Source organism: Diadema antillarum, unplaced genomic scaffold (genome assembly GCF_040938485.1).
Source record: "Diadema antillarum isolate AM-2024a unplaced genomic scaffold, OU_Dant_1.0 seq00000643_RagTag, whole genome shotgun sequence".
In the NCBI taxonomy this organism is placed as follows: domain Eukaryota; kingdom Metazoa; phylum Echinodermata; class Echinoidea; order Diadematoida; family Diadematidae; genus Diadema; species Diadema antillarum.
This window is the reverse complement of record NW_027271557.1, coordinates 939,737-1,058,095: the sequence shown is the minus strand read 5'-3', so window position 1 is coordinate 1,058,095 and position 118,359 is coordinate 939,737. Positions and strand designations below refer to the sequence as shown.

Sequence of the window (118,359 nt, the reverse complement as noted above, 5' to 3'; positions counted from 1 at the left end):
ATTTTTATCTAAAACGCTCTACTCTTAGAATTGTATGTTCTTTCATATTGCACAATAGTTTTCTCGTCATCTCGCAAAAAAAAAAAAAAAAAAAAATGGAATGGAAACCTGAAACCCTGTCTAAACCGAACCTGTATCACCTCTTTAATAATCCCTTCAGGGAGTAGCATATCTCAGAGAGTTACCAGACCTGTATTTTTTCTGCCACCATGCAATCTTTAACATTCACCTGGTAGCCTGGATCTAAGCAGATGATAACACAATTATCCATCAGTATGATTTCCACTCCCAACGGTTTAATACAACACATCCGACATGCTATCCATGACATAACCGATGTAGACAACATTTTGGCTAGAAATAAAACGACTTGGAACAGGGATTTAATACTAACAAATTTCATATCGAATGTTTGTCTTCATTTTCAAAGAATTATGTGAACAATATTAGATAATTACTGCTGTGTGTAGTTGTCAATGGAACACAGGCACTAATTTTGGTCCAGTAACACTTGTGATAATACGTTTAGTCTACTATTGATTGATATAATTATGGTGAACCACTGGTTTTGTTGTCATGGTTGTTTATAATAATAGTCAAGCTTAACCGCACTTATACAGTCATGCCGATATTATACAAAAATGTGACATACGGAAATGATGTAATTTTTGCCACAACATTTACAGGAAAAAAAAATCATATCATCATGATTATGATATTATGTAACCTGTTACAGAATGACTGAGATGCTACTCGTTGACAGAGAGCAATGAGCAATGTGTGGACTATTAAGACTACCTGTTGTATATGTATACAGTCGGTGTGATGTTTTGCATTTCATATTTGATTTCATTTTTGCTGCATTAGCCACTTCAGCATTACATAGTGTGTATGAATGACTTAAATTATTCATATACTTGTGGATCATTTAAACTAGTTTATCTGAATACGTTATACAATATTACAATTTAGAAGCCTCTTTATGACTAGGATATCACTCTAGTATCAAATCTAAGTAAACACACACTCTTTTGGGCATTTCCAGTGTGATTTTTGTTCCATAAGAAAGTCCTTTAATTGTGATTTAATTATGATAAAGAAAAACTAAAGTTATGCGATTGTACTAGAATATAGAAACGTAATTATTTTTACAAACATGAGAAATATCAAACATAGGAGAGCAAAACAGCTGACGCCACACTTTCGTTAAACTACACAATACGCTGCTGTGATATATGCCTCCAATGATATATCTAGATTGCCTCATATAGAAGCATTTTTTTTTGGCAATTAAGTGCCAAAGTTGGGGAGGAGGGGGGGGGGGGGGGGGAGCTCTCTTAAACGGCTTGCCTTTTTTTCTTTTTGTTGCTTTTACCAACATAGTCTTTTAAGTAGGCAGTTACAAGGAAACATAGTCTCCAGACGCACTACTGCAAGTAGGGTGGAAAGGCTGACATTTAAATTTGAAAAAAAAATGTCCTTTAATCTTGACAGCTGGCGGAGGTGTAAACGTGGTCGGATTGGCCGTGGGTCTTACGATCGGCTTCATGGTCGTTATCGCAGCCGTCATCGTGATCATTTTGTTCATGAGAAACAAGAACAAGGTAAGCTCCTCATTTATGAGAAGTCAAGGGTTTGGCAATATCACGAAAGGAGTGGATTGACATTTTTCGATTAGCTTTCCAAAAATTTATATATTATGATACTACCGTTATGTTTGGACACAAAAACACATGAACACATTTTATCCAATATGACATAATACAATGTGATACTGTAAGACATGATAAGCTACGAATGATAAAAACTGACGAATAGTTTCCAATAAGAATCGAACTTTTGATTGGTAAAGACAGTTTTGGAATGAAATAACGTATTCTATTTGAATGACGGTGTCTTTATCTATATGTGAATCAAGAAAACTTTTCAACAAAGTCCGTTTTGAATAACCATTAAATAAGGAACAGCGAAAAGTTTTAGTACGTTCTTTGAATGCAGTACATTTCAGTAAGAATCTCGAAGTACGTTATAAAAAAGCTCTTTGTTTACGAAAGATTAATAGCATCTTATTCAATGTCTGATGCCCCATTTTGAGAGACTTTACCAGGGAGTTCTCTCGACGTCTCCGGAGATAATGATCAAAACACGGGGTGATGATAGATGCATCGTCTTAACAGGTGTTACTCAAGAACCTTCTCCGGGTACGTCATTGTATAGTGAATTTACTCCTCGAGTGGCCCCTGGCCACTTTGGTTCTGATACGGGGGGGGGGGGGGGGGGGATGTGTATCAGCAACGCGTATCACATCATCGACACTGTGCATGTTTGTGTGCTAGTAGTACCGGCATGTATTAGCTACGTGTACGTAGACGCTCGAACAACTGTTTTTTTTTTTCTTTAGAATACGTTTACATGTGAATACTGCACTTGTTTCTCGTTTCTCAAACAGTTTGTTAAAGATAACATTCGTAAATAAAGAAAGAAAATCATAATATCAGCAACATTGTTTGCAAGCAGAACTCGACGGAGGATAAAGCTCGACTCGTAGCATTCAATGCGCGCGCTAGTCCCGTCGAGATTTCCGACCAAGGTGACGTCATCGGGCTTCACCCGGTAAGGCTTTACCCCGAGAGCGTCTTAACAGACAACATACCCGGATGCCCGTCGTCGGCTACCCAGACTGTTCCTTTGACGGTCTAGGGTAAATTTTACCCCGAGGTCCTCCCGAGACTACGCGGAGACCCGACCTCTGTGTTGCGCTGTAACAGACACGGGATAAAATTGTTGTCCGGGTGTCCGTCGGAGGCTACCCCGAGTTTTGTGGTCTGTTAAGACGAGATGCTGCCTTCAAAAGATGCTAAAATTGCTGAAGATATACAGTACAGGCTTCATGAATTTTCGTAATACTCTTTGTTTTCTCAGACATTACCGAAAAGAAAATTCGCGCACTCGAAAAATACAGAAGAACAAAAGAAAAATACAAAGGAGTGAACAACAGCTCAAACTATATTCAGTCCAAAAGAAAAAAATCTTTACTCTTTTGACCGGTAACAGGTAAATCTCAGGCGTAAATACATGTGGATTTATTCCTTTCTCAAGTAGTTTAGTGATCACCAATCAGACATTGATTCATTCTGTATGGCATGCATTCATATCATCGATTTTCATTGCGTTAATGCTCGATAACTTTTCGTGCTCACACCTATACATCAATAAGCATTTAGAGAACTAAAAGAATAGAGGACATCCGGCAATTCAAGTTACTCTGTAATGACGAATCCCCACAAATCCACCAAGTATTGGTTGCATTGTTTTGCTCTGAAATAACGAGTCTCAGTATCTCAGTAACCAGAAATACCTCGAAATAATAGAGTCATTTGGTAAAATTGTCATTGACAAGTTTCCATTTTGCTCATAACACACACACACAAAAAGAATATTTCGTGGGTGTCTCTTTTGTTGCTATAGTTAGGCGAGGTTTGATATTATTTAAGGAGAAGCGAATTATTTTGAATATCCTCTTTTTATGCTACCTGAAAATTTCGAAACATGGTTTTGAATGTATTAGGTAAATCTGACAACGTTGAAACCAATTCTACCTTAACGTCTTCTACTTTAAATCACCTCACATTAAGAGTAGCCAGAAGTCCACACTCACTAAAAATGCTCAGTCATCTTGATCACCATAACAAGATAATACGCCATTGTCGATGCCAGTAGATGAACGTCGAGTTTCTTGTAATAACACGTTAAACACACAAAAACGACAAGAACATTGATGTGGTATAGTCAGTCGTAGAAAATTTTATCTCTTAAGGTGCATGCCCAATTATGCTGGCTTCCCCTGCATCCTTAAACTTTGCTGCCGAGCGCATCCCCTTGGAAATGTGCTCATTTCGCTTCCTGTCTGTGTGATGTGTACTCCATTATACCACCTGCACTAACTATCTGTTCCCCTCTCCCTCCTTTTAATGTTTCTTGACACCTGCCAGTGTTTGACAGCCAGTCATGCTGTTTGAATGTCTCTATACATATACATAGCATTCTCTTCAAGCTCTGAGATGACTACAAGTAAGGAGAGTTTAAGTTTTTTTTTAAAATTAAACCAAGCCCCTTCCTCTTGCTTCTAAGCAGCCTCTGAACTTCTTCAATTCCGCATCTGTGTACGTGTGCGCTCCTATAAAAACTCATTTACAACGCATGTGTGTATGAGCACCTTTCTCTCTCCCTGCGAGCTGTCTCTTCCACTACTCCTAACCCCCTGCTCTCCGCTGACCCCAAGTCGATGTTTTCCGCGCTTCCCACCACAGAGCACTTCTAGCAAGTCTAGTAAATCCAAATCTCGACCCAAGACTACCGATGCCAGGGACTTGGAGCTTGCCGAGCCGCTGAATAAGAAACCCGGGACTGACACGTCGGGAAAATCCTCCACGTATAAGTCAAACGAAGACCCGGCGGCCCAAATCTACAAACCCACTCCGATTACCCAGGTAGATACACACAGGCGACTGTTCCTGATGCCCTCTTTAACAATACAGTTCCATCCTAGATAAGGATACTCCTTAATAGGAATAATAATAGTAATATTGATGATAATGATGATAATGGATTCTTAATAATGATAACAATGTTAAAAAAACATTTACATCGCGACATCTATCTCGTAAAGCTGTTCAGAGGCACATTGAGAACTAAAGGGGGATAGAAAGGAAGATACAGTATGCTACAAACAATTCAAAACTTTAATCAGCTATGTACAATACAGTACAGCACAATACAACTTGTTAAAATATATATGAAGTTTTACTAATGAGACTCGCTATGACGTAATAAAGCTTTATAACTCTGGTATGATTGTAATGACCTATGACAACTGACTTCAAAGGAAAGATAAAGAAGCAGTCGTTTAATCATAGAAAGTTCTTGATTGTACTCTAGTTATCTTTAGGCATTTTTAATGAATGGCACTTTTATTCTTTTACTGAGTATTTTGGTGAATCTGAAGTACAGAATCAGAAAAAGGAAAATGGTAATGATTATTATGCAGCTGTACGTCCAATGATCTCTCCTGTTGATATATGTAAGTAGACTGCCTCTGTTAGTCCCGTTACGGGCAAGACACAAATGATACAAAGTTTTTCAACGGTGATAACATTGAAGAGAACAAGAATTGATAAAACAACAGAGGGATCGATGGGAAAGGATCAAAGTTAAATGAATAGTCAAATTGTAATGTATGACGTGTGTCTTGATGTACACTGCATAAGTATGAGGATCGTAGATAAACTTTTACAAACATATTGAACATATTCCTCTTTCTTTATTCGTCTTAATTTGTTGTATTACTGTAATCTGCGTGTTACAGGAGTAACAAAAATTGTTGTATAGGGGGAAATAATGTATGTTTTAAAACTTTACGAAGATACCTTCCATCCGATTCTCCCCAAATGATGTTTGGCGGCAAACCTCCTCTGTCAACGTACTACATATTCTTGAAAGTTATTTAACCTGCATTAACATTTTTTTTTTCAAACGCCAAACTAACAAGCGCTTGGCAAGTAACAAAACTGTGTGATAACTATAGGATGGTCATATATGTTGCAAGCTCACTACATTACCAGCAAAACCATACTGATCACTCTGTAGATGTATTGTATAAGGGCATTTCAGCATGACGAATTCATCATGTCTAACTCATCAAACTCGACATGACCATTTTGTGGAAAACGTCGTAGTATAGAATACATCATGTACACTGTCACTGCGTATTGCTATATTCCTTTCAATATGTTCATTGCCAATAACGTTAAAAGCAAAATGAGAAAATGAAAAAGTGCATAACTTATCTTGATATTATTATCTTACTGTCATACAAATATCGACTCGAAGAACTATAATGCATGTTTGTACCCTCTTCCCATGGTGTACATGTTTTTGACGTCTTCCTATGAGCGCGCTGTTGTTCATTGCACGTAGCTCTTGGCGCATTACTCTGAATTGGCTTTGTTACAGTCAGACCATTATGTTATGTTACTCCCGCACGCAGTGCGCACGGGGCTGCTTCGTGCGGCTGCGTGCAGGTTCGTGCGATCTCGCACGGGAGCGTATGGCTCCGTGCGCCCCTGTACGCGCCCGTGCGTAGTCGTGCACCTCCGTGCGGATCTGCACGCCCCCGTGCAGATCCGCACGCCTGCGTGCGAATCTGTACGCCCGCGTGCGGATCCATACTCCCTCGCACGGGCCCGTGCGAGTGTGGCGCACGGACCCGTGCAGCTCTGCCGCACGGACCCGTGCGGCTTTGGGGTGCGATTTCGCACGGCCCCGTGCCGCCAGTGCTTGGTTCCCGCATGATCCCATCCCAACCTCCCTGGTTCCCGCGCAGTGCTTACATGGTACATGTACAGTACGTGTGTGTTATCAGGCGTGTACCGCGTGCGAGTCCATGCGCCATTCCCCTCGGTCGGCATAATTATGAAATGAGACGATTCCCGACAATATGTGCGTACAAGGGTTGTTATTTGCGCATTGCCAGTCAGTTGGCAAGCCGAAAACCCCGTCTAGAATATCCAAGTTCTCGCACGCGTGACCACGAGTTGACCCCGCAGAAGATGATCAGTGAATTACGTTTTCACATGATTTTTTTTTTTTTTTTTGATTTGACAGGTTACGGTTAGAACCTGAATGCAATACTGTTCAAATTTTCCACGAACGACATGAAAGACCATCAACTTCGAGCATGGCAATTACATTGTATTCATTACCGATGTACGGCACCGGAAATTATGGGTTCTCGTACTCGTCTAAAATTCTCCCACAAGTCTTCTTTTTCATCGTAGGGCACCAACGAACGTATATAGTAACATGTAAACGGAAGATTATGTAAGATGATACCTACAAGGTGTGACGTGCGTGATGATTAGATGGGTCAACAGCCAGCTGAAATCATAGGGATATCGGGATATCATGCCTTTACTCTGCACGAAATCGCGAAAATATCGTACTGTCCCACATATAGAAATTGACGTTTTCTGGATGCCCTTGTTTGTGTGTTATGAGCGACCCCAGCGTAACTGACATGGTCAGTTATAAGCGTCTACTAGCTGTGATATACTGTACTTGTGTCTGTGGTTGGGCATTATGTACAAGTAGCCTACTGCCTCTTTCTTGGCCTCTCTCTCTCTCTTTCTCTCTCTCTCTCTTTCTTCGATTGTTTGTCTTCCCTTGATCTTGTAATTCATAATACATTGTATGTTTATTTGGTTTGTTTTTGTCAATCCTGATGATTTCTTCGACTGGAAGTGCTGTCTGATTCTCAGTTTCTTTCTCCACGGTGAAAATCCAATTGAATTCCCACTGAAAATAATGCCACCAATCATTCAGTCCACCCTCTCTCAATTCAAAGCATCCTAGGCATACACTCAATTACCAGTATACTATAACTACTAGTTATACCGTTCACTTCCGTGAACACAGTTACATTACCCGTATATCGAAATTCCGCTTACATTATCCACTCTGTTATTGTTTTTTGTTTTGTTTGTTTTTTCCCGGTGAAAACAACATTTTGACGTAGCAAAAGAAAACTGCTGATCCCAAGGACTGGTACTATGGGAGGCCATTGTATCTATTCTCACTACATTAGTAGGCCTACATATGAAACTAGGCAAAGAACCTTTGATACATCATTACACATACCTTTATCATTATTTAGTAAAATACCAGTACATTCTTTTTCATTATTATTATTAATAACAGAGAAAGGAGCACAATCGACGAGTTGTTTTCCTTTATAAATGTATATACATACACGTGTATCCATATATTTATTACATGTAGGTGTTGAAAGAACTACATTGTAGTAAAGTTTCAAGGTATCCATCAATCTTCATGGCAATGTATCATACCAGTACACATAACAAAAATATGTATAGTATGTTACCAAAAGTAAGAGCTGTATAAGCAGTTTTTCTTACTCTTTAGCAGCATAGTCAAATGTGGTTTATACTATTTTATTCATTAATTGATTTACTCATCTATGTATTTATTCATTCATTTATTTTTGTTGATTAATTTTTTGGTGGTGGCCTTGGTCTCAGTCTCCAGCTAAGTCACATGTAAGACCCTTATGCAATTAAGGTACAACTGTCGGCGATCTTGTGAGTAGGAATGCGAGTAGGAACAGTCTGTCTCGACTACGACAGTGATGTACAGTGAACATTAAAAAAAAAAAAAAAAAAAAAAAAAAAAAAAAAAAAATATATATATATATATATATATATATATATATACACCGTGTATATATTCGTCTGGTGCAGCTCATGTAAAAGGCAAAGGCATGTACCAGCTAGTTTGAACAATTGCAGAGCTACACTGTGTCAAGCAGATCTATGCAAATAATTTGCCATCAAGTTTTCACACTGGCAATAAACTACACTATATCATGTTACACAAACAGGATTCTGAATATTGCTTGAATATTTGTAAGTGAAAAATAAAGCTAGAATATCACAAATGCTTTTGAGGCAATACCATGTAAATTACAACATTGTACATGCCATCTGCACTTTTGGCAAGGTTTTACTTAATTGAGACAGAGATAACTTCAATAACAGTCCAAACTGCATAAAGGTTTGAGGGGGTAAAAATGCCCTTGAGTACTCTGAAGGCAGGTATGTGTATCTACTAGTACAGTGTATTCACACCCCCAAGGTTACACATATACATCAAATAGAGGGTCACATAAACCAACAGCTGCAAAAGAAATTTGAAGATGTGCATGACTACATATGAAGTGTATTTACTGTAAAAAAAATAAAACATGTTCAAAAAATATGAACTTCATCAACAGTCCAAACAGCAAAGAATTTTTGAAGGTGTTGTCTGTAATATGAAGCATGCTTATTGGAAACAAAACGGATATAACTTTGAATACACTTCAAAACATCGATAATTACTAGAAATCAAAGGAGAAAAATTTCAGTACAAGTGACCCTTATACGTGTAGCACCTGGCAAAATATTTATGTGAAGAGATCTTTCATCCCAACTTTACCATTATACTGTACACAATCTTATCTGAAATGTCCATAGGCAATCTAATCGTCCAAACATCTGTATTAACTGAATACACATGTACTGTTAAAGTGAAAATTTTGTGGTTCGAAATGTACACGCTTTCCGCGCAACCAGAAACTAGCGCGAAAATAAAAGCATGCAAATATTTTTGCTTGCCATATGTTTCTGTGCCTGATGTCCTGATTCCACAGATTTAAAAACACGTGAAGCTCTTCTTATCCGGCCAAATGCGAACAATATGTCGCTAAAAAATATATATCCACTTTTACAGTATCAGTACATGTGGACAAGCAGTATCAGACACATTTAAAATACATGTATACATGTACACAATGAATGTGTGTCATTTTTTCATGGACCTTATGAATAAGTGAATGATATTTGACCCCGTTACCAGTAACAACACTCGACTTGTGGAGTATTAATTGGCCTACATAACTGATAAGAACAAGTTCGTTCATGCGAACATACAGGCAGATTTGGTGGAAACTTTTTGTACACATTTGCACATGTAATGTATTATCATCTGTCTAACTGCTGTGTCAGAATCTTCATTTTCCTTATCCCTTCTTGACCGTTCAATTCCTTTTGGTGACAGACCTTGTGTATTTACCTGTTAAAAAACAGAATTCTTACATCTTTGAAACCTCTTCTGAAATGGGTCAGAACCCAGATATCAACAATACAAGATGAATACTCACTAAACCTCTTATAGTGCTTCATTGGTGATGTACAAACATACCTTCAGCGGCAATTAAGACATGCCCCCTGTTGAGTATTGGCTGGAAGTGCAGCTACTACTTCATATACAGTAATGTACTCGCTTTCAAAACGTTTATCAAGGATATCATAGTTCCATGCATTGAATATCTGTAATGGTCGAACTTCACATTTACTACAACACCCTTTTGCTTTTCAAAGGACATAAATGTACCATCGTCTTTACTAAAAATTTGAAAAAAAAAAGTAAAATAAATGTTCTTGTAAAGATGAATGAAGAATTAAGTTGATAGAACATATATGTTTTATCAATTTCATTCTTCTTGTTGTATCATACCACATATTTAGCAGCTTTGTGAGGTAGATTATCGTGATCACATACTGTTCATGGCCGGTGCAGCCATGGGGGCCGTGGGGGCTCAGTTTTTGTGCACCATACAGAAGGTGTCAGCACTTTGGGCCCCACACTTTTTTCAACCCGGAAATAGGTACCGGTAAGTGGCACTAAGAAAAATATAGATACACCTTGAAGTATGGTGGTGGTAAGGTTATGTTCTTTCTCTGAATAGCTTTTTCTTGCTTGTCAGGCGAAAACACCTGGAAGTGGACTGGTAGAGGTGAGCCGAGGACCTTTTTTTTTTTTTTTCGCTTGTCAGCCGAAAAAACCGGAAGTGGATGGTAAGAAAAGATATTGTGTGTTTTTTTTGTCATCTTGTTGTTGGTTGTTTTTTTTTTTTTCCTGCTTGCTAGCTCATGAAACCCGGAAGTGGGCCCCCACACTTTTTTGAAAATGCTGTGCCGGCCATGCTGTTCTAGGTTTTTCAATGAACTGACAAAGTCTCTTAATCAATGTTTCTGTTCTTGTTAGAAAGTCATTAAGCGCTTGCAACAACAGTGCTCTACGGTACTTGATAAAATCTGTCAGAGATTGAATGGTGTTCATCCAGGGAAACAAAATATAGCAGTGTGCAATATGATAAGTAGATCTTCTCGTTTATGTCCTGCAGGTTATCCTGGAGGCCATAAAGAGGAGAATCATCATAAATATGCACGGTCAGGTACCGGTACTGTACTGTGGTAACCGCAGCAGCGACCCCAACGCTACTGGTTACGACGCCCCGCGCCGGGGTTAGTACTGGGGATACCTACATGCAAGTGTACAATGCGACACAAATAGAGAAAGGATTAGAAAATGCATAACAATTTTTCCAACCATTACTCAAAATTAATCATAATTAGATGATATTCTAAACCATTATTCATAATAACATGTCCCTAACATTATGTTGGAGTAAACCCCAATTCAAGCAGAGGCAACTACAGACAGACATTGTACAATGTACATGTACTAAACATGTACACGTACTATACACACATTTACCTACAAGGAGTGTGATCTGAGAATTATCAATCATAACATATTTTTTTTTTTATCTCAGTGTCATTGACAGCAAAAAAACAATCAAACAAACAAAAGTAATAATTGATAACTCAGCTCACACGCCTTGTAATTGAAACCTCTACCAGAATAATTCAGACTACACTCTCTTAAACCTAATTGTCACAAGTGTGGAAGACTCTACATCTCTATGATTTACTGCAAATATACCGGGTACTTAAAAATTAAAATATGAAAAATTAAAAAAGCCCACCCAGTTCTCAGTCACTATACGTCCATTGCAACAGGGACAGCACTCGATGATTTCCTGAAAATTATCTATACCGTTAGTCAGGGCACCAGCTTGCCACATCTACAGGTAGGACCCAGGTTTCGACGCCCAGCAGATAATTCTTATTAAATTTTATACTCAATACAAACGTCTGACTTCAACAATCAACAAAGTTATCAATCACATTTCTAGTTTTTATAAACCCTGTTTGTCACTTGTCATCCTAATCTGATGGTGGAATATTTAGGGGAAAAGCAACACAGTGTCAGCAGAAATGCTGATATCAGCCATTTTTAGGGGTTCAAAACAATATGATGCATTTTGTATGACAACGCCGTAAAATGAAATTCACTCATGACCATTATTTTACTTTAGTATCAATTTGTTTGCCATATCCTGATGTTTGATTTCTGTAATCGCCTTAAGCAATTGCATGACTGAAATTCGTAATTAATGAGCAAACTTGTAGAAGGCGTTGGCTTTGAGAATGTGGCACCAGATTTCGACAATGAAACAACAAGTTCTTGCGCTGGTGTGATTGCTGGTTTGCGTTTACAATGTAGTGTATGCGTACTGTATGCACCATGTGTTTTATGTGTGATGCGTGCTGCATGATTGTGCGAAAAATCGCTTAAAATTGAACAGGAGCGCATTCAAATGGGAATTTGTTTAAGGCATATCATTATTGGCCTTTTAAATAGCTCAATTTCATATCGAAATTCTCAGGTAAAACGGTGCAGTTTTGATGGTAAACAAGGAAATGTGCTAAAGTGTCGAAAACTAACTACGACAAGCAGCCCCATACGCATCTACGCTGTGCATGATAGAATGGGCTGCCGGTTGCAGTTACGAAAACTGGCACCCTAGCTGTATACTAGTATACAGCGGCAGCGTAATTCTGATCATTCTTTCTTAGTATAGGTGATCCCGATGAGCCGTAAAATCCAATCCATAATCTCAGGGCCGCCAACATTGGAAACTAGTAGTAGATCTAGTTGTAGTTCAGTGTTAGACTCCCATGCTATAATTTGGGTGTCAAAATGAGTGAGATCAATAGAAATGCATGCAAATGAAATGAAGCTTTAGACGTGTAAACTGAGCAGTCAGTCTGAGGATGATGAGGTGAGTGAGCTGTGAGAAAGGACCAAAATGAGCAGAGTTGAGCGAGTCTCACTCTCAATGTGAGTGAGAGTTGCAGTTGGCATGAAATCTAACCTACTACTACTAGTACTAGATTCTAGTACATCTTTGCACACTGTACGGCTAATGAGCAGCGCTAAAGTAATTGTAAATTAGATGTTCGGTCATGCCATCGCCACATAGATTACACATGTATGCAAATATCACACATGATGTCCCCTGTCCCCCTATTCCCACATCCTCTCCCCCTATTCCCAATACTGGCAATAGTCAATTCTGATGTCTGGATGTGGGATGAGCAGTAATTAGGCGTACCAGCCTGTCTGCCTTGCCTTTTTTTTTTTTTTTTTTGAACTGACGATACAGTGTAGATGAGGATAGACCTGGAAGCTCGACTGCTGCTATACAGCAATCTTCCAGTATCTTCGGTAAAGGTTTAGTAGGTAAATGATCACGGGCATGGCACCACGGGCCACGGCCATCGCCGGCCACGGAGTTTCATTTGACGAATTAGCAACGCTAATTTCAATGTATGGGACTACCTCCGCACAAATCGTCATCATCAGCAGCAGCACGGATAACTACAATACACAGCAACAGAACGAAAGTTCCATTACGCTGTGGTCAGGTGGAGATTTGACTTACAACTTATTTTAAGCGGCTTTGAATTTATCTGTGGATGGCATTGATGTATCATAGCAAAGGGCAGATCTGATCCAGAGTCCCGTATGGTTTGCTAACGGTGCATTTGCGGTCAGTCCTAAAGTCGACCCGCCTTTTGTTTTAGACGGTACAGATTGGGGACCCTAACTCTAAACCTAACCCTAACCATCAAACCCTAACCCTAACCCTTATCCTAACCCTGGCCATAACCCTAACCCTAACACTCAGACTCTTAGGCCCTAACCCTTAACCCTAAACGCTAACCATAACCCAACGTATTTCCCATAGGTCTAATATGCGCCATGCCCCAATCTGTGCCGTCTAGGGGAAAAAAAAAAAAAAAAAAAAAGCAGGCGGGACACAGAAAAAATGCCTTCGTTCGATCCAACCCGGTACCCGCAGAAATGGTTTGACTGCATGGGGTGGTCGGTTGGACCCTCTGGAACACCCGTAGGCAGTATGTGATTCCAAATTATGGTGTTCATGAAATTTTACAGTCCACTTAGAAGCGACAAGATCAAGATCTTATTGTTCGAAAAAAAGGTCTGCGCATTATAAGACTACTACTGTACACACAACAGTGGTACCCAGTGAACCGTTTTTTTCTTTTTTTTTTCTCTTTTTTTTTTTGTCCTTGTCGCAATCACTGGCTAGCTATGCGCCCTCACTCGGCTTAGAGCAGTTGATGTAAGAACAGAAAACTGTTGATCCCAACATGGACCTACAGGTCCATGATCCGAAGGACTCCTTTACAAGGTTACAGCTTGTTATTCCAAAGGCTCTTTATTCCTAAAATTCGTTATTCCAAAGGTTCATTGTTCCGAATTTCATTTTCGGATTAACCAATCTTCAGAATAACGAACCTTCGGAATAACGAACAGCACCCCTTTACAATGGGAGGCCATTGTACACTTTCTCTTTTCTACTACAGGCAAGAACTCTAGATACATTACTACACATGCCATATTCTCATAAATTAGTAACTTCCATACCGTTACCTTCTTTTTTCATTAATAACAACAATTATCTAATACATGTAGGTGTTGACAGAAATACAGTGCAGTTTAGTTTCAAGGTACCCGGTACTAGAGTCTATCCATCAATCTTCATGGCAATGTATCACACACATAACAAGAATAATACGTACACTACTGAAAGTAAGAGCTGTATAAGCATTCCACAGTTTTATCTATTTTTTTTTTAGCAGTATAACCAAGTGTGGTTTAAACTGTTTTTATTGATTGATTGATTGATTGATAGATGATTGATTGATTGGTGATTGATTCATTGATTCATTGATTGATTGATTGATTGATTCATTCATTCATTCATTCATTCTCATTTACTCATTTATGTTTGGTGGTGGTTTGGGGCTCAGTCTCTGGTCAAGGGACATGTAAAAGACCTATGAAAGGTACAACTGTCAGCGGTCTGGTGAATAGGACAGTGTGTCTCAACTACAATAGTACTGAGTAATGTATAGTAAACATTTCAAAAGATAGTTCTTCTAGTGCAGCCCAGTATCAAGACAAAAGTAAATGCTTGTACCAGGTAGTTTGAACAATACCATTGCAGATCTACAATATGTTGAGTAAATACATGTATGTACCAATAATTGATGGACTGCTGTTTATGTGGATCCCCGATCACATGTTTTAGGTCCACCACATACACACACACACACACACACACACACACACACACACACACACATACACACACACACATGCGAAAAAATCCATGCTGAAACACATACACACATGCGAAAAATCCATGCTGAAACACATACACACACGCATAGAGACAACACACAAAACAAAATGTACATAGCAGGTGTTACAATCTCAATCAAAATTACAACATTACTCCAAATTGGTTGGCTGCAATGTCTCAAATTTATTGTTAGGGCAGAGACTTAAGCGATGAAAAGTGTTACAAAAGTTCACACATTATTGAAATCTGTAAAATAATCTTCTTCATGACAATATCATTTGACAGATCAATGCTCTCCTCGCTGCTGCAAGACAGGAACACCATGTCAATTTTTCATACAAATTGAAACTGAACAGTCATTATCCCACATATTCTCAAGAACACACAAATATTTCATAAAAATAGTAAATGGTAACTCTTTTTGTTTAAGGATTAAGGAATGTTGAGGCTTTTCCATTACAGACACTTATTAATGCATTAACTGTGAGCCACAAACACGATAACTTGTACCATAATATCAATGCCTGTCTTCTCCAACACAAAATACAATCAATCTGATGCTAATTTGAAAAAAGAAAAACAACAAAAAACATATAAACATAAAGATGAAAAATGCTTGTGCCCCCCAAAATGATACCAATAGAACCATTCCTATGCAGCTGTATACTGAAAAATTTGGACAAAATTAATCAGACATTTTGAGTTATGAACAATCAATAGTATTTTAAGGTCTCCTTAGCTTCATACACAGGGATGTATATATACAACTAGTATATATCGGCAGTCACATCATTAATGCGCACTACATGCACATGAATACAAGGAAGCATATAAGTAACATTATGTACCTGGATTTTGCAACTGTGCATAATTCTTAACTTTGCTTAGATAAGATGGGCTCAACGCTAACTTCGTAAATGCTCAGCAGACCCGATTTCTACATGTATTTGACTTCATATCTAATCGCATTCGGACTAAGGCAAATCACTTGAAATAATGTATGTGTATGTACTCGTATATGCATATGTATTACTATACATGTATGTGTACATCGTCCATTGTGTTGGACTTGGAATAGCTTTATAAGAAGAGGAAATCTCGAGTAAGGCATTAATTTTGTAGTTCCAGAAAAGTTTCCAATAACAAAACTTTGTAGAAGGCTGGACGCGAATGACGGCTTTCAGAGGCGTAAACCCGCCTTCATACAATGTATCGCACAGGGCGTTCTTTTAGTGAGGGTTAGGTAATATCATTAAGATTGTGTCATTTATTTATTTATTTATTCATTTATTAAGTCTTCTTTAAAAGCAGGTCAAGTAGTCCCATTCAGTGCCACAAAGGCCTGCTTTACAAGGGAGTCCTGTGTCGCTGTACATCGCAACATTACATGTGCACACACGTGGGTAAATTTAACAAAACGAACACACTATAGTAAATGGGATACGGCTAAATAGCAATCGGTTTGTAAGAACATAAAACACATAGGAAAGAACATAAAACGAGCAGAGGAAAAAGATGTATTCAAAGTTCATACACTTTGCTAGTGCAAAGGGTTCATATCAAATGAGACTTGAGAGATTGATGTTGGCGTACACGATTCATAAATGTTTGCAATGAGGAGGCTTTTTGAATACAAATGGGTAACTCATTGAATAATTGTTACTTGCAGCACGTGATAGAACATTTCTTTATTCATATTCATGATTAAGTTTGGGTATATGTAATTGGCAAAAAAGGTATAAAAATATCAAGATTAGTGGCAGAGTCAAGTCAAGAGAATAAGATGAGATCCAGTCTCACGAAAAGCGAACAAAGTAAAGAAGGTTTCAAAGAAAAATAATTTGCGTATATAATGTATGCCCCCCTTTTTTTCATTTGTGCACACTGAACATTGTCATATCTGTCGAAATCATTGATGAATACTTGTGCTGGCTAGGCATATTGTATTTCAAGAAGGATTCATGTTCAAATGGAAGTATTGTCTTGGACAAAGCGCACGTATACATTGGACTGTACATGTAACTTCTCGACGGAACGGAGTGTATAAGAGAGATTCTTGTTTCCTCTCATTTTTTAGAGGGGCAATCCTGACAATTTTTTCAATTTCACATCATGTATGTACATAAATGAACAGATCAATGTGATCCTTGAGCAGATGAGCCTATACTTGGAAAAACAAAAACAAAACAAACCCTAACAAATTACAATGAACAATGTGGGTGACGTATAGACTATAGGCAGATAGGGATGTCTACGCGCAATTCCGAAATGAGAACGCTTGTTCTGTGTGTGATTATGATATGCATAAGAAACTGAAAAACTCGGTTCCTAGCTGAAGTGTCATGTATCCAAAACTAAAAACTAAAACTGCAGTTAATATTTGTATGCCATTACCTTATTGAATGAGCTTATGAAAGAGTGTGGAACACTGACAGACGTGAACAGCGTCATCTCCGCATATAATGGCAAATGCATGTGTTGCGTTGTTGTTGTGTTGGTGTTTTCTTATTCTTGTTTTACCAATTTTGACACTTTTGGGTTTGCCGTTCCGCGTTCCACTGTACAGGATTACATCGTTTTGTAGTGTGCCATAAAGCTTGCTCTTTCATTTTAAAATTTGTGAATGTGCTTGTGTGTGTGTGTGTGTGTGTATGTGTGTGTGTGTGTGTGTGTATGTGTATGTGTGTGTGTGTGTATGTGTGTTTTTTCGACTGGAAATACAGGTCCTACACAATTATTCGTCATACTTTTAAAGCTTGAAAATCATTCTCAATGATTTTAGAACGCTAAACAGTATCAACTGGTGCGCTATACCGCTAGCGGGAAAATTTCCCAAGTCAGAAAATAGCGCGCTATCTCGAAACATCGGGCTGATGTGAAAACGCCTAGTGTTATCTGATATATAGTTTATGAATTATTAAGAATCACGAGTGGAAGATGTTTTCTGAAACACCTAGTACAAGTTTCCAATGTATTACAGGCACGACAGGCGCACTAGGCAGAAACCCTTGTGTGTAGTAAAGTCTGTGTGCGCCAAGACTATTACACGCTCCACTGCACTGCAGCCGCTCCCAACAAGAAAGAGATAAGATACAATGCACGGTAAACATGATAATAGGCATGAATGTTTATTGATTCATTGAGCTATTAAACATTTTGAATAAAAGTGCACATTTTCCAGAACGACTGAAATCTAAATCTTGCGTAAGCTAATTTTTAATTGAATTCATCGACCCTTGCAGGTTATAGTTGATCATGTGTCTAAGCTCCTTGATGGGCCCATTTGCAAGTATTTTGCTGACATTTTAAAAACTTCAAGTTTGAATCAATCTGTATAATGATGAAAGTGCTAATAACCTACATACGTACGTCTGTAGGATAAGGATGTAGGCTTGTAAGGTGATCTTTGTTTGATTGTTTGATATAATACTATTTATTTTCTGCAAATCAGCATACCTAACTTACATAAGCAGTAACATATTGGAAATAAATGATTATACAAAGTAAATTTAATACAGAGTCGTTTGACTTGCATAAACAATGGTAATAAAAGAAAATTAATGATTTGATTTACTATACAGTATGCAATCCTATGTAGCGGTGATTACAATAACAATGTAGCTAGGAAGCGGTTATGCAGAGGGCCGTCATTCCTTCCGCAATTCTCTGGGTGCTTACATGAAACAGGGAGGCGATTTCCTCTCACCTCCCTGCATGAAACGAGACCTTTTTGCCCGTCGATAAGAGGCAGACAGGTTGGTAATCCAGCTGTGAAGGTAGTCAAGCGGTACATGGCATCCCCCTATCCACGGTCAACTATAACATGTGCCAATGAACGATGGAAATATCGACCGGGTGCGAGGTATGAATAGAGCGTGCGCTGATGAGCCCACAGAATCTTTTGTTCTACACAAAACCAGGTACCTGAAAGAGGTGACTGGGGAACTAAAAGCGAACCCACATATCTAACTGATCTCAGCCTTGATCGCTATGTGCATGTTCGTACGAGTTCACATCAGAACAAGCAAAAAACTAAATCAGGAAAAGGCACATAATACTGTGAAACACGCAATTTTCAAACAGAAAGAGAACAAATGCTAATAGAATTAACTCTAATTTTTTTTATTAAACCCACTTTTCTGAGCATTAAAACACAAAGAAACATGACTTTAGGCCACTAAAGCAGGCACCCTTGTCTTCATTTTGGGAACCTGGTATCAGTTGCTCCCTCGGGAACCTGCCTTACCAGGTTCCAGTTATTCTTCCCTGAAAAGATGACCTGCCCGAGGAAAAAAAAAAAGTTACGTATACTAGATTCATTCAGCAGAAGGATGGATGAAAAGGACTGAATGAGTGCCTGAGAGCAGGGAGGTGAGAGTGAGTGTTGCGAGTTTGTTAAGGTTTATTTATGAGTAGATATGTCCAGCTTCCAATTCTTACTATGATAAAACTCAATATTCTACACATCAAAAAAAAAAAAAAAAAAAAAAAGGGGGGGGGGCAGGAATTTTAATGTTTTTCATTGTTTTTTGGGGGCTACCAAATTTTCTCTCTGTCCACCAAAAATTTGACATTGATGATTTTGGTGGCCCCATCGGGCCACCAAATAAAAAAAAAGTTAGTGTGGAGCCCTGTGTTAGGGCTCTGATCATGGAGTTACCACTGAATAAAAGATGGACGGTGGTTCGAACCCCAGTTTGGGTTTTGCACAACATCTTGTTTTCGTTTTTGCTAAGTTTGTAACGCTGTATTCCGTCAGGCTTAGAGAGAGTAATAAAGTCAAAGACTTGATAGTTATTCTCTATCCAAGTCACCAAGACTAATAAATTCTTTTCCCATACTGGGGAAAACAAAAATCGCGACCCGCACAGTAGCGTGCCAGCTAGAACCTCTTTGGCCAGCACCTAGCGTGTTGACAAGGTCTCGTGGCTGAAGATCGAGTCTAATTCGGCACACCGAGAACTGCGAGAAAACGGATGAACGCAAGAGAGAGTAGCGCTCGGTCTCACCAGGGAGGTGGGTTCCACCTCCCTGGTCTCACGTTCATCCGTTGTCTCGCTGTTATTCACAGCCACAAGGCCTTGCCAAAAAGTCTCGCATTCACCGGTTCTCTCGCAACTAGTCTCTTTCACAGCCACGAGGCCTTGCCAAAAGGCTAGCCAGCACCACGCACGGTAGCCTTTTGTCAAGGCCCTCTCGCTGTATGGTGTAGCGAGCCCAGCCGAGTGGGTTATAGTGGCTATTGATATCATTCAATCATGAAAGAATTTTATTTTTGCGGATAGCCTGTAGTCACCCTAATCATGACTGCAGTGCATACATCGCCGGCAGGTAAGTTGGATAAGTGGATAAGCAACCCACAAGAAGATTGGGAACATCAAGGAGAAAAAATGAAGAACAAAGAACAGGCATACACAAATATAAAAAAAGGACAAATGAGAAGAAAAAGACAGACGGGCTGAGTAGTCCAGTGTTATTGTTCCATTACTCATAGCAGTGGTGGATCTAGAGTAAGTGCGCACACAGAACTCAGTGCTGTGGGTGCACCGGGCGGACACTCCTCTTATTTTTGGTTTAAACAAAAGAAATAAACACGAAGGACCGATGCGACCGCGCCCCTTTAATTTTGCAAAGGCGTGATCCCCTGTATGAAATTCCTGGATCCGCCCCTGAATAGAATTAGTATTTCGAGTGGAAATTCTCATCACGTGTAACTTTAACACTTATCCATTCATGACTTTGATAAACGTTAACGAACATTTTGTTTCTCTTTATAATAGTATATCAAAAGTGTTCATTAGGCAGTATGAACGTACATTAGCGAACAAAATTTGTAGTTCGAATCATTCAATTATTAAATGGTACATGTTCCCAAGATTCAGTCCTCTATGTTTGTTTGTTTGTTTTGTTCTATTTTGTTTGTTCGTTTGTTTGTTTTTCTTTTGCTTTTGGCGTCCGGACATAAGTACCGATTATATAAATAAGCAGTTGAATTGCCGGACGCTGTAGATACACGTGTACGTTCACCTCCATTGTGAGGACGGTAAAGCGTGCTACCTTCTCGCGAGTACACGTAAGACGCGATAATTGATTTATTTTTGTTTTACTCGCTTAGGCTCTTATACTGATGTCGGACACCGAAGAACGTATTCCGAATCACTTACCATTTCAGTGTATTAAAGGGAGAAATAAAGGTGCAGCATCTTAAGTACAGCGCTAATTGACCAGCTTTGGGACCGACTTAAACTAAGACGCTTTTGACTTTTTTTTTTTTTTGCTTTGTTTCACCAACCACTCACCAATGAACTTTTATAGTGATGTCGGACACCTAAGAGCGTATTCAAAATCAATGGCCCATTCAGTGTATTAGTATGACGGAGTATAAAAAGTGGAGCTTCAAAGCGCTCATTGTCCAGCTAATTGTTGGCCGTCTTACACGTAAGACGCTATTGATTCTTCATCTCTGCTTTATCCACCTTTTAACAATGGATTTTTCTCGTGATCTCGCACACCTTATAAACAGCGTTTTCAAAGTCAATTGCCCTTTTACTGTATTCGAGGGACAGCGCTAATTGGCCAGCTTGTAAAAGCCAGTGTGACTATAATATGTGTCATTTTCTCAGCTTGTTTAAGCCAGCGTGACAAGTGTATAATTACCGGGATTTTGCTCAGCTTGTAAAAGCCATCGTGACTCGTTTATTATTTACTCAGCTTGCTTAAGCCAGAGTGACTCGTGTATCATTTTCTCAGCTTGTCGCCCAAAGTGACTCGTGTATCATTTTCTCAGCTTGTCGCCCAAAGTGACTCGTGTATCTTGTTTAAGCCAGCGTAACACGTGTATCATTTGCTCAGCTTGTAAAAACCATCGTGACTCTTTTATTATTGGCTCAGCTTGTTTAAGCCAGCGTGACTCGTGTATTATTTTCTCAGCTTGTTTAAGCCAACGTGACTCGTGTATCATTTTCTCAGCTTGTTTCAGCCAGCGTGACACGTGTTTCATTTTCTCAGCTTGTAAAAGCTAACGCGACTCGTGTATAATTTTCTCAACTTGTAAAGAAAAAGCCGGCGTGACTCTTTTTTATTATCTGGAAGTCAGCGTGCCTCGTGGATTATTTTTCCTTGCTCATCGAAAAACGCAGGGCGAGTGACGTGTACTCTGTCGTTTCTATGTTATAAACATACTCTACTTTTATACGTGGCACCGCCATGCCACGTCTGAACAATGCCGACCGTGAGAAGGTCATACACTGGTGGCACGAAGGATTGACGGCCAAAGAGATTTTTCAAAAACTAAGAGAATCCCTGGTCGAAGTGAGCTCAATGACAGTGCGGAGAACCATCAAGAGGTACCTCGCGACCGGGTCAACTGGTGACCGTCCAAAATCCGGTGCACCCTCAAAGTTGACGGAGGTGCACAGGATGCTCATCGACGAAATGATGGGAAAAGATCACGAAACTTCCGCTAAGGAAATTCAGCGTAAGTTGGAAGTTGATTTCGGGGTTCGTGTCGCTGAACAGACAATTAACGAGGCCAGAAAGAAACTTGGCTGGAAGAGGACCCGCCCATGTTATGGTCAATTGATCCGCCAGAAGAACAAGGCTGCGAGATTGTCATACTGCCTGAGAATGGTGGAGACGCAGGAAACTTTCAGCAACGTTGTGTTTACAGACGAATGTACTGTGTACATTGAGAGGAATCGCCCCGGGTCGGGATTTTACTGGCGCAGGGGTACAGAGGCCCCAAGGAAATTTGATCGTCCAAAGCACATGGGCAAGGTGAACATATGGGCAGGAATATCGTACCATGGGGCGACGCGACTGGCAATCTTCACAGGGATAATGAGGAAGGAATTTCTCATCGAGAAGTTATATAGTGAGTACCTGCTGCCATTCACCGAGGCAACATTCCCTGACGGGAATTTCCGTCTCGTCCAGGACAACGATCCGAAACATCGGAGCAAAAAGTCCGTCGAATTTCTCCGCACAAACCACATTTCATGGTTCCCTACCCCACCCGAATCTCCTGACCTCAATCCAATTGAGCATGTTTGGGCCCACATGAAGTGGTTTGTGCGGAGACACGTCAAGGCGACAACAGAGGAGGAACTGAAAGTTGGCCTGGAGAGGTACTGGCAGCAGGTACTCACCCAAGAACTCATCGATCGGCAGATCGGGAATTTACGTCATGTAATTCCCGAGGTAATACGATGTGGTGGGGATTCCACCCACTACTAGGAGTGTTTTTTCCTTCATTGTTCCTTGAGAATATTGACGGGGGAGGGGGTGTCCTCATTTTCAATTCTAAGGGACAATTCGCGTAGTTAAACGCATCTACACAATTGTACTTTGCACACATTAACTGACGTGAATCATTTATACTTTTCGTGAATTTTTCTTGTGGAATGTATGATTTTTTGCATACACTTTGTCATGACGTGTTACCGCATTGTAACTTTGTACGCAGTCAAAAGGCTGATGTGAGAAAACTCCGTCGAGTTGCAAGGAATCTTCTAGTTTTTTTCTTTATTATAATTGTTATTGTTGAAATTGATGTCAGTAGTTATGACATTGTGATTTTATGCAATTTTTATCATCAAATTATTAGTATTCTTATCACGTTTATGGTAATTTTGATTCTAATCTTTATTATTCTTATTATTGCCATTGAAAGACGATGTGTATCTTACGAGTTTTCATTACTGTTCTCCTGTACTTTTAATGAACTGTAATATACTTTTATGACGTGATTCAAACTTCATTCGCAGTATGCATTACATGTACGATACCAGCAACGAAGGGTGCGTCCAACAGTGTTTGTAGACGTATATTGTTATACAGTGTAATGAAACATATTTGTTGTTGTAGGGAGGTGGCTCCATAGATGGATAGATAGAAAGACATAATGTATAGACAGATACACATGTAGCTGTATGTCTTGAACCTGATTAGGAAATTCATGTACACGTGTAGTGCAATATGAATTTCAAGTGTACTTTACAATGTACATGTAGGCCTACGATATACTTCTGCTTTCGAACCTGTTGACTGACCAGGAAAAGCGTTTTGTTGAGTTGTAAACTAAACTACGACGTATGACGTGCAGTGTAAGCCTGTACTATAGTGTACAATAAGATGTTCATTGTGGATTGTTGACTTTATACAGCTTACGATGAGTAAAATGTAGTATACTGTGTACATGAACGTGTTATCATTTATGTAGCATTCTTCCATCACTCCTCGAAAATTTGGCATAATTGTCTGTTGAATTTTACAATGCTGCTTTTGCACTTTCGAATCTGTTATGAACGTAATTTTCAGTGAAACATAATGAAACTTTGATACAATTTATTTCGCATGCGATTGATGAATGTGTGGATTGTTTACATTTCTGTACGTTCATGCCCGGGAAACTCAGTATCAGGCTGACCAGGGTAGCTGTGTTTGCATGAGTACCCAACGTTTAGTCCATCAAAATACAGAACATTTCTGTCGGCATGTTACAAGACTTTAGCCATTGACAGGCGGAAGTACTGTACATGTAGAAGTTTCACAACTGCAAACTGTTATGTTTACGTATACATGCAATGAATGACAAGAAATTGCTAAGGTAAACATCAATGCACAAACTACTGCAAAGACTCATCGCATTATACACAAGTACATTCACAATAGTAAAGGTGCACATGAGTTAAGAAGAAGTACCTTTGTGTACATGGAAAAGCCAACGAAATTGCTTTCACGAAATCAAGTTATTTAGCATTAGTCTTGTGTGTTTCTACATTGTACACTGTTCATCTGCGCACGAGCACTGAGGCTACACATGACATGTATATAACAAAACTACTGTACATTTATCGTGGATATCTGTTCGCTATGACACTGAAATTCACATGTATTATTAGATAAAGTAGCACGTGCGGGTTTGAGAGACGAGGTTGGGATGTTGCCCGTACTTGTATTTACTTGTGATAAGTATTGGAATTGCCTATGTCACTTAAATCATATCCTTCATTACGAAACTTTTTCTTACTTTGGATGAGAGACCTGTGCTGCATATTGTATATAATTATGTATCCTCACTTTGAAAATGAAGCAAACCTTTCTTTAACAATATCGATATAAATTTGAGATATAATTCGAAACCTCTTTCGTATAAAGTAACCTGTGAATCGCAATGGTTGTTCCTGAGTTAATGTTTGTGTACATGTAGATACTCACAATTCTTACTAGTGGGTGACTTAGACAGAAGTCCTTTGAAAACATGTTCTATATACTTTTCTTTATTACACTGTAGTTGTTTAATGGACGTTTTATGAAGAAAACATGAACAGAAAATTAACATGCAAGTACATACATGTATGTAGCCTACATGTACAAGTCGAAATGATAATATGTGCATTTGAGATTTCAGGCACATTTCGAATTCATTATGAAATGATATGAGAAAAATAAATACCAATCAACTAAATTGGTGGAGCCAAGAAGAAGGTTTAATAATTACGAGTATACATCTCTGAGTCTGTTGGGTGTAAGGTCGCATGCACTGAATGTCTGATGTGTTGTGTGTGTGTGTGTGTGTGTGTGTGAGGCAAGATGGGGGAATGCTTCATCTATGGTTAACAATGAAGGTTAACATACCGCTGAACGTTATATATATATATATATATATATATATATATATATATGAATATATATATATATATACATATATATATCGATACATATATATATAAAGCAGAGTATACGCATACACAGTCATATATGAATACACTATAGGTATTTACATACAAAATTCTCACCCAAATATATATATATATATATATATATATATATATATATATATAAAGATGAGTAACAAAATTGCAACAAAGTTCATGCTATATTCCCCTACGGTTTATTTCTTGACACAAATTTTCGAGCGTCTCGCCGCCCTTTCTCAAGTGTTGATATACTTGAGTGCTAGAAAGGTCAAAATTTGTGTCAAAAAATAAACCATCGGTGAATACAGCATGAACTCTGTTGCAATTTTATTAATTATCTTTTCATCTTCATTTCATTTCATTTCATTTTTATTTCATTTCCGGCCAAAGCATATTATATGACAATTTCATATAAACAAATTTAAAAATTTTGCCAACACGTGGAGTATATATAGTATATATATATATATATATATATATATATATTGTATATATATATGTATGTATACATATATATACATATATGCATACATGTACACATATTGTTGCATACGTATATATATATATATATATATATTTGCAGTATCGTCTTCTCGCGATCGCTTGCAGGCAAACAGGCATGGGCACGGAGCCACACGCAGGCGCACACATACTAGTAATGCAGATGCAGATGCAGATGCATTCTTACTCCAAACACCCAGAGTAAAACATGGGTATGGTGATCGTGCTTTTTCCGTTATGGGACCAAAATTGTGGAATCAGTTACCTCTTCAGTTAAGGGAACTGTCATCGACAGAGTCATTCAAATCCAAACTTAAAACTTATCTGTTCCTTTCATACTGAGGACTGTAATTGCTGTATGTCATTAATATTGGATCAATATTGTATTTTTAATTGGTATATGTTGTATTCTTTATTTGGTATATATGGATTGTTTTGTTTACCATTTTCTTATTTGTTGAAATGTTTGAATATGTATATGCATGTAAATATATGATATCTTTTCATTTTTGAAGCGCCATGAGCACTGAAAAGTGGACCTGTGCGCTATACAAGTAGCCACTATTATTATTATTATTAGTAGTAGTAGTCATGATCATGAGCACACACTTACAAAGGGGATATTTATGTACAATGCATGCACGCACGGCCCCCAATGGATTCGCACGCAGGATGCTAGTCCACTACCAGTACCTGGACTGCCTTCGTATACGGTGTGTACTAGTATGGTGTGTATGGTATGAGCAATATCGCACACGGAAATACCGTCGTTGAGGGCGTGTAGTATAAGGAGAGACCCCGTGCAGATCTTTTTTTTTTCGAGGGCAGCAATTAGGCCCCCCCCCCCCCCCCCCCCCAAAAAAAAAAAAAAAAAAAAAAAAGTTGTTGTATTGGCGTAACACACCCGACCCTACTTTCTTTATTATTATTTTTTTTTGCTATCGATATCAAGTATCTTGTTGATTGCGATCACGATCGCAAAAACCCGGAAGTGGAAAAGGCTCTGGGGACATCGGATGTACGAGGAAGAGATCTAGCTTGCGACTCGACTCGCATAGCCTCGCTTGATCAGTACTAAGTACTAGTATGTCATCTGTTTCCCACACGGACGCGTATCTATATATATAATACGCGAAGTTGTTGTTGTTGTCGCGACCTTATGTACATTGTATTTCCTGTTTTATTCCGGCGTTGCTGGTTTGTCTATCTCCTCCCGAGCCGTCGGCTCCGGGCAGCTGCGACCGGTGCCGTCGGCCGCAGGAGAGTATCCTGCATCGAATGGCGCGGGTTTCGTCCCCTCTCAGCCTCCGTGTCGACGTCGAGGATGAAAAAGAAAAATTAATCAGATAGATGCATAATGCATTTTTGTGCGTGACGAAAGAGCCGAATGTTTTAATATTCACCAATCCTGCGCTGGACTCCTACTTTCTCGATACACAGTAGTGCATCTTTTAGCTTGCAGAGACAGTGGGATACTAAAGATAATGGGTGCAGCGAAATTTCTGACATCTTCCGGCGGACACGCAGGCATGCACACAATGTACTCTCGGGTGGGTACGGTATGCCAGTGTGTGGCCTGCGCCTGTGTATGTATTGACGATGGTCACACGAAACACTATCTGGGTGCGCGTGATATGTACACTCATTATGGTATAATACACGGCGCGGTCATACAAGTACAAGGGCATTTACGTACAGCGACGTTCGCCATTATTGGCGTGCCCAAATGAAAACAACGAACGCTGTTATTTTATTGTATTTTGCACAACTGCAGGATACTATGCAGCTCAGGTATGTCATTTTGTTCACTCTCAAGTCGGGTATCATTGTACTCAGACTGTTCAGGACGGCTAAATATCCACTTAAATTTTGTCCTTGCCGATCGTACCCTTCCATATCAGAGTACACGCGCCGCTGTTCTTTCGTTTACTGCATGCATGCATGGCTGCTGTAAACATGAATATTCATGAGACAAGCGGACGCGGGGGAAACCCTCGCTTTGCTGACCGCCAATTTTTGAAGTTACAAGTGGACATCAAATGTGTGGTTCTATGGTGCATCAAACCAAGTTTTGGTGACAAAAATAAAAAAGAGGGAGCAAATGACGACAAAAATATTCTTCTTTCTCCCATAACGTGGGAAAAGAAATATTAAAGAAAAAATATGAGGCCCTGAGACCCACGGATTCCAATGACAATGATCTCTCCCTCCTCAAATATAACAATGATGATTATAATGATGATAATTATCATAATAATAAAAAAAAAATGATAATAGTGATAGTTATAATACTAATAATAACAATAATGATGATAATAATGATGATAATGTACAGTCTGAAGCAGAAGAAGAAGGACATTCATGATTATGATAATAATGATAACAAAAATGTACAGTCTGAAGCAGATACGCGGGTGGTTCTATGATCCATCAAACAAAGGTTTGGTGATAAAAACAAAAAGAAGAGAGCAAACGAAGACGAAAATATTTCATTTCTCTCAGCACAATAGTAACAAAAACACTAGGGGTCTATATATGAAGTAGTCCTCAGCACAAGATTACGTATGTTAGTGCAGTGAGCAGTTTTGGACAGTTTGCGCAGGACTGTCTTCAGAAAAGCTTTTTATCAAGAGCAGAAAAATGGGGGATACAGATTTTTACAATTCTTAACAAATTAACATTTCCGCCTCCTTTGGTTGATCATTCCTATGTTATGACTCTACCATCTGTCTACTCTCTCCTCTCCCCTAAATAATATTAATAATTTTAGTAATAATAATGATAATAACAATGACAATAATACACTGAAATAATGATGATAAAACAATAGGCCAATGCAAATGAATGGGGAGGGGATGCTATGATCTATAACTTAAGAGTGGGCGGAAGAGACACAAACAGGTACAGGATTGTTTTGATGTTTAAAATGAATTTGCAATGATAATGAAGCTATTTGAAATGTATATCAGTCGTAGAGTAACCTTGACATGACGGAAAAAAAGATATTCACTATCCTTGACCGATAAACTTTTTTCCTTAATTCCCTTGATTCATCCCCATGTCAATGAATAATATAAAATGATAAAACCGAATGACTATGATCTCCCCTCCCACAAAATAACAATAGCAATAACAAGAACAATAATAATAATAATGATAACTATGATAATGATGGCGGGAACGATCCCAACCAATGGACTGGATCGCAGGGCACGTACTACAAATGTAATATTAAATTTTTGGGAAGGGTGGTCATTTAGAGGACAGCGCGTCACAATTAACGAAATGAGAAAACTTTCCTTTTTCAATTTCTTCAATAAAAATGTACAAAATCGTATCATGAGAAAAAAGAATAAAACCACTCAGACCCGAGGATTTCCACGGGTGCTGCTATAATAATAATAATAATAATAATAATAATAATAATAATAACAATAATAATAATAATAACAATAATGATAATAATAACAACAATAATAATAATATAAATCGTAACAATAATAATAATAATCACAGTAATGATAATGTACAGGGTGAAGGAGATAAACGGGTTAGAATATGTAGACATACATATTCATAAGACATGTGCGGACGTGGGGAAAAAAGGGGGGTGTTCTATGATCTATTAAACCAAGGTTTGGTGATAAAAACAAAAAGAAGAGAGCAAATGAAGACGAATATATTTTATTTCTCTCAGTACAATAGCAACAAAAACACTAGGGGTCTATATATGAGGTCCTGCTCAGCTCAGCTATACCGTTTTGCTTTTGTCGTTTTGGTTATTTTTCTCTGAATATTTGTTTTTGTATTTTGTTCGGGGGGGGGGGGGGTGGAAATGTGTGTGTGGGGGTGGTGGTCATGGGTAGAAGAGAGCACACTTTACCAACGAAAGGATGAGAAAACTTTTCTTTTATTTCATCAATAGAAATGTCCAAAATCGTATATAATCCTTATTATGAGGGGAAAAAATAATAAAACCCCTAAGACCCGTGGTTTTCCACGGGTGCTGCTAGTTCTATCAAGATTTATACAGTGTATACTTTGCATTCAGACTGCAATGTACTAGTATTGTGCAGCGTTTCGCCATAGGTTCTTCTGTGGAGAACTTACGCGCATCTCTATATGTGGGACTGTATAGAGATCGCCGTGTGCGATGAAAAGATCGTACACATGAGGTCAATTTGCACCTATCTTATCTCATTCAAAATAGTAAAATATGAAGTGATAACATTCAGGATAGGGATTTCAACATCTTTTAATTCTGTGAAGGGGTATAATTCCAGTAAAATCGGCCCCATAAATGATTTGTAGAATAGAGGAACGCAGCACATTCGGTGCGGCAGTTGTGACTGTTTACTGAGCACGAGTTGTACACGTAAAATGCACGTAAAAAAAAAAATCAGCCCGCCCGACCCTATTTGAAAATCTCATGTTACGCCAATACAACTTTTTTTTTTCTCTCTCTCTCTCTCTCTCTCTCTCTCTCTTTTTTTTTTTTGGGGGGGGGGGGGGCCTTAGTGGACTCGCGCGATGCGAGGACTGTCGCGATCGAGAAGACCTCGCGCTACCGCCAATGATGGCGTATGAGAGAATGAGAAAAAAGAAAAGAGTCCCGCATCGGGACTAGCAGGATGCTGGATTCGCACGGATTCGCACGGTAGCGTGCCAACACCACGCACGGTACCGTGCCAACACCTCGCACGGTACCGTGCCACGCACTCGACGGTGGCACGCAGCTGCACGGAGGCGCACTGACTGGCACGCAGCCGCACGGAGGCGCACGAGGGCGCACGAAGGCGCACGAGGTCGCACGGGGTCGCACGGGGGCGTACAGAAGCGCACGCACCCGCACGAGGCCGTACGAAATGGCACGGAGCCGCACGCACCCGTGCGAAACCGCACGAAGCAGCCCCGTGCGCACTGCGTGCGGGAGTAACATAACATAATGGTCTGACTGTACGTCATTCTTCTGGCACTGACTTTTCTTTATCTCTTCTATTGTGTTTTGTGCGTGCTTTGTCTGCCTTCTTCTCTTCGTTGTCTTAAATTCAGCCGTAATGTTGCCTTTCAGCCGTAATGTTGCCTGACTTCACATTGTTATCGCTTGTCCATTGCTGTTACCGGTCAATGAGTATCAGAACCTGTTGTGTATATCAAAGCGTTTGATTGCAAAAACGAGTAAAGTGCCATTTTGAAACATTATAAAGTAAATTTATCATCAAATTTAAGTTGTACCTGACTAACTCGTTACATAGCGAAGAATGTTATTGAAGTTATAATGAGAAATACCTCATTATTTTTTTTTTGCAATTTTGGACATCACAAATTTTCAAATATCTCAAATTGGCAAGAATAGAATGAAATCGTTTTGCGATCAATCGCTTTATATTATCAATTTGTTTTGATTCAGCGTATCTAAATGATACTTGTTCATCTCTATCTTACTCTATACAGGCTAGTGGGAAGAAAACATCCACCACCAAGAAGCCAAGTACCAAGCCTCCGGAACCAGTGAAGAAAGACCCTGCACCCGCCGCTGCCACGCCGAAGTCTGAGCCGACGCCCAAGGAACCAGCGGTGAACCCGACTGTCACCACTGTGGACGAGAAGGTACCACTAGCGCAGCAAGCGACGGTGGAGAAGTCCGCGCCGCCACCCAGCGCTGCCAAGCCGAGGACTCCAGAGACCCTCCCGCGGAGCATCGCGTCTTCGGACGACGCCAGCCGCAGCACCAGTTACTCCAGCGCACCGCCTTCGAAGACGCCCCCACGCGACGACGTTGACGTCGTGAAAGGAACCGGTCGACTCGCCAATACCAACATTTCGGGATCAGGTGGTTGGATATGAAAGTTGACGGTCACCCCCATTTCATAGTGATCTGCTTTCAAACAAGATGCCGTGCGAAGACTTATCAATACCGATTTGCCGCGGTCATAGTAATCTATACTGTCTTGTTAATCTAATCTAAAACAGAAAATCATCACCGCATTCTGTGTGAAAGCATATTTATGCATGATAAATTTGAAATACCATTGACCATTTTAAGAGTACGCCGAATCAAGTCGAGAGTTTTCGTGTCTTTTCAGATTGCTGACAACGATCAAATGTGAAACATGATGTTCGAATGTAAATCAAATCAAGGGAACAGAACCTACCGAAAGTAATCAAGTTATGCGTCCATTTCAACGTAATTACTGATGATGCTAAACAACTCAACACTTGTAAGATAAGATAATTTACGCGCAGGTACATGCATTTCCCTAATGAAAACAAGCACAAAATAATCCTAACTTGAACAAGAAAGCGGAAAGCAAGTATGAAATGTCAGCAATGAAAGCTTTGTTCTTGACATTTTCTTGTAGCCAGAACCAGCCTGTCATGTAGTTGCCTTACCTTGTATAAAGAATACTAGCCACTAGTAGTAATTATTTTGTTTTTGTAAATCAAGCACATGTAGTTGAAGACTTGAGAGTATATGTACGTTTATGCCGTGAACAGAGCAAAGTAAACTGCCTATGAAATACATTTGCCTTGTTATATCTAATGATCACTCATCTGAATACGTGCATCTACATCAACGTTGTCCAGATACCTTTGCCTTTGATATTGAGTTGACATGCAAATTGAACATGGGCAAGTATATTTCTTGCAAACAAATGAAAGAAAGAAACACATTCGGACTTTCTTATTTTTTTAAAGCACATCTGCCGGACGTATTAGATGATGTTGTATTTTGAATACAGATTCTTATCTTATCGTCTGATACCGAATGTGTTTCATTATAATGCTAGGTTATAGTCATCTATTTTAATGTAAATTACGTGTGATTGACATCTTAAGTGTACGCGATAGTATAAGATTACCATCTTTATGATTTTGAATTGTAAACCCCAATTTCAAAATGAGAAATGGTGTGAAAGTTGTACAAATATATAATAACTTATAATAACTTTAAGACACGGATATAATACAGATGCCGAAAATGATCGATTGTATGTTTGTCTTATGCTATTTTAAGGCGTCACTATGTGGATGAGATAAATACAGCGTAATCTATGTTTACGCCATCTTATAGTTTCAAAGCTCCCAGCTCAAACACCGCTAGTTTGTGAGGGTGCCCTGCATCTTTGAGTCTTGTATTCTAGAAGATACTAAATCAATAGATAATTGTTACCATGCAGTTGTTGTATCCAAAAGAATTTGTGAAAGAAAAGATTTTTTATTCTAACTTAATATAATTCAATTTAATTGAATTGTAATTGATACTCAAACCAGATTCTACACAAATTGATAGATGCTTCCACCAGAAAAGGAAATATATGATATCATAAATAGAATTATTTGCACACAGTTGTTTCACTGACGAGTTTCATGAGTGCGAAGACCTTCATCTTTTGAAAGGGAGAAGTAGTTTGCATTTGCTATTGCTGCTTTGTATATATTATCTTGTTTGCTTTCCTTTTCTTCTTTCTTTCTACCAGAAAAAACGAAACAAAACAAAGACAAACATGACGGCATTGTTTGTTTACATTTTTGAGACTTGACGAGACGTGTCAGAAAATCTGCAGACGACTGAGAGAGATATATTGTTATTGTTTGTTGCCCAGTTCTCTCTCTATCTCTGCGATGTAGGGAGATTATAATTGCTACCAGATTGATTTTATTCCCATGCGCGTTTATCGACCGGCTCGTCGAAAAAAAAAAAAAGAACGGTCAGTACTATGTACCTACACGATCAACTTGCCCCAAGTCAGATCGTTTGGAAAACACATTCGATTCAGAAAACAGAAGTTGGATCAACGCTGGATAATAATTCTGCATGACGATAGATCATTGAAGGAATTGAGTAATGACGAAGTGTGTGAGAATCAAACTGCTAAAAGAATTTTGATTACTATTTGTGATATTGGAGCATATCTTTTGTATTCCCCTAGCGTTTTTGTTACCAGCAGTTTTCTAGCTGGAAGCCTGTACGATGATGATGGGATGTGTTCATCGCGCAGTTTTTTTTCGATAATAAACCGAATATAGAAAGTACATCAGTCTCAATTTGTGATTTGATGAGCTGAATGCATGAGTGTAAAGCCAGCCGCACACTACACGATTTTGCCCAGATTCACGGGTCTTAAGACCTTAAGACTAGAAGTGTGACGTCACAGTCTTGCCAGTTTCCAGTCGTATGACTGGGTCTTAACGCCAGTCGTAGAGATTTGACATGTTGAATTTCTACGACTGGTCGTAGGCTTTCAGCCATTCACAATGCAGTAAAATGCAAGCGCACGCAGTGCGCACTGCGCGCGCTTTACAGTCGGGTCGTATAGTGTGCGGTGTTCAGTCGTACGACTGGTCTTAAGACCCAGCCTGGCTTAAGACTTTAAGACCAGTCTGATCGTGTAGTGTGCGGTGGCCTTAAGAAGTAAGGATGTCGAAGTATTACTATAATTGAAGAACAGAAACGAATGCTCGCATCACATAAAAATTCCCCGTCATGATATGTCACCACTATGTACTAAAAATTGCAATATTTCAATTCATACAAGTAGTTTTGTAACTGACTCAGATTTCAAAATGTAATCAGACCAATAATTGGTCTTTCTTCCTTCTCCCAGCACGTTATAAATATTACTAAACACAGAATGTTTATCTGGATTTATTTGGATATTTCTATGTTTTGTTATTGTTCCTTTTTGTTTTCTTTTGTAAAGTTGAGTTTGGGTCGTCTAGGATGGCGTAAACGATAGTACGTGTAATAGACAGTCATGACACTTATGCTCCTGGAGGACATTTCATGAAAAGTTTTGTTTTGTTTTGTTTGTTTGTTTTGTTTGTTTGTTTGTTTTTTTTTGGGGGGTGGGAACTGTCATCTGAAAAGCTAGATAAATCCTCGCATGTAGCTGGCTGGGAGCAAACTTGTCTGACAAATTTGTATATATCTCTCGCTTGTTCTCTTTTGAATATGAGGAATCCCTGCTAGCATATCATTCTCCCACGCAAGGAATGAAACGAATGCTCGCATCACATAAAAATTCCCCATCATGATATGTCACCACGGTTGGGGTGTTTTGCAGCGGCTAAAGACGGTGGTTGTGTAGGTGGTTGGAGTAGTTGGGTGTGTCTATGCAGTGTGTGATATCGACTGAACGTGTCTGGGAATGGCTTATGATAAGAGTAACAAGAAATCAACCATAAGGAAAAATGAAGAAAACGTAATCCTATTTTGTAACTACAAGTATTCTATCAAAACAGAATGAAGTAAAAAAAAAGTAATGATAGGTACAGAGGAGGAAAATTAAAACATATCGCCGTGAAAAAACCTCCAGTAAACACAAAGAAACTTGATCTGATATATATAATATATATGTGTATATATATATATATATATATATATATATATATATACCAACTATAGAAAGTTTGAATGCAAAAAAAGAGAAATTCTATTATGATTTTTAAAGTCATCAGAAAATATAAAAAAAAATGTTTTCAATAATACTGCATTCATTACACTGAAAGAATTTTGAAGATACCACGAATATTGTCATCATACATTTCTTTTTTTTTGAAATATCTGAAATTGATAGATAGGGAAGTACCTGTTTTTGCTTTAAACTCTTAATATACTCTTAATATATGCTGGCCCTCTATACATGAAGATATATATGATATGCACCTTTGCTATTTCTGCAACAGATCTACAACCAACCACAAACATTGTATGCTGCCACTACAACCATATCAACAAATATAAGCCATAGTTAGTACCGAGTTAGATTACATCCTTACTGCTGCTTATACCTGTAATGATAACACAATTCCACGAATTACAGCAGTGTTAGAATATGTCAATCTAATCATTTCACATAATATTATCTACCACTACTTTGATATAGGCCTTATTATACTACAATACTAAAATTCTGCTGTAGCTTTTATTCAGTTAGTCAACACTATTAGGAACTATATCGATCAAAATAATGTTCTTGTGATAATTTTAGTGATAATAATAACGATACCGAGAGCTTTATTCGGTCACATTATTACAGAATGATATAAATAACACAACATCCGACGCATATACGCATCACTGCGACCACCTAATCCACAAAACGAACTGATTAGTATCAAATTCTAGACAGGAAATTTGACCTCTAATGCACATTTATACTGTTTGAAGAATGCCCATTGCCTCCTAAAACGCATCATCTACACCATACAGGCAAAGAATCATCATTTCCTGGATATGTATAATTCACTGAAATGATGTTGGCTTTCCATAACGATGGCCGGGTACGAAGCTCGATGTGTTTACCATTATCATGCAAATGAGGAAGACGCGGTCATATCAAAGTTAATCATTTACCAGAAAAGTACACACACCGCCATGCTATTCGGGGCACAATGAATTCCTTGGGCACGACGAGGCTGTTTACTATTTTCGTAAGGAGTTTCATTCTTTTCACCATAATCATCATCAAGGGCGTAGCCAGGATTTCATCTTAGGGGGGGGCGGTTAGTCTGCGAGGGAGCGAAGCGACCGAGCCCGAGCGAGCGGAGCGAGCGAGGGGGGGGGGGGGGGAGGGTGTGGGAGGGGGGTGTCCCCCCTCCCACGGTAAGAACTTTTTGCATTTTGATGTTGTAAATGGTGCAATTTGATGCATGTTTTTACGCGTTTTATCGACGTGAAACAGTCCCACTTGTTTAAGGTAGCAGTTTATTTTGATGTCGATTATTATTGAACAATTTGCCTGTAAAATGGTATAATTTAAATACACTTCTTGTATCAATTCTTTTCACTGAATCATGAACGCTACTGAACCCGAGCGAGCGGAGCGAGCGAGGGGGAGGGGAGGGTGTGGGAGGGGGGTGTCCCCCCTCCCACGGTAAGAACTTTTTGCATTTTGATGTTGCAAATGGTGCAATTTGATGCATGTTTTTGCGTGTTTTAACGAGTTGAAACAGTCCCACTTGTTTAAGGTTGCAGTATACTTTACTGTAGATTATCATTGAACAATTTGCCTATAATATGGTATGATGTAAATACACTTCTTGTATTAATTCTTTTTCACTGAATATCATGAACGCGACTGAACCCGAGCGAACGGAGCGAGCGCTGGGGGAGGGGAGGGTGTGGGAGGGGGGTGTCCCCCCTCCGACGGTAAGCACTTTTTGCATTTTGATGTTGCAAATGGTGCAATTTGATGCATGTTTTTGCGCGTTTTATCGATGTGAAACAGTCCCACTTGTTTAAGGTAGCAGTATATTTTGGTGTAGATTATTATTGAACAATTTGCCTATAAAATGGTATCATTTAAAAACACTTCTAGTACTACTTCTTTTCACTGAATATCATGAACGCGACTGAACCCGAGCGAACGGAGCGAGCGAAGGGGGAGGGGAGGGTGTGGGAGGGGGGTGTCCCCCCTCCCACGGTAAGAACTTTTTGCATTTTGATGTTGCAAATGGTGCAATTTGATGCATGTTTTTGCGTGTTTTAACGAGTTGAAACAGTCCCACTTGTTTAAGGTTGCAGTATACTTTACTGTAGATTATCATTGAACAATTTGCCTATAATATGGTATGATTTAAATACACTTCTTGTATTAATTCTTTTTCACTGAATATCATGAACGCGACTGAACCCGAGCGAACGGAGCGAGCGCTGGGGGAGGGGAGGGTGTGGGAGGGGGGTGTCCCCCCTCCCACGGTAAGCACTTTTTACATTTTGATGTTGCAAATGGTGCAATTTGATGCATGTTTTTGCGCGTTTTATCGATGTGAAACAGTCCCACTTGTTTAAGGTAGCAGTATATTTTGGTGTAGATTATTATTGAACAATTTGCCTATAAAATGGTATCATTTAAAAACACTTCTAGTACTACTTCTTTTTCACTGAATATCATGAACGCGACTGAACCCGAGCGAACGGAGCGAGCGAAGGGGGAGGGGAGGGTGTGGGAGGGGGGTGTCCCCCCTCCCACGGTAAGAACTTTTTGCATTTTGATGTTGCAAATGGTGCGATTTGATGCATGTTTTTGCGTGTTTTAACGAGTTGAAATAGTCCCACTTGTTTAAGGTTGCAGTATATCTTGATGTAGATTATCATTGAACAATTTGCCTGTAATATGGCATGATTTAAATACACTTCTTGTATTAATTTTTTTCACTGAATATCATGAACGCGACTGAACCCGAACGAGCGGAGCGAGCGAGGGGGAGGGGAAGGTGTGGGAGAACTTTTTGCATTTTGATGTTGCAAATGGTGCAATTTGATGCATGTTTTTGCGCGTTTTATCGACGTGAAACAGTAACATTTGTTTGGTAGCAGTGTATTTTGATGTAGATTATTATTGAACAATTTGCCTATAAAATGGTATCATTTAAATAATCTTCTTGTATTAATTCTTTTCACTGAATATCATGAACGCGACTGAACCCGAACAAGCGGAGCGAGCGAAGGGGGAGGGGAGGGTGTGGGAGGGGGGTGTCCCCCCCTTCCCACGGTGAGAACTTTTTGCATTTTGATGTTGCAAATGGTGCAATTTGATGCATGTTTTTGCGTGTTTTAACGAGTTGAAACAGTCCCACTTGTTTAAGGTTGCAGTATATTTTAGTGTAGATTATTATTGAACAATTTGCCTATAAAATGGTATCATTTAAATAATCTTCTTGTATTAATTCTTACACTGAATATCATGAACGCTGTCTGTTCAGCAATCAAACAGAAAAAGCATGCACACGAGGGTGTAGATAGGGGCATATCCTCTCCCACACGAACGTGATTTTGCGTTTTCAGACCTGAAATTCAGCGATCTAGTGCACATTTTTGGTGCAATACTTTTTCATCGAAGTGTTAAAATCACGGAATTTAGCTCTTATTCCGAATGTGCACCATCTGTGTGTATGTATAAAGTCTAGTGAGGTAGAGCTTAGGGGAAGGGGGATTTCCCCTCCCGCTCGCGGAGCTTTTGCGTTTTTAGAATTGAAATAAAGCGATCTGGGTATAGCCACAGTCTACTTCTATGCATGGCGGAAGGGTAGGGGGGGGGGGGGAGGGGCGGGTGAGCAGGAAGAAGGCGTGGGCGAGTGTTATCTCCACCCTTCCCTTCCGATGGAGCTTTTGCCTTTTTAAGGTTGAAATTGAGATATCTCGTATACGCATATTTGATGGAATCAACATTTGGGAAATCACCAAAAAAAAAAAAAAAAAACTGATGGGGGGGGGACTGAGGGAGGAAAGGGTCGATTAAAAGGGGAAACTCCCCTTATACATGAGGGAACCTTGAGTTTTCGGAATATAAGTGATAAGTCTTGTGCACTCAGAATTATTCATAATTTTTTTGCAAATCTAAAAAGTGTACTAAGCTAGGGAAAGAGGCACAGAGGGGGAGGGTTTGGGAGGGGGATACCCCCTCCCAAGCACGAGAGATTTTGCATATTTTGAATTGAAATTCAACGATCTGGTGCACACTTTGAGTGAAATATTCAAAAAAATATCTTATTTGATGAAAGGTTGCAAAGGAGACCCGCTTCATGTGCATGCATACAGTATACACGCATTTTTTTTTCCGCCTCCCAAATCCCCGGTCCAAATCTTAGGGGGGGCGACCGCCCCCATCGCCCCCCCTGGCTACGCCAGTGAAGTGATCATCATTCAGTTTCCCTCAACGGACACATTCTTTACAATTCATTCCCTGAACGCAGTATTGAAAGCTGATAGAAACTGATAGTATGCTCTTCATTAACCCTATAAAGACTGGGCTATTTTGGTAGCTCGAAAGACTGGGGGGGGGGGGGAAGGGGCCTAAAGCCCCCCCCCCCCCCCCCTTAAGATCTCGGCCGTGGATCGCGCGATCGCAGCGGAACTTCGCACAATGGTAGTGTGCGATGTAATCTACAAGATCGTGTTTTTAAATTTTCCAAAATAGTCTTCTTTTGTAAGACTATCGTATAGACTTTGTAAATAAAGTTCCAAAAGTGCTCATTTTTGGCATAGATATTCTTTGTGGCATTCTTAGCAAATGTACTTGAAAAAAAAATCGGTATCAGAATCAATTTCTTATTTATTTTATTGTTTCATGAATTTCTTATGTATTTCCTTGTTTTTTTTACCTTCTGTGTTTGTTGTTTTTTTGTAACAGAATTATCACAGACACTTTTTGAAGCATAATACTCCTAAAACAAACTAATTTTAGCCATTGCGAGTAAAAATAAGCATATTTATATGAACCATGTGAAAAACCTCAGTTTGCATTGACTTTGTACACAAAATCAAATTTTTAAAGCAATTTTTGGCCTCACGTGCATGTACAAAAAGTCATGTAACTTCAGAACCGTACCCCCAGGCGTCACAAATTTGGCGTCAAAATGTGCGGGAAACTCAAAAGAAAAAAGTCATGGAGTATCGCGGCGAGAACATTGCGTGTTGCAGAGTAATCGTGAAAAATGTCGAGGGGGGGGGGGGGGCCTCCGAGGCCCCCCCCCCCGTGCATTTAGGGTTAAGTTGAAACATTTTTACCCTGTTTTAGCCATAGAAGAATCTTCACACTTCATAGAGATGAGTAATATTACCGCTCAAAGTAATCTCATCAACACTTGAAGAGTTTGTTCACAAAAACCGATAAGTCCATATTTGCCAAATGGAGATATTTGCGATTAAAGGTCAAGAAAAATAAAGATAATAATAAGAAAAGTTTTGCTTCTTTTGACCATAACTTCAAAAATGTTCCTTTATATGTAGTGACCAATACATCATTATTTTAAAGGGTATTGTTTTGTACTTTATGACAGAGACAGTACTTCAAAATCTTCAAAAATGGACTTATCGGTTTTTGCGAACAAACACTTCACTTTATTCTCAATATTGATATTTAACTTGACATTTGTATTACCGTTAGATATGTGAGTGTGTTTGCATATTTCTGCGGTAGGGGTTAGAGTTTGCAACTTGCTGTAAGGAGCAAAGGGAACGTGCATGTCTTATATGTAATAATGGGCGAACATAGCCCCAGTGTGTGAAGAGAATATAATATCTTAGGCGGGAACAAGACTGACGGTAACCGCCGTGGAAACGCACTGCGATTCCGCCTGGATTATTTCGCCTTTAATGTGCAATATCGCAAAAAACATGGCGACTAGGATAGCGATATTGTTATGCATGCTTTTGACATTGGTGACGGTGGAAGCGGTGAATCAAGAAAGTAAGTATCTTTAAGTTTTCTTCAGAAAATGTTGATTCTTTTCGATGATTTGATTTGATGATGTCATCGGAGATAACTTAACTCTAACTAGGCCGGGCTATTTAGGTAGATCATAGAGCCGGGGGGGGGGGGGGGGGGGAGGGCTCCCAGCCCCCCCCCCTTCCTCCAGATCTCCGCCGTCGAAGTTCATGAAGTTCAACTAAAAAAAAAAAAATCATCATTTATGCTTAATTATGCTAATTTATGCATAATGATGCATGAAATCAGACAATTTGGTATAAATCACTAAATAAAGCTCAAAATGGGTACTTTTTTTGTGTAAATATTCTTTTTAGTGTCCTCAGCAAATATAAATGAAAAAATTGTGCCATCTGAAAAAAAATTCTTAAGTATTCTATTGTTTTTTTAATTTCTTACGTATTTCTTTGTTTTTTCGACTTTATGTTTTTCATTGCTTTTTTCGATGAAACTTGTCCGCGACATTGTTCCGAACAAGAAAATATGTTATTGAATGATTTTAATCAATAATCCCCAAAATAATCATGCTTTTATGAAATTTACCTGTAAGCATAGTTTGCATTGAAATTGTACACGAATTCACGCCTAGTTAGGGTTAATACAGATTGTGGCGCACGAATTGTGCTCGGGGAAAAAAAATGGCGCCTTTTGATAACAATGTAGAAGGCAGGTTGGTGATAATCGTTTTGGATCGTTGATTCTCATTCAAAATATATTTGAAAGTCATATCGGTAATAGATAATCATTGGCTGTGATCATTTTTTTTCCTAAAAGAAATAATGATTTTTAATTTCATGCAAAGGTCTAGAGTAGAACGTTGGAAATGGATGACTTTAAAAGAGTATATTTTTGTGTTTCTGAATTATTACAGACAGAAACAAATATGGCTTTGTTAAACATGCATCCAAATTTTAAGTAAATGTTTATCGTGGTAAACATCAATGCAAATTTATAGCCTACATTTGACTCAAAGTATAACCATTACAAACCTTTCATGAAAGCAATACACCTTTTAAAAAAGGACATTGGTAGCGGTGGTTTATTGTTGGGCTTTTGTGTAAGAAGAATACCAAAAGCACCGTTATCGTGATGGTTGTTTTAATGCTTAATCCATTGAGCTTAGTGCAATATATATCATACATTCCTTGGCAATATTCTCATATACAGTGAGATACTCTGCTTCAAAATTTGTACATTTCATTTGCTTCGCTGTATTACGTGCTTTTGTATTTATTTCTATAGGACAACCGACTATGTGTTAGCGGTGTATATGTATACTCTAACCAGTTCTTACTCTACTCTTGCTAGCGTTATAATGTGATCATATGCACATGAATTTTTGCACACATTCACACACATACAGACATACGTAAATGCTACCCATGCAGGGCAATCTCTTTGAGGCCCTTAAGAAGAAAAGACCTAGTCAGTTTCATATAAACGTGTTAAAAAGAAGAAGAAAGTAAGTAAATAAGTAAAGATGTTCCTCTTTTTTTTGGGGGGGGGGTATGATATTATTTGATTTGGTTTGATTATCTATCCATTGCTCTGCCATGATTATAGCCCAACTCAACAGAAGTTGCTTTACTTATATAGGTCGTGGGATAAAATGATAAACGCATATAATAAAATATTTAAATGGGTATGAAAAAAGCAAGAAATGCAAAGCGTATTAAGGGATAAACAAGCATTTTAAACCGAAATTCTGTGCATTTTTATTCAAATTCAAGGACAAGGGTGAAATAAAAATACTCAATTTCTATTCATTTAAACATATTTTAAGTTTGTATCCACTTGGAGGGAATCTAACTTTATTTCCTCTGACAGTTTTGACTGAAGGATGTTTAATGGAAATATGAATGAAAGAAATTGCACTTATCTTAAGATCTGATGTGATTTATTCCTTGATATTCATTCATTTCCACAATTCTACAAAGGCCTCACAAAATATAAGACTATTAGTGACAACAAAAAACGTAATTTCATTATTGAGAGTAAAAGGTGTTTTTTTCTGAGGCTGATATCCTTCTTTAACAGATTGATTATAATTTCTTTCATATGTTTGTATGGAATCATATCGGCGAGAGTGTGTATGTCATTCTAATTTCGTCGTCATTGTATTGGTAAATGAAGATTGAAATTCCAACATTTCGATGAACAATGAAATCCCTGTATTAAAATGTATCCTAACTTTATAAGAGTTCAAACTTGTTTCATATATTCAGACATTATGTATTCCGTGTGACATGCATTCCCTTGCATTTATGAAAGATAATGATAAGAATGTTATATTGTAAATGATAAATATTACCATATCATTGACAACTATAATTAATAGAAGAACCAGGAGGGACAGTGGGGAAAGAAATATGACATGTATGTTGTCATGTGTCGAAAGTTAATGTTAATACAATATTCCATAATATATCTTATTGAAAGCATTCAAATAATGGGTAAGATCCAAATAGACTATGGGGGGGGGGGAGGGGCTGGAATGGGAATTGCATAAAAGTTGCTGCCCAGTTAACAGAATGGACTGGTTTTGCACTGGACAGAAATATCAAAATGCATGCCACAATGATTTTGACGTCGACTGGTAGTGTGTCTCATAAGGGATGGAAATGGGATCATGATTTCGCGTCATCTCCACAGTTAGTATAAAGCCGTGGTCACAACTCGCCGTACTTGCAAGTGCGTGCTGTCTACTTACAAAAACGTGGGCAAAATTTGGGGATCCGTACGTAGTAAGTGCCGCCTCCGCACGAATTTTCGAGCACGCAGACACGCCGTAGCACTTTTAGGACCCGAGGAACTTTCGCTGCGTTCGGGCTACGGATTCACCCTAAGTGCGGGCAACGTACGTACACTCTACAGCGAACGTGCGTACAACGCACTGACTCCGTGCGTTTTTTTTAATTTTCCCACCGTCACTTGCTCGGCTGACGGCACACGTAGCACGTACGTGTTGAGCACGTAATAAGTGCGCAGCCCGTGCTTATTCGACACTTCCCTGAGTTCAACTGTTCCATAGAGCACGCAGACCGTACCGAACTTGCCGAATAAGCACCTGCTCCGCACTTAAAACGCAAGTTGTGCGCAGTAATCTCTGCAAGGTACACGAACCGAGCCGACGGACGAGTATCATCATTTCCGTCTCCAAGATGTCATGATGATGGCAATTATATATTCATACTGTTCTATTTCACCTACCGGGCAGAAATTCCCTGTAAGGATTATAGGATCGAAAAAATCGCATACACAGTAAAATGATTGTTATATCACTTGAAAGGGCTTTTAAAACTCTTTCGAATTGTGTCACAAACCAAAATGATTATGTTATAGGACCCTTCTGCCTGGTAGGCGATATGTATATACACACACTTGTATACACTTGTACCATATTTTGTGACACATAAGACAAAGTAAAAAACTTCTTGAAGAAGCAAAACATATAGAAATCTTTGCTCTGAATGGTCAATGCATGAAGTGACAAGATTTTTGGAGTTAAAAAAAAGTTACAAGATCTGCACAAGCGTGGTTAAAAGGCATTGATCATCATTGTATATGCAGAACAGTGATACACTCAGTACCATTCTCTGAAATTGAAAATGTGTATATTTTGAAATTAAGCAAGGAAGAATTTTCTTTGACAGTATCACCTAATATACAGGACATTAATTGCAAACGTGACACCTTTAGTCTCAGATGAAACTGCAAACTCATAGCCCTACATTCATTGTTCTATTAATATGCTGATAAATCTAGCTAAAAAATGCCTCCATGTCTGAAATGCCACCACCTCTGAAACTGGGTATAAAGATGGCAGACGTCATAACAGGAAGTCATACGCATCTCACCTCAAGTGCCAATGTGTTAGGATGTTTTAATCCAAATAATGTTATACAATGTCATTGTATACCTGATATTGACATTAGCCTATTAGCCTACATCAGGTAAATGCCATTTTATATGTGATGTAACCTATAGGTCCTATACATAGGTCCTAGAGCTGTACAGCTCTATGGTCCTATACCTGATATAGCCTATCAATGAGTCAAATATGCACACATTTCACATATTTCACTTAGTTTATTTATTTCAATCTCATTTCTTTCAACAGAATATATAAAAACCTATAGACATGAAATGAATATGACACACAGAAGGTTAAACTACCATATACATCTATGGAGAAGAAGTATGATTATGCATCTGAAGAACCTTGGAAGGTGGTCCTATAATTAGGCCTACCCCTAGCATCTGACGGGGAGAAAAAAAAATTCATCGCACTTGCACGCACTTACAACATGCGACAGAGTAGGGATACCTTACGTGAGCAGCACGTGTAATTACAGCCTCCGCAAGAGAACGTAGCAATTTCACGCAGATTGTAAGTTGTAAGCACATACAACTCACTTACTACGTGCACAACGTACGATGCACGTAACCCCTCATGGCCAGGCGTGGCGTGCGGGCCACGTACTTACATCCTGCGCAACCGTGCGAGTGTCGTGCGTTGACGTACTTCCTCCCTGCGCTAGTCACTTCCTCCCCACGTTTTTAGAAAAAAACGTGAACGCCGTGGCCTCCGCCAGGAACGTACGGACGAAAAGCACGCACGGCGAGTTGTGACCAGGGCTAAGGAGTTTTAGATTTTAGACGCGCGGACGTTCAAAGGGAAAAAAAAAAAAACATGGTTTGAGCGTGCGCAGAAGTGTGCGTACATCTCTATGGCGTGCGGCAACCAGCGGCAACTTGACGTGCGCTTGTGCGCACGCTCAGACCATGTGTTTCTCCCTTTGAACGTCCGCGCGTCAAAAATCTAAAGCTCCCTAGTATATGACCGCGATATTTATTACATCACAAGAATGTGATCGATTGCTCTGCCTCATGAAAAAGAAATGTAATAGTGTAGCATTCCTCGATCTAATAATAAGTCATTTTGTGTTCATTTTGATGAAATTATTATCATTATTATTATTTTTTTTTGTGTGTGTGGGGGGGGGGGAGTGGGTGGGAATGTTTTCTTGTGTGGTAATTTGGTTATGAGAAGGTTTGCCCTCCCTCATAATTTTGCCATAGTCAATGTGATTTTGCATAGCTGACCTAGTAAGAAAAATGGCTATTACAGTAATATTGTTGATTATGTTTAGGCAGATGCCCTTGTTCTTAATCTTTGTATTGTTACGTATGTGTGCATGTGTATGTGTATCTAATAATTATTTTCGTTGTCAAGCAAAGCAAAGAGGAACGATGTTTCAAAATTTTCATCAAATAAACTTAGAATTTCTCTTTGTATTATAGTCTTCTTGATAATTCATAAAGTGGTTTCTAGACATCTCGCAAAGAGTTAAAATCCGAATTTCAAATTTTTACAAAGTGAAATCAATCCAGGTCATTACTCCCCCTCCCCACATACACACTAGTATCTTTACCCTCCTTGTGAGAGTAAATCCTTAAGAATAGTTTTCTAGTCGTTTCGTTAAAAGGAAACGGTTGTCATCTCATCCAGCAATCATTGTACTTATTTAATACCAACGTTTATCTATGTGAAAGCTCCTGAAACGTGGAGCATACCATGAAAGAGCAACAAATTACTGTGTCTTGTAACCAGATGATTTATTTGCAACATATATCTGTATTTTTTTATTCATTCTTTTTTTTTAGGGGGGGGGGGATCTTATCCTAACAAAATATTTGTGTTAATATTGTATTTTTGTTTGTGTATTATATTCGTTAACAAGCTGCAGAAATAAGTTGAAATTGAAAATTTGAATTTAGACACTGCTACTCCACCTAACTGTGTCAAAACTTATGATTCCCTTCGATGCTGCTATCGAGCATTTTAGCACTACACCATTATTATCATCATCATTACTTTGACGGTTTGGACCAGTTACGTGTCTTTTGATTGATGTATCTATTACTTACCAATTAGCAAAGTTCTTAGCACTATCATTACTATTCTAATTGTACTTGGTCTTACTCATTTTCTTGAAAGCTTGCTTGTTTTCTTCGTATTATTGTTGATATCAATATTGATAATATTGATAACAATGATAGAAGTAGTGGTAGTAATAATGATAATGATAATAATGATAATAATAGTAATAATAACAATATGATTGTTGTTATTGTTATTGTTATTATTATTGTTATAACTATTATCATTATTATTATTGTTACTATTATTATAGTTATTATCATAATTATCATCATCACCATTATCATTATCATCATTATGACTAATATCATCATTCTTTAGATTTCTACCCGTTTGGTGAAGGTAATCGTGATGACTACATCCAGCGAGGCAACGACGTCTCCTCCCCAGCCATTGAGTTGAGGGGGGGAATGCCATTCTACAACGTTAAATATTGGAACCTATTCGTGAGTTTTAATGATTGGAAGATTTCCAAGCCACTTCAATAGCTTGATGTCTTTTATTCTATTTAATTCATTTATCTAAACATATCTATTGTTAATGTGGAAAGCTGAGCAGGGCAAGAAATAGATAAAATTTGTATACTGAAAATGTTGTCCATGTCCTGAATGCGGTAATGTCATTCTAAATTTAAAAAGGTTAAGTTTGCATGCGGTAGTCACATTGTAAGGTGTAATCATACTGTCCCCTCTAGCAAAAGTCGAAAACACTGTGTCCCTCGGATAGGACATAAAATGGAGGTCTCGCGTCAGAGAGTCAGAACTATACAACGCTATACAACATTCATTCATATCAAAGAGCAGGGTGTTTAACCCGGTGAAGTGGTCCCTCCTCACATCAAACTGGACCCCATGGAAAACCAGCTTAGTGTAGCTGAATAAGGGCTATCCAGCCATCTTCTCAAAGGGAAAACGAACAAACAAACAAACAACCCCCCGCAAAAAAAAGAAGAAAAAAAATAAAGAAAATAAAGGGGGGGGGGGTAGGGTCGTGGACAGAATATATGTTTGGCTTAGCGTGCGGATATTATATTTCATGAGAGCAATAACTGTTGCAGGAGCAAATGTCGTGGAACCACTTCCTACACCTAACATACGCTGATATGCTCAACCTGCAGCGCCATGTTCCAAAGGGCGTATGAATCACGTACCGTAAAGTAAATCCGATAATAATTATATTCGTCGCGAGTCCAATGCGCGCCCGTTATGTTATCTGTCTGTCGGGTAGACTCTAGAGTCGGTCGGGTAGACTCTAGACTGAGCCTGCAGCGAGCGATGGATTTTTTTTCTTCAGTGATTAAGATTAAAATTACAGACTTTATTTTCCTAATATCAAAGAAAATGATATGAAAGAGAAAATACCATATCTAATATTTCTTTTTAAATAGGCCTATTCACAAACATCTCTTCTTTCAATCTTATTTGTTTAGCTTCTATGTGATTAGCAAATTCATCAATTAAACAATTGATTAAATAATTGATAAGTCATTAATTCATTCATCTAACACTTATCTATTGAGGTGAAGTTTACAAAGTTCTAGTTGTAGAACCTCGACATTTCGTATTATATTCGACATCAGCATGTCTTTCCTTGTTCTGATAGAGGAATCCATCACCATTTTTATACAGATCTCCGACAGTTAATCTTTTACTATTGTTTGTGTTGTGAAAAAATAACAAAGTGGTGATAGAAATACTGTTTCATTGCAAGGAGGAATGAATGTTGTCAGACCTACAACGATTACGATTACTTCATCATTAAATGATGCGAAGGACAGACTGAGTGGATAAGCAAATTTAAAGGGGAATACTGAAGATATTATATCATATATAACCAATGAAGTCAAAGAGTGGGACACATAGAACAATTTGTCGTTTACATCATTTAAAATGGCCTTTTTGAAGTGGAGTTAGAGGATATTGAAGATTTACACCTGTCAACCCCCTAAAATCTAGGTCACAGCGTAAATTTCGAGGCTTTGCCGATGACGTCATGGGGTGAAGGGAATCGCGCAAGGTCTCGAGCGCCGCAGGCCCGCCCCCGCGCACATAATGCATGCATTGTATAGATTATGCAAGTTGTTGTAGATACCCGGTATTTGCATATAAAAAGAAAGTTTTGAAAGTTTGTTTTTCGATAATGACATCGGCGATGATCAGGATGATTTCTTGGTGGAATTTGAATGTGGAAGCGATGATGAATTGAGTGATGTACACTAGTGATGATAGCGATGATGAAACTAGTGATGATGACCCTGGTGAAGTTGGAGTAGTAGATGTTGATGACGAGCCGCACGGCGGGGCGCAGGAGGGAAACGCTGCGGGCGAGCTAGAGGGGAAGGCCCGGGCGGTCCGGTTGAAGCGGACGAACTTCCTGGATTGGCAGTACGAGCCCTTGCCACACGGCAGGCCAGGGGACAATGTTGGTGACGCAGGACCAATGCCAGATAGACTTCAAAATTTAGATTGGTGAGAGTTGTTTTTATTCTGAACTGAAAATGAACCGAACTTAGTGCTGACTAGAACTCGTACTTCAGAGCAGTAGTACTTAGGCCTAACAATATTAAATCGGGCTGGTCGCTGTACTATTAAAGGTGCATGGTCCCGGTGTTTTAGTCAAATGCGTACGCGGGCGCAGGGCGCAAGTTTCCTATAGAGACCCATGCTACCGACTTCTCTTGGGCGCTTACGCTTTGGCCCACTTTCCCGAGTCCGAAGAAGTCCGATCCACTGTGTCAGTGGTCCGATCACAGTTCGGCTCATGATTCGGCTCAGGGGGATGACAGCTTCAGCAAACTTCTTTTGTGATGTCATAATAAGAAGCACATATGCACGCACCCTTGCATTACTACAGACTGCGTGATGCGCAGAGAAGACAACGAAGGCAACGTTATTTAGCAACACCCACGCGCTTTACTCTTGATGACAGCTCAATTTCGGCAATCTTCGTATCAATGCTAACGGTGATCGGCAGTAGCATCAACAGCGCCATCTACACTACCGGGACTATGCCCCTTTAAACTTGGGTCTAGGGTCTACTGTGAACTGAAGATTTTAGCTAGGTGTAATTACATTTAGGAAATAGAGGTCCATGTCAAAATTTCGGCTGTGTGATGAGCTTTGATGTAAATGTTTGGTTTGATTTGGTTTATTTCCCGTCATAAAAAGCATACAATGAAATAACTTTACAAATATACAGAGTTTACAGAAATGCAATGTTATACAAACTATACAAACAAAAGAAAATTAACATCATTAAACAGTACGAGTGTGAGTTTACAAACAGAGAACCTAAGCAATAATAACAAAGACAAAGTGATAGATGAGATAGTGGAAAACGGCTGGAAAACCCATATTCAGCGACACTGTTGTAGAGTCACTGGTCTTCCATGGGGACCAGAAGAAGAAGAAGAAGAAGAAAAAGAAGAAGAAAAAAATATAGAAAAAAAAAGTGGGAGGAAACGGGGTAATATCGTCTTGTAATAACAATGATATTCAATATTATCTTCTTATTCAAATTAAAAATCGATAATTATACAGATTGATACATAAACATCATACATGAAAAATCTTTGAATTGTTCATAAAATAGACACCATTGAATCTTATTCAGTCTAATTGTTTAACAATAATCGCTTAAATGTTACAATTGTTGGGCAGTTACGAATACAAATGGGAAGACTATTATGCAACTTTATACCTCTATAAAAAAATGTGCGTTTACAACTCTTTGTTCGAGGTTTTGGTAAAGGAAGATTGTTGTATCGAAAATGATAGGGTTTATCAACATATGATATATTTTCTTGCAAATAACTGGGTGTTAAATTGTTTAAAACTTTAAACATCATAATTTGAACGTGACGAATTTGACGAGATTTCAGAATTTCCCACTGTAATATTTCATGCATGGATGATACGGAAAAATGAGATTGTGGCTTAATCTTTAAAATGATTCTTCCTGCTCTATTTTGAAGTTTTTGTATTTGATTAAGAAGTTGCCCACGTGATGATTGAAATATAATATCTGCATAATCTAGATGAGGTAAAATAACCGTTCGATATATCAAATTTAAATATTTTCTACTGATAAATTGTCGTAAACGACGAAGAAATGAAATCATGCGACCCACCTTTTGACACAAATGATCAATATGAACATCCCATTTGAGTTCAGCATCGATATAAAGGCCCAAATATTTCACACTCTGTACTTGATTTATCACATGGCCTTTTATGCTAAGATCCAATCTATTATACCTTTTAATCATATGACGGTTCCCAATGAGCATACTCACAGTTTTTTCATAATTGATATTAAGTTTATTTTTGGAAATCCACTTGTCAAGTTTCAGAAGCTCATATCGCAAAATTGATTGTGAGACACATTTACTTCGTAATATCGTTCTTGACTCAGGTCTCAGTGTCATCTCAATACACTACTGTAGTTTTGTAGGCCTAGGCTTTCTATCATCAATTTATATCCATACGTAGGGCCTAGCCCGACCAGACGCAGCTGTGCAGCGACTGGGCTGTGTATAGCCCAGTACCAAGCCCTAGTTATCCTTCACGTAATCTCAACTTCGCAGCTCGGCCGTATGTAACGTTAAGAAGAGTGGATTCCGGAATTGTATAGTAACAAAGATCTTTGATAGTAAGTCTACTACAGTAGACTTACTATCAAAGATTGTACACTGACCTTTGTTACTATAACGTTAGGCCCTAACGTTAGGCCTAATCATCGAAGATCGACCATCCTCCTCCCTCCATGGCTTTCTCTCGTATAAAATCAAAAATACGCGTGGGCCGGGGCGCAATACGCTGGAACATTCGCACATGAATACAAATCAAGAAAAATAGTGGGATACATGTAAATAACATGAGGAAACAGGAGGAAAGAGAATTGAAGAATATCCTCATTAAGGTAGTAGACTCTAAATGCACGTAGGCCTAATTATTCTTAACACCGGTCTATTTGCCCATTCACTAGATTTACGTGCTTTTCAAGGGAAAACGGCAGGGCGGTCGGTTTAAAAAATATGGGCGCCTATACCGTGGCTATACTACAGCTACCACTGGCGCACGAAAAAAAAAGAAAGATCTAGGGCCTAATCATTCACTCTGATTTTGGGAATAATAGACTGCAAATTAACCCTTCTACGAAAAGTTATCTTTTTACTGTAGTGCTCTGTAAACATCGCATTATACTTCAGGACGATTTTCTTCATGGAATAATCGACGTCTTTCACGATACACCACAGCAACTTTACCCATTAATTCTACCGAGCAAACTAAAGAGAAAATCACAAATTTGTTTGCTTGTTTGTTTGTTTTTATTTCTGCATTCAATCAAATACAATTTGAATACAAACTTCAAAAAGTACAAAGACAAAGAATAACAAGTGCAGGGAAATAAATCGATTACTTACAGTACATAAATAGATACACATAGGTGATTGCATTGAGCAATTTAAGTACACAGAAACATAAAATAAGATATACAGTATTTTTTCAGTAAACAACAGAGATCATTGAATGCAGGAGACCACCGTCGTAAGCAATTAAGCTTGAAATGGATGGAGGCCTCATAAAATGAAAATCCAACGACACAACTCTCTCGGAGGAAGGTGATCAGGTGAGTGCAGTGCTGTTGCAGGTGAGAGTGCAAGATGCAGTTGAAGGAAGAAAATAGAGATTGACAATAAGATGACAATCGTTTACCATAAATATTTGCTAGCTTAATTGGTTTGAAGAATATAATTGTATCAAATATCGTTTTAGTGAAGCTTTCAAAGAATAAATACTTTAACAGGACTTTATATTATCCGGGAGATTATTCCAAATGTCCGGACCCGAATGTCTTATAGATTTATGTGGCACTAATAATTTGGGATTCAAACGGTGGAAATTTCTACATATACGAGTATGGTACGAATTGACAGAAGTATTAAACCTAAACATGTTAATAAACGACGATGGAAGCTGATCATGTATATATGTGACCCTGCACCTCAAAACAAACAAAAAGTCGCCAGACATGAAATTTTAGTTAAGACCATATTATTATTCTAAAAGAGCAGACTTTAAGCTTTAAAATGATGTATAACTCAAATCAAATGGACTCTCCTAACCTATCTAAATATTGGAAAGAAAGCACAAACTCAGGAAAAGTGTGAACTGAGAAAAGAGGCTCTGAAGTACAGTGTCTATTCAAGCGCTTAATCTTTACCAAACCGTGCTGGCTGTGCGATGAATGGGACAAAAAGCAGGAAGTAAACCACCAGAGTAACAACAATGAAGGGATTATCAAATTAAACTGAAATCGAGCATGCCTCATTAACACATTCTGTCCATAATTAATGCCAACTTTCAAAGCAGTAGCACTATCCTTTCAAAAGTTATTAGAGTTAAAAGTGAAGAGTGTGGACAAGGTTTTTCAGAAATGAAAAAAGGGATTCTAAAGACACACCTAATCACACTATTCTACCAAATATGTTCGAGATAAACTGCTAAAAAAACCACACTTTCCTGCCCGTTTTATGATACCAAATTTTAGCATAACGTAAAAGAAGACCCGCTCTTTCAGAAAATATGAAAAAGTCAAGTTCGGCTAGGTTGACCCATTTCACTTATATTCAGTCCTCACGCAAAATCAGTGTGTGCGACTTTATGTTCGTTTTGAGGTGCACGGTCACATATATAAATATAATTACTGCTACTTGAATAATATTCAAATAAAAAACCTTCAATGTTTTAAGCTCATAAAATAAAGAATCAGTATGTGCCAAAAAATGCGATCCTGTACAACAAACTTTCTTTTGTAATTTGAATATAGAATTTATTTTGGTAGAGCCGCAAGTACCCCATACAACATTGCAGTAACTTTATGAAAGAATTAAGGAATTATATAATAGAAATAAAGTTGAACGAGGAAGAAAAAACTTCGATAAGCCCTATATTTCTAGAAATACACATTGTAACATGATACATATGCTCATTCCAAGTCAAACTTTCATCTATATAATTATACTCCCAGAAATTTTGAATTCGTTTTCTTTTCTTATGGGATATCATCAATGTTGATATGTATCAGCGTATCTTCATTATGAGAATGAAGTTTGAAATAAATGAATTTAGTCTTTTTTATGTTCAAATAAAGTTCATTAGACTTAAGCCAATTTTATACTTTACTAATTTCAATATTTAAAGTATCATTTAAAATCTTAAGATCTTTATGAGAATAAAATATGTTGGTATCATCAGCAAACAGAACAAAAGAGAGAAGATAGGATGTATTAATGATATCATTGACATAAAGAAGAAACAATAATGGGCCCAGAACTGAGCCTTGAGGAACACCACATTTGATTAAAAGAGGATCAGATTCACAACCATCGAAAATAACATATTGTCTTCTATTAGTGAAATAATCTTTAAACCATAAAAGTGCTCGTCCCCGAATACCATAATGACTAAGTTTGGAGAGTAAAATAGAATGGTCAAGAGTATCGAATGCATCACTCAAATCATAAAAGATACCTGCCACATGTTCTTTATTTGCAAAAGCACTCGTAATTTTTTCATAAATTTGTATTAATGCTAAATCAGTTGAATAATTCTTTCTGAAACCATATTGATTGGGAATAAGTAAATCATATTTATTATCAAATTTAAGAAGTCTATTATAAACAATTTTTTCTAAAATTTTGGATATACTAGGCAACAAAGAAATGGGACGATAATTACTAATTTCATGAGGATCATCCTTTTTATAAATAGGATTAACTTTAGCTCTTTTCAGCAGATCAGGAAATATACCTTGTGATAAAGAAAGATTAAATATATGACTTAACGGTTCTGCGAGTGGATAAACTATTTCTTTCAATAACGTCATACTTATTTTATCAAAACCACAAGATTTAGAGCTATTCAAAGATTTGGTGATATTAATAATTTCACTGGGACTTGTTGGATTGAAATAAATAGACTCTTGGTTTTGGTCAAAAAGATAGTCTGTAAAATGAGCAGAAGTATTGCTGATTTTAGTAGCAAGTTCCGGACCGATGTTAAAGAAAAATGAGTTAAATGAGTTTGCATACGTATTGGGATCATTTATTTTGATGCCGTTTAATGTGATATCATCCGTTGGCGGAGAATCAGGCTTTTTACCTAAGACCTCTTTGATGATTTTGCTTGTTGCATTAACATTCGAAGAAACCTTTTTCATTCTATCAGAAAAATTATAATCTTCGGGATAAATGAATCAATTTTGTCAATTAATTTCGACAAACTTTATACATATTCAAATTAAATTCAGTTGGGTTACGAATATGTAACTTATACAAAGAATTACGAGTGTTTATGGATTTCAAAATGCCTTTTGTAATCCAAGGATTTCTTGGTTTACTTCGGTTAGTTTTTGTTCTACATAAAGGAATATTATATTCGTGATAAAACAACAATTTATCATTAAAACATTAAGATTTCAAATTAACATTATCAATACTATAAATACCTGTCCATTCCTCTAAAAATAAATTCTGTTTCAGCAATTCCACATTGCGTTTTGACTCTTTATAGTACCATATTTTATCACGTAATTTGTTACGACCCAATTTACATTCACAAATTGAGAATATTGGTAAATAATCAGAAACTTCAGAACATAATATACCCCCGTAATTGTATTATTATATACATTCGAAAAATATTATTAATCTGAGTTGATGAGTGCGGATTTATCCTGGTGGGTTTATTGATAATCGCCACAAAACCATATGAGTACATTAAATGCATAAACTTAAGGGAATAATTGTTATCGGATGTGGGGGGAAAGTTAATGTTAAAATCACCAAAAATAAAAACATGTTTACTTTCATAACCTATTTTATGGAGATATAAATCCAATTCATCACAAAATAATTCACAGTTCAGATTAAGGGGTCGATAAATCAAACCTATGATACTATTTTCAGAAATTGTGTTATCAATTACAATGAATAACGGTTCTGCATATCGTAATGTGATTTCAGAACGCATTTTGAACTGTAAATTTTGGGCAATGTAAAACGCAATACCGCCACCCCTTTTTCCTTGACGATCAGCCCTAACTAATTTCTAATTGGGTAAATTGAAGATATCTGGGGAGTTTTGATGTAATCAAAAAAAGACAACTGCATAGGTGCTAATGTGAATTTGGTATTGTACTGTGCAGTAGAAGGTCTAACATGAGTATTTCGAACAATTTTCGCGATAAAATCTTGTGATATATCGACATCTTCTAAATCGAAGGTGAATTAAGGTGAATTTCTTAGCGTGTCTACATTTTTGTGTCGCATTTTTGGCGATTTCGGCCCGTAACAACGCTCTGTAGATCATGATTAGTAGGCCTACCTTAGTATCTAACTATACACAGCCCAGTCGCTGTAAGTAGCGCAGCGTCTGGTCGGGCTAAGTAGTATCATATCTTATCACATTACACTCAATCCGTACTCCCGGTCACAGCTCATCAGCATTCTATCTAGCTAGGAACCCTCACAAATTCACTGCACAACCCATTCATTACTTCACCGAGTCCATCAAAGTTTTATCACTATCGATGAAAACCGCAGTGCTCTGTGTCGTTTATTTTATCACCAGATAGGCCGGCCGGCCTATAGTCAAGACTTCGACTTAGCCGATGCCCGCGCATTGCGTAGTATCTAACGTTAGTATTAGCGATCCACATCATTACGCCGAATGTTTCGCGAGATTGTTTTATTTTCGCTAATTTCGCGAAGCTGGTGCTTTTTGAGAAAATATTTCTCTTTCTGTATATATTCCCCCCTTCTGTAGTGTACTCCACAACCACGAACTTAAGCACTCGCGAAATTGTTGGCAAGTCCCGGTTCGCGAAAAAAAAGACTCCCTAAATTTATGGCGTACACAGCTGTAGTAGTACCAAGGAGCTGCTGAGTGTACTTACCAAAGAGGTACGAAGCTCAGGCTTCTCCGCTCTTTGATACACGAAGGCTACTGCACTGCGACATATGCGGCCGGTGATGGGCGCATGCATGTGACTGATCGACTACGAAGCACCCACTACAAGCACTAGGCCTGACAACTTCTGTATTCACCGCCTAAATAACACGAAACAGACTTTATTTAAACGAGAAAATGTATGATTTCACAGGAGACTTGAAGGAGAAGACAATTGTATTTCATTTTTTGTGACATTCTGATAAAAAATGTCTTGGGATTTCGGGGTACGAGCCTCGACATCTCGCTCTCATCGGGAGCATACATAGGTAAGCTCAGGCTGCTGTGTGATACTTCCGGGTTTGCCCTTCACCCCATGACGTCATGGACACGCCCCCAAAATAACCACGGATCTTCCGATTGACATGATTCAGGATACAATTTTTCTAAGCTGCCGTTCTCCAGAACGCACGTTTCTAAATGGATGAATTAAAGGCCGCTGAGTTTAACATGCTCTAAGCTTTGAATGGGGGAATAATCCAACAAAATATGCGTTTCCTTTTAATAGTATTCTGCTTTAACTTTCGAATCGTTTAAACCCACTGTTTACCCACCATGCGTCCAGTACACCTGCAATACTATACATGAGCCATGTGTTCGCATTTTACAGGACGCATTTCTCATTATGGATCAGTAAAAAATCAATGCATGATAACTGACCAATCAGGTTGCACAGATTCTAAAGCCCATTTATGTTTCATAAAAGCAGCTTAATTCCTAATTACACGTCATCAGGAGAATGTTGTTTGTTTGACACTTTGACATTCGTTTCTGCTTTGTCATTTCATTCTATGTGTCCACCAGGTAAATGACAACGGCGTAATATCGTTCAACAACCCCTACACGAAGTACGAAGGACCGCAACCTGTATTTCCTATCCCAGAAGACAAGGAGGTAACGGCAAAATGCGATACACTTCATTGAGTGTTAGAAATACTTTGTGTATTATGGCGTGTGCTTTGATGATAGAATACCATAGTGAGATGTCTTTAGTAACATTTTATCGCCATGGAAACTCATTCTAAACAATCTTGTCTGGCCGGTAAGAGAACAATATTGTTGTTCTCCATGCTCCCCCTGTTTTTAAACCAAGCTATTTATAAAAGATTGTGACACCTTCACTTCGTTACACTAAGTCTATTAGGTATTTGCAAATGTGTGCTAATCTGTTTCGTCGATGTGTGTGTGTGTGTGTGTGTGTGTGTGTGTTTATCTGTATTTGTCCTTGAACTGAACTCGGCGTCAAAACTGCTAAAAAAGTAAAGGAAATTGTAAATAAATATGGAATATTTTTAATCAGCACTACAAAAATATTCCGGTCTCATTGCACGTTAGGTTTCACTTTGCTTTATCTAATAATGGACTTGCTGAAAAATATTTGGCAATGACGCTCAGCCAGTCTGACCAGTAATGAAACTCTTGATATAACTATTCGTTTGAGCCGACCTGACAAGCCTATATAATTAACCCATAAAAAAAGGTAAACATGGTTGCATTGACGAAATCTGTGAAGGCTTCCGTGGTGGTAGAACGTTGGGTGGTAGAAGGCTTCACGGTGCACCACGTATTCTTTTTAAGGTATGTGAGTGGCTCTGAAAAGGGCCTACCCATTCCCCACGTTTAGGTATTAAAGCATGTTCTCGCCGTTTTCAAGGGAATGACCAATTGAGGTAAAAATCCGGCTTAAATACCCTCAGGAAGGATCAAAGGGACTTGGGTTCCTGGAGGGAAAGTCTTTGATGGTTGCATTGATGTCTCCTCGTTTTCCAGGATCCGAACAATCCGCTTGAACGGATCCTTATCGCGCCATACTGGGCCAACGTGGATATGACTGAGAGAGGGTACGTCTATTATCGGCAGACGACGGAAGAACATCTCCTCGAGCGGGCGGCGGGAGAAATTCACAAGTATGTATCTCTTTCAAGAACATCCAAATAAAAAAAGGCGGCAAAATCGAAATCAAATTGGATATGTATGCATTATATGGGTGAATGAGACTTTATCAAAATAAAATCAAGTGTCATCGAGTGTTTAGAATACTATACGGTTAAAACCGTATGTGGACAAAATGCAAAAAATGGGTTTAGTAAACTGGGGTTGTAAAAAGAAGCAGCGTACCAAAATGAAGCTACGAATATCTGAAATGGGAACAAGACCCACATGCACTAATTTGTCATGGGCAATCTAGGCAATGATGATAATATTACTATAACTACTACTACCACCACTACTACTACTACTACTACTAATAATAATAATGATGATAATAAAAGTAGAAATAATAATAATTGTAATAATGATGCCAATAACAATGATAACAATAATAGTATATGATAACAATAAAACAAGAACTTATAAGAAAATTATATGATTACTCTCATCAAGGACAGCCTCTACAGTGTTACCACTACTCCACTAGTGGGCCCTGTCATTATCATCACCGTAACGTTGGCGCAGGAGCCCATTATACATTTGGGTTAGAGGGACGTTGATAATAAACATCTTGTCCAACGACGTAGTCACTTGACGGGATTCGAACTCTGGTACTCCGACTACTCTTTTTATCTTAAATTGTCTAGGGGATTCGTCGAGTTCCGAGATTTCATGCCAAAAGTACTCGTCATCGCCACGTGGTTGGAGGTGGGATTCTACGGTGACACTGGCCAGACAAATCCGGTGAGTTCTTCTGGCCTTTCCCCTTTGGTGTGACGTGGAGATGTGACACACACGGCCAGCAGCATTAACGAAGACGATAAAACAATTTTGGTGGTAGCGCAAGTCGGTCGCTAGAAATGCTTACCAGAAACTCTTACCAGTAGTTCTGGTTTCGAAAATCCTGCATGCTCGTGATTGTATGGACAAGTAAAGTGAACATGTTAAAGGGATATGTTTTATTTATGGTAGTAACGCTGAAGGTGATAATCATGAATAGAGGTTACGAAACTTTCATCGAATATGATAGCACGCTTACAAAATAGTAACAACAAACGGCATTTTGTCACCTAGAGTAGCCCTTGTTGTGTACACTTCTTCTTTCCAAAAGACCTCACCAGTAAAATTTGGCCTGTAGGTCCCATCTGGATTTTTGTTTGTTCATTCCGGTTGAGAGAGGTTTTCTGGGCCAAGCTTGTTGGCAAAACTTCTTTTGCATCACCCGTGTTTCTAACTGCCATAATCAAATCCAAGATATCCTGTGTAAACCTCTGAGTGCTTTAATGATAGTGATGATGATGATGATGATAATGATAATAATATTAATGATGATAATGATAGTAATGATAATAATGATAATGATAATGATAGTAGTAATAATAATAATAATAATAATGATAATAATAATGATAATAATATTTTGTATTGATATGGCGCTTTATACTGGTGTTTCTAAGCCCTCTGGTACAATTTATATAAAAAGACTAGAAAACACAATAACATTAGCACAATGCAAATCCAAAACGACAGTCACGAGAGAAGAAGAAAAAAATTGCATGTGATTCAGTGATACAATCTACTGACTGTGTGCGCCTGTTTAAATAGATGAGTTTTTACATGTTTGTGAAGGATTTTCAATGATTGAATAGATGAGGCATTCTGAATATAAAGAGTGAGTTTACTCCAAAGGGTGGGGGCAATGGAAGAAAAGGCTCGGTCACCATAACGAGTTTTTGTAAGTGGGCCATGAAGTACTTGGAGAGATGAAGATGAACCGAGGGGTCTGGCAGAAGAGGAGACGCGAAGAGAGACAAGGTTTTGAAGATACCTGAAGGCAAGATTACAAGTGATTTTGACCCCAAACCCCAAAGCGTTGTACAAAGCACTGTCCAAAGTCCCCGGAACAGAAAGGGTTAAAAGTCGAGAGCCTTGTTTTCTATACGACAGTTACCTCCACAAGTCGAACGTCACTTTCGTTTTTACTGCTAACAGAAAAACAGTTTCCAGTGTGTCATAGCAACCGATGAATTCGAGACGTTTGTCCTGTTCATCTACGACCTGTTGGAGTGGACCACTGGTACTGAGAGTAACGGACTGCCAGAAACCGGCGTCGGAGGAACTCCGGCCCAGGTAAGGGGCAGACCGAAGAGAAAATTACCAGCGCCCAGAGTGCGGGAAGCTTGAGAAGCCCTTTGCGGATAGGTTTGAATTTTTTTGGACAAATAAACCTGGATCGGCCATCTCAGATTTACAGTCAATGGTTCTGCAGGACATGGTCAATTATTAAAGTGGCTCATTTGCACAGAGTCGATTAGGGAGCATGGAAGTCCCTGGGATATTAATCCAGGACCCTACTGACCCAACCTTTGCTGGAAGGAACACAGCGTCCCACAGTCTTCACATATAACGTCAACTCTGTGAATACAATATGTGCGCACTGTGGGTCACTGTTTTCAAACTATCAAAACGTTCCAGCTTCTAATAATGCATTTCACACTAAGTTCTTTCCATCGGGACTAAATATGTTGTCCTTGTTCTTGTCCTTGAACTTTATCAAAGATTATCAATAGTTACTGAAAAACTACAATCAGATAGGCAAATGCTGCACGTTTCTTCCAGATCAGTCCTAACATAAGAAAATTGAAGGAACTGTATAGATTCATGTTTTCATTGAGTGCTGATGTTATTCGCATGCAGCCACACGCGTAAATCATTTGAGGCTATGTTATCACTTCGCAAGTGGCTTTCACAAAAAAAAAACGTGTTTATTGGATATTCAGTGATTGCATAACTACCTCCTTAGACCCATTATGCTTTAGCAATACATTAAGTCCCTCGGATAGGACATAAAATGGAGGTCCCGTGTGTGAGAGAGTCACAACTCATGCACGTTAAAGATCCCGCTTCATTTATTCATCGCAGAGAGCAGGGTGTTTAACCCGGTGAAGTGGCCCCACCTCACATTCAACTGGACCCCATGGAAACCAGCTTAACATAGCTGAATAAGGGCTATCCAGCCATCTTCTCAAATGGAAAACGAACAAACAAACAAACAAGAATATAATTAGTACAATATGAGACGTTTCGTTCTTGTTATACGCCAGGAACAACGGCAAAAATAGTATGAGAAACCATATGTGCAATTCAAAGCACAACGTCTAAAGCCGTGGTATCCTAGCTTATATCTTAATTAACACATGTGGTTGCAGCTAACACATCAGTTCATTAAAACATCTGACACTTTACGCTTCATAGTAAGAGTAGACTTAAGACATTCTTAAGACAGACTTAAGAATTTCTCAGGCTCAGCAATACTGACAGAATCGTCAACCCTTCAAAACATACAGGTCGGCTTCAACGCCGGAGATGGCTCGAAGGCGAGGACGAACTTCTATTCGCGTGACGGCAACAGGCTCGGTCAGCTCGTCACCGAGTCCAACATCGAGATAACAGGTGTTTGGCTCTACCATGTCAGCTCCGTGAGCATCGATGATGGAGGCTGCACGACGGCAGGTAAGACGTTTGGCGTTGATTGCGGCTACGACATTACGTCACCATCTATCACCAGGGTGGGAGAGGGTTTATGTTCTCCTCAGAGTTGCCCTTAGCTACATTGACATGAAACCAATCAAACCCGATTTCTATTGTCGTAAATGTCGGAATGTCGTAGCTTGGGCATTTGTTCCAAGTTCATCGTGTCACAGCCGGTAACGAGGAGCTGGTATAGTGTCGCTGCCCGGAAAGCAGTAGATGACAGGTTCGAGTCCAGTAATTCTTTTTTCCCGACATGTTTGTTAAAATTATAGATCAGCAGTTGCGATCTTACATAATCCATTTGTAGAGAGACACAAATTGAAGAAAACTCACACCTCATCCTTCACCCCTCTACTCAATAATCCCTTTCTTACACAACCAGTAGCTACTTGCACATTTGAGTAGATATATTTTAATCAAGGTACCACTGCACTGGGAAATCTACCTTGACTATAACTTATGGTCAACTTCAAGATACAATTCCTACTGTGGATGTGGAACAGACACGTATAAAGACTTCATCAGACCTCTTTTCCTTTCTTGCAGTTACCTATAGGCTTCATTGTATCGGCACCGTCAAGGTACGGCGGCGTAGAGACCCTCGTGAGCTCAGAACTCAGTGTTGTTTTATGGTTTTTTTTTTTTTTTTTGGTGACGTAACCCGCAAAGATTTGCATACACCTTCCAAAGTTCCATAGACGTATGTGACAGATTCATAATTTTAGATCATCATCTGAACTGAAGGGAACCGAACTAAAGTGAACTGGCTGATCTGAATTATACATGCGGCGGTAGGTGATTTTGGTAAATACAGTTTTGCATGAAGGTCGTAAAGAATCAAAACAGGGCGACCTCATTTGTTGGAGTTTTCTTTTCTTTCTTTCTTTCTTTTTTCGTTCACTTCGCCACTTTTCTCCCCTAAATGTTAACAGCTTCGTCTACGTGGTCTAGCAGTCCAAAGATCTCGGATTCGAATTCCTGTAGATAGAGTCATATTTCCTTTGCTCATTTTTCACATTGACAAATATAAATAGGTCAGGTGAAAACCTTCCCTCGATTTGACTCCATGCTCGGCCACCAGTACCTGTTCATCCAGGGACCTTGCTTCAAGTTCGAGGAGGAGATCTGGCTCCGGTTCGGCCCCGAGGAGAACCCCATCACGATCACCAACTGCACCTACATGAGTGCGCAGGAGGCGTGGTGCGTTGTCCCCACCTTTTACCAGATCGGCTGTGTGGAGATTTACGTGTCGAACAATGAGGCGATCACGTTCCCTAACACGGGCACATTCGACGTAGGTGAGTCGCGCGAGACAATTCCGCTAGTCTTAAAGGGGTAACATAGTTTTTGGTTGAGACGGTGGATTCAGATTGTAATTTTTGAGGAGATAATTTATCAGAAACCCATGTGTACAAAATATCAAAGAGCATACAATAAAAGAGAAGAATTCAATGCTTATTTGACAAAAGTTGGATTGAAATAGCTGAAATATATATAAAACAATTAAGATTAAGTTGCAATGAATGGTAGGTCATTTTTTTTTATTAGGACCTATTTGTTTTTGGATATCTCAGAGCCATGTCAAAACCAAGATTCATCAAATAAATTTTGAGTTCCTTTGAGAAAAAGTATGCTCTATTTCAGAAGATGTTTCTCATCACTCATTATCTCACGGAAAGTTTGAAATCTGAAGCCCCATATCCATCAGATACCATCCCTTTAAGAGCAGTCATAGCAAGTGGACATCTTCGTCTCAGGACTCTGGTCAGGGGCCCATTTCATAAAACTTGTCATCAGTGACAAGTTGTCAGAGATGTGACAAGCTTGCATCTGATTGGCTGAGAGCAAATTTGTCATAGAAATGTGGCAGTTGTCACCAGTAGCAAGTTTTATGAAACGGGCCCCAGGACTAGACACTCCTGAAAGATATAATCTGCTGACGTCCAAATCTGAACTAGTCCATCAAACAAGGCCTTTTTAAACGTAGAAAAGTAAATGTTTGCTTAGTAACTTGACCTTTTCAGAAAGTAACATTATGGCATTGATGATGATGAAGATGATGACAACGATAATGATTATGGTGATTGATAGCATCACATTCAGCATAATAGTCATTATCAAGTGGTCATGATTGTTATGATCTTTAGCATTATTGCTGCTTTCACCGATTATAAAGTCAATGATATCAGTCAAAAAATCAAGTACAGAACGACTGTTCTCATGACGAATCTTAAATTCAAACTATTGCAGAAGGAACTTGTAACTCACGGGAAAACAGTAGTGTTATGCATGTTCTCTTTCTTCAGCGAAGGCGGGAGTTTATCTTTTTAATTAACCTGTCAGCCTACACACTGCCATTGCAATATTGTTCGCAAGGGTATTTTTTACGTCATACTACGTCATCTTTTAACAATTCTTTCATCTGTTCCTTTCCATCTGGGCAACGAAGTCGACATTGGTGACGTCCCGCCGACGATCAAGCGAATCAGTCCCCAGAGCGAGTCATGGCTGTTCGCCGACCGTCCCGTAGCTATCGAGTGGGATCCGAGCCTGATCAACTATACCATGATTAACATAGATGTATTAAGTGAGTTATTCGCCATTTATCACATATTTCAAGAACCATTTCTTTCCTAGCACTTGATATGATAGAACAGTAATTTCACTTTTGACTTAACACAATTTGATTTTTCTGTCATCCAAAAGTAATCAAACATCAGGAAAAAAATGATACATACGCGAAATTTGTATTAATACACGAACAATTGAAAAACCGTTAATTATTCAATTCATTCCATTCAATTATACTTTATTTCCATCAAAGAAAACTAATACATCTATGAAATTATACAAAATACAAAGTGCACAGTTTCACATCACATTGTTAAGCACTTTGATAGAAAAGAGAATCTATTAAGTTTCCACACAAATTATACATTCTTATATTTGCAACATACATCCTTGACGATGTAGAGTATCAAAGTAACACATGAATTATAAGTTCAGTACACAAAGACCATTACATCATATACATGACACAAAATCAATTGAAATCAAACTCAAATACGTTGCCTTCATGATGGATGAATAAAATTGTGTGCAGTGGGAACCTATGTAGAAGCACATGCTTGTGAGAGAAGGTCCCCAGAAAAAAAAAAGTCAAACACAGTAAGTTACATTATAAAATGGGTTCAAGAATGTAGCCAATAGGAAGCGCTGAAATGAGTCACCTGTGCTTTCGTTACTCAGTCCCATTGCACTGCGTGTTAAATCCTATTGCCGATCGTCTGTGCGCGCGGCGGCTCCTTTGAATTCTCGCTATCGCCAATGACGTAAAAAGAACCCGGATGTGGCTTTTTCGTCAAGATGTAGTACACTTGGTAGCAAGGGCACTTCCGGCACGGAGCATAATTTGCACAACGCTAGCGTGCGCGTACGTGTACCTTACCTATAGCGCAGCGCCGACCACGGGTACTAGTACAGTAGGCCCCTTTACCGCCCGAGCCAGCGAGTGGCCAGGCCTGTCATACTCGTACACTGTAGTCCCCTCCGGCGGCCGGCCGGCCTTGCAGTTAGCATGCACCACTCTGCACGCAGCGCATAAGCTAACACATACCGGTAGCGTACTGCTTGATCATGCGATCGATGTGCACATCACAGATCAGTCATCTCTGCATACATTGAAAATATGCTGGAAAATATTCACCCACCTGGATATACAGTATATCGTCATGGAATGCCCATCTTTTTTTTTTTTTTTTTTTTTTTTTTTTTTGTTCTCTGTCGAAATGTCGCGAACACAATCGGGAACGAACAGTGATCTCGAACTTATCCTGTCTCCGAAGCAACTTCTTCCAAGTAAGTACGTACAATGTACGTAGGCACTAGGCCTACTACTGAGTACATATACTACCACTACTAGTAAGTCGCGCGTGCACGTACTGCGCTGTGGAGTCACCCGCAAACTTCACCCACGCGGCCACGTCACGTCTCGCATGCCAGTAAGGGTCCTATTTCTGCAGATTTTTTTCATTTATTGTCGTGCGAACAACACATGGCAGCTTCGCAGCAACAACCAAAAGTCGTATTAACAGCAATTTCTTAAGAATGGAGAAATTTCAAATCATATTAAAGCTGTAATTCAAGTCGAGAAAACCGGAAGTACACGTAGAATACAGTCGGTTGTGTGTGTAAATAGCATTAGTCACGTATCACGCGCGTACGAACGGAAGTGACTTTGCTACCGGACTATCCCATAATGCACCGTAAATGACGCTTAAATCAACATCCGGGTACTTTTTACGTCATTGGCGATAGCGAGAATTGCATGCATACGCGCTGTCAATTCTGTAAACAACTTCTAGTCCGGCCTTCCCTTGTGCATAACATGTGTGGCGTACGTATCATACGTACAGTGTACAGTAGACCAAGCGTTGTGGGACCGGACGTATACATGGAGTCACTTTGAAGGGCAAATCCAACGATTTAGCAGGTTAATTCTCACGCCGTTTTCAGAGTATGTTGACTATAGTAGGCCTATGTGAGGAGTCTATTTCAAGTCTTTAAGGTAAAGGGTGCATATTCTATGTAAAATAAGTAAGTTTTCATGCGGGAACTTAAGTGTCCGGAAACCCAACCCCCCATCATACTTATACTGTATGTGCGGGATTTCCGAGTGCGACGTGCGTAAATGTTTGGGACGAACATCTTCGGACGTCTTGACCCACAAAGGTACGTGAAAAACGCTGAAAAATGCTGTCAGTTTTCGAATTTTCGACCCATTTTATAAAACAAATGATGCACAGGATTATTTCGTGGCGTTAGTGGAGGCGTATAGCTCACTCTCGGGTATTTACAATGTAGTGCAACATGCACTCGGCTTCGCCTCGTGCATGTTTCACAATCTCTTGTAAATACCCTCAAGTGCACTATACCCCTACACTAACGCACTCTACCCTGTGCATCATTTGTATACTCACACAAACTTACTGCACGCACGACGCACGCAAGTGCACCTGGACAAGCGTGCGTGCACACACACTCACACACAACTGAGAGAAGAGAATGAGAAAGAGGGAATGTACATGGGTTTTATTAGCATAGTTTATGTGCAAAATTCCTTTTCTCTCTTTTCTCTGTGCCTCGCACAGCGTACACGGAGTCGGACGGGTCGCCCAGCTGGGAGGAGACGGAGGTCATTGAATCCAACGTGCCGAACACGGGACGCTACGAGTGGATCCCACGCGCCAATGGGAATATCACAGAGGAGAACGCTGTTGGTGTCATCCGGATAACAATGCAGTGGAAAAGGTAATATTGCAAACGCTGTAATTCACAGATTTATACTATGACAGTATAATACAAGATTCAAGATGCAAGATTCAAATTTATTTTCACTTCCACCAAATAAACAAGGAAATTATATACATTGCATATGTACAGGATATTTGTAATACTTGTAGAATGTAATTTGACTAAGTGCATATGAAAATTAGAAGTAGATGAACAAATGCAGTTACATCTTTGTTAATATATTCATAACACGTAAAATACAAGTCAACTACTCTTGTAAGGATGAGGATGGAAGTGGAGGGTCGCACAAAGAAGCAGAGCTTGTACGATATGGGACCCTCAGAAAATAAAAAAAAGACAGCAATACAAAACAAAGTAAAATGAACCGATGTCAACTGACAGCAAGATGATTGGAAAGGGAAAAAGAAAGAAAAGGAAAAAAAGAGAAAAAAAAAGGAAAAAGGGGAAAAAACTACAGCACGCGCCATCATGGACGCAAGCAATCTGGATTCCATAATGTAAAATAAGTTATGAATACAACCTGGATTGAACATAATGCAAGACATTTTTTTTTTTAAATACATTATTATGTTGGTAAGAACGCAGAAGAAAGAGAGAAAAGACACATAGATATATGCAGAACACTGACAGGAACATAATTATAAGGGGGACTTATGTAAAAAAGAATGATGACTTGAATGAGATGATAAAACGAAAATAACTAGGTTGGATGTTTTAAGATTTCAATAAAAATGAATTTAATTTATTCTTGAAGGAGTTCGGAGATTGAGCTGTTGTAATATTACTACATAATTATATAACACAACATAATAATATAACATGATACAATATATAACGTAATATAATATAATATAATATAACATAATATAATATAACATAATGTTATAAATAGATAAACATTTATAACATACATACACAATATATTATATAATATAACATATCATAACACGATGACACAACACAACATTATTACATATACTGTATAATACAACATAATCAAGACTATTATATTCGACGAGAATGCTTCAATTGCCCAGCCAATATATTACCTTTATTATTGTATTACCGTAATATCATCGGTTATAGATACTGATTTCTGATTATGGATTGATGTATCCGATGTATTTTGTGCTTTGATATCACAAGTCTTGACAGTTTGTTTGTTTTAACCTGCCATTCATTTTGCATGAAACTGTGGACCTGAGGTCATGTATATACGTATGGTATCGTCTATTATGTTTCATACACATTGTCTTATACCTGAATAAAGTCATGATTAAATAACAAAGCAACATATTGATATAAGTAGACAGATAAATAGGTGGATATATTATGTATGTATGTATAGATAGATAGATAGATAGAAAGACGTATTTATAATGATGATAAAGAAATAATAATCATGATAATAATCATAATCATAATAAAAGTAGTCTCCTCCATTTCCGACCTTTTCCATGTTATGATTTAGTCACATGTTGTCCATGTATTTCTTCAACTAAAGTATGTTTATTGTTTCATGTAAACAAATGACGTGTATTTAAATTTCATTTGGATATGTAAAAGTTACATTGTACTTATTTTGTTTATATGCAATTGTCATTTATTGTTATATGCTTTGGCCGGAAATGAAATAAAAATGAAATGAAATGAAATAATGATAGATAGAAAGAAAGATAGATGGGTAGACAGATAAAGAGGGGGGGGGGGAGAATGTTATATTACATGTTGACAATTTCCTTTTATCCTTTACCACCACTCCCCTCGCCCCCTCACCCACCCCCCCCCCCCCCCCTTCACAGAGATGAGGTGGCGCTTTGGAGTGACGTGCATTACATGGGCTACATGATGAACGATAAGTACCAAAAGGCGCCCGCTGTGTACGCAAACCAAAGATGCGAGGATTGGTACGAGGACCAAATAGCTGCACCGGTCTGGAATTACACCCAGGTGAGTTCCTGTCTCGCAATGAGCCAGTCGATGGACTGGCTAGAAGCTGGACGGGAAGTACATCGCCCGCCTGTAGAATCAAGGCTAAGGGAGGGGGGGGGGGGGGGGGGGGGGGGGGAGGAATGCGGAAAATAGTAAATAGTCATTTAAACACGGTTTATTAAGGAATTACCAAAACAGCTGTTAAGAGAATAAATCAGAAATTAAAGTTTCAAATAATCCCCTCAGAATGGAAAACGCCATGAAATTAAACAAAAACAGCAACAGTAATAAAAACACGTTGGCTGTTGCTCCCAACTGTTAGAGCATGTTTTTGTTTTTGTTTTTGTTTTTGTTTTTTTTTGTTTTTTTAGTGAACCGGAACGTGGTGTTATTTCTTTGATGGGGCGTCTCTTGATCTTCGAGAAAGCAATAATTGTTTATACATTGCCTAAGAGTGTATGTCCATGTGATGACCAAACAGGACTTGAATCCGTGTCCCTGCGACTTGAGCCAAGCGATGGCGGACCGAGCTCGCTTCCGACCCCTGGACAAGTGCGACATGACGATGGCCGGGGAGGACGACGACGAGGATTATTGCTACTTGCGCGAGGGCATCAAGCACTGCGTCATCGACATCATCAACAGGTACGACACCGGCCACAATGGTGCTCGACGTTAGCAGGGGGGTGATAGAAGTAACAAAGTGTGATGTAAACAACCTCACCTGTTTGTGCGCGTCCCTGGTTGCAACCGAAGGTATAATAACACGCACTGACAAAAGACTTCAGTACTCTGTAGGCCTTTATGGAATCACTCCCTATCTCTCTCTTTTTATTAACTCTCTTTCTCCACTCCGTCTCTCTCTGTTTCTCTCTTTCTCACTCTCTCATTTTCTCACATCTCAATCACCCCTTGGTAATATTACCCCCTCTTCCGTCCCTTATGTTTAACGTAAATCAAAGAGCAACATTCACCACTGACCGCACTTTCATCGAAAGCAGCAATGTCCCGTACATGTGAGGGGAGGGAGGGAGGGGTGGGCGGAGAGGGGAGGGGGTAGGGTTTACTGGTAGAAGAGTCGCATAATATACCTCCCTTCCTTTTTCTAAGAGGTTTCCAATGTTATCTTAAGATGCTGTATTAGATACTGATAGAGGTTATGAGTGCAAACTGACTGCGGTCCTGCAGAAATAAACTCGGGAGTATATGTGACCGTGCATCACAAGACGAACAAAAAGTCGCACCCATTGATTTTACGAGAGGACTCAAAAAAGGTGAAATGGGTCAATCGAGTCAATCTTGAGTTTTTTCATATTTTCTGAAAGAGCTATCCTTCGTCTACACTATTCTTTAGTTTGGGATCATAACATGAATTTGAAAGTGTGTTTTCATCAGTTTTTTTTTTTCAATTCAATTTCAATTCAATTCAATTCAATTCAATTTTATTGTCCGTTTCTGGAAATTTGTTTTGTTTGCATGCATATCCGGTTACATACATATACAAAACACACGTATGCGTTGTAACATAGATACATAGACATGATAGACATACAAAAGATATACATCAATACAATATCACTATCATTGTCATATATATATAACATCAAGAAATATTAATCTGTATAGGTCAACATTGTATTGGATGTGGTGTGCATAATTGATATATACGGGTGTATAGATAATATGTGTCAATTGATAGTTGGTATGTTTGAATGCATATCCGGTTACATCAATACATTATACATATTATACAAAGCACACACATACATTGTAGCATAGATACATAGACATGATAGACATACAAAAGATATACAGCGATACAATATCACCATCATTATCATAGATATATAACATTAAAGAAGTATTAATCTGTACGAGTCAACATTGTATTGGATGTGGTGTGCATATAATATATGCGGGTGTATAGATATGTGTCAATTGATAATAACTGTATAGGAAATATAAACAATACAAATGAATGCATGTTTATATGTAAATAATGATTGTCTAAAAATCTTCGAGGATACATGCGCGCGTGTGTGTGTGTGTGTGCGTGTGTGTGTGTGTGTGCATGTATGTGAAGGTACAAAAATATGGATCTATGTGTTTTTTGACAAAAGAAATATATATATACATCACACCACGGTCATAATCATTCTATATACTCCTTAATTAATATTTTCACTTGACTTTAACCTTTGGCCTTTGACCAAATAGCCCAGAACTTGCCCTATAAAATCTTTGTCGAATGACAAAATATACACTGAATTTAAAACATACGAGCAAACAAACCAACCTTGGGGCAATATTTATAAACACGGCTTCATCCACTCATACACAATAATGATATACATATATCTGATATTTGAAATAATACAGATTTGATCATAACACAAAACTCAACACAAACAAGATATTACAATCTGAGAAATGTCCCTCCGTTCAACATTCTAATCGAGCTCGGCACAAAGGAGTCCAGGAACCTACTTGTTCTACATCGAAGCGATCTCAGCCTGTTCCCTGACCTCAGCACTACATAATTATCATTAAGAGGATGAAGCCCATTATCCATGATTGATTTGGCCTTTTCAACAATTTTACTCCTACAAAGATCTTCAAAATGTAGTTGTACCCCTAGAATCTTCTCCGCCTGTCTGACAATCTTTTTGATCAAAGAGAGATCTACCTTTCGGCATGCGGTGAACCAAACCACACAGTCATGTACAAGAATACTCTCTATGACAGCTTTATAGAATAAGTTCATGATGGAGCAATCGACATGAAAAGAGTTCAATTTGCGAAGAAAATACAATCTCTGCTGACCTTTCTTGTACAACTCCCTACAATTGTCTTCCCATTTCAGATTGTCATTGATTACAGTGCCTAGGTACTTGTAAGAGTGTACAATCTCAATGTTCTGCCCGTTCATATTCACTGGGCGACTGCTTGATTCCATGGATTTGCGATTTCTGAAATCAATAATCATCTCTTTAGTTTTTGATGTGTTCAAATCTAAAAAGTTCATCTCACACCAGCACAAATACTCCACAAGATCACAAAATACGTGAAAAACAAATATCAAATCCGGAGACGAAATGACATGCAAACTGGTCGCTACAGTGCAGCGACCCTTTTTTGGAGGAGAGTAGAATGATCAGGTATGTCTTAGAGGCCCCTTTTCCTTTCTTAAATCCTTTGCACACTCTTTATTTTCAAGTCTAATAACTTGTGAAAGGATAAAGGTACTGCTTTGAAAGTTGGCATTAATCATGAACATAATGTGTGGAAAAAATATACTCAATTTCAGCTTAATCTGATAATCACTTCATTGTTGTTGCTCTGGTGGTTTACATCCTGTGTTTTGTCCCTTTCACTGCACGGCTAGCACGGCTTGGCGCTTGAATAGTCCATGTACTTCAAAGCCTCTTTTCTCAGTTCACACTTTTCCAGAGTGTGTGCTTTCTTTCCAGTATTTAGATAGGTTAGGGGAGTCCACTTGAATTGAGTTATACATCATGCAAAGCTTACAGTCTGCTCTTTCATAATCTGTCCCTAACTAAAAATCCATGTCTGGCGACTTTTTGTTGGTTTTGTGGTGCAGTGTCACATATTAAAGAACTACCTCAATTGAAATCGATAAATAATGATTATTTTGTCAGGGTGGAAAGAAAGGAACATATTGGCCGGGAAAAAACAGAGAGCGTTAGATGAGGAAATATTTTCATCCAGGTTCAAATCCTACTCGTTCCTTTTATCCGACATGTTTGGTGAAAACTGTAGATTAGCCGTTAACCCTATAAACTAGGCCGGGCTATTTAGGCAGTTGATAGAGGGGGGGGGGGGGGGTGGGCCTCCCAGGCCCCCCTCCAGATCTCGATCGCGACAAAAATTGGCACACACATTGCCTATGATGTAATCTAAAATAACGTGAAGTTAATTTTTCATAAAGTTATCATTCATGCTAAATTATGCTAATTTATGCATAATGATGCATGAATTGGATGTTGGTATAAATCACTAAATACAGCTCAAAACAGGCACAGTTTGAGTGTAAATATTCTTTTTAGTGTCCTTAGTAAATGTTATTAAAAAAAATTGTGATATCAGAAACAATTCTTAGGTTTTTTATTGTTTTTTTTTTTAATTTCTTATGTATTTTCTCTTGTTTTTCCGACTTTTTGTTTTTCATTGTTTATTCGATGAAATTTGTCCGCGACATCGCTCCGAACAAGAAAATATGTTATTCATTGATTTTAACCAATAAAGCCTCCAAATAATCATGTTTTTATGAAATTTGCCTGTATGCACAGTTTGCATTGAAATTGTACACGAATTCACGTTTTTGAGCAATTTTTGGTCTGATATGCATGTATTTATGGCCATGTGTCCAGTTCACAGCCTATAACTTGTGGGGTACCGCAAGGATCCCTTTTAGGTCCTTTATTGTTTATCCTTTATATGAATGACTTTCGCAGTTCGTCCTCTCTGTTTTATTTTTTACTTTTTGCCGATGACACCAGCATTTTTTATTCAAGTCGAAACCCTCATGTTTTACTGAATACCATTAATACTGAATTAAAATCAGTATCTAAGTGGATTCAGGCTAATAAATAATTGTGACTGAATTTGACCGAGACAAAATTTATGGTCTTGAGCAATATTTATACTGGCCCAACATATTGGAATTTTCTGAATAATGACATAAGAAATTCACCTTCTATATTTTCATTTAAAAGGAGATTAAAGTTGTTTTTATTGCAATGTTATGTTCCTACAGAAGCGAATCAGCCTGTTGGCCCATTTTAATTTTTTCCGAAGAATTTTGATTACCAATAATATACTCTCACATATTTTCTCGTCCATGTTGTCCTTAGACTCTTACTGAGTAGATTCCACTTGTATTACTTCCGCATCTATTTCTCTCTATTATTCCATATTTATGTATCCCTTCCTCGCATCCCATTATTTTTTCGATATAGTTCTGTCGAGGATCGCTGGATCTGTTTTTCCTTCCTGTCCGCTGTACTGTCTTCCTATTACGTCAACCTTGTCTCGTTCTGTCTTGTATTTAAGTCCCCTTTCATAAGTTTTGTCGTCTCAGTCTCGTTTTATGTTCATTCGCCTGTGTATGTGTGTCTGTCCGTTACTCTGTCTTCTTATTGGGCTTCCAGACTTTTTTTTTAGTCTGACTTTATTCCCAACCTTTTTTTCCCTTTTTGCATCAGTTCATTTTCTATTGACATTCTGTACCTGAGGGGCCCACATTCTACAAGCATTGCCTTTTTAGTGGGTCCCTCCATTTTTCGATATTTTGTGTAATGTTATATCGTCTATATCACTTCAGTCAATTTTCATTACAACATTATTTGTTACCCCAAGGTTCCACAATTATGTTCTCTTTTCAATTTTACTTTGTTTTGATTATATGTAACCTTATTCTCAGTTACCAATGAAAGTGAAATGTTTGTGTTCTTTTCGAAAAATGAAATAAAGTTTGAATTGAAATGAATTGAATTGAATATAATCAATATTTTACCGGGCAAGTTGGCCGTAAACAACGTGGAATTGAACCAGGTGGATTATGTACAATTCTTTGGTCTTTATATTGATTGTAAGTTGACATGGAAAGTTCATGTTGATTCTTTGCGTAAATTACTATCAAAAAATGTAAGTGTTATGTATAAGTTAAAACAACATTTTCCTAAACATGTTCTGCATTCCTTGTATTCTATTCCTTTTTTTTTTTCCTTATATAGGTTATGGAATCCTGGCATGGGGAAACAACTAGACTCAATTCTTTATTATTGATACAGAAAAGAGCAATACGGATAATTAACTTCGCCACATTTCTGGAACACACTAATGTCTTATTCTTTTCCAGTAGAACACTTAAGATCCAGGATTTATATCATTTCAATATCGGGTCATATATGTATCAATTAAACTCAGGTGGTCTCCCTGATGTATTTTCTTCGATGTTTGTCAAAAATACTGAAGTTCATTCTTACCCTACTAGACAAAAAGATTCTTTTCATCTTTCTCATGTACGGACCGTATCTGCTTTAAAAACAATAACCACTACAGGACCAAAATTTTGGAATGAGTTGGATAGAGAAATAATCCAATCTCAGTCTCTTTATTCATATAAGCATAAACACAAGCTACTTTTTCTGAATTCATATTTATAGCTATTCTTCAATCCACCTCGACATTCTCTGTTCATACTTCACATTACTGACATTATTGATTGTGTAACATGTGCCTCGCTCGTGATTTATGCATTATCTCCTGAACTTCCTTTGTACACTTGGTATCTCTGCTACACACTGCATCTGACTTGTACCTCGCTCGGGTGATCACGCAACTCTCAAGAAGTCTTGTGCCGCGGACATTGTTTTCTTTTTCTTTTTCTTTTTTTGTTTTGTTTTTTTTTTACTTTTCGACGTTTAAATTGCACCAACTCACAAATTATCATTCCTTTCTATATACCAACTAAGAAATAATCTCACATCCGCATCTGGGAATCTACACCCTACAAGCAATGCTTCTATGTAGATTCCTCATATTTCACATGTTTTATTGTCTTATAAGCTGTAGGCCTACTTGACAATTCATCCATGCTTTTGTATTGTGATGTTTATGTTTTGTGTATTTGTTGAAATGTGGAATATGGAACAATGAAATAAAATTAAAAAAAAAAATCCTTGTTTATGCGTGACTTTGGAAACGCGCGCCCTGGCGTCGCAAATTTGGTGTCAAAAGATGCGGGAGACTCGAAAGAAAAAAATTAAACTTTATGAAACGTCGCGGCGATAGCTTTTTGCGATTGCGATACGGCCTAGTTATGGTTAAGGATCTTACACACTAAGAAAAATAGGTTCAACTTTGCACCTTTTAAAGTTGACAGACCAAAGCAACACTGGGAGCACCTTTACGGTGCAACTTTGCACCTTTCAGACCAGACAGGTGCAAAGTTGCATCCTTATTTAAAGGAGATCCCATTGTGACATGGGTATGAAAGGAACAAAGATGCACCCATAAAAGTGCTCTCAGTGTGACATTTGCAAGGTGCAACGTTAAACCATTTTTTAAGGGTGTGAAATACATTTGTATGTAGGGTGACACAATTGATTAAAAAAAGAAACGAATCAGCCATAGTGCAATCGCCATCATGTTTATTACAGTCCGCAGAAAGCCGATTCCGTCTGTTGCTATGACTACGAGGAGAACTTGGTCTACTCCGGCGACAGCTACTACGGTAGTTTCTCGCACCGCACCACCACCAACGGCGTTCCGCCTTACAACAGCCCCGGAACGGTCCCACAGATGTCGACCTGGCTGAACGACATCATCCCCTACTATACCTGCTGCATCATTGGAGACCTGTGCGAATACTACCAACAGTATCGGCCCACCAGAGACTGCCGCTGGTACGGGGTTCCGCGCGTGGGTGAGTCTCACCGATCACGGACTTTCCAATGTTGGACCAAGGAGGGTCAAGAGCTGGAGTTCCAGCTGTCTGTAATTAGTCAAATAGCTGTTAGCATGGTCAGTTTCATTCATGTCATTTGGAAGAACAAAACAATTTTACACATGCATTATGTGCTTTTGATTATCGGGGTAGATGACGCAGTCTTACTCAGCAATCTCAAAATCAATTTTGAACGATAACGTAATGTTGGCTATATTTTGCTTGATTATTTATCAAATGAAATGAAAGATTACCTAATGATAAACATAATTGAGCAAAAGTAACTCCCGTCCAGAAATACGTGACCAAATTTATGTCTGAGTTCTATGCTGTAAACGTATTTTAAACAGTTTGCTTGCTGGAAAGCCGATTTCTAATTTTACCGATCACTTCCAACAAATGAAACTGATAATCTATGATCTTCAAGAACATTCTTTATTAATTGATCTGTCATTTTAGTGTAAAGGCATATAAGGTCGAGTAATTCTTATTTCTATTTTATCGATCTTCGCGCAATTTCTATCCGCACACACCCGTGTCTTTAAGCCAGTACAAGTATTTACCGCTAGCATTTTATGAGAATGAACGCCAAAAGTAACTACATCTTACCTTCCTTACAGAGTGACTAGTCTTTATGGAAATGACCCATGAATCAATTGTCTTCCTATCTGTGGGACATCTCCAGTTTGGCACATATAACTTCAGATATTTTTGAGTGGCGGTATCCAATATGGAGTCAAAGGGAATATACTAAATCTCTTAAACATCCTTGGCTAGACTCAATGTCCCGTATTAGCACTTCAATAATGCTGTTATCAATTTGTATCAACACCTCTTCCTTTTTTCCTCTTGTTAACACTGTGATTAATTCAATCCTTTGCAGCCGTCATATTCGGAGACCCTCACATCGTCACTTTTGACGGTGTGGAGTACACGTTCAACGGCAAGGGCGAGTATATTCTCATGCAGTCCACTAACGATGCCCAGAACCGCTTCGTGATGCAGGGCCGAACCGAGCAGATGCCGAACTGGGAAGGTATGTTTTGTTAGTGTTGCTATAGCGTCATTTTGAGTATGTGTGTGTTTGTATGTTTGTTTGTGTCTCTTTGTGTGTGTTTGTGTAAATCTGCTGCTGTTTTTTTTTTCTGCCTTTAAGCATCTAGCGCACTTTTAGTTCTTAAAATGTTGCATTACTGCTTCAGAACTTGGTATGTTTTATTGTCTTTTCTTTTGTTTAACTTCAATGATTCAAGTAATAATTTTCATGCATTTTTATCTACACTTATAAATGATGTTGCTGTACTATCGGAACAGACTATAAACCATTCGATCACAGATTCGATATCACAATACTATCATTATGTGGATTCAATCGTTTGTTACTACTATTTATACTGCCTGAGAAAAATGCAACTGTCTGAGGACAATAAATAAAATCGACTGAGTGGAATATTAAAAGAAAGGAACAAAGAATTAAAGGAAGCCAAATAGGAAGTAATAACTAGCGGAAACACTTGCACCATCCCATTTTTTTTTTCGGTCAACAGGAGACATTGTCCGAGCCACCAGACTGACGTCCATTGTGATGAAGGAGGAGGACGGGAACAACATTGAGATCCAGCATAGTTCCAAGACCGTCCTACAGGTGGTCTACCAGTGGGAATACTTGAAGATCGATACTCAGACCAGGCTCCGGTACGATGGTAAGGACTTCCTTGTGCGTAACAATCAATAAATCAATCGACCAGTCAATTAGTAAATCAACCAGTCAATCAATCAGTCAATTAATCGAGAAATCAATCAATGGACCAATCAGTCAATCATTCAATTATTCAATTATTCAATCAATCAATCAATCAATCAATCAATCAATCAATCAATCAATCAATCATTCAATAGACCGGGCGATCGATCACTCAATCAATCAATTTAATAAGTCTGTCAATCGATCGATCGATCGATCGATCAATCAATCAATCAATCAATCAATCAATCAATCAATCAATCAATGGTGTGTGATGCTTGAACACATTTTGTGTCTTTTAAATTCTGATGTACAACCTGGGTATTTGAGAGTGTGCTTGATTTCCCACCTTTCGTGACCGTCGTCATTTTATCAGTTTCTCCGCGATTAGTTCTGTTTTGTTCGAGAGTTTGAAAAGGTCTTGAGGTAAATATCAATTTCAAATCTTATTCTCCCAAACAAAGCTTAGTCTTAGAGGAGAGCAGAATAATGTAGTTTATCCAAGGGACTTCTTGCTTAATCCTGCTGTATTGACATGATTTTTATGGGAAAGAGAAAACTCAACATTAATCATTACAAAACTTACACCAGTTTGCATGGGAAGTACAGGAAAGAAAGATGATACCAAGTGTGATGAGCACCTTTCTTTTTCTTCTCTATCTCTCTCTATATTTTTCTCTCTCTCTCTTTCTCATTCTCTCCCTCCATTTAAATTACTCAATTCAAATCAATTCAATTCAATTCAGTAGAGGTTTATTTCTCAAAAAACAAGAACATGCAGCTAAAAAGCTGACATTGTTCATTTTACAAAGCACATATGACATTTTAAAAAGTACATACGATGGAATTAGCGTAACTTAAGTTATCTCTCTTCCTCCTTGCCCACAACCAGGCTTCTACCTCACCTTCCCCAAGAAGTACGAGGGCGGTAACGTTACCCAGGTGGTGGTCACCTTCCAGGACTCCAAGATCGGCGTCGTGATCAACGGCACCGCCGAAGGCATGTTCGTGCAGGTCATCATCCCAGATGAGTTCAAGGTGAAGGAGATCGCTGACTGGAAATCTCATCAACCACCCCCTTCCTTGACCCCCCCCCCCCCCCTTCCCTCCTTCCGCTCCCAACTTGCTCCTCTCCGTTGAGGGCGAGTCCCAAGTATGCTCGGGCAGGTGTCTATGGGAAATGCGTGTTGTAGCCAAATCAAACCGTCCTAAACGGGTTAACTGTCCCGCCCCTTCCGCTCACCCACCTCCCAATCCACTCTCACAAAATCTCCCCATTGCATCGAGCTCTTTGCCTCCTACTGCATGGTGGATTCGAATCCAGACTCGAGATCGGAGGATCCGAGTTCGAATCCTTGACCAACCAAGATTTTACGTCCTTGGACAAGTTTGATTTCTTTAAATAAAATGTCCCTGTCTACTCAGATATGTAGATATGAAGCTGGCATCGCTGGAGTAATAACAATGGCAGAGCCCTCCGGCAGACCACCGTCCCCAATGAAGTGGCTACCTTGGGTAAAGAGGATCACATTATTAGAACTAGTCAATGTACCCGTGGAGTGCTGAATCAGCCGAAGTGGGGCATGGGGGTGGGGGGCTATGATAAAGTACACGTATCATGCTTGTTTGGCTTCAGCCAGTGCCCAGAAATCCTCTATAGGGCTTTTTACACTTGTAAATTTTTGCTTAGTCCCATACCAACGGTGGGGCTAAGGGGGGGGGGGGGGGACTTAGCCCCATCGTTGGTACGGGACTATCCTTAGCCCACTTTCTGTTTACACTCGTTTTTGCCAAAGTGGGCTAGCCCCACCGATAGTCTGGTACTATCTGGCCCTGCAAAATAGCAGGGTTAGCACCGCAATTGCGGTGCCAAGCAAGTGAGTGTAAACAGAACGAAAAATCCGGGGCTAAGCGACGGAGACGAAGTCCGACCCCCACTGACCAATCAGAAAAATCAGAAACGAGGTAATCAAGTGCTGCCGGTGCGTGCGTGTACGTGTACAGTGCACAGCGTAATCATGAATATTCATGTGGTTTGGAAAGTCCGGGGCTAAGAAATACGAGTGTAAAAAGGTCAGTTTTCTCCTTAGCCCCGCACAAGAGATAGTACGGGACTAATTGGCCAGTGTAAAAAGCTGAAAAAATTGGTACGGGACTAACGATAGTCCTGGGTCAGAGAAAGTCCGGGGTTAAGAAACACAAGTGTAAAAAGGGCTTAATGGTCAAAGTCACTGGGTCAACGGAGGTCAAATAACTGTTTTGCGCTACTCCTTGGTCCGATCTTGGCCCAACTTTGCTGGAAGCATAAGTAGGCCTACACCTGGGAAATCCCCATTGAGGATATTTCTAGGGGAATCCCCATATAAGTAGACCTACACCGGGGAAATCCCAACTAAGGATATTTCTGGGGGAATCCCAATGAGTATAGCGAAAAACAGTTATTTGACTTTTGATCCCAGTGACCTTGCATGACCTTTTCAAAAATGAACCCTTGGAGGGTGAACCTGCATCCACCCACTTAGTTTGATGGAGATCGGACCAAGGACCTGGGAGGAGTAAAGGAACAAACAGACAGACAGACAGACAGACAGACAGACAGACAGACAGACGTTGCTCGAATTATAGTATGATGTTTATTATTGCTGCTACTACAATCACGCTCCTTCTGTTTAAACCTTATTAACTTCACATACCCAGTCGCATTCACAGTCAAAGCTTTGTCATTGGTATACACAGCCATGTGCTATTGTATAGAACTCATGAACCAAGCTTAAACCTAACAGACATTATCATTCTATTTCAAGTTATAACTTCAAAAAGATGCATTACCAAATTAAAAGCATTCTTCTGTTCTTTCTAAATCTGTTCTCCTCTCCATTTTATTCCGATTTCTGATCCCGTTCCCATAGAATGCCGTTGAGGGTCTGTTTGGAAATTGCAATGACTTCCCCGACGATGATCTGACTTCTGTTGATGGTACTATGGTCAGTCCCAACGCTAGCACAGAGGAGATCTACAACAACTTCGGAAAGTCGTGTAAGCAGCTCACCTGTCCGGGACTTCTTGAAATTGAATTTGGATTTCAACGTACAGTTCTAATTTGATCTTTCTTCTAAAGTTTATTTTCCAAGTACAGCGGCCAGAAATGTCGAAGTATGCCGACTTAATGTGTGACGATATAATATTATACACAACTCGATTGTTCACTCTTTCACGACAGAGAGACTATGTCGTCCGACCTCTCTTATCCGGACATGTCGGGACCGGCGCTTATCTGGATAAGGGATTTGGCCGAATATGGGAGAATCGAGGTTTATAGTGAAAACACGGTTTTGGTAAGGGTTCTAGAACCCGTCTGGCACCATTTCATATTTGCTTGCAATATATCGAAAGAGTCTACAAAGAAACTTACCTGGCCGATGCGATTTGCCGGGATGATGAGTCGTTTTGGAGTAGGCCCAACATTGAGAGAAATAATAAAAGTGGGAAAATCGACTTTTATTCCAGAAGGATCCAGACTAACTCGGTCTCAGGGAAAACTTGACCCATTTCAGACAATTTACACGCATTTCGCGATCGCCATATTCTACTGTATAATACTAAACGAGGCCAAACTGAACAGACAGGAAAGTGCGTGCTAATCCTGTACAAAATAAGTGGACAGCGCGCGGTCCTCAAACATATACGCACATCACCTCAGTTGCTGAGACGCGCTGTCTTTGAAGTGTTTGTAGTTGAATATGAAGCGTCTTTGATTGTTTTAGAGGTGCTTGATAGGCGCACACTCAACGGCGTAAATCCGTACTGAGGAGTGGGGGGGGGGGGGGGGGGTGATCGGCGATAGTCACCATCACCACAATCACAAGCCCATAACCGGATAGGACTTTATGCATTTTGATGTTGTAAGTAGTGCAATTTGATGCATGATATTGCGCGTTTTGTCGACTTGCAACTTTTGGTGAAATTTGGGATTTTTTCCTATCAAAAAACAAGCAAGAAAAAGAAATATTCATAGATAATTGAATGACTACATCGTGGTATTTCAGTTCTTGCTCCGCCTGTGCGACATCACTGTGAAGGCCTACTAAATAGTGGGGCCTATCACCGGCGTAGCCGGGATTTGATCTTAGGGGGAGCGGTTAGATGCGAGAGAGCGAAGCGAGAGAAGGGAAGGGTGTGATTAATTGAATAATCTTCTTTTATTAATTCTAACACTGAAGATCATGAACGCGAGCGAGCGGAGCGAGCGAGGGGAAGGGGGTGGGAGGGGAGTGTCCCCCCCCCCTCCCACGGTGAGATCTTTTTGGATTTTGAAGTTGTAAATGGTGCAATTTGATGCATTCTTTTGGCGTGTTTTATCGACTTGAAACAGTCCCACATGTTTAAGGTAGCAGTACATTTTATGTAGATTTTTATTGCTCCCACGGTGAGAACTTTTTGCATTTTGATGCTGTACATGGTGCAATTTGATGCATGTTTTTGCGCGAGTTGTCGACTTGAAACAGTTTCACTGGTTTAGGGTAGCAATATATTTCGATGTCGATGATTATTATACAATTTAGGTATAAAATGGTATCAATGAATCTTCTTGCATTAATTCTAACACTGAATATCATGAATGCGACCGAGCCCGAGCGAGCGGAGCGAGCGAGGGAGGGGGGGGGGGGGGTGGAGGGGGAGGATGTGTTCCCCCTCCCACGGTGAGAACTTTTTGAATTTTGATGTTGTAAATGGTGCAATTTGATGCATGTTTTTGCGTGTTTTATCGACTTGAAACAGTCCCACTTGTTCAAGGTACCATTATATTGTGATGTTGGTTAATGTAAAACAATTTGGCTATAAAATGGTATCATTTTGAATATTTTGTTTTGTATTAATTCTTACACTTAGTATCATGAACGGGACCGAACCAGAGCGAGCAGAAAGAGGGAGGGAGGGGGGGGGGGGGGAGAAGGTAGAGGTAGCAGAATATTTTCGATGTAGATTATTATTGAACAATTTGCCTTAAGGTATCATTTGAAATTTTAATTTTAAAATTTTAAACTTCTTGTATTAATTTTTCCACTGAATGTCATGAACGCGACCGAGCCCGAGCAAGCGGAGCGAGCGAGGGGGAGGGGGTGGGAAACGGTGTCCCCCCTCCCACGGTGAGAACTTTTTGTATTTTGATGTTGTAAATGGTACAATTTGATGCATGATTTTGCGCGTTTTGTCGACTTGAAAAGGTCCCACTTGTTAAAGGTACCATTATATTGTAATGTTGGTTAATGTAAAACAATTTGGCTATAAAATGGTATCACTTTGAATAAACTTGTTGTATTAATTCTTAGACTTAATATCATGAACGGGATCGAACCCGAGCGAGCGGCACTAGGGAGGGAATGGGGGGGGGGGGGAGGGGGGAGGGGTGAGAGCTCTTTGCATTTTGATGTTGTAAATAGTGCAATTTGATGCATGATTTTGCGCGTTTTGTCGACTTGCAACTTGTGGTGAAATTTGGGATTTTTTCCTATCAAAAAAACAAGCAAGAAAAATAAATATACATAAATAATTGAATGGCTACATCGTGGTATTTCAGCTCTTGCTCCGCCTGTGCGACATCACTGTGAAGGCCTACTAAATAGTGGGGCCTATCACCGGCGTAGCCCGGATTTGATCTTAGGGGGAGCGGTTAGATGCGAGAGAGCGGGAAGTGCTAAAGCTAAAATCACGGAATTTAGCTCTTATTCCGAGTGTGCTCCATTTTTATGTTATTATGTACAAAGTCTAGTGTAGTACAGCTTAGGCGGGGGGGGGGGGGAATGTTGGATGGGGGGGGGCACAAGACGGAGCTTTTGCGTTATTAGAATTGAAATAAAGCGATCTGAAGCACACTTTTTGTGGAAATTGTCATTCTCCAAAGTATACTAAGTCAATAGAGGGGACCAAGTCATGGGTTTTTCAGCTCTAATAGGGGCAGTTTATATTCCACGTGAAGGTTCAAGATATTTTGATAGTGACGTATTTGATACCATATAAATGATTGCATCAATATCCAAGCCAAGTATGACATTCCTTTGCTGTTGGTTGGTGACTTTAATTCTAGGACGGCTTGTCTCCAAGATTTTGTTAGTATTGAGGATGATATCCAAAATTAAACTGGTTTGCATTTTATGAATGATTCGATTTTCAATGCAAGAAATGAGCTTGAGTCTCTTGGTATTTGCACCGACAGATACAACATGGACCACATAACCAATAACAGTGGATTTAAATTGATAGAACTGTGTAAATGTTTAGATATACATATTGTTAACGGTAGAGTTGGTGATGATAAAGGTAAAGGTAGCGTTACATGTGCAGATGTTAGCACCATTGACTACGCAATAGCCTCATCTGAACTATTTATGAACCTCAGTAACTTTTATGTGGATATGTTTGATGAACTCTTGTCCGACAAACATTGCCCGATCGTCTTAAGTATCCATGTAAAAACGTCATCAACTGTTCCTTGTTTGAAAAATATTGAGAATACAGTCAATAGTTCCGAGAAGGATGATAACAATTATAGCACAAAAATGAGAAGGGTTAAATGGAATAACGATAGGAAGTCTGAGTTTGTAGATGGTCTGAACGCTTTTGCTATATTATATCCGAATTAGATTCCTTTATCGAGTCCATAAATGTTGATAATGTTGGTCAAGAGGACATCGACAAAGCGATCAATCTATTGCAAGTAGTGTAGTTAATGCGGCTTCTTCATCTGGAATGCTGCACGAAATGAAGAGTAAATCGCACATTAGCAAAACTACTCTCTCTAGTTCACAGCCATGGTTTGATAAAGAGTGCAAAGAATATAGGAAAAAATTCATGCAAATTAAAAAAAAAGTCGAGAAAATAGATCAGAGTATTTGGATGAAAAGAGAGCAATTGGCAAGAGTTATAAAAACTTTGTGCGATCAAAGAGAAGAAATACTTTGCTGACTTACATACTAACATAATGAGTTTGAAAAGTAAAAATCTCGAAGAGTACTGGACTATTATAAGTAGAAACAAAAAAGGAACTACAGCGCCTTCGAACATTTCAATAGAAGATTTCTTTGAACACTTTAAAAGCTTAAACAATCAAGCGTCGAATACTGATGTCGTAGAACTTGATTATGGCATTGGTATGAATTATGAATTGAATCGAAGAATTGATGAGTCTGAAGTGATACAGCAGCTTAAACGTCTTAAAATGACAAGGCTCCTGGGAATGATATGATTCTAAACAAATTGTTAAAGAAATAGTTCTAAATCTCTTTTGAAACTTGTTACTAAACTGTTTAATGTAGTGCTTGACACAGGTATTATACCCTCAAGCTGGGTGGTAGGCCTGATGAAACCTTTGTTCAAAGGTAAAGGCTCAGCTGATGCTGCTGATAACTACAGGGGTATCACCCTCTTAAGTTGTGTTGGTAAGCTATTCACTGCTATTATAAATGAGCGCATTACTTTGTTCATTGACTCTTATGATCTACTTGGTGAAGTTCAAGCAAGTTTCCGGTCAGGTTATTCTTAGATGGATCATATTTTTTCATTGCACGCAATTGTTGATTGGCATTTACAAAAGCAGAAAAAAAAATGTACTGTGCTTTTGTGGATTATAAAAAAAAAAACACTTTTGATTTAGTTGATCGAAGTTCGCTTTGGATGAAATGATTGAAGGACGGGATTGATGGAAAATTATTGCGTGTAATAGTCAAAATATACGACAACGGTAAATCTTGCATTTCATATGGCGGAAAGAAATCAGACTTTTTTTCAGAGTAACGTAGGAGTAAGGCAAGGTGAAAATTTGTCTCCAATCTTATTTGCACTGTATCTGAATGATTTTGAATCTTTTTTTTTTACAAGAGAGATACAATGGTCTGAGCTCTCTATCTACATCAATTCACGATTGCTTTTATGAGAATGGAATGGATATTTATATAGATTTGTTCACTCTTTTGTACGCTGACGATACTATTGTACTTTGCTGAAAGTGCGAATGATTTACAAGATGCTCTAAACGCTCTTTCTGATTATTGCCAATTGTGGCATCTTACTGTTAATACCACAAAGACGAAGGTTATTATTTTTTTCTAGAGGAAAAGTTAGAAATATTCCGAAGTTTTATTTTGCCAATGAACCTTTAAGTGTAACTGATGAGTATGTGTATTTAGGAACAACTTTCAACTATAAAAATAGCTTCAAAAAAGCTATAAATAAACAAGTAACTCAAGCACAAAGAGCTATTCTCCATGAAGAGCAAAATCGCATCTCTTTGTCTACCTGTTGATATTCAACTTGAGCTATTTGATCAATTGATATTGCCAATTCTGTTATATGAATGTGAGGTTTGGGGTTTTGAAAATGTAATTCAAATTGAAACGTTTTATTTGAAGTTCTGTAAAGAATTGCCTGGTATAAACAAGAGAACTCCCAATTGTATGACTTACGGTGAACTTGGGCACTACAAATTAGAAAAAAAAAACTGTCACTAGTCGAATGCTAATGTTCTGGTATCGTGTCGTAAATGGGAAATCAGCTAAATTATCAAGCAGCATTTATAGCTTTAAATTGTTCTCCTTTTTGAATGGGAAAAATCAGATGGGTTGGATTCTCAAAACAAAGAATACTCTTGATAGCTTAGGCCTTTCTGACGTGTGGAAGAGTCAAGGAAGTAATCTATCTTTATCTTCATTCAAAACAATAATAGATACAAAGAAAATAAGATATGAGCTAACAGGAGTGGCACAGTGATGTTGAGTTAAGCAATCAATGCACTGTTTATAGAATTTTTAAGCAGCAATTATGCTTTGAAAAGTATCTGATTCGTCTTAATGAAAATTCGTTGCCTTAATCATAAGCTTCCAATAGTGTTTGGGCGTTACAAAAACATTCCAAGAATTGAACGTTTGTGTACTTATTGTTCTAAAAATGATATTGGTGATGAATTTCATTATTTGTTTGTAGATGTCCCTTCTTTAAGACAGAACGTAAAAGATTTCTCGAAAAGTATTATAGGAAGTATCTTAACACATTTAAATATGATCAATTGTTTAATTCCACTAAGAAAAAGACTTTGTCAAACATTTCGAGGTTTTGTAAGGTAATAATGTCTTTTTTTAGGTAGTTACTGCACTTTATTATTTCGTTTGATTTAGTTTATTTTATATACCCTTTGCGTGATTATTTGCATCAGACAGTGCCTGCATTGTTCGTAATTCATGTGATAGATTTACATCTGTATAGTATATTATTTATTACATACTTTTATGCAGATTTTATCTGAAAAGTATTTTGATATCTTGTTTATATTTGTATTATACATGTATATATGTTAATTCTTGTCTGAAATTGTTCTATTTTGTGTATTTTCAATTGCCATTGTACTCCCATACCCCATGAGGGTCGTTGAGTAAGAAATCAAACTTCAAACTTCAAACCGAACTAAAAGATAGCGGAATGCGTGTCCCTATTCCCAACTTACACGAGACTGTGCAGCCAAATTACCGTGTTGTGTCGCCATCTTGCTAGGGCAATTTTTTCCTTATACGGAGTGCACGCTCAAGCAGGTTTAACACTTAGGCGCGGTCAGACTGGGCCATTGGTACGCGCGCAAGCAAGAGTGCGCCGTCCGGTTGCTCGGTGCAAATAGTTTTACCACCTCCCTCTGTAGCAGTCTATACTTGTATACATGCCGCTCCCATAGTACTAGACAACACTGTACAATCCAGAGGGACAACCACTACAACTCAGCCCGCAGTCAAAGCGAGGCCGAGTTATTCCCAAGTCCGAGTTTAGCCTGACCCCGTTCGGATAAGTTCTGAGACTGAACCTTCTTGGTTGATATTTCGTATTTTCGTCGTTGCCCATCGAATATCTTGTTATTACAGCGTCATTCCGCACATTTCCTAGGCATACGTTCACACTTGGGAGCGAAGTTTTACAACTTTTGCAGGCGTACCAGAATTATGTTTTGGCTTTAACACACGCCGAGAATCACATCCGGATAATAGAGAGATCCGGATAAAGGGAGACCGGAAGGAGAGGTCGGACTGTATTAGGACAGGGACGTAAAATGAAACAAAAACCCAGAGAATTAAGGCGACGAATATTCATCTACCTAGTTTGCCAAGTGTCAGACTTTCTCTTATTCGAAATGAGGTCGTGACGAAGATTTTTTGTTTTACCTTCGGAATGATGAGTTTTGAGGAATAAGAGATAATGCTTTATTCGACAGTACTAGTTATAGCTACTCTGTTTTTGTTTTGTTCGGTAATTGACGCCAGTAGTAGTGTTACTACAAACTGTTAGTATTTCTTGTACAACTCAATGGATAAATTGAGGTGCGATGATGTGCGCACCTTATGTCATTGAAATGAAGAATTGGTTGGCTTCCCTTGTGATTGTGTCTGAAGCCGAGAAATTTTCAAATCCTCTACCGTTTCATTTTCAATTGTCCAATTTCTATGAAGGTATATAAATTATTTTAATTTCTGTTTATCTGATTCCATTCGTCTTTATTACTGCCAATTAATCAGTGAAGGAGAAATTGCACCTTAAGCAAGGCTGCATACTCGAAGAACAGCACAAAAGCGAACATAGTAAAACAAAAATTGTCATCTTTTCTCTTCTCTCCAGGGGCCATCAGTAGCCCGGAGAGTCTCTTCCTCTATGAGCAGGGCAAAAATCACGATTACTATCAGGACGACGACTTCGTGCCCGTCTTTGAAACCCCCGAGGGCAGCCTACCGCCAAATCTCAACGCGTCGGACGTCATGGATGTGTGCGGCGACAACGTCTTCTGCATCTACGACGTCCAGTCCACGGGTCTGATCCAGCTGGGGAAAGCCACGAAGCAAGCATACGATGACTATAAGCGGATGCGGAGGGCGCCACAGGACAGTAAGTCGAACAATGGGCATGGCTCTTGCTCGATGTCACTATCATTCATTAAAGGGGCATTCTAGAGAATCTACGTTTATCATTTCACATCATCTTGAATGTATCGATTGATCTAGGCTTTTTGTTTTTAGTTGTCTCGTCTCTTTACTTGTATTTCTGCTTCTTTCCTTTCCCCCTTTCCACTTCTTTTTTCATCTCTCACACTTGTAGTTAAGTTTTCACCTTTTTTTCCCTCCTGTGAGGTGCCCACGTTGTACAAGCATAGTCCTTTGAATGGGTACCTTCACTTTTTTTTCTCAAAATGTATAAATATGTCTGTATGAAAAATGCCTAATTTTGTAATGACTATTGACAATTGTTATTCTTTGCTATCTATGTATCATTCCTTCAAACGCATGTCGAATCTATATCTTTTTGTACATTCTGTTGAAAGAAGTGAAAATAAAACCTTTGAATTGAATTGAATTGAATTGAATTGAGTGTACAGTACGTACATCGACTGTGAAATGTAGTCTATAATTTCCTTTGTAGAATTTATAGAAGACAAACCTTTCATGTGGAAGCATAACGTAATACACTGAAAATGGATGATTACATCGGAGGCTCACATAGAGACATATTCCAGTAAGATAGCAATGTAATCCCATTACAGTATCGCTTGGTTAACAAGTTCACCTATGTAGTATTTATGCATACGTCTTTCTTTTGTTCTACTTCCTTGAGCATCCGATCACGTATTCTTAAAGTGAGGCTGTAATGCGATCATCCTTGATGACAGTTTTGATTTGCTATAGATTTTGAAAACATTCACATTCCTCATTTCAACACTAAAGATTCTTAAACTCTCTATCGAGCAATCCAGTGTAACCAACTTATGGATGTTCGAATGCAAAAGTTTAAAAATTGTCAGGAAGTCTCCTGTAGCTCCTTACCTAGCGCAACGTGGCAAATCCTTTGTGAAGCTTAAGGGAAATCTCAACCAGTTTTGTTTCTTATTGCTCGTAACGAAGAGGTCATCAAAAACTCAACCAATAATAATAGACTCAGCATGTTTTCGTGTCTTGTTTACGCTTCTTCCTCTATCATTGAATTCTTTTTGTTTCCTCGTTGCTATTTCATCATAAACAATGTATCTTTTCATATTTATGGAATGAATGTTTGCTCATTTTTGAGCAGATTTCAGGTTTTAATGAAGTTGGATGTGAAATAATGATACTCAACAAAGCCAATTTAAAAGGTAACGTATCTTGCAATAGTAAAAAAAGAGTGATTAAGAACTAGGAACTTAAATTTCTAAACATTTTTGATTTTATTCCTTTGTTACCACATATCTTAACCTCTACTTATGCATTTTTTTCTTTCTTACTTTCCCTATTTCAAGGCCGTTTCAAATTCTTCAGTTTATTTTCCCCCATGTCACTTCATCCTCTGCTTACCCATTCTTTATTTTTCAGACTTCTCAGTTACGTCTAATTCCTTTCATTTTCTGTCAGCAGTCATCGTACCCTCTACTTATTGTCTTTTCTTCTTCCTCAATCACACAAACATCTCACAACCATCACCCTCTAATTTTTTTGTCTCTTCCTCGCCCTCAATCACACAAACACATCTCAAAAACAATGTAAAACCACTTGAACTGAATCAACTTTTAATCACCAGTGTTATTCAATGGGGGGAAAAAGCTATAAGTTTTTATTCAAACAAATATGTAATTTCACCCTCTGTTTACACATTTTCCCCCTACATCTCACTTTCATTTTTAATTCTTTATTTCATTTTATTTCTCCAGCCATCAAATCCTCCACTTAGTTATTTCTTCATCTTCCATCACACAAGCACAAATCAAAAACTATGTAAAAATTGACACAAGAAATCCAACTCTCAATCAATCGATGTCTAGTAAAAAAAAATCATACATGTTCATAAAAACAAATATGTATATTTATTTCGAATTATTTAAGTACATGTATTGCTATGGTTACATACCCATACAAGCTATACCTCCTCGGATGAAATTGTCACAGTAAAACGTTTTAAGTTTGAATCTCCTATACAAACTATACTTATTCGGATAAGATTGTCAAAGTGAAAGGCATGTACTATATATACTGTATATCGGGTATATCAAGCTTGGGTAACGTACAACCTGTTCGGATAAAATTGTCTAAGTGAAACATGGTCAGGATAGAAGCTATTTGGATAAAATTGTCCCAGTGTAATATGGTGTCACATAAGCAACGTTTTTTTTTTTTTTGTGATTTACTCTGCTACTTTGACACGTAATCTAAAAGTCGAAACAGATTAGGTACAGTTAAATCAATGGTTTAATAATAATAATAATAATAATGATAATAATCAAGTTTTGCTCTTGTTTACAAAGTCGAAGATTTGATATCAAATATCAAATACAAAACAAAGTAGAAATAAACACGTAACTTTTGGTTATACTGCTCTGGGTTCCGGGTTCGTGTTCCCCCTCTAGTAGTTGGTACTGCGCCAGCGTCGTGCCCGGTAGACCACAGGTCGTCAGCGGATGTGGCTCAGCAAGCGTGGCTCAGTAGGTGTGGCTCAGCGGGTGTGGCTCAGCTAGCGACGTTCATCCCTCGGCTCGTGTCGGTAGTCGCTTCAGCATGACAGTCCCGCTTGCCTACGTTAGTTCAATCCCCGTACACTGTAAAAAATTTGTTTAGTTTCTAAACACCTAACTAAACACTTTTCTGTGACAGTTTAAAAACACTGCGACGCGTGTATTTATTAAACATGTTTAGGAACTAAACACATGCTGTGTTTATTTTCAGCACATCCGAGGTGTTTATCACACACACATGTTTATGTTTTAAACGGTTCTGATGTTTAAAAACTAAACACCTGCTGTGTTTATAGCCTAAACACCAAACGTTTACACCATAATCACTCACAGTGTTTAAATACTAAACACCGCACAGTCACATAATCACCCACAATGTTTAAGATCTAAACACTGAACAAAAAAATAAACATGACGCACTGTTTACAATGTAAACACTGCGACATGTTTATTCGCTGTGACAGATTAAAAACACTGCGACATGTTTACTTGCCATTTTAGTGTTTATTCTCAGAACACATGTCTGATTTTTAGATCGATCACAAAATTGCATACACTAAACATGTGACATGTTTACATATTAAACATCGCAATTTCTCAGTGTTTATATGATACATGTTTACACCTTATACATGCTGAGTGTTTACTAGTATATGAGACATGTTTACACATCATACATGGTAATTTCCACGTGTTTATATGAGACATGTTTACACCTTATACATGCTGAGTGTTTACTAGTATATGAGACATGTTTACACATCATACATGGTAATTTCCACGTGTTTATATGAGACATGTTTACACATCATACATTCATACATGCTGATTTCTACGTGTTTAAATGAGACATATCATCATGCATGTTAATTCCCATGTATTTATTAATACATGTATAAAGTGGATTGTTTCCACTTTTTTGCATGGAATGAGATAAACGCATAACATTATACAGAATTAAATTTACCCAGTATGTACCAAATCATCAGCACACTTACATCGCATAATACCAGGGAAGACCTGGGTTAGCTTTCACAAACATTTTGGCTACAAGAGTCAAAGGCAATTCTCTGAATGCAAGTTATCAAAACATCAGTCAAAGCTTGGGCAATATCTGATGAATAATAAGTTAAAATCCTTTAAAGGGGAAATCGAGTCCAATAAATAAGATAATCTGATAAAAAAGTAAAATCTTACAAGTTTAACAGTAAAAATTTTAATGAAATTGGATGAAAAATAAGGAAGTTATAAAATTTTGAAGTTTTGCTAATTTCTGCAAAGCAGTTAAAAGTGGATATGAATATGCAAATGAGTGAGTTGACCATGCCATGACCTCACAATTTTCCGTTGATCGTGTACAAAAAAAAATATTAAATTCAATGTTTATGTTAATGAAATGTGAAACATTATGGTATTGCTGGTTGAATAACTTCAGAAAAGTGATCAGTTAGATATATCAGGGCTTGAGCCTCGGGAATAATTGCATTTGAATGAAAAACTTGAAATTAAGTAAGTTGTGAGAGAATGACATGCCCACGTTGCCATTTGCATATTCATATCAACCATGCAAGAACTGTTTCCTCAAAAATTAGCGAAACTTCAAAATGCCATAACTTCCTTATTTTACATCCGATTTCGATCAAAATTTTACCAATGAACTCTTAATATTTTACTCTTTCTTATCAGACTAACTTGTATTTGGACTGGATTTCCCCTTTAAATATTGCCATGTTTTGCTATACGACACAATACTGAGTTAAATGCAAGATACCTGGGAGTCACTGGCCTGTACACGAAGACGTAAATGAAATTCTCTCCTATACACACAGTAAAGTTTGTGTATGCAGGAAATGGCACACAACTCATTTTGGAGAGAAAAAATATTGCATTTAACAATTACTTTTCAGTCACATGTAATTCTTGGCCTACTTTCAAGAATTGCCGTCTTTCTACTATATTCAGAACTAATTCTTAGTATTGTAAAACAAACTAATAAACTTGTTGATTGTGAATTGCAACTCAACGCTTCGGAAGCTTGACATGTATGTAAAACACCTCCTGGAACATAACTGCAGTCTGTGAACAAATCCATGCCGACCTTGAAGATTGCATCAATTATTGGCAAAGTGCTTTGGGGTGTACCCGAACCAGATTAGCTCACGGCAAATTATACCATGCACAACACTATGGTCGTATTGGTACTGATCAGGGAGTGTAGATGATGCACTCATCATAAGGAGACCAAAAAAAAAAATGTTTTCATTGTATTTAGCCTGTGGTGAGCATCTGCACTCCCTGATCAGTACCAATAATGGAACTTAAATATATACATGATATTGTTCTTTTCACTGCGACAATCACTGAAAGTACATGTAGGCTAACAGTACTGTATGGATTTTTCACTTTTGCTATTTTGAGAGAAATATTAGAATGTTAGTGGATTTCAAGGGGTGAGTGAGAAAAAACTTCTACCTTGCTAGAACCTTGGAGAAAGAAGTCAAACTCATTGGGTATACATGAATAGTCTATCCATAGAGTCTAATCAGTCTCATCATACTCCACATAATCATAGCAATGGTATGGAGGGCTACTTTCAATCTCGACACAGCAGAGTTTTTGGTAAAGACAAGAGGATATGAACAAAGAAAAAATAATGCATTGCAACTGGAGGCGGGAGGGTATGCAAGGCTGTCATGAACACGCGATGTGATCAGCAAGACTCCTCCCTTGTCAATTTGTCAGTCAGTTGCAAGACTCCTCCCTATTCTCCATACATGTTGTACTACATTTCTAATACCTCTCTCCATGTGACCGATTTCAAGAATATCTCAAAAAGAAAATATTAACTACCGAATACTGCATTTCCTATCAGGTCTACAAGAAAATTGCAAAGAATTCCAAACAAATGCAACTACTGGCCTCTTATTTGCGTCCAATATCTGCTGATTGTATTGGAAGCACATGAGGGAAAAAAATGAAATGGCTGATATTTTGATTTGATTTGTTTTGATTTCTATATTCCTTTTTGCACTAGAATATAACAGAAAGCCAATCGAACAAAGTTCTTGAGTAATACCTTAACAGTGAATTACAAGGACATTGGTTGATGAATAAAATGAAGTGAATAAAATTGTTTTTCTTAATAGTGCAAAACGATTTCGAGCAAGTGTCTTTACATGTTAGATAAAATTATAATTTTATGTACCAGCTGTTAAAAAAGACAATTACACATATCTATGAGCAATAAGAATGCAGGTGACCATTATCGTAAGCACAGAGGACAATAGAATCGCTTTGTTTTGGATATCCCTGCCATTTCAAAACCAATTTTCATCAAATAAGCATTGAATTCCTCTTCGAATTATATCCAGGCCCCCTACCTTCATATTTCTTTAGAGGTTCGTCATTATGTAATACACACACGCATACACACACACGGAGAAGTGAAGCCCCATCGCATACAAAACCTATCATCCCCCATATGATTTACTTTATTCTAGTATACAGGTATAGATGCACACTGTCAGTGAAGACAAAAAAAAACAACAATAGAAAGGTTGCTCTAACAGGTGGGATGCCTCCTAATAGGTCTGTAGTGCATCATGACGATGTGAGACATCACATGGCTAGCGGGAAAAAGATTAGTAACATTCAGAATTATTATCCATGGTTCATTTCCTTCATATGGCATGTAGGCCTATAGATATACTGTATATCAGTATATCTTGCGATGTCCTTGTAATCCTCAGATGTTTGCACTTTTAGACGGGTTGTATAGAAGTAAGCGCATGCATCTTTCATTCTAATCCAGACAGGTTTGGCGTGATCCCTGATCAATTCTTCCATGACGTACTGGTGCTGGTAAAAAGAAATGATTACACAAGGAAAACAAATCAGTTGGCTTTCCAATACAATGGACTTAACTGCTCCCATAGATTCTGAAAATGAATGGATAGCAAAGAAGTTGACTGAATCCATAAGCAAGTTCAAATTAAAAGGAATGACAGAATCCCTTCATCACATAAGCACTTAGTGTCTTGCGTCAGTTTTTACTTACTTTGATGAATTTTCTGGAAATAATTCAAGTCTTTTTTGTTGTTGTTGTTGCTTCTTTCTTATTCATCATCATTATCAAGCAGAGTTACGACCATTACTGTATCCTTTGTCTCTTGGGTGAAGATTTTCACATCTGTAATTTACACTTTCAACAATATTTGCAATAAATCAATTTTTCATAATTATTTATTTTAGCTAATGGATTGGATTCGGGAGTCGGGAGTAGGTAATCCCCCCAAAAAAAAACAAACAAACAAACAAACAAACAAACAGAAGAACTTAAAGCATCTAAAATCTGCATTTTATAGAAACTCATTTACATGCCCTTTTAAGTACATAATATTCATTGATTTGGCTCTGCAATTTTGGGTACATGTACTTACTTGATTTCCACTTTCCACATGGGTAGTATACAGTGATGTACTATCCCCAGTTGATTTACTCTGCTGACTGCACCATTCCTCGTTCTCTGCCAGCAGAGGTAATGTCTCGCAGAATTTAAACAGTCGTCAGGACATCATCGTCACCCACTTTGGTGCCATCGACATCCCTTTCCAAGACATCCTAATGGGCTTTACATTCAATTTTCACCACCTGTTGAGTTATGAAGAATTTACAGGGAATAAAACTGAATTTCACTCAAAATAATTATAGTCACTAACCCATCGTCATTCACATGAAAGATACTTCATAACTTCGTAAAATTAAAGATACAGTGAGTTTACCCGCTAGGCCAAGTTTACCCATAACTACGGTACCGGTAATCTGTAGAGTGTAGGAATATTGTATTACACGTTAACAACACTAACGCTAGCGTTAACACGTTACAGTTAGAGCGTTCCCCGTTCTAACGTTAGATTTAGAAATAGAAAACTAAAACAAACGAGCAAAATCTTTCAGGGCGTAGCCTATTTCTACGCCTACTACAGTTTTACATTAAACGAGGGCAATTTTGCAATAAATCTTGTTATTCATCGACTTAGCAGAGTTAGCAGACTTACCGCTTTCATGCAGGCCGGCCAGGCTAAAACTTTATCGCTTCGACGCCATCTTCATAATAGCTAGATCCGCTCTCTAGTACGACAGTACAGAGTCAGTGCAGCACAGTCGATCGATAAGGACAGTGTAGTGGACGATACCATACCAAGCCTCGAACGGATACGCACGTACTGTAGGCCTTTACGCACATCACGCTGCTAGGGCAGCGCCAGCCAGCCAATCAGACAGATCCATCCGTGCAGGACGTACGCGCACATCTCCTTTCCCGCCAATTGTGCATTGATTATGGTCATAATTATGCATAGCACGAGTGTGCGCTAGAAGCGCACGCACAGGGCACCACTGCGTGCGTTGTGGCCGCGGGCGTCATGTCACATGCGCGGCTGACTTGTACTAGAGTACGAGTAGCACAGTGTTTATGTTAAACACGTGCGGTGTTTAGAACGTGTTTACGAGGCGTTCTAAATGTAAACGCGTCTGTTTACCCTGACAGTAGAAGTGTTTAGGCCTAACCAACAAACATTTGGGTAATGCCCTAAACCATGAACGAAATTATTATAACAAAGGCAACTCCCATTTTTTTCTAGCAGTTAAAATATAGAACTGTACATGCGAAACCAAAATATAAATTTATTACAGTTGTATTATATATTTTAGGTTATCCTTTTTCCTTATTGATTAGGCATTTCCATGAAAGGCCTAAAACATGAATTATTTCATAGTGCATCTTGATGTCGTAACAGTTTCCACTTTCTCGTGATAAAAGGAAACTAGAAATTGCAATTTACACACCATTTCCAACACTTCTTCATATATATGGACATAGCCAGAATAAACACTCCAACTAAACACTCCAAGCTAAACACTTTAACTCTCAATACTTTACACGTACTATACACACCGGGTGTTTAGATGTTAAACAAAGTGTTTAGAATTTTAACACTGTGTTTAGTTCATAAACATGTCGCATGTCGCATTTTTTACAGTGTACGGATGTGTGTCTTACGTGCTAACCAAATTGTTTCTCTGCTAATATTTTCAAATCGTCCGTACTTATACACAAACAGCTAAAATCAATTAACATAATGACTCATACAGAAGTATGCCTTAAAATTCATCCTCACAAAGCAAACTATCTCTACTTACTAAATTAAGACTTCCCTAGCACCTAATCATATTCCTGAATATCATTAGGTGTTTTCACATCAGCCCGGTAAAAATCCAAGCTCGAGATATTTGTCGCAGAAAATAGTCAGCAAAATAGCGCGCTATTTCGAAACATCGGGCTGATGTGAAAACGCCTAGTAACCTAACTTCACAGCCGGATGAGTTCGCCTGAGCCTTACATGATAGGCGTTTTCACATCAGCCCGATAAAAATCCAAGCTCGATATATTTTTCGCGATTGCGAATGAGAGCGCTTTTTCATTTCTTATTCACATCAGCCCGAAGAGAATTACCCCGAATTTTTGTCGCGCTAATTCGACAGCTGAGTATGTGCAAACAGCATCAGTAATGTGTGTGCCCTCTCAAAAAAATTTCTCATGATTTGTGTGCAGTTTGCCTCGATTGATCGGGTCACACACGCTAGGCATGATGGGATGCATCGCGCTAATTTCTGGAGTCGTTTTCACATTACCATTAGGCGTTTTCACATCAGCTCGATGTTTCGAAAAAGCGCGCTATTTTCTGACTTGTGAAATCAAAAAATATCTCGAGCTTGGATTTTTATCGGGCTTGTGTGAAAACGCCTATTTAGGCGCTTTCACATCAACCCGATGTTTCGAAATAGCGCGCTATTTTCTGACTTGGGAAATTAACTCGATCATGAAATAGCGCGCTATTTGATAGTGTGAACACAAATTAGCGCGCTGATTGTATTGCTCTGCTCGAGAAAATTTCTTGAGTCCAACTCGGGAAATTTCTGAAATAGCGGAATACTAGCGCGCGCTATTTGATAATGTGAAAACGACTCGAGCAATTAGCGTGATGCATCCATCAGGCCTAGCGTGTGTGACCCAATCGATCGAGGCAAACTGCACACAAATTATGAGGAAATGGAATATTGAAAGAGAGCATGCTACCTGAAATGGAAGTATGGAAATTTCAAAATTTCAAAATGCACACATACTCCATACTTTAATTTCCGGCAAATGACTCAGATCTTTGCTTGCAATTAATGATTTCTTAGCTTAGACTATGGAGAACATTAAGAAATTGCATATGAATGATATGATGAGAGTTCCCTTAACTTGATAATTCAAGTTTCTATTCCACATAGGAAATGCACTAATCAAGCTAAATGGAATTACCTGTCTTCACCCTTTAATTATTGTGTGTTTGTGCACGCTTCACAAGCATTCCATAAATCATTTGGCCACTCAATGACAAACAACACTGATTAGATTAGGAAAATTCAAAAATTGGTACCATTGCTAAAGAGTGTTTAAAAGATCTGGAACATAATACTCTCAACAGAATCATAAATATACTCAGAGTCATCATTATCTATTCCTATAGAATTTGTGAGGGGTAGAAATCATCTCTCATATTCTCTGAAAGAAAGAAAGAAAAAACTAGACATGTTGTGTGTCCATAGTAAATGGATGCCCCTGCTGATTGTGATCACGAAGTTGTTTAATTTAGTGTGATGTACCTCACAACAAAACAGTAAAATCAGTTTAGCAATTTCTCAAGTTATCGCATTAAGTAAAGTTTTAATTGAAATGCCTACACACTAACAAATCAAAATCCATTTGATGTATTTCAATTTATTAAGGAAAACTAATATGCACATGTAAGGAGACGTGACATTCTGCAAGCACATTGCGAATTAGAACTTGACCTGTATTTCAGAATGATGCAAATACACACCAACATTTATCAATATTTGGCCAATACAGAATGTTTTGAAGTTATCGCACAGAAACTAACTTGGGGCTGAAAGAATGGACAGACAGAGAGATGAACAACAAGACATGAACAGATACTTCAAATGCAAGCACGCATAGACACAACCATGAACACATAGAGACCTACTTGACTTCGTGCTTCCTATTTTGACATACCATACTCCTTCACTGCAAGTGCGCCCTGGTCCTGGGCATCTGAAAACGTAGACGGGATGGACTGCACCTTGTCCTCTTCTGTCCCCACTCTCCTCATTGTGTAATAGCGCCGTTTACTAGTAGCTGCAGTTATGAACCTTGCTGCCAAGAAGAGGATTCAAAGAAAAATATGAGAAACAGTATTTTGTTATAAAGCATTGACTTAATTCCTGCAACGTGAAGGCAAAATTAAACCTGGCGTTCATATTGTAATAGAGTAATTAAATATATAACCGAATTCACTGGCCATGCATATAAAGTATACAGTAAAGTGTGACAGATCTTTTTGTGTGTGTGATGGTTTTTTGAGTAGCTGCATAAGCAATTTATTATGTTCATTCAAAATTAGGAAAATCATCAACAAATCAGATATGCATCACCGTGTAATTTGAACTGACAGAAAGAAAAAAGAAACAACAACAACACTATAAATATGTGACCCTGCACCTCAAAACAAACAAAAAGTCGCCAGACATGAATTTTTAATTAAGACCATATTCTGAAAGAACAGACTTTAAGCCTTACAATGATGTATAACTCAAATCAAATGGACTCTCCTAACCTATCTAAATATTGGAAAGAAAGCACAAACTCAGGAAAAGTGTGAACTGAGAAAAGAGGCTCTGTTAGTACAGTTTCTCTTCAAGCGCTTAATCTTTACCAAACCGTGCTGGCTGTGCGATGAATGGGACAAAAAACAGGAAGTAAACCACCAGAGTAACAACAATGAAGGGATTATCAGATTAAACTGAAATTAAACATGCCTCATTAACATATTCTGTCCATAATTAATGCCAACTTTCAAAGCAGTAGCACTATCCTTTCAAAAGTTATTAGATTTGAAAGTGAAGAGTATGAACAAGGTTTTTTTTCAGAAATGAAAAAGGGATTCTAAAGACACACCTAATCACACTATTCTACCAAAAATGTTCGAGATAAACTGCTAAAAAACACACTTTCCTGCCCGTTTTATGATACCAAATTTTAGCATAATGTAAAAGAAGACCCGCTCTTTCAGAAAATCTGAAAAAGTCAAGTTCTGCTAGGTTGACCCATTTCACTTATTTTCAGTCCTCACGCAAAATCAGTGTGTGGGACTTTATGTTCGTTTTGAGGTGCACGGTCACATATTTCCATGCCAAAGGAAAGGCCAGATCCCAACCACGCAAAAACCCTGTCATCTTCGCTTTTCAATTTGTATAAAATTGAATACATACACAATATTCATATTTTCCTTGTAATTTAGTTATTCTGCCTTGAAGTATGATTCCAACTTTCAACAAATTTAGTTCATTTGAGGGAAAACATGCCAGGGTTGTGAAGACCTGGCAATGTATACAATCTAATCATTCATCAGAATTATACAAAACGAAATGAATTCATTAAATCTTTAATATCATTATATGTCACATTCACACTTCTGCTTCCCTCAAACCATAATTTCCTTTTTTACCATGCTTTTTAATGACACAAAAGATATATTATCGTTCCATTATACCACGAAACAACCTAAATCATCACTCCAAAATATGCAAAGTAAGCTTCCCACGATAGCAGACCATAATTTTATATACAAAATCGAAGACTAGGTTCTTTCCGCCAAGTAAACAGCTTAACATGGCTTGAAAAACAGGAGGCCAGTGTAAATATTACGCACCTTGTTTCTCGGGTTCCTTCAAAGTGAATTTATCGTTCACTCAAAAACTAATCGCTGCTTTCCTTTTGTCAGCAGGCTTCATAGACTTACATTAGGTGCAGACTACTTGGGTCTCGAGGTTGTATCTCTACCGTTGGCCTCATCCCGGAGATTTTCCACGAACTTTGACTGCTCCGCGATAGGCACCCACACCTTGTCCACGAAAAGCTTACCCGGTCCGCTGTAGGAGAAGTACGCCATCTTGCCTTCCTTCCGTGCCGCAATCAGAGCTGGCATCTGAGTACGCCGAGACAAACGGATCCGATGTGGAAGATCCTGTGTAATGTACAGGCTGGTGCCTTTCAAATTTTTAGCATTTTTGAGGATTTTTTCCTTGTCCGGGAAGCGCACATAGCGAGCCTTGATCGGTCGAGGCTTGTTCTGTGAAGGCACTCTGTGAATGCGTTGATATTGTTGGGTGTCCTCCTCCCCTGGCGCGCCTTTCTCCGGGATGCCAAGAAAGACGAGATTCTCCCGCGCCACATAGGTAGAAAATCTGTCTATCTCTTCCTGAAGGCTTGTTTCCTTTTCTCTCAGTTTTGCCTCCAACATTTTTACTCTTGTTTTCAGCTCTTCTGTTTCTTTCACCTGGAACGTGATGGCTTCCTTAAGCTCAGTGAACTTTAAGTCCATTCGCTTAACTTGTTTTTCCAATGTCAGTTCCAGGACTTCGAAACGTTCCTCAATTTTATTTAGCTGCCTGTCCATCAGCTGCCGGATGCTAGGTAGCAGGCTCGCGTCCGGGCTAGGCGGCGTTCCAGTATCTGGTCGTTGACACTTCGCTGCCCCTTTCCCGCTCTTTCTTGGGTTACTCATGCTTGTAGAATACTTGGGTTGCGGGGTATAGGGAGAGAGCTAAAAAAAAAAATGCGTGTTCACTCGACGAGCATCAGGTGTGATTTTACTAATATTGCTACATTCTCTCAATCCTTACATGAAGATGGACTTGTCCTTTAATTTATTATGTAAGTTGTAGCAGGTAGTGCTAAATTACGTTCTCCATGTCTCAATGTCTTTGTCATGTTTCTTGTTCTTGGTGCAGAATCATGTGGCCGCCTCGATCCTCCAAATAACGGGTCCATCACCCTGGATGAGACGGGCCAGGTGGCAACGTTCGGCTGCGACGAGGGATTTTTCCTGAGTGGATCCGAGCAGTCCGAGTGTCTCGACGGGCAATGGTCCAGTGAGACGCCATCTTGCATCAGTAAGTGTCACATTTCAAACGGAAATGACGTGTACATGCTGCACGATTATACAAGCCAGATCGTGGGCAAAATTCATGAAATCATGAAGAATAAAGCACAATATAATTACAGATATATCATGTTCATGATGTTGCAATAGAAGTGGCTTGTGGCATGGCAGTGGGATGATTTTTATGTAAACGCTGAATTTGTTTTTGCATTTATTTCAACAGTCGATGTGTCATCCATTAAAGGGATGATATACTGGTTTAATTTTGTCTGAGATGAGGAGTCAGGTTTTAACTTTTTGCGAGGCAATTGCAAACTATGGACTATTGAAGATCATACAATCCTTGGAGGAGTTCAACGTTTATGTGATAAAAACTGGTTTTGAAATGGCCGAGATTTCCAACAATAAAGTAAAACAATTGGTCCCAATAAAAGGTGGGACCCAATTTCCATTTGGATATCTGTTTTCGATATCTAAGCCATTTAAAAACCGATTTTTATCTGATTAAGCTTTACCATGTTTACTCTTAGAATTGTTTATTTCTTTCATATTGCACAATAGTTTTCTCGTCATCTCGCAAAAAGAGTTGGAAACCTGAAACCCTATCTAAACCAAAACTATACCACCCCTTTACAACCCCTTCAGGGAGTGGCATATCTCGGAGAGTTACCAGACCTATATTCTCCTACCACCATGCAATCTCTAACATTCACCTGGTAGCCAGGATCTTAGCGGATGATGACACAGATATCCATCGGCTTGATTTTCACTCCCAACGTGCTGTCACTGTAATACACCGCATCCGACATACTATCCTGACAATACCGATGGAATTTGTGGACAAGACTTTGGCGGGATATAAAACCACTTGAAAAAAACATTAAACACTAACAATTTTCATATTGCAAGTTTTTTCTTCATTTTCAAAGAATTATTGGGACAATTAGATAATCATTTCGGTTTGTAGTGTGTTGTTGTCTATGGAACATACAACTCACTGTAGGGCTTAATTTTGTTGTAATAACCTATGTGCTTATACGTTTATGGTCTACTAATGAATGGTGTGACCAAGGAGGTATTAAGCTCGCCTACTACATCCTATAGTCTTGGACCACGTGTTACATTACCACTAGTTTTGTTGTCATGGTTGTAATGGTAAAACTTAACTGCGCTTATACCATCATGCCTCTACAAAAAATGTGACATACGGAAATGAGGTAATTCTTGCCACAACATTTACGGGAAAAATTATATCATCATGATAATGATATTATGTAACCTGTTACAGAATGACTGAGATGCTACTCGTTGACAGAGAGCAATGAGCGATGTAAGGGTTATTTGCCTACCTGTTGTATATGCATGCAGTCGGTGAACTTTGACTGCTCCGCGATAGGCACCCACACCTTGTCCACGAAAAGCTTAGCCGGTTCGCTGTAGGAGAAGTACGCCATCTTGCCTTCCTTCCGTGCAGCAATCAGAGCTGGCATCTGAGTACGCCGAGACAAACGGATCCGATGTGGAAGATCCTGTGTAATGTACATGCTGGTGCCTTTCAAATTTCTAGCTTTTTTTGAGGATTTTTTCCTTGTCCGGGAAGCGCACATAGCGAGCCTTGATCGGTCGAGGCTTGTTCTTAGAAGGCACTCTGTGAATGCGTTGATATTCAATTCCATCCACCTCGTTGGCAGACATTTTTAGGGAGTTGATGAGAAACTCACGCATTACTTGTTGGGTGTCCTCCTCCCCTGGCGCGCCTTTCTCCGGGATGCCAAGAAAGACGAGATTCTCCCGCGCCACATAGGTAGAAAATCTGTCTATCTCTCCCTGAAGGCTTGTTTCCTTTTCTCTCAGTTTTGCCTCCAACGTTTTTACTTTTGTTTTCAGCTCTTCTGTTTCTTTCACCTGGAACGTGATGGCTTCCATAAGCTCAGTGAACTTTAAGTCCATTCGCTTAACAGTAAAATTGTTTTTCCCATTTCAGCTCCAGGACTTCGAAACGTTCCTCAATTTCATTTAGCTGCCTGTCCATCAGCTGCCGGATGCTAGGTAGCAGGCTCGCGTCCGGGCTAGGCGGCGTTCCAGTATCTGGTCGTTGACGCTTCGCTGCCCCTTTCCCGCTCTTTCTTGGGTTACTCATGCTTGTAGAATACTTTGGTTGCGGGGTATCGGGAGAGAGCTAAAAAAATGCGTGTTCACTCGACGAGCATCAGGTGTGATTTTTTGTTTTACTAATATTGCTACATTCTCTGATCCTTACGTATACGAAGGTGGACTTGTCCTTTAATTAATCATGTAAGTTCTAGCAGGTAGTGGTACATGACGTTCTCCATGTCTCAATGTCTTTGTCATGTTTCTTGTTCTTGGTGTAGAATCATGTGGCCGCCTCGATCCTCCAAATAACGGGTTCATCACGCTGGATGAGACGGGCCAGGTGGCAACGTTCGGCTGCGACGAGGGATTTTTCCTGAGTGGATCCGGGCAGTCCGAGTGTCTCGACGGGCAGTGGTCCAGTGAGACGCCATCTTGCATCAGTAAGTGTCAAAGTTCAAACGGAAATGACGTGTACATGCTGCACGATTATACAAGCCATATGGTGGGCAAAATTCATGAAATCATGAAGAATAAAGCACAATACAATTACAGATATATTATCATTTGATTGATTTTATTTTATTTTATTGTTCCACATCTCAAAACATCAAACATGATACGATCGATTGAACATAAGATTTAACATAACGTCGTTATTACAAAGAATACAAGAGAAGACAATTCAACAAACATGATATGTGGGGACCTACTTAAAAGCAAAGCTTGTAATATATAGGTCCCTGTATATAATATGAACGTGTTGGTCTTCTTAAACAACCTAGTAACGAAAACTATGAAAGGAAGGAAAGGGACGTAAAAGAAAAGAGAGCAAAAAGAGCAAGAGAAAGGAATAGAATATACGAAAGCATAGCAAAATACAAAGTAGCCACATGTATTGCGCTTGCAAGACTCCTTATCACCCGAGCAACACAGTTACGTAACTGTAAGAATGCGCAAAAACGCACATGATACATAATGATTCAGATTCAGGAATAGCCTTGACATAAATAACTCCGTAAAAACAACAAAAAGCTAAACTGGAATACACATAATAGTCCAGGCTAGAAGGCACCCAACCTTGTTTTTTGATATATACAATGTTTTTTGATGGTTTCTTGTCAATTCGAGGGTGCTGATTCCAAATCCGATTGATGCCACTCGCGTAACCTTGAGCATTTTCGGCAAAACGCAAAAATCCAAAATGGCCGCCAGATATGCTAATTCGGCCGTGATAAACACAATAATGTGCATTATATGACCAATTATTCCACCAAACTTTGTACATTTCTGTTCCTAGAGTTACTCCATTTGCATTTGCAAGCGAATTTTCATTTCATATAGGTTCATTTAGCATTTAAAGCTCATTTTGTTATTCAAAATGGCCGCCATTCCTATGCTTATGTACTATATGAATGGCAAAACATATGCATGGAAATATAGAACAAATTTACTGTATTTCCAGTCCCGTACCTATGCTATCATAAAGTGTTGCATGTGCAATATGTTGGGTGTCACTTACAATATATAGGGGGCCTACATATATGAGCATTTAATATTCATAAACCTTACGATGTTGAACACAATTTCTTATATATTTCATTTTGTCTCAACAAAAGTCTCAACAATATAAGTTCACTAAACGTCTCGCAAGGAATCAATGTACCATCATATTCTACATGCCCGTTGAATATAAAAATGTAATACTAACACAATATATTAAGGAGCCTAGATACATGGTTTTTATCAAATAATGTTAAAAATGGAGAGGAAGCTAGAAAGCAAAGCTTGTAATATGCATTCCCCTAAAACCATATTAACAAAGTACAAAAAAAAATCCTATACAGTAAGTGCAGAGATACATGGTTGCGGACAAAAACACATCGGACATTAATGACACAACCAAAAACCCTTTACACTGTAGATTTTTTTTTTTTCCAGCAAGGAGTTGGGGGGGGGGGGGGAGGGAGCAGTCCTGAGGCGAGTTCGAAATGGATCATAACCTCCATCACTTTGATATGACTTAATTTAGGAGTGCCGCCTTGATATTATCGAGCAAACCTGATTTTCTTCTTGAATTAAAACAACAACAAAAACTGTTGAAGGCATAAACGAAACTGTCCTAATGCAATACCGTACAAACTGTTCATTAAACATCACCCAAGGAGCAATGTGAGATACCTCTTTCAGTTCTCTCACAGTTCCTAGGTGTTGATAATATACACTTCGACATCATGATCTCATTCAGTCTTGTCTTAAAACTAAAACTGTCATTTTTATTGTCTTTAAAGAACCCTTTAATTGTATGTTTAGCAGCAGGCGACATCAGCCCCAAATGTGCAGAATTCTTAGGCTAAAGATGCATATTAGTCCTGCAATTGTTTTAATTGCAACCACATCTGGTGATGTTCAGCACTTCCTCAGGGGTTAGAGGGCGATTACTTGCCATAGAAACAGGATGAAGACATGAAGACTTGCTTTATCACCACCCGTTGAAGCCCTGTGGCTTTGTTGCAAGGCCAGAGACAGTGTTGTAGGTAACTTTGGTGGTATCACAGATGACATCAGACATCTGCACCAACTTGTTTTGGGGTCAATATTTTCGAGTTACAGTAGGGAAATCTAGGTTTGTGGGATTTCAGGCGCATTGATCATGTTGATGGCAGGTTGTTCAAGGGGGCATTTCATGAAGTGTTTTGTCAGATCTTCTCTTTTTGACAAACTGTTATAAGCTATTAAATCCTTGCATCTGATTGGCTGAGAGCAAATTTGTCAGACAAATTTGTCAGACAAAACGCTTCATGAAATGCCCCCCCCCCCCCATGCTATCGTGTTTGGAAGGTCAGGATATGCGTTGACGGCACTGGTGACACTGGCCATCCTTTCCTTCCAGTGTGAGGGAGAGTGATCGAGTGTCAGTGAAGGAGGGTGGACTTCCTTAGCCTATGCTTGGAAGGCTTGCCACAGAGAGCTACCTTGAACATAGCGTTGGCAAGATGGTTACTAAGATGGAAGGCATGGGTCTGATGATAATCTAACAAAGGTTGGGGCAAAGTCTCCAGAAGATGATGTACTCCACTATTGTCTTGAGATGGGTCAGTACTCGGCTCATGTCATCCAAGGACTTTCTATGAGACGTAAAGGCAAGATCATCTGCAAACTTCCTACGTGAAGTGAATGTAATGTCACCACATAGCCTATGTTAAAAAGACATCTAGTGGAGTTAGTTTACAGCCACAAGTAAGGAGGCCATCATTCCGAGTCCTAACACAGCTGGTCTGGTTACCGAGAGCAATCCTGAATCTGCAAATGCTGAAGATTAAAGACAAGCAGTGTGAAGTTGTTATAACACTGCTTTCAGAATGAGGCAACACTGTAGGCCTACAGATCTCAGAGTCTCCCTCGACATCATAGGCCTATACTCAAACACATTCACTCCGAAAAAACGGTGGTAAAATTCATCTACCATATATAATTCATCTGGGTTAACATTAAAAACTTTGGGGCATTGTTTTCATTTCAGAGATTTGACAACAGGAAGTGAGGTGGTCCCTTTTTCCAATTTCCCCTGCCTCATGTTCTTTCTCGGATGAGGGGACTGAAAAGTTTGTACAATATCGCTTGTAGATAATGTAGAACAGGACAGTTAATTGGAAATTTCATTTGTGTCATCATCTAGGATTCAGCCTTTTAATTCAGTAAATCAGAATGAATGATTTAATGTTGAACATCTCAAGGCAAGTACTCTCTAAAAAAATCGAGTGAAAATATTTACTCTTAAAGGAGTGAATAAAAAAGAGTGGATTTAGAGTGAAATTGGAGTGCATTTTGAGTGAAAATGCTCATTTTCACTCGTTTTAGAGTGACCTCAGGGATCACTCCAAAATCTTCGAGTGATCCCTGAGGTCACTCCAAAATGAGTGAAAATGAACATTTTCACTCAACATTCACTCCAATTTCACTCTAAATTCACTCTTCTTTGTATTCACTCCTTTAAGAGTGAATATTTTCACTCGATTTTTTTTTAAAGAGTAAGTATCAAATGTTCATATCTAATAATTCCTGATAAACGATCTTGATGTTGGCGTCAATTCAAGTTTTGGTGGATTTTTCCAAATACCTAGGGAAAAAATCAGATTGAGGGAGCAAATTTGGATGTTTGCATCAAAAAAAAAAAAACAGCCTTTATTAGTAACAACCTTCTGATTTATAATCAGCACACAAATTGAAAAACAGTGTAGGCCTACCTGAGTGACAGAAAAAAAAAAAGATTATTTTTTTATTATTTCACACGCTCTGCCGTTCATATTGTGCAGGGGTATATGAGTGGCATCCATTTTGAAGTTTTGTATTAAGAAGAATATAATAAGCCTAAAAACAATAAACTTTCTGTTTTTTTGCTTGTTTGTTTGCTTGTTTTGCTAGTGGCACTCATCAGATTTGCATTGCACAAGCAAAACTTGATAAAAGCGTAGGTATGTGACTGAAAATTCGTCTTCTATTTCTATGCATATTTTTTGCCATTCATATAGTACATGAGTATAGGAGTGGCGGCCATTTTGAATTGAAAATAAGCTTAAAATACTAAATGTACCTCTTCAAATGAAAAATTTCTTGCATGTGCAAGTAGAATTACTCAAGGAACAAAAATTTTAAAAACTTTGATGGAATAATTTGTCATGAAATTGACATTAATAGGATTATCATGGCCAAATTAGCATATCTGGCGGCCATTTTGGATTTTTGCGTTTTGCCGAAAATGCTCAAGGTTACGCGAGTGGCATCAATCGGATTTGGAATCAGCACCCTCGAATTGACAAGAAACCATCAAAAAACATTGTATATATCAAAAAACAAGGTTAGGTGCACTTTCTATGGAGCCTAGCCTGGACTATAAGGCGTTTTCACATCAGCCCGATGTTTCGAAATAGCGCGCTATTTTGCTGACTATTTTCTGCGAAAAATATCTCGAGCTTGGATTTTTATCGGGCTGATGTGAAAACGCCTAAACTAAACAACGAATCTGATAAAGAAGAGGGAGTTCAAATAAGATTGCATGTTGTCGTTGTATTATTAGATATAAGCCTGCACAAGGGATTTTTTTTTTTTAGTTTACGCTCAAACCAATTCAGTGACAACGATTCAGTAATGTCGGAGTCAAGACTATTCCAGAATGTCGGACCTGTATGTACTATTGTTTTAAGAGCAAATGCAGTTCTCACGGGAGAAAAGTGAAATGAATTTTCTTGTCTTGTAGGGTAGGAATGTATAACTTTATTTTTTACAAACATGGGAGTGAAAGCATAAGGTAATTCGTCTCTAGTTAACTGGTACATAAATATCCCAAGGGAGTAAGAATATATATCAACAATCTTTAAGAGGTCATTACTTTTGAACAGTGGGCTTGTCAGTGCTAAATAATTGGTACAATTGACAATCCTTATAGCTCGCTTTTGTAATCTAAAGATAGACTCCAGGCGTAACTTGGAACAATTCCCCAGGCCAGTATGCTATAATGAAGATACGGCAATAACAAAGTCGAAGATAAGGTACGTAATATGGGGAAAATAAGCTTCTGTATAACACCCCAATTTCTTGATAATAACTTACATAAATGATTTGTTTGTTCCTGCCAAGATAATTTACAATCAATTAAAAGACCAGAAAATTTAACTGAATTTGTCTGTTGTAAGTTTACTCCTGTGATTTAAATTGAGCCAGGTCAACAAGTGATTGTATTACTAAACACCATAAAATTAGTTTTGTTTAGTTTTAGGGATAAATTGTTACTTTGAATTCAATCATTGACGTGATTCAACTCAGAGTTAAGCATATCAAATAACTCAGTATGATTTTGAATAAAGACCTTTTAATCAATCAATCAATCAGATAGCACGCAGCATAGGGATATATCTTCAACATTGATGCGAACTTTTTAACAGCCTGCGTAAAGGTTATTGAATTCATTTCAAAAATATAATTGCGTGCTATAAGCCTGACACTAGAAAGGTAACGAGTGAATATGGGGGATACTGATTGAATAAGGCGACACCATTATTTTCTTATTTGAGTGGAGGTTAGCAATCATGGCAAATTCACTGCGATTGTTATGTATACACTACAAAAAGAAATAAACTCCCGTCCTCAAAGTTGCATAAGTTTTGGACAAAAGGTTTTGCGCGAAACAATTCGATATTTTTACACTTATTGACTAGCGTCTGTGTGAAAATGAAAATGACTTCTTGAGTTATGCTCGAGTATTGGTTCGAGGGTCAAACGGCGGAACAACAAAAGTTCTGAAAGGTAAACCAGGAACAAAATTTGTCAAAATCTTTCGCCGACCCCCGCCCCCAGAAAAGATCCTTGTGAAGTTTGAGAAATGACCATTTCGTTTTACTGTGTACTCACTCATACACGACTCAACAAATCATGGATTTCACACAGAAGTTAGCCTTTAAGTGTAAAAATACCATGCTGAATTACTTTACTCGAAACCTTTTCGTTAGAAAGATTACGTCATGCTGATTAAGAGAACTAGTCCTATTGTTGTGTATTTTCTACACTAAGTGGAATAGGGAAATTTTACGATCTTCCCGTCACTGTACAGGCATGCTAACCTGGAAACATTAAACTGCACATTATTTGAATATGAGACCATTCTGAAGCAAATAATTTTCACACAACAATAGATATATTATGTACTCTTACATGAATCCTACAAGGATTGGAACAATCATGCCCCAGCATTTCCACTGATTCCCACTGATCAGTTACTGTACTACCATCCCCTTTAAATCTAAAATTTTAGAGACCCGAAAGAGATCTGCAGTGGCCTGAAATAAAAGCAAAGTAACTATCACTTTCAATCATAGAATCTTATTTCTCCCCCCCCCCCCCATCGGTCCACCAAAAGATACATTTTAGGTCTGACATCATTTTTTAATGGACCCGGGCCACTCCGGGGACAGAGGGCCACCGCTTACGTCGACCCCTGGTAATAGATTGCAGTACTCTTCACTTGCTAATGAAAATAATTATGCCAATTTCTCCAACAAAATAATTACTGTGATAGAAATAAAAGTACATTGAAATCTTATACCACCTTTGATGATAATTGATCTTCCCTAGGAATTTGGAAAACCTTACAAGTATTGAAACCGCTCTACTTGGAGCCGCTGCCATAATCTAATTGTGACCCTGCACCTCAAAACAAACAAAAAGTCGCCAGACATGAATTCTTAGCTAAGACCATATTCTCAAAGAGCAGACTTTAAGCTTTAAAATGATGTATAACTCAAATCAAATGGACTCTCCTGACCTATCTAAATATTGGAAAGAAAGCACAAACTCAGGAAAAGTGTGAACTGAGAAAAGAGGCACTGAAGTACTGTGTCTATTCAAGCGCTTAATCTTTACCAAACCGTACTGGCTGTGCGATAAATGGGACAAAAAACAGGAAGTAAACCACCAGAGTAACAACAATGAAGGGATTATCAGATTAAACTGAAATTAAGCATGCCTCATTAACACATTCTGTAATTTTGAATTTTTAATAATTTTTGAATTTTGACTGCTCCGCGATAGGCACCCACACCTTATCCAAGAAAAGCTTACCCGGTTCGCTGTAGGAAAAGTACGCCATCTTGCCTTCCTTCCGTGCCGCAATCAGAGCTGGCATCTGAGCACGCCGAGACTAACAGATCCGATGTGGAAGATCCTGTGTAATGTACATGCTGGTGCCTTTCAAATTTTTAGCATTTTTGAGGATTTTTTCCTTGTCCGGGAAGCGCACATAGCGAGCCTTGATCGGTCGAGGCTTGTTCTGTGAAGGCACTCTGTGAATGCGTTGATATTGTTGGGTGTCCTCCTCCCCTGGCGCGCCTTTCTCCGGGATGCCAAGAAAGACGAGATTCCCCCGCGCCACATAGGTAGAAAATCTGTCTATCTCTTCCTGAAGGCTTGTTTCCTTTTCTCTCAGTTTTGCCTCCAACATTTTTACTCTTGTTTTCAGCTCTTCTGTTTCTTTCACCTAGAACGTGATGGCTTCCGTAAGCTCAGTGAACTTAAATTCCATTCGCTTAACTTGTTTTTCCAATGTCAGTTCCAGGACTTCGAAACGTTCCTGAATTTTACTTAGCCGCCTGTCCATCAGCTGCCGAATGCTAGGTAGCAGGTTCGCGTCCGGGCTAGGCGGCGTTCCAGTATCTGGTCGTTGACGCTTCGCTGCCCCTTTCCCGCTCTTTCTTGGGTTACTCATGCTTGTAGAATACTTGGGTTGCGGGGTGTCGGGAGAGAGCTCCAAAAAAAGCGTGTTCACTCGACGAGCATCAGGTGTGATTTTTTGTTTTATCAATATTGCTACATTCTATCAATCCTTACGTATATGAAGGTGGACTTGTCCTTTAATTGATTATGTAAGTTGTAGCAGGTAGTGCTACATGACGTTCTCCATGTCTCAATGTCTTTGTCATGTTTCTTGTTCTTGGTGTAGAATCATGTGGCCCCCTCGATCCTCCAAATAACGGGTTCATCACGCTGGATGAGACGGGTCAGGTGGCAACGTTCGGCTGCGACGAGGGATTCTCCCTGAGTGGATCCGGGCAGTCCGAGTGTCTCGACGGGCAGTGGTCTAGTGAAACGCCATCTTGCATCAGTAAGTGTCAAAGTTCAAACGGAAATGACGTGTACATGCTTCACGATTATACAAGCCAGATGGTGGGCAAAAATGAACAATGTGTGGACTATTAGGACTACCTGTTGTAAATGTATACAATCGGTGTGATGTCGTGCATTTCATATTTGATTTCATTTTTGCTGCATTAGCCACGTCAGCATTACATAGTGTGTATGAGTGAGTTAAATTTTTTATATATTTGTAAATCATTTATACTATAGTTTATCTGAAATCGTTATACAATATTACAATTTAGCTTCACTTATTTAACAAAGCCTCTTTATGACTAGGATATCACTCTAGTATCAAATCTAAATAAACACATACGCTTTCGGGCATTTCCAGTGTGATTTTTGTTCCACAAGAAAGTCCTATGATTGTGGTTTAATTCTGATAAAGCAAGAAACTAAAGTTCTACGATTGCACTAGAAGATAAAAGCGTAATTATTTACAAACATGAGAAATATCAAACATAGGAGAGCAAAAGAGCTCATGCCACAATTTCGTTAAACTACACAATACACTGCTGTGATATATGCCTCCAATGTTAGTAGTATAGATTGCCTCATATAGAAGCAATTTGTTTGGCAATTAAGTGCTAGAGTTTAGGGAGGAGGTGGTTGTCTTTTAAACGGCTTGCCTTTTTCCTTTTGTTGTTTTTACCAACAGAGTATTTTAAGTATGCAGTTATGCTTATAAGGAAACGTAGACTCCAGATGCTCTGCTGCAAGTAGGGTTTAAAGGCTGACACTTATTAGACTTAAAAATTGTCCTTTGGTCTTGACAGCTGGCGGAGGTGTCAACGTGGTCGGATTGGCCGTGGGTCTCACGATCGGCTTCATGGTCGTTATCGCAGCCGTCATCATGATCATTTTGTTCATGAGAAACAAGAACAAGGTAAGCTCCTCATTTATGCGAAGTCAAGGGTATGGCAATATCACAAAAGGAATGGATTGAGAGTTTCCAATTAGCTTTTCAAAAATATAGATTATGATACTACTGCTATGTAGCCCTAATTATTTATATACAAAAAAGTATTATACTTTATACATTTTATTCAATATGATGAAATACAATGTGATATGGTATGACGTGATATTATTGTATAAGCTGCGATAAAATTTTTGATTGGTACAGACAGTTTTGGAAGGCATCATTGTATTCTTCTTCTTTTTTTCGATTGGTGGCATAATTATAGAAAGGAATTATAGGAATTTGAATTAAAGGAATTATAGATAGGAAGAAGAGAGGATGTGTTATTAGTTGATCCTGAAACTCATATGAATCAAGATACACTCTTATTTCTGCGGCGTCAAAAATAATTCGGAAAGTGTGAAATGTGACTCGGAAATGGCGCCAGCTGGGAGTCAACTCCTTTCGAGTGAAAGCTACTCCGACTTCCGAGTCAAATGATTTCACTCGGATTCCGAGTCACTTTCCGAGTCATTTCTGTGGCGTCAAATTAACTCGGAAAGTGTCAAATTTGACTCGGAAAGATCACAATTTCACTCTGATACGGTGTCGTTTCCCGCATTGTAAGTAACCCATTTTGGTGTAGTAATGACTCGGATTTGGTGTGCACTTTTCTAGAGGAATGCGGAATGGAGGACTACATAGGAGTTTTCATCGGCGAGTACCCACCTCATTCACAACACTCATATAAATAATTGCCTGAAACATGGTCTAAACAGTCAATTTTATTTAGGGCACAGTGAACTTTCGACACGGACACATTGACTGGTAATGGCGTAGCCGTAGGCGGCCGTAAAAATACGGTAGCTCCAATTAGCAATCAAGATCGTATGTGTATTCTGTGCATGTACAGAGGAGGTGTAGCTAGGTAGGTTCCCGTCTATTGTAGATTGGTTCTAACGTATAGCATAATATTATAGCCCAGGGCTACGTACAAAAGGTACGAGCTACAGTACGGCCGCCTACGGGTACGCCATTCAGTCAATGTGTCCGTGTCGAGAGTTCATTTTGCCCTAAAGAAAACTGACTGTTTGGACCATGTTTCAGGCAATTATTCATATGAGTGTTGTGAATGAGGTGGGTACTCACCGATGAAAACTCCTATGTATTCCTCCATTCCGCATTCCTCTAGAAAAGTGCACACAAAAATGTCCATCTTAAAGACAAAAAGTTGCGAGACATCTCGCGGCCGCGGCGGATCGTCGAGAAATGACGCTTTTTTTTTCGCGGGGGTACCACGTCACATAGGACACATGGCATGTTTTGTCCAATTGTAGCGCGCGTATGTCATGTACACAGCGCTGGGTATTTCTGATGTGATTCTGCGCAGGTGTAAAACGTCCGATAACCAAAATGATAACTCGGATTTGAGTCAAAAGTACACGGTTGGTGTTAAATTTACACGGATCGGAGTGAAACGTTTTTGACTCGGATTCAGAGTTGAAATTTTGACTCTGCAGAAATAAGAGTGTAACTTTCAATACAAAGTCTGTTTGAGAAACCATAAAAAACGGCACCGAAACATTTTAGCACGCTCTTTGAATGCGGTACGTTACAGGAAATGTTTGTCACTACGTCATAAAATATACATTTGTTTACGATTAAAGTGTATTCTATTCAATGTCTGGTACACCGTCATGTGAGGCTTTACCAGGGAGTTCTCCGGACGTCTTCCGGTAACATTCAAAAGAAAATGATCAGAACACGGGTGATGATACATGCATCTTGACATCTGTTGCTCGAAAACCTTCTCCGGGTACGTTACTGTATATAGCGAATTCACTGAGTAACCCCTGGCCAGTTCGTTTCTGATACGGGAGAAAAGTGTATCAACAACCCGTATCACATCATCTACTGATGCTGCAGCAGCATGCAAGCGTATACTGTGCATATTTGTGTGCTAGTAGTACAGGCATGTATTAGCTACGCAGACGCTTAAATAACTATTTTTCTTTAAAATACGTTTACGTGTAAATACTTGTTTCTTGTTTCTTAAACAGTTTTCGAGATCTGTTTTCGAGATTTCCGCCCAAGATGACGTCATGGGGCTTCACCCGGTAAGGTTTTACCCTAAGAGCGTCTTAACAGACAACATACCCGGATGCCCGTCGTCGGCTACCTTTCTTTAGAGTAGCCTGAAGCCTAAACTCACTAAAAATGCTCAGTCATTTTGATTACCATAACAAGATGATACTCCATTGTCAATGCTAGCAGATAATCGTCCATTTTCTTTTAACACTTTAAACACACAAGAACGACAAGAACGTTGATGTGGTAGTCTCAAAGAGTTTATCTCTAAAGGTGCATGCCCAATTATGCCGGCTTCACCTTAAACTGTGCGGCCGAGCGCATCCGCTTTAAAATCGTGCTCATTTCTCCTGCCTTCTGTGTGGTATATCGTCCGTTCTTCTTTCATATGCACTGATTGTTTGTTCTCCCTCTCCTTCCTATTTTCATTTCTCACCATCTTGGCAGCCAGCCATGCTGTAAGAATCTCTCTCTCTCTCTCTCTCTCTCTCTATATACAGTCAAACCTGTCTATAGCGGCCACCCAAGGGAAACAACAAAAGTGGCCGCTATAGACAGGTGGCCGTTATAGACAGGTTGGCGGCCATTTTGAATTCCATTACTTGCATTTTATAATAGCCGAAAATACCGCATGTTATTCTTTAAAAAAAAACAACAACAACAACATATAAGTTTGCATGTGCAGCAGTGCTATTACGGGGATTTTCGTTGTACAATATTATTCACTCCATTTTTTTTTTCATTGCCTCCTTCTATTCTTTTGATG

The 118,359-nt window shown here is 38.7% G+C and overlaps 2 protein-coding genes and 1 long non-coding RNA gene across 3 annotated transcripts; 2 read left to right on the top strand and 1 right to left on the bottom strand.

The window, feature by feature from the left end:
• The first annotated feature begins 1,547 nt into the window (after positions 1 to 1,547).
• On the top strand, positions 1,548 to 32,580 carry LOC139736386 (uncharacterized). Its single transcript, XM_071647141.1, has 3 exons — positions 1,548 to 1,604; positions 4,236 to 4,490; positions 31,636 to 32,580. Exons 1-3 carry the CDS (start codon positions 1,548 to 1,550, stop codon positions 32,026 to 32,028), a joined length of 705 nt encoding a protein of 234 aa, XP_071503242.1. The 3' UTR covers positions 32,029 to 32,580.
• Positions 32,581 to 41,150: 8,570 nt separating this feature from the next.
• LOC139736394 (sushi domain-containing protein 2-like) lies at positions 41,151 to 115,587 on the top strand. Its single transcript, XM_071647148.1, has 22 exons — positions 41,151 to 41,378; positions 47,662 to 47,786; positions 58,158 to 58,247; positions 59,124 to 59,260; positions 59,933 to 60,029; positions 61,278 to 61,415; positions 62,633 to 62,798; positions 63,854 to 64,117; positions 65,269 to 65,406; positions 67,970 to 68,129; positions 69,935 to 70,082; positions 70,546 to 70,709; positions 77,249 to 77,514; positions 78,419 to 78,571; positions 79,083 to 79,238; positions 80,172 to 80,317; positions 82,189 to 82,315; positions 89,927 to 90,190; positions 103,677 to 103,838; positions 106,201 to 106,362; positions 114,411 to 114,572; positions 115,381 to 115,587. Exons 1-22 carry the CDS (start codon positions 41,285 to 41,287, stop codon positions 115,548 to 115,550), a joined length of 3,489 nt encoding a protein of 1,162 aa, XP_071503249.1. The 5' UTR covers positions 41,151 to 41,284; the 3' UTR covers positions 115,551 to 115,587.
• On the bottom strand, positions 95,056 to 98,231 carry LOC139736397 (uncharacterized). The gene is made up of 3 exons (XR_011711257.1): positions 97,835 to 98,231; positions 97,217 to 97,427; positions 95,056 to 96,635 (listed from the first exon to the last, which is right to left on the bottom strand). It is a non-coding gene; the product is annotated as an uncharacterized lncRNA (long non-coding RNA).
• Positions 115,588 to 118,359: the final 2,772 nt, after the last annotated feature.

What these genes read in the sequence shown, in the direction of transcription:
- LOC139736394 (XM_071647148.1), top strand. Translation starts at nt 41,285, where the DNA reads ATGTGCAATATCGCAAAAAACATGGCGACTAGGATAGCGATATTGTTA. An exon ending in GGAAGCGGTGAATCAAGAAA is followed by an intron (nt 41,379 to 47,661) that starts GTAAGTATCTTT and finishes ATCATTCTTTAG; the next exon opens with ATTTCTACCCGTTTGGTGAA. An exon ending in TGAGACGCCATCTTGCATCA is followed by an intron (nt 106,363 to 114,410) that starts GTAAGTGTCAAA and finishes TTCTTGGTGTAG; the next exon opens with AATCATGTGGCCCCCTCGAT.
- LOC139736386 (XM_071647141.1), top strand. Translation starts at nt 1,548, where the DNA reads ATGGTCGTTATCGCAGCCGTCATCGTGATCATTTTGTTCATGAGAAAC. An exon ending in TCATGAGAAACAAGAACAAG is followed by an intron (nt 1,605 to 4,235) that starts GTAAGCTCCTCA and finishes TCTCCCTGCGAG; the next exon opens with CTGTCTCTTCCACTACTCCT. An exon ending in AACCCACTCCGATTACCCAG is followed by an intron (nt 4,491 to 31,635) that starts GTAGATACACAC and finishes TACTCTATACAG; the next exon opens with GCTAGTGGGAAGAAAACATC.